This window comes from Pelophylax lessonae (genome assembly GCF_965119305.1).
Source record: "Pelophylax lessonae genome assembly, chromosome: 12".
Taxonomy (NCBI): Eukaryota; Metazoa; Chordata; class Amphibia; order Anura; family Ranidae; genus Pelophylax; species Pelophylax lessonae.
The window spans coordinates 25,937,714-26,081,892 of record NC_138779.1 but is presented as its reverse complement, the minus strand read 5'-3'; the positions used below and the strand labels follow the sequence as shown (position 1 = coordinate 26,081,892).

At 47.0% G+C, this 144,179-nt stretch overlaps 2 protein-coding genes across 2 annotated transcripts; both read left to right on the top strand.

Annotated features, from left to right (window-relative positions):
- The first annotated feature begins 24,312 nt into the window (after nt 1-24,312).
- On the top strand, nt 24,313-108,301 carry TMEM201 (transmembrane protein 201). Its single transcript, XM_082273055.1, has 11 exons — nt 24,313-24,502; nt 39,860-39,980; nt 41,974-42,168; nt 49,475-49,651; nt 51,871-52,217; nt 53,288-53,491; nt 81,335-81,552; nt 89,924-89,995; nt 94,476-94,742; nt 99,442-99,579; nt 107,867-108,301. The coding sequence occupies exons 1-11, from the start codon at nt 24,408-24,410 to the stop codon at nt 107,968-107,970; spliced, it is 1,938 nt and encodes a 645-aa protein (XP_082129181.1). The 5' UTR covers nt 24,313-24,407; the 3' UTR covers nt 107,971-108,301.
- Nucleotides 108,302-131,691: 23,390 nt separating this feature from the next.
- On the top strand, nt 131,692-132,321 carry LOC309568656 (forkhead box protein L2-like; the record flags this gene model as incomplete). Its single annotated transcript, XM_082274390.1, has 1 exon — nt 131,692-132,321. The coding sequence occupies one exon, from the start codon at nt 131,692-131,694 to the stop codon at nt 132,319-132,321; it is 630 nt and encodes a 209-aa protein (XP_082130516.1).
- Between the last annotated feature and the right edge of the window lie 11,858 nt (nt 132,322-144,179).

The following is a 144,179-nucleotide window of genomic DNA, read 5'->3' as shown; positions in this document are numbered from 1 at the left end:
ACTACTCTGGAAAAATAGGCTACACGTCTCATAGCCCCCCCTGTGTTTCTGGGCGACCACCAGTGCCATGGTTGTACAATTATCTCAAGCATACACATGAAAAGGTGAGGTATAATAAGGTAAGCCTAGCGCAGGAGAGGAAATAAAAGAGGACTTCCAAGGTTTTAAATGCATCTGTCAGCTCTTGGGTCCACTCCATTCGGTCGGGTGCCTCGACCTTGGTTGCTGCTCTGAGTATGTGATCAGTCAGGTATCCATTGCCTGCAATAGTTTATCATACCAAGAAAGGATAGCATGTCTTTCTTAGTAGCTGGGCGGGGCAGACCCAGAACGGCTTGGATCCTAGACTGACTCACTTTGCCTGTGCTTTTTGTTAACGTGAAACCCAGATACTGGACAGATTCCTGGCAATATTGCATTTTGTGTCTTGCCACCTTGTGTCCATCACCCAGGTATTCTAACAGAGATCTACTATCCTGCCTATATGCCTCTCTGCTTGGGCTGCACAAATATCATCCACATACTGGAGCAACACAGAACCGTGGGGTGGGGACCAACCCTGTAAGAATGCACGAAGGTCCATAGAGTACACCGCAGGTGAATCTATGTAGCCTTGAGGCAGGTAAGCTGGCGTTTGTCAAATGTGAAACTCAGTAATAGTTGTGTCTCTTCGTCAACTGGGACAGAAAAAAAAGAGTTTGACAAGTCCAACACAGCGTAGTACTGAGTGGTACATGGAATACTGTAGAGGTAATCAATGACGGTAGATCTGGGACAATCGGTGCAACTGGGACTATCAAGGTATTAATAGTCCTAAGGTCTTGGGTAAACCTGTAAGAGCCATCAGGCTTCTTCATTGGATTTATTGGTGTATTGTAGGGAGATATCACAGGCCTTAATATACCTTGTTCTAAAAAGGATTCAATTATTGGCCTAATTCCCTCTTATTTCACTTGTGACAAAGTGTATTGTTTCTGGTACACAGGATTAGTGTAGGGCTTCAGTGTAGCTTTATAAGGTGTGCATGGAATTAACCCTAAGTCTAACTTTATTCACATGTCATGTTACCGGATATTTGTGCACATAAGATTGTTGCTTTCATCCTACCTACCTTCATGTCTGTGAATGTGTCTTTACTCTCCAGGGGTCCTTCACTGCTCTGCTGTGGCGGCCGGCGCCAGCAAGAACGAGTGCCTTTAATTTAAAAATTGCGCCAGGCGGCGCCATTACGTAACTGCGCATGCGCCCGTCCCAGTCGAGCTTGTACGAGCTTTCCTGAGCCCGGCAGGCGTCGGCATGGTGTGTGCGCAGTTACGATGTCAGCCCACAACCATTTTTTTTTAAGGGCGTCTGCAAGGCGCTGCCGAGAACGAGTGCCTTTAATTAAAAAATTGCGCCAGGTGGCGCCATTACGTAACTGCGCATGCCCCCGCCCGGCCGAGCTTTCCTGAGCCCGGCAGGCGTCTGCACGGTGCATGCGCAGTTACGATGACGGCCCACAACCATTTTTTTTTTAAGGGCGCCGCCGAGAACGAGTGCCCTTAATTAAAAAATGGCGCCATTACGTAACTGCGCATGCGCCTGCCCAGCCGAGCTTGTACGAGCTTTCTTGAGCCCTGCAGGGGTCGGAACGGTGCATTCACTGTCAACCCCCAACCATTTTTCTTTACGGGGACCAGCTGCCCGTAACGGGCATTTACGGGCAGCCAGATTAACGGACGCTTGCGGGGACAATGTAAGTTACCCGGGACAGGCTCCTATTTGCCTGGACTGTCCCGGCAAAAACGGGACAGTTGGCAGGTATGAGGTGGGTAGGGGGTGGAGAAAAGGGGGTGACTTAGAAGAGGGGAGTTCCCGCACCTATTTTCTGAGAAAATAGCCCTGACAACAAAACCAATCGCATCTGTTCTAAGGTGCGTAGAAGGTGCAGACTGGAGACAGCTGGCTTCTGATTGGATGCTTTGGGTTTCTGCACACCGGCGTGCCTTGTGCTGCCACCCTGTAATTTGTAAGTCATCACGTTGTTAGCATTCCCTCAATGCTGTATGGATCATTCAGTTTTTTTTATACATAATGATGTGTCACAGGTGAGGTGTCCTCTACACGTCTGTCTGAGTAACAGAAGCGAGCGCCTGCTAATCGCGTCCAATCCATTCACGTAAGATTTGCTGCGTGGGCGTACGTCTGATGCTCAGAAACCTGCAGACAATCCTGACACTACAGCACGATTCGTCTATTAGTATTCTACATTCATACATTCTCCCACGTAGCCGAGGAGACGGTAGGGGGGATCTGCAAAGTCACACGCACGCCGCTATCATACTCGCAGACTGGAGTACAAAGAGCCGCGTCATTTCCATTTAAAATAGAACTCCGGTGGAATCAGAATCACCAGAAAACTTGCATCATTTCTGTGCTTTTAGAATGCATTATTTTTTTTTTTTTTGGATTACAAACTTTTTAATTGAAGATAAATTGGTGGTACAAGTGAAGATTGTGCATTAGTAAAGATGGTATAAAAAGGTACAAAAGACAAAATATAAACTGATCAGAATGCATTTTATTTAAGCTGCCTAAGTTCCTGTACTGAAGAATAATAGGCAGTTGCCATCAGGGGCACACAAGCCTCATTTGCAGATGGAGAGATGGGTGCCTAAAGATTAGAAAAATGCAGCTCCCCGTGGCAGTGCCATTTAATGTGGGTCGGCTCCTGTGGGTTTGGCTGCTGGGTGATGTGGTGCCGTTCAGAATTAATGGCATAGCAATGTGCTAAGGCACTTAAGGCAATCTGGGTAAAGATTTACCATGGCGCCTTGGCATTGCCATGACATGAAGAGCTGCCCCGTACATGAAAATCCCCTCTGACTGCTCAGATATCACATTTTACCTCCACTAAACATATAGTAATTAGGAGCTGCTGTTCCACCTCTCATGGCACAATGCAGGGCCAATACTGTGGAATATGTGGAACAATGCAGAGCCAATATTATTATTGGTACACGTGGAACAATGAACAGTGAATACTATAGTACACGTTAACGCAGAGCCGAAACTATGGAATATATGGAACAATTCACAGCCAAAACTATGATGTACATGGATCAATGGCCAGCCAGAACAATGGTGTAAGTCGAACAATGCACAACCATTACTATGGTATGCGTGAAACAATGCACAGTCAATACTATGGTACATGTGGAACAATGCACAGCTAATGCTATGGTATATGTGGAACAATGCACAGCTAATGCTATGGTATATGTGGAAAAAGGGACAGCCAATTCTATAGTACATGTGGAACAATGCACAGCTAATACTATTGTAGACGGGGAACAATGCACAGCCAATACTATGGTTTACATGAAACAATGCAGAGCCATTACTATGGCAGGCTTGAAACAATAAACAGCTAATACTATGGTATACATGGAACAATGCACAGCCAATACTATGGTAGACTTGGAACAATGCACAGCCATTCTTTTGGTAGACATGGAGCAATGCACAGTCAATACTATGGTAGACATGGAACAATGTACAGCCATTACTATGGTAGACTTGGAACAATGTACAGCCAATACTATGGTAGACTTGGAACAATGCACAGCCATTCTTTTGGTAGACATGAAGCAATGCACAGTCAATACTATGGTATATGTGGAGCAATGCACAGCCAATACTATGGTAGACATGGAACAATGTACAGCCATTACTATGGTATATGTGGAGCAATGCACAGCCAATACTATGGTATATGTGGAGCATTGCACAGCCATTACTATGGTAGACATGGAACACTGCACAGCCATTACTATGGTAGACATGGAACAATGCACAGCCATTACTATGGTAGACATGGAACAATGCACAGCCATTACTGCACAGCCATTACTATGGTAGACATGGAACAATGCACAGCCATTACTATGGTAGACATGGAACAATGCACAGCCAATACTATGGTAGACGTGGAACAATGCACAGCCAATACTATGGTTTACATGAAACAATGCAGAGCCATTACTATGGCAGACTTGAAACAATAAACAGATAATACTATGGTATACATGGAACAATGCACAGCCAATACTATGGTAGACTTGGAACAATGCACAGCCATTCTTTTGGTAGACATGGAGCAATGCACAGTCAATACTATGGTAGATGTGGAGCAATGCACAGCCAATACTATGGTAGACATGGAACAATGTACAGCCATTACTATGGTAGACATGGAACAATGCACAGCCATTACTATGGTAGACATGGAACAATGCACAGCCATTACTATGGTAGACATGGAACACTGCACAGCCATTACTATGGTAGACATGGAACAATGCACAGCCATTACTATGGTAGACATGGAACAATGCACAGCCATTACTATGGTAGACATGGAACAATGCACAGCCATTACTATGGTAGACATGGAACAATGCACAGCCATTACTATGGTATACATGGAACAATGCACAGCCATTACTATGGTAGACATGGAACACTGCACAGCCATTACTATGGTAGACATGGAACAATGCACAGCCAATACTATGGTAGACGTGGAACAATGCACAGCCATTACTATGGTATACATGGAACAATGCACAGCCATTACTATGGTAGACGTGGAACACTGCAGAGGTGAATATATGGTATATGTGGAATATTGCAGAGAGAGGTGATAGACAGGGCCTGCTACCAGTGTGAACCCAGCCCTATGAAGTGTGTCCTATGTGTCTAGGCTGCACAACTCTGATATTGACTCACCCCTGTACAGTGCAGTCAGTACTGAATGCCTAATGCTAGGAGTTACAGTTCCCACTGGAGTATTCAGGCCACAGTAATCTGCTTTTCAAAGAATGCAAGGTGTTCCGTGATTGGAGGAGGGGCAGATGAGCATCACAATCTTCCCTACTCCAATCACAGGGCAGTTTGTATTTATTAGGAAGAATGCAAGATATTTTCTGAATGGAGAAGCTGAAGTGCAAGCCACCCATGGTGATCTAAGTACTCCTACCTGGACGTTCGATGTGATGCTGATTGCATTGTATGGGGGTGAGGGAAGGTCAGAGTTGTACATAACCATGCACATTAAATTCATGGAACACATTTGTTCACAACATCCTTGCGGCTATTGCTGCCTAAGCAAGAATGATGCACCCCCGGTCCTCCTTGAATATGCACATTATGGCCGGGTTCACATTTTGCAAAGTGGGTACAAGCATTCCCACTGCGGGTTTCTTGTGCGATTTTTGCGGCTCGCGCATAGGGTTCAAGGGGCGGCCCTATGCATAAAAAATGTGCCAAAGAAGCTCCAAAACTAATTTCAGGCGTCAAATCCCGTCCATTTTGCAGCCTGTGTTTTGGCACTTTTGTCATGCAACAAAACGCACGTCTGCGAAGTGCATTTAGGACGCCATTACCATTCCCACTTCAGTCCCGGAAGGTTTTACCTCCTTAATGACCAGGCCATTTTTTACGATACTGCGTTATTTTAACTGACAATTACGCGGTCGCATGACACTGTACCCAAATAAAATTGATGTCCTTTTCTCCCCACAAGTAGAGCTTTATTTTGGGGGTATTTGATCAAAATTCATTTTTGCACTATAAACAAAAAAAAAAAAATATATATATATTTTTTACTTTCTGCTATAAAACATATCCAATAAAAAAATGTAAAAAAATCAAATTTCCTCATAAATTTAGGCCACTATGTATTTCACTATGTGCTTTTGGTAAAAAAAAAAAAAAAAAAAATCCTAATAAGCGTAGATTGATGGTTTGCGCAAAAGTTATAGCGTCTACAAATTATGTCAGTTTTTTATGGAATTTTTTTTTTTTTTACTAGTAATAGCGGAGATCAGCGACCTATAGTGGGAATACGTTGCAATGGACAAATCGGACACCTAAACTGACACTTTTGTGGAGATCAGTGATTATTTCAGTGATCAGTGCTAAAAAATATGTACTAATGACACTGGCAAGGAAGGGGTTAACGCCAGTGGCGATCAGAGGGGTAAATGTGTTCGCTGGGAGTGCTTGCTAACTGTGGGGGAGGAGCTCTGATTGGGGAAAGACAGAGATCGGTGTTCCTGCTTGGCAGAAACACAAGATCTCTGTCTTCTTCCCTGTCAGAATGGCGATCTGCCTTGTTTACATAGGCAGATTGCCGTTCTGTGTCTCTTGGGAACGATTGTGGGTGGTCGGCAGACCGCACACGCGCCCCCACCCCCCACATGGAATGATGTACAGGGGAGCCAACTTGCCGCAGTAAAAGTTCGTTAGGCAGTCAGCACGTGGTTAATGGCAGAGCAAGAGAGATTGCGTTTTTTTCGCACATTTCCAAAAACGTGGGTTTCTGTGCGTTTTGATGCGCGTTTAATAAACGCTAAGGTGTGAATGCAGCCTACATATCCTAGGACCAGGAGTACAGCTGTGAACAGATGTGAATGAGCCCTGAATGAATAAATGGCACTGCAACCAACCACACTTAGTTGTGTGAGTTAGGCCCCTTTCACAATTGTGCGACCTAAAAGTCGTGTGAATTTGACGCAAATTTTGACCCAACTTTGATCCAACTTTAACTGGACTTGAAGCAATGCCTGTGTAATGTTGGGGTCTATGGACCTCAAGTCGCATCAAAGTCGGACCAAAGTAGTGCAGGGACTACTTTGAAGTCGCACAGTTATAAACGGTACTCATTGGAAATCATGGGGTATGACCTGACATGCAACTTTGTAGTCCCAAGTTGCAGGATAAGTCGCACAAGTGTGAAAGGGGCCTTAACCACTTAAGCCCCGGAAGATTTTAACCCCGTTCCGACCAGGGGGTATTTTGCGATTCGGCACTGCGTGACTTTAACGGACAATTGCGCGGTCGTGCGACGCTGTACCTAAACGAATTTGGCGTCCTTTTTTTCCCACAAACAGAGCTTTCTTTTGGTGGTATTTGATCACCTGTGCGATTTTTTGATCACGCGCTATAAACAAAAAAAGAGCGTCAATTTTGCAAAAATAGCAATATTTTTCACATTTTTTTATATGAAATTCCCCCCAAAAAAAAAGTAAAAATCTAAATTTTTTAACATTTTCGGCCAATTTGTTTTATGCTACCTATGTTTGGTAATAAAAATCGCAAAAAGCGTATTTTGATTGGTTTGCGCAAAAGTTATCGCGTTTACTAACAAAGGGAAAGATTTTTGTCATTTTTGTTGTTTTTTTTTAACGCGTAATGGCGGCGATCTGCGATTTTTTTGCGGTACTGCGACATTGCGGCGGACAGATCGGACCCTTGACTGACATTTTTGACACTTTTGGGGTTACCAGTGACATTACTGCAGTAATCAGTGCTATATATATGCACTGTTACTGTAAAAATACACTGGTAGTGAAGGGGTTAACTTTATTTGGGAGGGAGGGGCTGTGTGTGTCCCTAGGGGCGTGCTTTCTACTGTGATTGGCTGTGGCTTGAGCTGTAAGGACACTGATCAACGGATCTACATAGTAGATCCATGTGATCAGTGTCTTTACAGCGAGGAGAATGACAGGTGGCTTGTTTACACAAGCTGCCTGACATTCTCCCTCTCCCCCGCCGATCGCTGAGTGGCTTGCGTACATCGGGTCCGCTGGTCACACGCGCGGGGGGGTCCGTGACCACGCGGGAGCGCGCCTCCGGCGGTGCGCGCTCGCTCCCTAGACCCTCATAAGCGAGCAACGTAGCCCTACGTTAGTTTGCCTGTGAGGGGCTGACCGCCGACGTAGATAGTCGTGCGGCGGTCGGCAAGTGGTTAAAGTGATTGTAAAGGCAGGAGATTTTTTTTTTTTTACCTTACCTTAATGCACTCTCTGCATTAACCACTTGCCGACCGCCCGCCGCAGACATACTGCGGCAGGCTGGCTCAGCTGCGCAAATGGCCGTACCCATACGTCGCTCCTCGCGATTCGCCAGTGGGGAAGCTGATCTGCGGGGCCAGGGGCCGCGATTGCTCCCCGTCAAGACAGAACTGCGGTCTGCTGTTGTAAACACAGCAGACCGTTGTTCTCTCAGGAATCATCACAGGGCTCCTGTGTTCCTCCTATCAACCTATGTTGATCCAATAAGCCCATTCCCCTCACAGTTAGAAAATACCCCCTAGGCTCACATTTAACCCTTTGATCACCCCTGGTGTTAACCCTTTCCCTGCCGGTGTCATTATTACAGTAGCAGTGCATATTTTTTTAGCACTGATTACTGTAGTAATGCCACTGGTTCCCCCAAAAGTGTCACAAAATGTCAGTTAGGTGTCCGATCTGTCTGCCGCAATGTCACAGTCCCGCTAAAAATCGCAGATCGCCGCAAATACTAGTAAAAAAATAAATAAATATATAAAAATGACATAAATCTTTCCCCTAGATTGTAGACGCGACCAATCAAAATACACTTATTGGGATTTTTTTAACCAAAAATATGTAGCAGAATACAAATTGGCCTAAAATGATGAAAAAAATAGATTTTTACATTTTTTGGGGGGAATGTCATATAGCAGAAGGTGAAAAATATTTTTTTTTTCAGAACTGTCGCTATTTGGCACAAAAAATAAAAATTGCAAAGGTGATCAAATACCACCAAAAGAAAGTTCTACTTGTCAGGAAAAAAGCACCTCAATTGTATTTGGGTACAGCTTTGCACGACTGCGCAATTGTCCGTTAAAGTAACGCAGTGCCGAGTCGCAAAAACTGGTCTGGTCATTAAGGAGGTAAAACCTCCCGGTCCAGAAGTGGTTATGGTAAAAAAAAAAAAAAAATTATAATTTCCATGTTCACTTTCCCCCCAAACACTCACCTTAGTCCGATCTCGATCCAGCACTGTGCCCGGGAGCAGCGCCTCTATCTTCACTGGACATGGAGGCAGCAGCGGGAGCCATTGGCTGACCATCAAATCCTGTGGGGATTTGACGGACAGGGGAGAGGGGTGCAGAGCTGAGTCACGCTTTGTGTGTCTACGGACACACATAGCCCTGCTGAGGAGGAAGCCCCCAAGGAAACGCTTGCTATGGGGGGCCGACACAGAAATAGAGAAACCAAGAGCGCCGGTGGGAGGACCCAGAACAAGAGGTTAGGGCCGCTCTGTGCAATACCATTGCACAGAGCAGGTAAGTAGAACATGTTTATTATTTAAAAAAAACAAAACAAACACAAGCCTTTACAATGACTTTAATATGCATTCACAATGTGAATAGGCCCCTAACCATACAAAGAAACGCCATGGCCTAGATCAGGGGTGTCCAAACTATGTCCCTCCAGCTGTTCAGGAACTACAATTCCCATGAGGCTTTGTAAATCTCTGACATTCACAGACATAACTAGGCATGATGGGAATTGTAGTTCCTGAACAGCTGGAGGTCCATAGTTTGGACACCCCTGGCCTAGATGAAGATAGAGTACCTAAGGCCAAGATCACATGGTCCCAATGGCTCGGGATCTGCAGTTTATTGCGTTGTCAGCAGCAGCTGGCCTGCAGTTAGCAGGGGATATACCATCTCCCACACCACGCTCCAACCGCGCCTATCAGACCTCGCTATTTACCTCTAGGGGGTGCAGTGGCAGTTGGTATTGCCTGCTGAAAATTACAGTACATGCCCTATTTTATTTGCTTGTGTGCACGGCTGGTAATTATCTGGTTTTGACAGTCAGCTGAGGCAAGCTAAAAATGTGACTCATCCGTCAGATTTTGCTGCCCAGACGGTGCCCATGTGAAAGGGGTCTAATGCTTTTACATGAGCCGTTCTTGTTACCATAGCAACCCGATTCCACCTTTTATTACAGCAGTAATTTTTGATGGATTAAAAAAAAAAATAATAAATCACGCCAGTGATGACCCGAACATTCTAAATTTTTGCAGCTCACCTTCAATTATACAGCTGGGCTGAGTTCTCAAAATTGACATTGGCGGAATGACATATTTATGGGTCAAGAGAGGATTGCACGCCACTCGTTACTGTTCCTGACAAGAGAAAGCTAGGACACCCCCCGATGGGTTGAAGACTTAACAGCTGGGCCATCTTGCTGGTCGATATATGCAGCCAAGGGCCGTTATCTATATTGTCCCACAGCAGGTAGAAGCTGGGATAGAGGATAGAGGGTCCATTAACACGACCTGCAGTCATGTGCGTTTTTTCTGTGTGTCATGTCCAGACGAGAACCCAGTGTTTCACTGCATTCCAGAGCTTTGCGATATTGTGTTACTTCAGTGATCTCCACTTGCTTCCAGGGCCATCTCAATTAGTACTTTCAATTAAATCAATTTTAAACAATGAGAAAACGTGCCACAAATCAAAGACTAATCAACACAAAGGGTACAATACAGGTGGGGAGGCAAAAAGGCACAGTATGGGGTGGATACAGCTTTGTAAAAAGTGTGACTGTTCCAGCAAATCAGGGACAGTTGGCAAATACAATGATGTAATGCAAGATTATCATGGGGCCCCCATGTGCCTGGGGCCCCTGGGCAGTGCACAAGAGTGCCCATGCATTTGGACAGCCCTGCTTGCTTCCAGGTCCCATGCTGAGCGGCTGCCCTTATGCATAGTCAACACAGAAGGTCAGCCACTCTGCACAGGATACCGTTCAGAGAAGGCCCCTAAGAGGACGTCACAGATGACGAAACGCATCAGGATTGGCCTGGTACTGACGACATCACGCATGTAGAGCAGACACTTGTGGTTTTGTTTTTTCATGAGCCGACAGTCTGCTGGGATCTGTTTTGATTTTGCATGAAATACAAGTAATTCTGAGGTACTTTAACCACTTCTAAACTGGATTTTCCCCATTAATGACCAGGACATTTTTTGCGATTCGGCACTGCGTTACTTTAAACAGACAATTATGCGGTCGTGCAACGCTATACCAAAATAAGATTGGTGTCCTTTTTTTCCCCACAAATAGAGGTTTCTTTTGGTGGTATTTGATCAACTGTGCGATTTTTATTTTTTGCACTATGAACAAAAAAATATAGCAGGGACACAGGAGCTCTCTGCTGATTCCTGAGAGAACAACGGGCTGCTGTGTACAACAGCAGACCGGCATTCTCTCTTCACGGGGAGTGATCGCGGGTGCCGTCGGCAATCGTGGCCGCTGACCAGTGGCGGCTGGTGCTCAAAGTTTTTTTTGGGGGGGGGGGGGCGCAAACAGAAAAATGTAATAGGCATTGCTTTGCGGCAAAAAACGTTGTAAAAAATTGCGTGACTTTGAGGTCACAAAAGTGTGAAAGGGGCCTTCAGTAATTAAGGTATAGCGTGCCCCCTTTCAATGCAGAGAGACCAGTGTGCCCCCTTTCAATGCAGAGAGACCAGCGTGCCCCCTTCAATGCAGAGATCATTGTGCCCCCTTTCAATGCAGAGATGCCAGCGTGCCCCCTTTCAATGCACAGAGACCAGCGTGCCCCCTTTCAATGCAGAGATACCAGCGTGCCCCCTTTCAATGCACAGAGATCAGCGTGCCCCCTTTCAATGCAGAGAGACCAGCGTGCCCCCATTCAGTGCAGACATCATTATCCACCATCATCAGTGCCCCCCCCACACAGACATCATCCCCCATCATCAGTGCCCCCCCCACACAGACATCGTTATCCCCCATCATCAGTGCCCCCCCCACACAGACATCATCATCCCCCATCATCAGTGTCCCCCCCCACACAGACATCATCATCCCCCATCATCAGTGTCCCCCCCCCACACAGACATCATCATCCCCCCCCCACACAGACATCATCAGTGTCTCCCCCCCCCCCACAATGACATAATCATCCCCCATCATCAGTGTCTCCCCCTCCCCACACACACACAGACATCATCATCCCTCATCAACACTGCCCATCCCCCTCCTCTTCCCCGATGTCACACTGTGCCCCCTGGAATGTGCACTCACCCCCATACACAGGAGAAGTCGGTGGACAGATCATGGCTTCGTGGGTCGCTATCCGGGCTGTACACTGCAGCCTCTGGGTGACTCCTTGCCAGGCAGATGTCCGGTTGGCAGCGGCGGCTCGTGGCTTCAGTTCCCCGGCGTGGCGGCATCTCCTGAGTCCTCACTCAGTCCTCCCGGCTCCCGCCTCCTCCCCAGCCAATGGCATGGGGTTTGCCTTTCGGCCAATAAGGAAACGCGTATGGGAAACGCTTCCTGATTGGCCAGGAGGAGGATCCGTGTGACAATAGCGAATTTTCATTTGCTATTGTCACACAACTGGGTGGGCTCGGGGCGCACTGCTCTGCACCCCGGGCCCACCCTTTTTTTTTAGCCTGTGAGAGCCTCTGGCTCTAATCACATGGCTAAAAAAAAAAAAAAGCCCCAATTGAACTCCATGCGTCCGGTGCCCCGCATGTAGATTAGGGGGCCGGACGCATGGCTAGGGGGGGGGGGGGGGGCGGCGCACACACCGGCCTCCACTGCCGCCGACCCTGTGGATTGGCTTCCCCGCTGGAAAGTAGGCGTGTGCACCCCCAGGATCACTCCCGCGGACCACCGTACAGGTATGGCGATTCACAGGTACCTGCCGACCTGACTCCGTATAACTGCAATGGCTGGTCTCGCAAGTGGGTAAATGAAGAGCGTAGATTTATATGGGCTTCGCTATATTTGTTTGTTCTTTTATTCCTCATTTATTTGGAGTGTTTATTGAGTAACCATCGCTTGCCTCTGATTTCCGTTTTCCAAGGGTTATTACATGCATTTATGAACATTATAATTTTTGGTCCCCATCATCTGGTAAGAGGCGTATTTGTTGGTGTTTGGAGGTTGAACTCATCAATCAGTTCTGATTGCACCCTTGCATTCTTTGGAATTTTTAAGTTGTTTTCACATATTGGAAGGACTTTTTTTTTTATAAGTGTATCAGAGGCCTTCTTATGTTTTTTTTTTCACTATGGATATATGGATCTGCATAATTTATGTATGACTGTATGAATTTGTTTAACTCTTAGAAAGGATATTTTTAACATGTGTTTTTGCACATTGCACTTTATACTCTATATCAGAGATCCTCAAACTACGGCCCTCCAGCTGTTGCGGGACTACACAGACTTCACAGACATGACTAGGCATGATGGAAATTGTAGTTCCTGAACAACTGGAGGGCCATAGTTTGAAGACTCCTGCTTTATATGTACAGTATGATACAAGTTAGGTGCATTTAGGGCAATGCACCCCGCCGCCAAGAAAATCCTGCCCTGTGGGTGGACGTAATATCCTAACTATCTAGCTCTATAATTCTAAGCAACATAAAAGAGAAACAAGGGTTAGGCACTGCTGCAGTTACATATTCAAAACAATCCATCCTAACACCCAGCACCAACATTTTTTTCTTCTCTTCACAGGAACTTTGTTGCCGGAGCCTGGGCAACCTACCAGTCCTGTGGAAAGCAAGGATTTCTCCAAGGGCCCCTGACACCAGGGCACCCAGGGCAGGGCACCCCCCACCAAAAGACTCCTGGAACTTTTCCCACTTCTTCCGGCCAGTCACTCCCAGAGCTGCAGTTCTGGCCTATTGGCCCAAAGTAGTTCATCTGGACCTCGGTGCAAATTTTGTTTGTAATCCGTGACCCCGGCCCGATGGCCCAAAGGGTCTCTGGAACAGCAGATGATGATTTCAAGTTTTTCTTTTTTCCTGAGAGGGTTCGCCCTCTGGTGTAAGTCCACTAGCTAGTGGTGTCCCTTAGCTTCTCAATCCCTTCTGCAAGGATAGAAGGGAAAGGGGCATAAGCCCCAACAATAACTGAGCTTGACTTTTCTTCTTTTTGTTCAGTTCACAACAGGCTAGCCAACCTTACTGGAATTCAGCATGTTCTCCTCAACAGTAGAAATCTGGATGGGGAATCCGTACAGTCTTCCCATCCTTATCCCAAATTCGTATCGACCAGGCCTGGCAAGATCCATCTGGGCGGCGGACCTCCACTCGATCCAAGTAGATGGACCGCCCATGATTACAATGTGTCCTGACCGACAGAAACATTTTCCACAAGTCCATCCTGGACTGGTTACGATGTGGCTTGGGAATAAAAAGAAAGTCCCATACAGCTTCATCCAACCAAGACTCTCTCTTTGCCTCTATCTCAAGCATGACCTCCCGTGGAGGCATAGGGACAGTCATACCCATACTCTAAGGCCACCTTCCTCTGTATCCACCGTTGCATCCTGGAAAATCTGGAGAGGGTCTTCAGATTTTCTCTCCCAGCTGGAGAATATGAGGTCTCCTCTCTTTTGATGAGGGAGTAATAGGCCTCATTCTGATCCCGGGTATAGTTTTTAGGTGGGGTTAGGTCTGGGACCCAATAGACATAGGTCTCACAACCCCAGATTCCTGGCGCACTCTCCTCGCACCACTGAATCCCTAGTCTCCTCATCTGGCACATCAAGACTGGCTGGACTGCTCCGTTCTTTGGACCCCCAGTCCCATTCAGTCTCTTCCTCAGACTTCCAAACATCTAGTCCTTCCTCCAAGGACCCGAACCGATTCTGAAAGCTGGGAGACCCCACATTAATGACCCCGGCCTTTTCCTTGCTGCTCACACTAACACTAGCAACCCCGGTCACCGCTTGTCATCTTCTCCCCTCGGCCTGTGTAGGAGCAGACTTTTTCCTCTGCCGCTGCAGTTTTCAATGCACCAGGTGGCCACTCCCCGCACTACCTATATGCATCCTGGCTCGGACATTCGGGTCACATCAATAAATACAACAGAACCAGTTCCATTGACAGCCATACATGCCCACGCCATGACACTACCACCACCATGCTTCATTGATGAGGTGGTATGCTTTGGATCATGAGCAGTTCCTTTCCTTCTCCATACTCTTCTCTTCCCATCACTCTGGTACAAGTTGATCTTGGTCTCATCTGTCCATAGGATGTTGTTCCAGAACTGTGAAGGCCTTTTTAGATGTTGTTTGGCAAACTCCAATCTGGCCTTCCTGTTTTTGAGGCTCACCAATGGTTTACAGCTTGTGGTGAACCCTCTGTATTCACTCTGGTGAAGTCTTCTCTTGATTGTTGACTTTGACACACATACACCTACCTCCTGGAGAGTGTTCTTCATCTGGCCAACTGTTGTGAAGAGTGTTTTCTTCACCAGGGAAAGAATTCTTCGGTCATCCACCACAGTTGTTTTCCGTGGTCTTCCGGGTCTTTTGGAGTTGCTGAGCTCACCAGTGCGTTCTTTCTTTTTAAGGATGTTCCAAACAGTTGATTTGGCCACACCTAATGTTTTTGCTATCTGTCTGATGGGTTTGTTTTTTCAGCCTAATGATGGCTTGCTTCACTGATAGTAACAGCTCTTTGGATCTCATATTGAGAGTTGACAGCAACAGATTCCAAATGCATATAGCACACTTGAAATGAACTCTGGACCTTTTATCTGCTCCTTGTAAATGGGATAATGAGGAAATAACACACACCTGGCCATGGAACAGCTGAGCAGCCAATTGTCCGATTACTTTTGGTCCCTTAAAAAGTGTGAGGCACATATACAAACTGTTGTAATTCCTACACCTTTCACCTGATTTGGATGTAAATACCCTCAAATTAAAGCTGAAAGTCTGCAGTTAAAGCACATCTTGTTTGTTTAATTTCAAATCCATTGTGGTGGTGTATAGATCCATAAAGATTAGAATTGTGTAAATGTCCCAATATTAATGGACCTGACTGTATGTCAGGACAAGCAAGGTATGATCTGCCACGTTGTATATCTAGTTTTATATATATATATATATATATATATATATATATATATATATAGTTGCCTCCATCCCTAAATATATAAATATAGAAACAGACCAGAATGTGGGACTTTAAATGAGGTCAACTAAACATGTGAATTTATTTATATAAATCACATATACAAGTAAAAAGGACACCTACAGGGAAATGCCATGTAATAACATATACAATTCATAATAAATGAGAATAAATACACTAGTAACGGATCAAACATAAATCTCTGAAGGATATAGCAGATTACATATGATATGGTCTTCTCTGTAGGCTCACAGCAATCTCTAAATATGTCAAACTTGAAATAAAATATCTGAGTAAATGTAAGCTCGACACGTTTCATGGACCTCCGTCCATTCATCAGGAGCTTAAAATGTATGTTGTATATATAAAAATCTAAATTATAACAAATTATTATTAAGGGGAAAAGCATATTAGGGAAGTAAATGGAATCAAGATGTTGATTAGACAGCATGATTATTGCACAGGTGTGCCTTAGGCTGGCCACAATAAAAGGTGGCTGGTCTCAGACGATCTTGGAGATGAATATGCTGGATATGGAGGTTCTGGGCTGGTGTGGTTACACGTGGTCTGTGGTTGTAAGGCCGGTCGGATGTATTGCCAAATTCTCTGAAATGCCTTTGGAGACGGCTTATGGTAGAGAAATAACCATTCAATTCACAGGCAACAGCTCTGGTGGACATTTCTGCATTCAGCATGCCAATTGCACGCTCCCGCAAAACTTGTGACATCTGTGGCATTGTGCTGTGTGATGAAACTGCACATTTAAGGCCCCTTTCACACAAGCTTTCCGATCTGGTCCGCCTGACAGTTTTTAAGGTGGAATTGATCGGATGCTCCATGCACCCCTATGGAGCAGCGGATGTCAGGAGAAGTGCTCACTTATGCTGGCTATACACTATACCAGTGTTTCTCAACTCCGATCCTCAGGGCACACTAACAGGCCAGATTTTAAGTATTACCTTGGGGAGATGTCCGGTTTCCAGTTCGTCTAAAAATGCTTTTGCGCAAAAGGATCGATTTTTGGACGCCATGGTCGTTCTCTATTTTCCAGGCACATAGCACAGGCAGGGGACTGGAAAAGTCACCAGGTGAAATCCTGTAGTGAAATGGCATGATACAGTGTAATCCGATAGGATCACAGCTTTGTATCATGTCATTTGGATTATTTACATTTTTGAATTTGCCGCCGGTTCCACCCCCCTGCGTCGCAACGCTCGCAGGGAAGGGAACTGGAAGACAGGTGCCGGCATCGGCCGTGCACAGAGAGGGGAGAGAGTGTGAGGACGCCGGGGAATCGCTGGGAAGGTGAGTGTGATTCTGGGGTAATCCTGAGCCACGGAGGAAGGCGGGGGATCGCAGGGAAGGGGAGTGTGATTCTGGGGTAATCCTGAGCCACGGAGGAAGGCGGGGGGGATCACAGGGAAGGGTAGTGTGATTCTGGGGTAATCCTGAGCCACGGAGGAAGGTGGGGGATCACAGGGAAGGTGAGTGTGATTCTGGGGTAATCCTGAGCCACGGAGGAAGGCGGGGGATCACAGGGAAGGTGAGTGTGATTCTGGGGTAATCCTGAGCCACGGAGGAAGGCGGGGGATCACAGGGAAGGTGAGTGTGATTCTGGGGTAATCCTGAGCCACGGAAGAAGGCGGGGGATCACAGGGAAGGTGAGTGTGATTCTGGGGTAATCCTGAGCCACGGAGGAAGGCGGGGGATCACAGGGAAGGTGAGTGTGATTCTGGAGTAATCCTGAGCCACGGAGGAAGGCGGGGGAATCATAGGGAAGGGGAGTGTGATTCTGGAGTAATCCTGAGCCACAGAGGAAGGCGGGGGATCACAGGGGAGGGGAGTGTGATTCTGGGGTAATCCTGAGCCACAGAAGAAGGCAGGGGATCACAGGGAAGGTGAGTGTGATTCTGGAGTAATCCTGAGCCACGGAGGAAGGCGGGGGAATTGCAGGGAAGGTGAGTGTGATTCTGGAGTAATCCTGAGCCACAGAGGAAGGCGGGGATCGCAGGGAAGGGGAGTGTGATTCTGGGGAAATCCTGAGCCACAGGGGAAGGCGGGGATCACAGAGAAGGTGAGTGTGATTCTGGGGTAATCCTGAGCCACAGAAGAAGGCAGGGGATCACAGGGAAGGTGAGTGTGATTCTGGAGTAATCCTGAGCCACGGAGGAAGGCGGGGGAATTGCAGGGAAGGTGAGTGTGATTCTGGAGTAATCCTGAGCCACAGAGGAAGGCGGGGATCGCAGGGAAGGGGAGTGTGATTCTGGGGAAATCCTGAGCCACAGGGGAAGGCGGGGATCACAGAGAAGGTGAGTGTGATTCTGGAGTAATCCTGAGCACAAGAGGACGGCGGGGGATCACAGGGAAGGGGAGTGTGATTCTGGGGTAATCCCGGGTGTTGCTCGGGGGTTACCACTCTTGGTACTGAAAATTAACCCTGAGCCACACTTGGGAATACCGCTAGGGAGGTTAAGAAGAACCCAGAACTTCTTTTTAAATTGAACATCAGCCAATACGTCTTTAGTTTTGAATAAAGTGGGGGGAAGGGTTCTGAGATGTATCCAAAAGGTATCTGCAGCATGATAACCAGATTATTATACCTCGCTAGGAACATCCATGCGATCCGATTCTGGTGCGGACCTAAAGAAGGGTCCTGTGCGAGTTGTATCCGATTGTGACGCAAATTAAGCCATACAATCTCTATGGTTGAATTGGCATTGCACAGACATCGCCTGCAGGCAGGGCCGGCCCTACCATGGGCCCCGGTGGGACCATGGGACCCAGGCGGCACTAGAGAGGGGCGGCCCTGGCCGCCTCTTCTCTTCTTCGGCTATCGGTAAAAAAAAAGGTCCGCGGCTGGCCTGACATGCACACTGCGCATGCGCCGCCGCCCGGCAAAGCCCGTAAACGTTCGGCTATTTCCGGGAATAGCCGAACATGTATTAGCTTTCCCGAGCGGTGGATGCGCAGTGTGCATGTCAGGCAGCCACGGACATGTGGCGCCATTTTTAAATCCTAAGGCGCCTTTAGAAAGAAGACATGTGGCTCCCGGTGACGCCATTTTTAAATCCTAAGGCGCCTTTAGAAAGAGGTAAGTGAGACTGCTCCACAGCCACACTACCTGCCATTATGCAGGGCTGCAGGCATACTACAGAAGATGCAGTGCTGCGGGCATGGTACATGCCCACAGCACTGCATCTCCTGTAGTATTCCCGCATTCTCTTGTACCATGCTCGCAGACCCACCTTCTCCTCTACCATACCCACAACACTGCATCTCCTGTAGTATGCCCGCAGCACCGCATTCTCTTGTACCATACCCGCAGATTCACATTCTCCTCTACCATGCCCGCAGCTCTGCATTCTCCTGTACCATGCCTGCAGCCCTGCATTCTCCTGTACCATGTCCACAGCCCTGCATTCTCCTGTACCATGTCCGCAGCCCCGCATTCTCCTGCACCATGCATTTTAATGCACCATGCCCGCAGCCTTATATTCTCCTGTACCATACCCGTAGCCCTGCATTCTCCTGTACCATGTCCACAGCCCTGCATTCTCCTGTACCATGCCCACAGCCCTGCATTCTCCTGTACCATGTCCACAGCCCTGCATTCTCCTGTACCATGCCCGCAGCACTGCATTCTCCTGTACCATGCCCGCAGCACTGCATTCTCCTGTACCATGCCCTGCATTCTCCTGTACCATGCCCGCAGCCTTGCATTCTCCTGTACCATGCCCGCAGCACTGCATTCTCCTGTACCATGCCCGCAGCACTGCATTCTCCTGTACCATACCCCCAGCACTGCATTCTCCTGTACCATGCCCGCAGCCCTGCATTCTCCTGTACCATGCCCCCAGCACTGTATTCTCCTGTATCATGCCCCCAGCCCTGCATTCTCCTGTACCATTCCCGCAGCCCTGCATTCTCCTGTACCATGCCCCCAGCACTGTATTCTCCTGTACCATGCCCCCAGCCCTGCATTCTCCTGTACCATGCCCGCAGCCCTGCATTCTCCTGTACCATGCCCGCAGCCCTGCATTCTCCAGTACCATGTCCACAGCCCTGCATTCTCCAGTACCATGTCCACAGCCCTGCATTCTCCTGTACCATGCTAGCAGCCCAGCATTCTCCTGTACCATGTTCGCAGCCCTGCATTCTCCTGCACCATGCCCGCAGCCCTGCATTCTCCCGTACCATGCCCCCAGCCTTGCATTCTCCCGTACCATGCCCGCAGCCCTGCATTCTCCTGCACCATGCCCGCAGCCCTGCATTCTCCTGTACTGTGCCCGCAGCCCCGCATTCTCCTGCACCATGCCCGCAGCACTGCATTCTCCTGTACCATGCCCACAGCCCTGCATTCTCCTGTACCATGCTTACAGCCCTGCATTCTCCTGTACCATGCCCGCAGCCCTGCATTCTCCCCTACCATGCCCGCAGCACTGCATTCTCTTGTACCATGCCCGCAGCCCTGCATTCTCTTGTACCATGCCCGCAGCCCTGCATTCTCCTGTACCATGCCCGCAGCCCTGCATTCTCCTGTACCATGCCCGCAGCCCTGCATTCTCCTGTACCATGCCCGCAGCCCTGCATTCTCCTGTACCATGTCCACAGCCCTGCATTCTCCTGTACCATGCTAGCAGCCCAGCATTCTCCTGTACCATGTTCGCAGCCCTGCATTCTCCTGCACCATGCCCGCAGCCCTGCATTCTCCCGTACCATGCCCCCAGCCTTGCATTCTCCCGTACCATGCCCGCAGCCCTGCATTCTCCTGCACCATGCCCGCAGCCCTGCATTCTCCTGTACTGTGCCCGCAGCCCCGCATTCTCCTGCACCATGCCCGCAGCCCTGCATTCTCCTGTACCATGCTTACAGCCCTGCATTCTCCTGTACCATGCCCGCAGCACTGCATTCTCTTGTACCATGCCCGCAGCACTGCATTCTCCTGTACCATGCCCGCAGCCCTGCATTCTCCTGTACCATGCCCGCAGCCCTGCATTCTCCTGTACCATGCCCACAGCCCTGCATTCTCCTGTACCATGTCCACAGCCCTGCATTCTCCTGTACCATGCTAGCAGCCCAGCATTCTCTTGTACCATGTTCGCAGCCCTGCATTCTCCTGCACCATGCCCGCAGCCCTGCATTCTCCTGTACCATGCCCCCAGCCTTGCATTCTCCCGTACCATGCCCGCAGCCCTGCATTCTCCTGCACCATGCCCGCAGCCCTGCATTCTCCTGTACTGTGCCCGCAGCCCCGCATTCTCCTGCACCATGCCCGCAGCCCTGCATTCTCCTGTACCATGCTTACAGCCCTGCATTCTCCTGTACCATGCCCGCAGCACTGCATTCTCTTGTACCATGCCCGCAGCCCTGCATTCTCTTGTACCATGCCCGCAGCCCTGCATTCTCCTGTACCATGCCCGCAGCCCTGCATTTTCCTGTACCATGCCCACAGCCCTGCATTCTCCTGTACCATGCCCGCAGCACTGCATTCTCTTGTACCATGCCTGCAGCCCTGCATTCTCCTGTACCATGCCCGCAGCACTGCATTCTCCTGTACCATGCCCTGCATTCTCCTGTACCATGCCCGCAGCACTGCATTCTCTTGTACCATGCCTGCATTCTCCTGTACCATGCCCGCATCACTGCATTCTCCTGTACCATGCCCTGCATTCTCCTGTACCATGCCCGCAGCCCTGCATTCTCCTGTACCATGCCCGCAGCCCCGCATTCTCCTGTACCATGCCCGCAGCCCTGCATTCTCCTGTACCATGCCCGCAGCCTTGCATTCTCCTGTACCTTGCCCTGCATTCTCCTGTACCATGCCCGCAGCCCTGCATTCTCCTGTACCATGCCCGCAGCCTTGCATTCTCCTGTACCTTGCCCTGCATTCTCCTGTACCGTGCCCGCAGCCCTGCATTCTCCTGTACCATGTTCGCAGCCCTGCATTCTCCTGCACCATGCCCGCAGCCCTGCATTCTCCCGTACCATGCCCCCAGCCTTGCATTCTCCCGTACCATGCCCGCAGCCCTGCATTCTCCTACACCATGCCCGCAGCCCTGCATTCTCCTGTACTGTGCCCGCAGCCCCGCATTCTCCTGCACCATGCCCGCAGCCCTGCATTCTCCTGTACCATGCCCGCAGCACTGCATTCTCTTGTACCATGCCCGCAGCCCTGCATTCTCCTGTACCATGCTTACAGCCCTGCATTCTCCTGTACCATGCCCGCAGCACTGCATTCTCTTGTACCATGCCCGCAGCCCTGCATTCTCTTGTACCATGCCCGCAGCCCTGCATTCTCCTGTACCATGCCCGCAGCCCTGCATTTTCCTGTACCATGCCTGCAGCCCTGCATTCTCCTGTACCATGCCCGCAGCACTGCATTCTCCTGTACCATGCCCTGCATTCTCCTGTACCATGCCCGCAGCACTGCATTCTCTTGTACCATGCCTGCAGCCCTGCATTCTCCTGTACCATGCCCGCAGCACTGCATTCTCCTGTACCATGCCCTGCATTCTCCTGTACCATGCCCGCAGCCCTGCATTCTCCTGTACCATGCCCGCAGCCCCGCATTCTCCTGTACCATGCCCGCAGCCCTGCATTCTCCTGTACCATGCCCGCAGCCTTGCATTCTCCTGTACCGTGCCCTACATTCTCCTGTACCATGCCCGCAGCCCCGCATTCTCCTGTACCATGCCCGCAGCACTGCATTCTCCTGTACCATGCCCTGCATTCTCCTGTACCATGCCCGCAGCACTGCATTCTCTTGTACCATGCCTGCAGCCCTGCATTCTCCTGTACCATGCCCGCAGCACTGCATTCTCCTGTACCATGCCCTGCATTCTCCTGTACCATGCCCGCAGCCCTGCATTCTCCTGTACCATGCCCGCAGCCCCGCATTCTCCTGTACCATGCCCGCAGCCCTGCATTCTCCTGTACCATGCCCGCAGCCTTGCATTCTCCTGTACCGTGCCCTACATTCTCCTGTACCATGCCCGCAGCCCCGCATTCTCCTGTACTATGCCCGCAGCCCTGCATTCTCCTGTACCATGCCCGCAGCACTGCATTCTCCTGTACCATGCCCTGCATTCTCCTGTACCATGCCCGCAGCCCTGCATTCTCCTGCACCATGCCCGCAGCCCTGCATTCTCCTGTACCATGCCCGCAGCCCTGCATTCTCCTGTACCATGCCCGCAGCACTGCATTCTCCTGTACCATGCCCTGCATTCTCCTGTACCATGCCCGCAGCCCTGCATTCTCCTGCACCATGCCCGCAGCCCTGCATTCTCCTGCACCATGCCCGCAGCCCTGCATTCTCCTGTACCATGCCCGCAGCCTTGCATTCTCCTGTACCGTGCCCTACATTCTCCTGTACCATGCCCGCAGCCTTGCATTCTCCTGTACCGTGCCCTACATTCTCCTGTACTATGCCCGCAGCTCTGCATTCTCCTGTACCGTGCCCGCAGCACTGCATTCTCCTGTACCATGCCCTGCATTCTCCTGTACCATGCCCGCAGCCCTGCATTCTCCTGTACCGTGCCCTACATTCTCCTGTACTATGCCCGCAGCTCTGCATTCTCCTGTACCGTGCCCGCAGCACTGCATTCTCCTGTACCATGCCCTGCATTCTCCTGTACCATGCCCGCAGCCTTGCATTCTCCTGTACCGTGCCCTACATTCTCCTGTACTATGCCCGCAGCTCTGCATTCTCCTGTACCGTGCCCGCAGCACTGCATTCTCCTGTACCATGCCCTGCATTCTCCTGTACCATGCCCGCAGCCTTGCATTCTCCTGTACCGTGCCCTACATTCTCCTGTACTATGCCCGCAGCTCTGCATTCTCCTGTACCGTGCCCGCAGCACTGCATTCTCCTGTACCATGCCCTGCATTCTCCTGTACCATGCCCGCAGCCCTGCATTCTCCTGCACCATGCCCGCAGCCCTGCATTCTCCTGTACCATGCCCGCAGCCTTGCATTCTCCTGTACCGTGCCCTACATTCTCCTGTACCATGCCCGCAGCCTTGCATTCTCCTGTACCGTGCCCTACATTCTCCTGTACTATGCCCGCAGCTCTGCATTCTCCTGTACCAGAGAGAAATCGGCCTTTTGTGTCCATAGAAAGTCTTTGCTCACGAAAAATGAGGACAAAAACAAACAAGTGTTGCATTTCTAATTGTATCCAATGTATCTCTCTGTATCCTGGCTGGGGGTGTAGTCCTTCTATCCTCCATCCATGCCTTCGCCCACTCTATGGTACATTCTCATAAATCTCTTCTAATACAGATCAGATCAGATGAATGGTGGAGATCGGGGTTCCCGGATGACAGACTCCGCACATGGCTGGAAGAATTTCCGACCCCCCTCCTGTGAGTCATCCCCACGACCCCCGCACGATCTCGGCCTTTCACGACTACCTGACGCCCCCGGAGTCTACAGAACCGCCCACGTGTGCGCCAAAAAGGAGAGCGGGCGGCCCCGCCTCCCCCAAGGCATTCCCCTGGAAGCGCTGATTGGCAGCGGGGCGGGGCCTTTAGCCCGGGCGCGGGGATGCCGCGCTCGGATTGGCTGGCGCGCTCCGTACAGTAAGCCGTGTGCTCGCGCCGGGCCGTACATCCAGCGTCGCCTGCTGCCCCGATCCCCGCATGGAGGAACTCAGCCGAGTGCCGCTGGCCGGGTGGGCCGCCGCTACCGGAGCCACCGGGATCACCGGACTGCTCCTCTACCGTCTATTCCGGCGGTGAGTGTGGGGGGAAGGGGAGAGCTCTTTGTTATTCATGGAGGAGGGGAGTGACCGCCGGAGTGCCGCTGTCACCATTCAGGCCGGGGGAGGGGAGAGAGGGAAGGGGGATATATGGGGGTCCTGAGGTAATGGAAGGGAGATATGGGGGTTTCTGGGCTAATAGGGGGAGATATGGGGGTCCTGAGGTAATGGAAGGGATATATGGGGTAATGGAGGGGAGATGTGGGGGTCCTGGGGTAATGGAGGGGAGATATGGGGGTCCTGAGGTAATGGAGGGGAGATATGGGGGTCCGGGGTAATGGAGGGGAGATATAGGGGGGTTCCTGAGGTAATGGAGGGGAGATATGGGGGTCCTGAGGTAATGGAGGGGAGATATGGGGGATGGGGGGTCCTGAGGTAATGGAAGGGATATATGGGGTAATGGAGGGGAGATATAGGGGTCCTGAGGTAATGGAGGGGAGATATAGGGGTCCTGGGGTAATGGAGGGGAGATATAGGGGGGTTCTGAGGTAATGGAGGGGAGATGTGGGGGTTCTGAGGTAATGGAGGGGAGATATGGGGGTCCGGGGTAATGGAGGGGATATATGGGGGTCCTGAGGTAATGGAGGGAGATGTGGGGTGTCCCGGGGTAATGGAGGGGAGATATGGGGGTCCTGAGGTAATGGAGGGAGATATGGGGGGTCCTGAGGTAATGGAGGGGAGATATGGGGGTCCGGGGTAATGGAGGGGAGATATAGGGGGGTTCCTGAGGTAATGGAGGGGAGATATAGGGGGGTTCCTGAGGTAATGGAGGGGAGATATGGGGGTCCTGAGGTAATGGAGGGCAGATATGGGGTAATGGAGGGGAGATATGGGGGGTCCTGGGGTAATAGAGGGGAGATATGGGGGTTCTGAGCTAGTGGAATGGAGGTATGGGGTCCTGAGGTAATGGAGGGGAGATATGGGTGTCCTGAGGTAATGGAGGGGAGATATGGGGGTCCTGAGGTAATGGAGGGGAGATGTGGGGGTCCTGAGCTAATGGAAGGGAGATATGGGGGTCCTGAGGTAATGGAGGGGAGATGTGGGGGTCCTGAGCTAATGGAAGGGATATGTGGGGGTCCTGGGGTAATGGAGGGGAGGTATGGGGGTCCTGAGGTAATGGTGGGGAGAATAGGGGGGTCCTGAGGTAATGGTGGGGAGAATAGGGGGGTCCTGAGGTAATGGCGGGGAGTTGTGGGGGCCCTGAGCTAATGAAAGGGAGATATGGGGGTCCTGAGGTAATGGAGGGGAGATATGGGGGATCCTGGGGTAGTGGAAGGGATATATGGGGTCCTGAGGTAATGGAGGGGAGATATGGGGGGGGGGTCCTGAGCTAATGGAAGGGATATGTGGGGGTCCTGGGGTAATGGAGGGGAGATATGGGGGTCCTGAGGTAATGGTGGGGAGAATAGGGGGGTCCTGAGGTAATGGTGGGGAGAATAGGGGGGTCCTGAGGTAATGGTGGGGAGAATAGGGGGGTCCTGAGGTAATGGTGGGGAGAATAGGGGGGTCCTGAGGTAATGGTGGGGAGAATAGGGGGGTCCTGAGGTAATTCGATTATTTTTATAGCAGAAAGTAAAAGTGTTTATAGCACAAAAAAAAATCAAATCCCACTAAGAGAGAGTTCTAATTGTGGGGAAAAAAGGACATTTATTTTATTTGGGTACAGCGTCACACGACCGCGCAATTGTCAGTTATAGTAACGCAGTGCAGCATCGGAAAACATGGCCTGGTCATTAAGGGGGGAAATCTTCCGGTCCAGAAGTGGTTAGTGTAGTTCCCCCCCCCCCCCCCCCTCCCCCTATATACTAGGTTTGTAAGACTTCTGTGCAAATACGGTGTGACATGAGATTGCAATGATCGCCATTTTATTTTGTAGGGTCTCTGCTAAAAAAACATATATAATGTTTGAGGGTTCTAAGTAATTTTCTAGCAAAAAATATAAGTGTCAGAAAAATGCTTGGTCTATAAGATGGTTCTCACAGATGGAAGTTCATGTAAAAGAAGGAAATGATACATTGTGTTAATAGTTATCTAGCAGCCATAACAATGTTGATAAACATTTGCTGGAGACATTTTTTTTTTTTTTATTTGACAGCTGTGAGTGAGCAGAGGACGTGCTCGTGAAGGGGGGGGGGGGGTGAATCGAGATCGCAATTTTTTACCGATTAATCGTGCAGTTCTAGTGTATCATGGCGGTGGCGGGGGATGTTGGATGTGTTGTGGTCAGTGGCGGATGGTGGGGGCGGGATTTTGGGTGTAAAGGTGGGGGGGGGTAGTTGGGTGAATTATGGTCAGTGGCGGATGGTGGGGGGGTAGTTGGGTGTATTGTGGTCTGTGTCGGGGGGGGTAGTTGGATGTATTGTGGTCTGTGTCGGGGGGGGGGGGGTAGTTGGGTGTATTGTGGTCTGTGTCGGGGGGGGTAGTTGGGTGTATTGTGGTCTGTGTCGGGAAGGGGGGGTAGTTGGGTGTATTGTGGTATGTGTCGGGAAGGTGGGGGTAGTTGGGTGTATTATTGTGGTCAGTGGTGGATGGTGGGAGGTAGTTGGGTGTATTGTGGTCTGTGTCGGGGGGGTAGTTGGGTGTATTGTGGTCTGTGTTGGGGGGGGGGGGGTAGTTGGGTGTATTGTGGTATGTTTTGGGAGGGGGGGGTAGTTGGGTGCATTGTGGTCAGTGGCGGATGGTGGGGGGGGGGGGTAGTTGGGTGTATTGTAGTCAGTGGCAGGTAGTTGGGTGTATTGTGGTCGTGGCGGATGGTGGGGGGGTAGTTGGGTGTATTGTGGTCAGTGGCGGTATTGTGGTCAGTGGCAGGTAGTTGGGTGTATTGTGGTCGTGGCGGATGGTGGGGGGGTAGTTGGGTGTATTGTGGTCAGTGGCGGTATTGTGGTCAGTGGCAGGTAGTTGGGTGTATTGTGGGGGGTGGGCATTGTTGGGTGTATTGTGGTCTGTGTTGGATGGTGGTGGGGGGGGGGGGGGTTGGGTGTATTGTGGTCTGTGTTGGATGGAGGGGGTTGTTGGGTGTATTGTGGTCAGTGGCAGATGGTGGTGGGGGGGGGGGGTGGTGTTGGTTGTATTATGATCAATGGCGGAAGCTGGGCGGGGGGTGTTGGGTGTATTGTGGTCTGTGTCGGATGAAGGGGGTGTTGGGTGTATTGTGGTCTGTCGTATGGTGTGTGGGGGGGTGTTGGGTGTATGGTGGTCAGTGGCAGAAGGTGGGGGGGTAGTTAGGTGAATTGTGGTCAGTGGCGGGCAGTTGGGTGTATTGTGGTCGGTGGCGGATGTAGGGGGGTAATTGGGTGTATTGTGGTCTGTGTCGGATGGTGGGGGGGGGGGGGTAATTGGGTGTATGGTGGTGGTGGGGGGGGGGTAGTTGGGTGTATTGTGGTCAGTGGCGGATGGTGGTGGTGGGGGGGTAGTTGGGTGTATTGTGGTCAGTGGCGGATGGTGGTGGGGGGGTAATTGGGTGTATTGTGGTCAGTGGCGGATGGTGGTGGTGGGGGGGTAGTTGGGTGTATTGTGGTCAGTGGCGGATGGTGGTGGTGGGGGGGTAGTTGGGTGTATTGTGGTCAGTGGCGGATGGTGGTGGGGGGGTAGTTGGGTGTATTGTGGTCAGTGGCGGATGGTGGTGGGGGGGTGTTGGGTGTATTGTGGTCAGTGGCGGATGGTGGGGGGTAATTGGGTGTATTGTGGTGGTATGGTGGGCGGTATAAACATATTTAAACACTTATTTTGTCCTCCTGGTTCTGGAGATCATGTTGCCTTCTGCACAATCTGCCCATTCCTGACAGTTGCTGCATTTCCCTCATAGTGGTGTTTGTGCTTTCAGGGCACTCAGAGCTGTGTGCAGCACAATGTTTCCATAAGTCCTTGAATAAATAATGCAGAAGTCTGTTTTGTAGCTCTATATTGACTCTGAACACGTGAACCTATTTTTGCAGCTACAGCAGTTTGCTTGGTAGAGGTTTGTATTGTATATGTCAGGCTTTCATACTGTCGTTTGACATCGTTCAAGGGGTTTACTAAAAGTACTGCTAGACAGCTGGTTATTTGTTATGAAATAATTATAATCCCCTTGCTGAGGGTTTAGACTTTACAAATTTTGCTCAGCTACGAAGTGGACATTCCATACATGTCCCTGTGTGACTTAGTGTTGTCAGTGATATACTGAGATTTATGCTGGATTTTGCAAACTGGCATGCCACTGTGTAGGGCTTGCACCCAGTAAAGTCAGGTGCTCTAATGTTCCTGTTTCTTGTCTGGGGAGTCAGTTTGTCTAGGGTCAGTTCACGTCTATACACAGGTAGAGCTGAGGTCATGCCCCCTGCTAAGTCAGAGTGGATTGAAGGATTTAAGCAGAGGGGTGTGTTAGACCCACTGCAGAGAGATGCCTGGCGGGGACATATAAAGTCTAATTTTAATTTTTTTGTTATTTTTTCTAACCTGTTCTTACCTCCTCTGTGCAGTTGGTTTTGCACAGAGCAGCCCGGATCCTCCTCTTCTCGAACGCGGCTAAACGCACATTAATGGCAATGGAAAAAGCTACTAAAAGCACATTTTTACAGCTGCTTTTTCCTGGTGTTGGTAGTGGCTCTGCAGCTCATTTTTTTTTTTTTTTTTTCTTCTAACACCCTGTGTGTATGAGGCCGTAGGCTCATTTTAAGAAGCTGGGGTCTCCCAATAGCATTTCCATACTATATATATATATATATATATATATATATATATAGTGCAGATTTCCATGGAAGGGAGGATTGGGATATGTGAATTGTGAAAAAGGAGTTGGGTAACTCCTTTCATTATTGGTGGTGGTCTCGTATAAGGAGGGAAATGCAGCTTTTACAGGAGTTTGGCTTTTCTCAGCTTGTAAAATCACGTTAACATTTGTCCATGGACACCTTTTCAGGTGTATTGAAAGAGCCGCATTTATAGGCTGAAAAAAAAAAATCATCAGCGTGTTTAGGAGAGGAGCTTAAAGCGGAGTTCCAATCAAAAATGGAACTTCCGCTTTAAGTGGTGTTGACCCCCTGACATGCCACATTTTGCCGCCTAGGCGGCTTGGGGCGGAAGTTCTCCTCTCCCCCTCTCTCCCTGCACTCTTCTGGGACATGCCACGGGTCCCAGAAAACTGCCCGTCCATTCAGGACGCGCAGTGCGCACCTGGCTGTGAAGCCGCAAGCTGTCATGGCCGGGTGCCCACACTAGAGATGCCGGCGACACGGGGAGAAGACGGAGAGAACCGAGGCTCCCCCTGGCTGCATCTCTGGACTGTGGGACAGCTGATTTCCGGCCTCAATCGATTTTGGGCCATCCGCTTGCTAAGGGGAACCTGAAAAAGAAATGGATACTGGCGATTTTTTTTTTTTTTTTTTTATTTTTTTTTTTTGGTCACTTACCTATTATAGAAGAAAATATACTCCCCTTCCTTCCACTTCCTCCCTCTGCGGCCACGGCCCGTGCCGTCACTTCCGGTTTGCGATGACTCCTGGGAGCTGAACGTCATCGCTCCCAGGAATCAATGCGCCTGCACCGGCCCCGCTCGTCACTTCCGGTGCAGGCGCGTCATTCACTGATAAACAGATTCTGGGCATGCCCAGAAGCTGTGCAGGGATGCCGCCTGCACCGGAAGTGACGAGCGGGCCGGTGCAGTGCATTGTGGGACTCCGACGTCACGAAGAGATGGCAGCGCTGGAGAAGAAATTTTCTAGGTAAGTATTTCTTCTTACAGGTAAGTGTGACCCGGGACAGATCGGAGGCTGGCTATCCATTATGGAACGTAGTAGCCCTGACTGTCCCGGGGGTATTTTTAGCTGAAATTGACCCCCGAGCCTGGAACTCCGCTTTAAGTCAGCAGACACACTTTTTGTAGCTGCTGACTTTTAATCAACACAAAAGCCAGTGGAAATCCACTTTAGAAACAGAAAACCAATTATATGTAATTAATCTAGACTAGAACGGCCAGAAACTTGACGTGTGCATTACATGACTTTAGGTGCAGGTTTCTTTTTTTTTTTTTAAGCAGCTTTTCTTCTGCCAGGTGCTATGGTGTTCTGAGGAGAAAAGCAATTGCCCAGAGTGCATGATGCCCTATTTGTCACTGGTTGGGGCATAGACCTAAAGCATGAGTGCTCCTTCTTCAATTGGAAACATTGCACTTTGCATTCCGCTTATTTTATTTATTTATTTTTTTTTTTACTGCCTATGGAAGCTATTTGTGTGGATGAGGACGGGGCAGAGAGCAGTCATTAGAGGTGATTTCCATCACAGGGTTGCAATTTAGAAACTACATACAGATCTCCACAGGTGAAAATCTTCACCATTCTGCAACATTGTGTCTATCAGTCAGCCAGTGGCACAAGTTGAAACTGTTTGCAATACACTTGGATACAATTTTATGTAATCATTTAAGTTCATCCCATTGAAAGAAGGGCTGGTTGTGTCAGTGTGGCGAACAATCCTCACCTTTGCATATTTAGTATATAGGAGAACTTTGCTCGAGTTTTCTCAGGCTGGCTTGCCAGCAGTACTGTAAAAAGTGTAGACCAATTTCACCCAGGTTTCAGCGTATATAAGAGCAGCAAGCTTTGACAAAGCATTTGCCAAGCTTTTAGCAAGCTTTGACGTTTTTAGGCTCCATTCACACCTAAGCGTGCTGCAGCGAGTTTTTTTAAGTCGCACCATTCCCTCCGCTCCAAAAAAATGACAAAGAAGCTCATGTACCAAATTTTTGGCACAGAGCCAGGCATGTTGCGATTTTTTATTATTTATTTTTCGTTGCCCTAATTCTAGTGCGTCTTGTCACTCGACAATCTGCAAAATCGCACTGCGTTTGGGGTGCCCTTAAGAAATAATGGCGTCCCAAACACGTGCCGTGTTTTGCTGCGATTCTTGAATTGCAGCCAGAATTGCATGATTCTGCCCACTATGCTCAGGTGTGAATGAAGTCTAAAGCCCCGTACACACGTACCGATCGTCGGCCGAACGATCGGCCGTCTTTTGTCCAGGGCTGTCGTGTCTGTTGAAAACTGCAAAAGACTGCGCGCAAATTTTGTCGGCCAACTGCAGAAGTGATGTCATGTGATGGTTAACTTTCCTTGTCTTTTTTCTTTTCTGAGCATGCCCAGTCTTGCTAATCTGCTGTCTGTCGGCCGAAATCTGTACTGACTGGCGAACAATCGGCTGTTCTGTTGTCGGCCTACAAAAATTTTAATGCCTGCACGACAGATTCTGTTCGGCCGAAAATGCGCTGTCGGAAGCATCATACTAACAAGCCTACAATTGGCCGATCGGTCGTCGGCCGAATATTTCCGGCCGACAATCGGTACGTGTGTACGAGGCTTTAGTCTCCATTCACCCTACCGCGACTTGTCAAGCGACTTGTCAGCCTGACAAGTCACGGTCCGTCGCGGTCCATGCAGTGCTACAGGACCCGTTCTAATAGAAGCGACACAAGTCGCTCCGACTTAGAAAAAGGGTCCTGTACTACTTCGGGGCGACCTCGGAGCGACTTGCATAGACATTCATTATATGAAGTCCGTGCAAGTCGCGGTGCACGGGACTTCACAGGTCGCCCCCGAAGTCGTGCCGCTTCAGTGTGAATGCGGTCTTAAAGTGCTATTCAGCCACAATTTATAAATGTTGAACACGAGTGATTGCCGCTTTCAACCAGCTGATAAGCAAGCTTCAGAACTTTTTGAAGCTTGCTTAAAATGGTTCTAAAAGATATAGAATATATATAAAATTAGTGATCAACCGATAACGGTTTTTCGTTGCTGATACCGATATTTTGGCCATTGCATATCTGTATCGGCTGATATGGGCCGATATTTTCGTACATTTATAAAAAAAAAAAAAAAAAAGCTATTTTTTCATTTTTGTCACTTGACAGGTACTCTTGTGGAGAGGTCTGGGGCCCTTAAAGACCCCAAACCCCTCCTCTGCACTTAAAAGCATTCAAAACGCCAAGTTTGGCTGTTTTGAATGCTGTCATTTTTAAAATCTGGCACGAGTACCTGGAAGCAAATCTGTTTTTTTACATGGAGACCCGATCAGAGCCGCATGCGGCTTTGATCGGGTCTTCAGCGGCCATGCAGGCTGGTTGCCCGGGTCTCCCGGGTCTTTACCATGTGACCAGCCGTGTCCAATCACGGCTGATCACATAGTAAACAGGAAGAGCCGTTGATCGGCTTTCCTCAGTACGTGCCTGACAGGCACGAGTAAAGGAGCGCCGATAGGCGGCTCCTCTGACGGGGGGGGTCGGCACTGGTTATTGGGATCATTGATTACCAGTGCAGACCCGGGGGGGGGGGGGGGGGTTGCCACTAGAACCACCAGGGATGGCAATCATGGCTCAGGGAGCCCCCCATTGCCCTCCCCATCAGTGCTGCCCACAAGTGCCCATCATTGCCATCTATCTGTGGTGCCCATCAGTGCTGCCCCATGAGTGCCAACCTCGTCAGTGCAGTCTCATCGGTGCTCATCAGTGCAGGAAAAAACGTATTTATTTACAAAATTGTATAACATAAAAAAAAAAAAAAACTTTTTTTTTTTTTTCAAACTTTTCGTTGTTTTTTTTTTTTTTATTTGTTTAGCAAAAAAGAAAAAACCTTGCGGTGATCAAATGCCACCAAAAGAAAGCTCTATTTGTGGGGGGGGGGGGGGGGGGAATGACCTAAATTTGGTTTAGGTACAGTGTTGCATGACCGCGCAATTGTCATTCAAAATGCAACAGCGCTAAAAGCTGAAAATTGGCCTGGACAGGATGGGGGTGAAAGTGCCCGGTATTGAAGTGGTTAAAGTAACGTAGTGCCATATCGCAAAAAATGGCCTGGCCATTAATTAAGGGGGTCCAGAAGAGGTTAAAGATCATGTGGGTGTAAAGGCAGGCGTCTCAATACTTTTGGTAATAAAGTGTAAATTAAGGTGCTGTTGGAGGCTGGCACTCAGAATACAGTAGACTGGCACTGTTGGCTTGGATGGAAAGTTTGAGATCTCCATATGTATTTGGCCTTGTTGAGATTAGTTTATGTGTGTGGAAGAGGGCAAAATAAATAGAACTATATAGTGCAGATAAGTCGTTTAGCTTCCTCATATTTTTGGTAACTGTGCTCTGTCACAAAGAAAATATCGCCTCTAGATCTTCCTGACACTGATGCCAAGTGACCTGGATAGCATTCAGGGGCAGCGTAACAAAGCCTCTTGTGTCTTACATCTGTCAGGGTCTTTCCAGTAATAACAGTTGCTACTGTGCATCTATCCAGAAAGATATAATGCTATATTTTGCTTGGAGGACCTCAGACCCTCAGACTGGAGGAAGTACAACTCTCAGCAAGCTTGGATAGAGTCATTATTTCTGTAAAGTCCTGCAATTCTTACCCTTGCATAAATTAAAAAGCTTCAAGCTTGCCGGTGCATGTTTATTGGTAAACTGCCCTGGGAGAAATATTGCCGGCTACTGTTGGGGCCCGTACACACTTGACGAAAATCAGACGAAATATCCTCTGATTTTTCTCTCTCATGCTCAGCGGTCATAACCGTTTTTAGTTGACAAAACATAATGTTCACGAAATTTCTCGTTTTTTTTTTTTTTTTTTTTTGGATCTTTGTTCCTAGACTTCCGGGTCGTCGGCAACTTCAGATCATGCGCAGTCTTTCGTATCCGATTTTTCACGGCCGTACTGCATACACATTAAATGAAAATTGGTCATCTGGGGACGGATGATAAAAATTTTGGTGTTTGTCCCTCCCGTTTTTTTTTTAGTTGAAAATGTCGGCATCGGCTGCTGAAAGTTGTGTACACACTAGCCGAAAATCGTACGATTTTTACCATGGATGGGAATTTTCAGGAGATATTCTACTAGTGTGTACCCCACTTTAGTGTCCCCTCCTAAAAATGCTAGTTGTCTGGCTCTCTGCTTTCACTTTTGAGATATTGACTATGCAGATTTTGTAGTCGGATCTCTTGATCTGCCTGAGGATAACCGCTACAGAGCTTTACCCAAAACGGAGAGTGCTATGAAAGGTCCATGGGTTCCTTCCTGGTGGTTTCACTGCTCACACTTTCTGCATGTTTGTGCTTGAGTACAAGGCGAGTTTTCCTGCCTTGCCTTTCCATTGGGATTACAGGATTTTATCATACATTTGTGAAAATATTGAAGCCGGACATCCCTTGCTTTAGAAAGTGAAGTCAACCATGGCATCCTGTGAATTACATGAGTTGCCTTTAACCACTTGCCGACCGCCGCACGACTATTTACGTCGGCGGTCAGCCCCTCAGAGGCAAAGTGACGTAGGACTACGTCGCTAGCCTGTGAGGCTCTAGGAAGCGAGCGTGCGCTCCCGCTCGGTCACGGACCCCCCCCCCCCCCCCGCGTGTCCATTACACCGATGTCCGGCGGTCACTCGTGATTGTCCGTTACACCGGGAGAAAGGCAGGCGGCTAATGTAAACCAAGCCGCCTGTCATTCTCCCCTGTGTAAGAATGGTGCTCATAGGGTTCTGCTATGTAGGACCGTTGATCTCTGTTCTTACACCAGTAGCCACATCCAATCACAGTAAGAAGCACGCCCCTAGGGACACACTTAACCCCTCCCTCTCAAAAAAGTTAACTCCTTCACTGCCAGTGTCATTTTTACAGTAACAGTGCATATGTATAGCACTGATTACTGTAGTAATGTCACTGGTAACCCCAAAAGTGTCAAATGTCCAAGTGTCCGATCTGTCCGCCGCAGTGTTGCAGTCCCGCAAAAAAATCGCAGATCGCCACCATTACTCATTAAAAAAAAAAAAAAAACAACAAAAATGACAATCTTTCCCTTAGTAAACGCAATAACTTTTGCGGAAACCAATCAAAATACGCTTATTGCAATTTTTTTATTTATTTTTTTACCAAACATATGTAGCGTAAAACAATTTGGCCTAAAATGTTAAAAAAATTTGATTTTTACATTCTTTTTGGGGAATTTCATATAAAAAAATGTGAAAAATATTGTTATTTTTGCAAAATTGACGCTCTTTTTGTTTATAGCGCATGATCAAAAAATCGCACAGGTGATCAAAAGCTGTTTGTGGGGAAAAAAGGACGTCAAATTTGTTTAGGTACAGCGTCGCACGGCCGCGCAATTGTCCGTTAAAGCCACACAGTCCCGAATCGCGAAATAGGGCCTGGTCAGGAAGGGGGTAAAATCTTCCGGGGCTTAAGTGGTTAAAGCAGCACCCAGCACTTTAAGGCTCCATTCACTACTGAGCGTATGGTTTTCGGGCGTTTTTTGCAGGCGATTGGAGGCAGGCATTGACATCTAACAAAAACGCCTGTAATCTGCCAAAAAAGAAGCTCATGTACTTTTTTTTTTTTTGAGCTTCAGGCGTTTTGCTTCAGGCTACAAAGCGTTCATATGTGAACAGGGGCCATTGAAATGAATGGGATTTTGCTTGTTGGGTGTTATGAGACTTCAGAGAGGAGCGTTTTACGAGCTGAAAAATGCTCAGGTGTGAACAGGGCCTAAGGGCCCTTTCACAATATCCGTCCGTCGGATGGCCTCCGTTTATCTCAGCCGATCCCCCGCTGAGCAGGAGAATGACAGCTGTTCTCCGCACTGTGTTCCCCATGCATCTCTATGGCGGAATCGGATGGGAATGGACCGTCGGTCCGCTCTCATCCGATCCACTGGACGGATGGCAAATAGGGTTTCCATCCGTTCAGATTTGACAGATCGGATGTCAGCAGACATGTCTCAGCTGACATCCGATGTCACATAGGGATGCATGGGGGGGACCACGGATCTGAACGGTCCGCCTGTATGAAAAGGGCCTAAAGGATAAGTTCACTTTTTGTTACAGGTTATGCCCGTATTTGGGGTTTAACATCTTATGAATGCACCGGCCCCTACACATCCGTCTCCCCCGCTGTGACAATTAGCAGGGGCTCCCCCCCCCCCCCCCCCCCGCTGTCAAAATAAATAAAAGAAAAAGCAACTCGGCCGTGTGGGGCTCCGCCTGCCATCACTCATTCAGTGCCTTTGCGCTGTGGTAGTTCATCCATTCATCTTGTCAGAATGTATCAGCTTCCTCGTATGAGGTACAACCGCAAGCCAATACGCTGACGGGTCTGCAGGAGACCTGCATGGCACCAATGATCTGCTGATTACTGGTGCAATCCTTTACAGGCTTCCAAAACTAAAAATATTAAATGCTCTTTTTTTTTCACCTGCAAAAAATTAGCATTTATTAATTTTTGTCAAGTTGAACTTTTTCTTTAAGGACAAAGTTAAACTGATATCCTGTTTTTGAAAACTGCAAGCAGACAGGCTCTTTATTTCAGAACAGACATGCAATGCCCCTTTAATAAAATGAACCTGCCTGCTTGCAGTCGTCTTGTCTTGGAATGTACACTGAGCTGTGCGAGGGGCGGCTTAATTTACATTCCAGCACAGCGTCTTGACATTATCCACACTGGCCAATGAGAACGGCTGCAGCCTGGCACCCAGAAAAAGCACAGTATAAGATCTTCGGACCATTTTTGTATTGCAGAGTTTATCTTTTTTTAAGGCCTTGTTCACACTGGTGGCTACATTGTAATGATGCATCACACAGTTTACTCTTTTCAGAGTGTTTGTAAACTAGTCGGTTCACACTGAGGCGACACGACTCCTTACTACTTCGGGGGCGACTTGTGCATTCCCATGCACCATGACTTCGGAGTGACTTGCAGGGACTTCACATAATGGAAGTCTATGCAAGTCGCTCCGAGGTCGCCCTGAAGTAGTACAGGACCCTTTTTCTACGTCGGAGCGACTTGTGTCGCTCCTATTAGAACGGCTCCTGTAGCTGTCAATGGACCGCAAGGGAGCGCGACTTGTCAGGCTGACAAGTCGCGCTAGTGTGGACCGGCTCTTAAAAAAAGAAATGTGTGTGTAATATATATATAAAATATTAGAAATGAAAGCAAAACATTCATGTATGAGTATTTACATAAATATTAGAATTACTCCACCCCCCCCCTTTTTTTTTTTTTTATTTAGGCTACGTTCACATGCCCACGATCCGGAAATCATTGCAAATTGCGTGACGCCTGTGCGTTGCCGTTGATTTGCAATGGCACCCCAAACGCTGTGCGATGTTGCCACGATTTCCGCCTGTCGAATTGCGGTAATATCACGCAAACAAAATCGCGTGTTGCATGAAGCCCCAAAGAAGCACTTGTACTTTTTTTTTTTTTTTTTTTTTTTTTTTTGGGCGTTCATTTCGTCAGGAGTCCTTTAAAGTAAACCTGTTAATTTAGGGCAAAGCTGCAGGTTCGCTCTTACCCCTTCAACAACCGTGTATTCTGTTCTTGGGGGTACTTGGGGGTGTAGACGAGCATGATCTTCCCTCCATGTGACAGTGCTGACCTATTCCGTGCTGTCACATGGCTAGTCCTTGGCCTTGTTTTAAGCTACAACTCATAGGTTTTGGCTTTCTCCCCCCCCCCCCCCCCTAATAGCTCTTATTCAGCTGAGAACAGAGGGAATGTGATCACTAATAAATAAAAAGGGGTGGAAGTGTTTTAAGATTTTTTTTATTTTTATCTATACTCAAATGTTTTACCTTTCAATTCTAGGAGACTGAATGGGTTGTTTTTACATGGAGATTGTGTACATGGGCTTTATTTAAACCTGTTCCTTTTACCTTTCAAAGTGTTACCTGTAAGCCTAGGTTCACACTGAATGCGGGTTTGAAATCGTGAGAGTTCAGCTCAACTCGCACAATTTCAAACCGGCATTTCAGTCCGTGCAGGTTGATGCACGGGGCCAGATGCATCTGTGGCAGGTTGATGCACGGGGCCGGATGCATCTGTGGCAGGTTGATGCACGGGGCCGGATGCATCTGTGGCAGGTTGATGCACGGTGTCGGATGCATCTGTGGCAGGTTGATGCACGGTGTCGGATGCATCTGTGGCAGGTTGATGCACGGTGTCGGATGCATCTGTGGCAGGTTGATGCACGGTGTCGGATGCATCTGTGCCAGGTTGATGCCCGGATGTCTTTTGAAATTGTCTCTGAAGTCACCAAAAGCAGTGCAGAAACTACTTTTGGGAATCGGTGCAGCAAAGTCTGCGTCGCTCTGATTTGGCATGCGATTTAACCTGTCATATCGGCCTGATGTGGACGGGGGGCTTATAGTAACCCTGTCATGAAAAATAGTAAGCCATGTTACCTGTAAAAGAAGTTAAATACTTACTACCGCTGCCTGTGCCTCCGCACATTATGATCTCCTGAGCCCCCCCCCCCCCAGCTCCACAAAGTAATGTGGAAGTCAGGTGGCAAAAACCAAGAACTGCTGCTGGGGACCCGGGAGATACACTTTATGGAGAGTCACTTTCCAGCAGTTTTCGGACAGTTTCTCAGGATCAGAGCAGTGTTCCCACCATGTGGACACCAGAAAAGGGGAATATCACCTCTTACAGGTACTGGTGGATTTAATTCTGTTGGTTGCACAATAACCTGCATGCAATCTTCGTGTCGAAGCAGTGACATTTCTCGCTATGCGTTTTGGCAGGCTTGAGCATGTAACTTGCACTGCAATGTTGATCCAATTTTAATATTTTTATTTTTGCAAGTTTATACAAATGTCAGGTCTGCTCTTGGCTGCGGAAGACATGAGTTTTGGAAGGTCTGCTTTATTTTATTTCTGCTTTTAAGGAATTATGGTTTAATAAATGGTTTGGTTGCGAAGAAGTACTAAATCTAAATTCCCTTTTTAAATTAGGCTTTTAAAACAAAACCAAGAATTACATTTGATAGTATATTAAAGAGCGGGTTGGCAGATCGGGTTCGCACATTTTCACTCCGGTTTGGCAGCAGCATGCTTGTTTCTGGGGTTGACCTGCGTTTTTAGGTGCACTACCTTTGCCTTCTATTATGCTGTGTGTATTTTTATGAAAGCACATCAAAGGTGCAGCATGCAGGATTTTGATGAGTTTAATGACAATTCACAGCCTAAAAGAATTCAATAGGGTAAACCACACATACAATCGCACTGTAGCCAATGGCTGCCAACGCTGATCATTGTGTTGGGACAGGGGGGCAGTTTTTTTTTTTTTGTGTTGGTAGTTAATGATGTAGAACTGCCAAGTGGCAAAAATATTACATTGAGATTGGCCAGTCATTGTGGACACTTCTGCATATGTGGCCAGGAGTCTTCTGTCATGTGTAGTTGTAACTTATTTTTAGTTGTTACCTTTTTAAAAATTTGGGTTTGGAGTGTGTTGCTTTTTCAAGAGTTAAAGAAAAAGTTTTGGGAGTGTTCCTCCTTAATTTCCTACAAACTCCCGTGTGACTTGTGCTACATTCTGTTTTATAGGAAACGCCCAACGCATGTGAGAGTCAACTGCTGGTTTTGCAACCAGAATACAGTGGTGCCCTATGGCAATCGTAACTGCTGGGACTGCCCAATCTGTGAACAGTACAATGGATTTCAGGAGGTAAGAGAACTGACTGGTCATCTTCAAAAATGTGTTTTTTTTTTTTTTTTTTTTCGGACTAAATCTCAATCCCTGACTTTTACCTATAGGTAAGCCTATAATAAGGCTTATGCTGGCCATACACGCACAGAATTTCGTCCGAAAATGGTGGTTTTAGGAAAGATCGTTTGAAAATCAGGCTGTTAGTGAACACAAGTTTACCAACGATTTTGATCGTGTGCCCAGCTAATGTCAATGGATCCATAGCGAAAACCTTTATCATTTCAACAAAAGCTTATATGTGTATGGTAAAATTGAAAGGAAAATAATATTCTGACTCGTATTGCGCATGTCTTTGAAATATCAGCTATGATCATTATGGTCATGAAAACGATTATGTAAAAGTTTATTCTGTCAGTTATGCCTCGTTTCCACTGAGCGGATCGGTTCAGGTCGGTTCGGTACGGTACGCTAATTTGAGTGTTTCCATTATGAAAGTAGCCCATACAACCAAACCGCACCGTTCCTGGTCCTCCAGATGTAGGGCCATAGGAAATGGTACGGTATGGTTAGGGCGGAGCTACTGGCATCACACGATAGATTCCACTGATTGGCGGACAGGAAAACTTCAATGCTCACGTCAAATGAAAGAGCAAAACAAACACCTCATTTGGTGTAAACCCCGCATGGCCCCTGGTGGCCCAACTTGCAGTGGAAACGCTCACCTGAATAGACCGGACCATTCTAACCCTTCCAAACTGTACCGATCCGAACCATTCCGCTCAGTGCAAACTAGGCATTAGTGGCCAATTCACTTTCGACCGACGAATAATCGTTCAGTCTGCAAACGGCCGAAATTCTGTGCGTGTATGGCCAGCATTACCTATAGCTACTGTAAATATTTTCTAAACATGCACTGTTAGGCCCCGTTCACATAGCAGCGATGCTACTTCCCGGGGCGACCTCCGAGGTCACGGCGCGCTGCTCGCCCCGCGACCTCGGAGCGGCCGGCACAGACTTCATAACATTGAAGTCTGACGGTCGCTCCGGGTCGCCCCAAAGAAGCTCCAGACCCTTTTTCTAAGTCAGAGCGACTTGTGTCGCTCCTATTAGAACGGGTCCGCAGCTTCCCTATGGAAGGCGACCTACGGCGCCCTAGTGTGAACGGGGACTAAAAGAGATTTATTGTACATGTAGCCAGTGGCATCACTGGCGCATGTGATCTGAAGGAACGGCGGCCCGTAAGCACTCGCACAGCAGGAGTCGGCGAACCCGGGAAGGAAGATCGGGTGAAGATGGAAGCCCTCTCAGCGGTGACAGCATGGCGCTGGAGGGCTTCATTTTCAGGTAAGTTCCACATAAAGCCATGCACTACTATAGAAGGGACAGAGAATAGTAATTATATGGAAGCTGCAGACAGTTGCTATTGGCTTTCTGACAAGAAATTCAGACTGGCAGGGTCATTGTTGAGGTTTGAGGTGGAAGGGCTCCCAATTAACAGCAGGAGAAAGAAGAAAAAGTGATTGGTTGTATTTTCAAACTTGCTTGATTTTCCTCGAATAGATCTTATAATCTGCAATGTACATGTTCTTTGAAATGACCCCAAGTCCCGGTTCACACTACCGCGACTTGTCAGCCTGACAAGTCGCGGTCCATTCTGTGCTATGGGAACCGTTCTAATAGGAGCGACTCAAGTCGCTCCGACTTATAGTTCCTGTACTACTTCGGGGCGACATCGGAGCGACTTGCATTGACCTCCATTATGTGAAGTCAATCAGGGAGAGTCCAGGACAGCCAAGTCTCTTGGGCAACATTGCTGGATTAAGATGGGGCTCAGGTAAGCATTAAGGAGGACTTCTCCACAGTTTTTATTTTTTTTATGCATGGAATACATTAAGATAAAAAAACCTTCTGCCTTTTTAGAACCCTTTTTAAATTCAGTTGTCAAGTTGTTCTTTGTTGCTGACCTATCTCTCCTGGGTTGGCTTAACTATTTTTTTCTTGTTCCTTATAGAATGGTGACTACAACAAACCTATCCCCGCTCAACACAGCGAACACCTTAACCACGCGGTGTCCAGTGGTATGACGATTGGCGAGATCACAAAACCGCAGCAGTGGGTGAACTGTCAGCTTCTGCTGTGTAAGAAATGCTTCAATAATCAGAACACCAAGATAAAACAGCTGGCATCCTTCATACCCAGGGAAGAGGTGGGTAAAGGCAAACAAAGGAACACTACACCTAAAACAAAGTTAAAAAAGTATTTTCTTAGAGATGCAAAAGACAGAATTTCTGAATATCTGATAAAGCGCATAACCCCCCCCCCCCCCCCCCTATGTTCACAACACGTACTGAGTTTATGTTCTCTGGAAAGGAAGGTGTTTTCTCTTGCGTCCTCCGACAGTCGCCGCCCCCTCTAAGTCATCACTATTGGGTATTGATTTCCGCTCCGCAGGAGTAGCTAGGCATAAGACTTAGTCAAAAGAACAAAAGCATTTGCATATACACACCCATGGGGGCTGTCCCACTGGTCAATACCCCCCCTGCAGTGACACTCCCAACTCAGTTTGTTTCTGCCTAGCGTCAGGAGTAGTTAGGCTCTCCCTGTGCTGGGGCTACAGTCTCAGCCTTCGAGTCAATATATTTCTCTTTCGATTATTGATGGACACAGCTCCTGATCTTAACCATTGGGTTATACTACCCTCTACAGGAGTAGGACTCTAGGCAGAAATAAGTCTGGCTACGCCTATGGGCAGTCCCAGGGGGTATACTCCCTCTCTGCTATAGTTAGGAGTAAGTTCCTTGCTGGGTCTCTGGTCCTGGTCATTTTTTATTTTTAGATGGATTCTTTTTTTTTTTTTTCCTGTGTGATCTACAATCAACTGCCGAACTGGACGACAGGCTGCATAATCTAGATTTCACCCTCTCACTGGATAATCTAGATTCAGTGGTTACCTGTCTGGCCAGCGGGCGCATGCAGACCTCAGCTCCACGAGCTAGGTCGGCCGCGGCATAGCCCCACCGAACCGTGGCTGACCTGCGAGGTCGCACACGACCGGGCCTCGGCCTGTGTCACAGCATTCCTCTTGGCCGACCGCCCTTCAATTTAGATGGCGAGGAGGTTCTGTCTGAACTGGTTCCTGGTATGGTGAGTAGCTGTAACCCCCTCTCCCCCCTGGAGAATTTTTGGGGTGGACATGGTCCCCTCCTTGGGACACTCAGAGCCCCGGGTTCCCCTCCTTCTCGTCAGGCACCCCCCTTTCCACTTATGCCGGGGCTGTGTGGGTGGTCTTGTCCACCTCCTAGGGTGGGAGCAGGGCACTATACTGGGATTGGGGGGGGGGGGGTAAGGATCCCTCCTGGGAGCCTCAAGGCGCCGTGCGTTTCCGCCTTTTTGCAGTAGCCTATGTGTGTGCTCTGTGCACAGCGGCCATGTTTGTGTAGTCCGGTGGCCATTGAAAATAGCGGCGGCCATGACAGTGGAGCCCTGTGGGCGGCTATTTCTGCGGTGGGAGCCCCTCATCCGCTGGTGCGGACTCCTGGATCTTTTTACTTCCTGATCGCCACGTGTGGAGTGCATATTATCCTGGTGGCTGCAAGTGCCTGTTTGTTGGGGATCCCTTGGTGTTTTGTGCCTGGGGACCAGGTGGGGCTGCCAGTGTGGTTGGGTTGTCCCTTTGCAGTGTTTAAACTTTTTTTGTGGGGTCCCCCTGGTGACTCATGCAGACTTTGGATCACATCTCCCTACCTGATCCCCTCTCTGAGGCTGTGGGGCCCTCCGGGTCCCAACCATCCATGGATGCACTGACGGCGGTCCTGGAGTCCTTTGTGTGCTGGGTGGAGGTGGCTTTCGTGCGACGGGCTAGCAAAAAGCGTCCTCCCGCCTTCCTCTGCCTTATCAGTCTCATCCGATCACGATTCTCCCTGCTGGGTGTGCGACCACGCGCCCAGAATCCTCAGGGCGCTGGTGGAAGAACTGGTTGCATCTATGCCTGAGACCTTGAAGATGGAGGCTGCAGCTGCGATGGAGGCGTAGGTTCCCTTTGGCACTCACAAGCCATCCAGAGCGGCGAAGGTGTCTCCTTTCCCTGCTTAATTTGACAGAATTGTCGCTAAAGAGTGGGGACAACTAAAGCGTCCCCTTGGGGTCCCTAAGCGCTTTACTGGACGATACCCCTATGAGGAGTCCTTGTTAAGATGTGGACTGTTCCACTGGTAGTGGACTCTGTTTTCCAGATTAAACAAGGAAACCATGATTCCAGTTGAAGAGTCCCCGGCCTTTAAGGATCCGGCTGACAGGAATGCGGAGGCTGTGGCCGGCAATATGTACACTCTGGCTGGTTTGGCACTAAAGCTGGTATTTACCATTGCCCTGGTGTCACAAACTGACTGAGTGGGCTAAGCTTTTACGCCGTGACCTGGAGGGAGAACAGCTCCTCCCTGCCTTTGCTTATCTGGCGGATTAGCTAGTCCAGGGGCTGCAGTTTACCTGTGATGACTCTTTGGATGCGGCTCCCCTAGTGGCTCGGCTCTGTTTCGGCAGTGGTCCTTCGACATGTCTTTTGGCTTAAATGCTGGTCTGCAGGCAAGACTTCTAAAAAGGCCTTGACTGATCTCGCCTTTTCAAGGAGGTTGTCTCTTTGGAGCTACCCGGGATGACAACATTAAAGGTCTCTCAGGGGGAAAGAGTACCCTTCTCCTACAGGCTACTAAGGGCAAGGACCCTCGTCGGCTCATGGGGTTTTTTTTTTTTTGTCCCTCAAGGTTTCAGGGCCTCCTGGAGGATCCAAACAAACCTGGTCTGGCAAGCCGAGAGTGGGCTTCTTCACACCAGTGGACGAGGCTCCTTCAGCATGAAGGTGCGCCCTCACCCCTATCGGGGGTGGGGGGATGTCTTCGCTGGTTTCCGGACCCATGGACTTCCCATTAAGTGTGTCCACAAAGTCGTTAGGTCCGGCTACAAGATTGAGTTTCGCTCTCGTCCCCGGCAAGATTCTTTGCTTCTAAAGTGCGCCTGTCCCCGGACCGCTTACAGGGTCTGTTTGGGGCGATGCAAGACCTGTTCCTTTAAGGGGTGATTGACCTGGTTCCAACTTTGGAACGTTTTCATGGTTTTTACTCAAACCGGTTTACAGTTCCCAGAAAGGGAGGCAAGGTGCGTCCAATTCTGGACCTTTTACATAGTTGCATAGTTATAGTTGGGGAGGTTGAAAAAAAGACTTCAGTCCATCCAGTTCAAGTGTGTGTGTGTGTGTGTGTTAGTGCTAACTGTACATTGTATACCCCTAAATGTTGTGGTGTTTAAGGTGCCCATCTAATAGTTTTTTGACAGTATCGATGCTCCCTGCAGATACCACTGCTTGTGGAAGAGTATTCACATCCTTACCTCTCTGATAGTAAAGAACTCCTTACGTATTTTAGTTAACCGCTTTTCTTCTAGTTTTAGTTAGTGGCCCAGTGTCTCATTGTATTCCCTTTCAAGAATAAGTCTTTGTTTATAGCTGATGTCCTCCTTAAGGTGCTGAACTGCTTTGTGCTGGTGCAGAAGTTCAGGATGAAGTCCATTTGCACGGTGGTGAAATCCCTGCATCATGGGGATTTTCTTGCCTCTATGGACATCAAAGATGCTTACCTTCACATTCTAATATGTGCCAGTCACCAGTGCTTCCTCCGCTTTACCTTGGGAGAGGAGCATTATTAGTTTGTGGCTTTACCCCTTGGTTTCGCCTCTGCTCCTTGGGTTGTCGCAAAAGTTTTAGCCCTGGCATTGTTGGGCCAATGGGGGATCGTGGAGCTGGGCTACTTGGATGACCTCCTGCGAGCGGAATCTCCTGCTACTCTGGTGGAAAACCTGAAAATCACCATACGAACTCTGCAGGAGTTTGGCTGGATTATGAATTTTCAGGAGTCTGCTCTGGTTCCATCCACAAAGCTGGGCAATCTGCGTCTCTTTGGACTCGGCCTTAGCTAGAGTGCTCCTGCCTTAGCCAGAGTGCTTCTTCCTCTGGACAAACTCCAGAAACTGCAGGCTGTAATTCGTCTCCTGCTGTCCAGCAGATGGTCATCCCTCCGGACTTGCATGCGGGTGCTGGGTCTGATGGGGGTCTACCTTCAAGGCAGTTCTGTTTTCACAGTTCCATACGAGGTCCGTGGCAAAGGGAGATTCTGGCCAAATGCGACAAGACTCCGCAGTCTCTGGACAATAAGATCTGGTTGAGCCGGGGAACGAAGGTGTCTTAATATGGTGGCTTTGTTCTCCGGAGCTTCAGCTGGGAAACTCCTTCCTCCCCTTGTGTTGCACAGTGGTCACCAAGGATGCTAGCCTGTCTGGCTGGGTAGGCGTCCTGGGCAAAAATTCTGCCCAGGGGCTCTGGACACTGGAAGAGCCCAGACTATCTATCAATGTCTTGGAACTCCAAGTGATCAGACTGTGCCTGGACCATTAGACAGATCGTCTTCAGGGTTGTCCAGTGCACATTTAATCGGACAATGCCACGGCCGTGGCTTGTGTTAATCACCGGGGGGGGGGGGGACACAAGTGTCCTGGCAGCTCTGGAAGTAGCCAGCATTCTAAGCTGGGCAGAACGGTTCGTATCTGCCCTCTCCGCTGTACACATTCCCGGGGTGGAAAACTGGCTGGTGGTTTACCTAAGTCGGTAGGCGTTGGACCAAGGCGAGTGGTCCTTTCATCCGGAGTTGTCTCTGGTGGAGCATCCCCAATCTCGATCTATTAGTGTCTCGGCTCAACAGGAAGGTGCAGAGGTTTGTGGCGGATGCCACGGACGTGCTGGTGGTCCCCTGGAGTCGTTATCGCCTGGTTTACGCCTTCCCTCCTACTCCAGCTTCTGTCAAGACTTCTACGCAGGTTTGAGGCAGAAGGGATTCTGGTCATCCTATTGGCTCTGGACTGGCCTTGCTGGGCTTGGTACACCTATCTGGTGCGGCTGGTCGCCAACTTTCCTTGGAAGCTTCCTCTCTGGGAGGATCTGCTGTCCCAAGGACCAATCTTCCATCCTGCTTTACTGTCGTGAGTCTGGGATTCCAACGCTGTTAAAAGCTAGGAAATCCACTTCTAGGAAGATCTACCATGGTACGTGGAATTCGTATATTGCGTGGTGTGAGTCTCTTGAGATTCATCCTCGCTCTTTCTTGGTGGCTTAGATCTTGATCTTTCTTCAACAGGGGGGTTGAGTAGAAACTGGTCTTGAGTACTATCAAGGGTCAGGTGTCGGCCTTAGCTGTCTTTTTTTTTTTTTTTTTTCCAACGACCCTTGGCCACATACTCCCTAGTGCGTACTTTTTCTTCAGGGAGTTAGGCACTTGGTCCCTCCAGTGCCATCTCTGTTGCCGCATTGGGAGCTCAATTTGATGCGCTCAATCCTCCAAAAGCTTCCTTTTGAGAATCTTCTGGTGATTCCCCTGCTTATTGTCCCAGAAGGTGGCCTTCTTGGTGGCTATCACCTCTGCGTGCAGGATGTCCTAATTGGCGGTGTTATCCTGTTGTTCACCTTACTTGGTGATTCACAGAGATGAGGAGTTTCTTCATCTGTCTGTCGTTCCTTCCAAAGGTTGTCTCTGATTTTCATTTGAATGAAGACGTGTTGCCTTCCCTGTGTCCCTAGGCCAAAACATCCCAAGGAAATTCCTGTGCATGCCTTGGATGTGGTCTGGGAAATTAGGGTGTACCTGGCAGCTACGGAGTCTTTTAGGACGTCAGACTCCCTATTTGTGCTCACGGCTGGGCCTTGGAAAGGTTTGTCGGCTTCCTCTGTGACCATTTCCAGATGGATCAGACAGACAGTAATTCAGGCCTATTCCATCAGGGGTCAGGTTCCTCATTTCCCTGTCAAGGCGCACTCTACTCGAGCGCTTAGTGCCTCCAGGGCCTTCCAGCGTCAGGGACGCAGGTTTCCAAGGCAGTTGGTGCACACTTTCACAAAGTTCTATAAAGTGGAATTTTTGCCATCTTTGGATGCTTCCCTTGGCCACAAGGTTTTGCAGGCTGCTGTTTAGAGGACCTTGTCCTCTTTGGGGTTGTATTTGTTTTTTTTTCAGGTGGGCACCAGTTGTTTTGGTTGAGCTTCGGTTTACCGGGTTGGCTATAGTTAGCCTTGGGAATTTCTTTTTTTGCTGTTCCTACCCCTCATATTTAATACTGCTTTGGGATGTTCCACTGAGTAAGATGATCAGGAGCTGTGTACATCAATGAACGAAAGAGAAAATGGGATTTTTGACTTACAGTAAAGTCAATTTTTCTGATGTTCATTAACGGACACAGCACCCACCCCTCCATGGCGTTGTAATTATTTTGACACTGCTTGTAACAAAATGGAGTACCTATAGCAGAGAGATGGAGTATACCCCCTGGGACTGCCTATAGGCCTAGCCAGACTTTTTCTGCCTACTCCTGTGGGGGCAGTATAACCCAATGGTTAAGGAGATCAGGAGCTTTGTCCGTCTAAACATTCGAGAAACGGATTTTACGGGAAGTAAAAAAAATCACAATTTTTGGGAAGGGGGGTTTAAGAAAGAGATGGGGGTGCCGGGGCTTGGAGGGGAATCTAGGAAGGATTAAGTAAGTTAAACACTGAAGGTTTTGTTAGTAGGTTGTCTGAATAGTTTTCTTCATTCAGGCCATGAAATCGCGAATGGTCTTATTTAAGTGGATGTGGAGGAAAGATGGCTTCCTGCTAATGAGTGTCCGATTCTCTGTCAGATGTGTAAGGAGCTCAGAGAGCTAGGAGATAACAGCAGCACACAGAACTTCCCAGTAAATAGCTGTGCAGCATAAGTCTAATCATCGGAGAGCAGGCTGAGTTCTCTCGTTTAGTGTGGTCAGTTTGTAATATGAAAGCAGTGGGACTGGTAGGAACGCATACAAGAGTACTTTTTTCATACAAGTACATGGTACAGCAGGCACATGTCAGTAAATGAAATATGAAAATGTGACTATATGAATATAAAATGCTGGAATGACAGAAGAAAAAAAGACTGCAACGTCCAGATAGATCCCCATGGAGGTGGACTGAGGGTGTTTCTGCTCAGTGTCTTCTCAACACTAATGGAACATTGAGGTATAAGGCTATGATTAAGACTTGTTGCTGATATGTGTAATCCACTGTACTTTGTACACCCCACTCGTAATAAAGTGATTTTTTTTTTTTTTTTTTTTTTTTTTCCTGGAAGGGCGAGTCCTGGCTCTTCACCTTATACCTGACAATCTATATGTTCAGAGGTTTATTGTCTAATAATTTAATATACCCATGGTAATTTCATAGATAACAATAGGTTGCGCTTGTCAAGGATAAAGGCCATTTGTTATTGAAGATGCGATCAGTCCTGTGTTTTGACTTTCTGAAAACCTAAGGAAAAGGATTCTACTGACCTTACCAATAATTTGATTTTCTTGCATTGCATAATCCAAGTATGCTTCCACTTGGGTAAAGAGTTTTTTTTTTTTTCCCCTGGAATGTCATGCTTAGATTTGGGAGGCTAAGCTGATTTCTCTGTTCACAGGATCGATATGATGAGGAGATTGAGGTATACAAACATCACTTGGAACAGATGTACAAACTCTGCCGGCCATGCCAGACTGCTGTAGAATTTTATATCAAACACCAAAACCGGCAGCTGAGGGCGATCATGCTGAACCACCAACTGAAACGGAGGGAGGTGGACAAGGGTTACGTACAGGTAGGCAGACGAGAGAGGTTGCCTATAAATGATGTATTGTAAACGTTTTGGAAAACCTGCCATAAATAGGTTTGTAAGGAATATACTAGTGTATATGCCCCGCACCACGTGTTTAATTTATAAATATGTGAAATAAATATATAATAAAAATATTTTTGTGAATAAATTTGGTGAATAAGTATATTGTATGTATTCGTAGCAGCGGCTATAGAAAATTAAAAATTGTATGCAGGTAAGTAGTCTAAAAGGCTACCTATAGCGCTTGCTTTAAAATAATTGTGATAAAAAGTGAATATACTAAACTTCATAAAATTAACAAATATAATGTGTAAAATTATAAATTAATAGATCATATTCCGTATATCATAAATATAAAATTCAAAAAAGTCCAATAAATATATATTATAAAGTGAGTCCTTTGTGCAAATTTCCAAATAAAAAAAAATCCAATATATGTGCAGTATGAAGTGAGTCCTTTGTGCAAACTTCCAGACAAAAAGTGCAAGTGCTCAGCACGATGATTACTCTGCCCACTCAGTAATAATCCTAATCTTTGTGGGTATCACTGTGACAAAGGTAAGATTCAATCACTTACCAGACGTTGTGGGTCATATGTGCCTTATAGCACTATGACCAATCAGGCTTGTATAGCCGTCCAGGCTAAAAGGTCTTTTTGGCTTGCTTCGGGTGGATAGGGTGGTAGGATCTCCCTCTGTATCCTCTTCCCCTCGTGCCAAAAACAGATATACAAAAAGGAGCTCCAAATAGTGTGATATCCTTTTAAATATTTTTATTCCCAATTGGGCAAAAATATATACACAGTATCGTGCAAAACAGCAAAGGCAAATGATAAAAAGATCGGGGTTTGTTTTTCCTGAATGCAGCCCTGGTATGGCCGCTTATGGTCGTGTGTTTCAGCGCAAGCCGATCAGCGTGGAAGCAAGCGGGAGAACTTTTGGCTTGCGTTCCACCTACGACACACGTTACCACGCTGTGCATTCCAAACTGACGTGTTTCGTCACTTCCGGTGACGTCTTTGGAGATCTCCGAAGACGTCACCGGAAGTGACGAAACGCGGCAGATTAGAACGCACCGCGTGGTAACGTGTGTCGTAGGTGGAACGCAAGCCGGAAGTTCTCCCGCTTGCTTCCACGCTGATCGGCTTGCGCTGAAACACACGACCATAAGCGGCCATACCAGGGCTGCATTGGGGAGAAACAAACCCCGATCTTTTTTATCATTTGCCTTTGCTGTTTTGCTTTTATTTGCACGATACTGTGTATATATTTTTGCCCAATTGGGAATAAAAATATTTAAAAGGATATCGCACTATTTGGAGCTCCTTTTTTTTTCTATATCTTTTTTTTTGGCACAAGGGGAGAGGAGACAGAGGGAGATCCTACCACCCTATCCACCCGAAGCAAGCCAAAAAGACCTTTTAGCCTGGACGGCTATACAAGCCTGATTGGTCATAGTGCTATGAGGCACATATGACCCACAACGTCTGGTAAGTGATTGAATCTTACCTTTGTCACAGTGATACCACAAAGATTAGAATTATTACTGAGTGGACAGAGTAATCATCGCGCTGAACACTTGCACCTTTTCTCTGGAAGTTTGCACAAAGGACTCACTTCATACTGCACATATATTGGATTTTTTATTAGGAAATTTGCACAAAGGACTCCCTTTATAATATATATTGGACTTTTTTGAATTTTATATTTGATATACGGAATATGATCTATTTACAATTTTACACATTATATTTGTTAATTTTATGAAGTTTAGTATATTCACTTTTATCACAATTATTTTAAAGCAAGCGCTATAGGTAGCCTTTTAGACTACTTACCTGCATAAATAGGTTTGACCAGCAAGAAAACAACCTGTACTTGAGCTCTGGAAACAGTGGTATGTTCTCAAGTTTGTCTGGTCACCAAGGTTCCGGCCTGCCCCTGAATGGCAGACTGGAGCTAAAGCAAATGCTGTGTGTCAGTGGCATAGTGTGATGGCTTGACCGTCATCCCAATGTCACAGTACCCTATTGCTTTCAGCCAGCATAGTGCCCCACAAACCTTTTAACAGTTGTTCTTCTAAGACTTGCACTGTTGAGGAGAAGGTACTCTTTCCTCATATCAATATCTATTTAGGTGAGGAACCTCTTTGATCCTTGTCACAATGCCTGTTAATTTAATGTCTTCTCTTGTGTCTTTCAGAGTTTTTCCACTTCCTCGTGGTTGCGGGTTCCTGTGCCAGTCATTGTCCTGCGCTTTCTGGCCTTCCTCAGCTGCATGTTCCTGGTGTCTGTGGCCTGGTTGGGTTCCAGGGATCTGTTTCCTCCTTCCTTGACAAAAACTTCCCGCTTTGAAGCACACATCGGGAACACCTCCGAGCCAGATGTGAAGCAGCCCACTTTCTGGGAGGGGGTCCTCGATCTCCTCCCTGAGCATACACTGGAGAGCATTAACGAAGCATGGCACTTTGGGCGAAACCATCAAGTTGGCTTAGTGGTCTTGGGTCTCTTGGCTTGCATCTTCGCCATGGTCTTAGCCGGTCGAATCAGGTCAGTCTTTCTAAGCTTTCTTTTCTTATTTTCTTAAAATATTAGGTATGTGCAATAGGTACAGAGTAACCAGACCTTTTTGTCAACATGACTACTTTCTGATTTCGGCAACTTTTGGTGCCTGTAAGTAACTTTGTCTCCAAACAATTTCCATTGACATGAGGGATCCCCTTGATCCCAGCTATATATAGGATTTAACCTCTGGCTCCTAACTCAGCCCTGCCCTCTTACAGTTAACAATCCAATGCTAGCTTTCCAGTGGCTGGTAAAGGCTGTCGCATTGGCCTGGTGGGAGGTGGGGCTTAATATTCTGGTGGTGCACAACGCAAGGCCTGTGTTTTATTGTGCTTCTAGAATGGAGGAACGTCCCATATGCTTTGAAACTTTTGAATTTTAAAAGGGACATGCAAGGGTAAAAGCTTTCCTTTTGCTTGTTTTGGATGAGAGAATTCCTGTTCTGGTGAGGACCTTTTACTGCCTGGCTGTGTCAAAACAGGAAGTGAGGGAAGAATATAGCAGTGAGGACAGACAGCTGTGAACAGTTTCTAACACTTCTCACCTGTATTTGAAACCTTAAGTGAAATTCCAATCTAATGCTTAAACGATACTTAACCATGCTTAAAAATTCCCCCACCTGCTACCTGTCCTGCCTAAAACCTTTAAGTCTGCCCTGGTCACATGATCCCACATCTCCTGCTTCCCTGTCAGGCAGCACTCGACAATTGCTGGGAATTCTGGGAGCCATAACGTCACGCAGTCTCCCATGTCCCAGCAATTATAGGTGCTCCCTCCTCTCCCCTACAGCAGCCGTTCACAGACATTGGGGAGCTGGAGCTGTGGCTTATGTGACCGGACCAGAGCAGACTTAAAATTGGGGAGTATACAGATATCTACAGAATAGGTAGCAGGAGAGGAACTTTTTTTTTTTTTAAAGCAAACTTTATACATAGTACATGTCAGAATTGAATTAATTCTCAAGCCCATAATTGGCCATTTCCCAGTTTTCTCTTGCAGATCTATTAAATTTGTAAAAATATTTTTAATTGATTTTTATTTTATTTTTTTTAAAGGATGCGGCGAGTTGACGCTTGTGCGTCCTTCCTGTGGACCCTGGTGACAGGCATCTATTTAGCAGAAACCTACCTTCTGCAAGAATCCCCAAGCTGGCTCGACACTGCCAAGCTTGGCACAACATCCTTGTGTTGCCTGGTCGGTTTTGCCTCTGCGGTGGCCACGCGGAAAGCAACAAGTCAACGGAGACAGCGGCCACGAAGGTCAGATCAAGAACAGTGAACCCTGGGACCAGAAAAATCACACTTCCCACTGTCAGCTGTTCATTGTACATCTGTCCACTCCTCTCCTCTCCTCTCTCCCGTCCATCACTGTCCTCCAGTCATCTCTGTGCGGTTCAGTATTAGAATCAGCCAAACTCTTCAGTGCCATTTTTTATTGTTTTTTTTTTTGTTAGGCTGGTTCCCTGCACTTTCTGGTCTCTTCTTATTGGTTGTCTGAATCGGCTATCGCTAGTAATAGGACTGCCATTTAACAGGAGACCCCTCTCAGGAAATGTCGTTAACCTTTTAAGGGTTTGTCCACCTTTTAGGTGGCTTTTTTTTTTTTAGGTTTATGACTTTATTTTGCTGAACATTTTGACTCCTCCTTTGTCCTTCTTTTTTTTTTTTTTTTTTTTTTTTTTTTTTCTTTTTTCCCCTGTTCAATATAAATTTCCCTGCCTAGTTACCATGATTTAGAACCAATGCCCTGATAAATAACTTGGCTTTGGTATGTTCATTGCCTAGGATTCAAGGACCACAGAACGTATCGGAAACCTCTTCCAGGAAATAGGAGGACATAGTCAAGGAGCATAAGTAGACGTTAAAAAAAAGAGCGTGACTACAATCTCGAATAAAGTGTACTTGTAGTTGGTCTGCTGTCTGTGACCCTTATTGGGGAGATTTTCTCACACTTTTTGAACTAGGTGGCAAAAATCATTGGAACAGGAAGTAAGAGGAAAATCTCCAGAATATGGGCAAACAGTGAATCTCTACAGTTTTTAACTCTCTACTTGCAATCCAAAACTAATGTAACGCACTTCCCCAGACCCCTACTTTAAAGTTCGTAAACCACCCTCAGTATTCTATATCTACAGTTGCCTTTCCATTAGTTCTGATTTCTCTTCAAAGGGCAATGGGGGCTCCAACACCCAGGTGGCAGTAAAGCAACCCAACAGTGTTGCAAAAGTTCTTGCTCTTCCCATTCTGCTTTTTGGCCCTGGTTGGCCAATGGGTGTGAGTGAGAAGAGTTCAACCATCCTAGCACTAGTTGCCATTTGCTTGGGGGTTCATGGCCACTGGGATGCGTGGAAACCGAAGTTTGTATTTGCACCTGCTGTTTAATCTAAAAAGCAGTTTATGGTAGCTACACGTACACTTTTAAAGTCATTCAGGGATGAGACAACCCCCTTTAGGCATAGTTGCATTGGTTTTATCCCAGCAAATTAATTACCATAAGGCAGCTTTATTTTAATCGATTATGATTAACCATTGAGAATCATGATTTTTACTTGGGATCTCATCTTTTTTCCCCATGTGATTTGTGTGTAATGCTTTTTTAAGAAATGATTTTTTTTTTTTGTATTTAGCTCTGAGGACTGAAACCTCATTTTGTAGCCTATAATAGGGGTGAACTAGTTTAATTTCCATGTGTGTTATTTTAATACTAAGTGATTGCATCACCAATAAGTGTTATTACTTCGATTGCCTACACATCACCTTTTACACTAACTATTTAACACGTTTTTGACCTGACTGACATTTCATTTGCTGCATAGAATCCAACCAAAAACAATTTGGGCTTAAAGTTCAGCTAACCAGTGTTAGGCAAGCCATAGATTGTGATTTTTCTTTCTTGCAACCTCGGGTTGCAGGAAAGAAAATCGCTTAATTCCTCCATGAACAGTCAGTGTTGATGGGGAATCCCTCCTGTGGGAGCTGTTGTATTCTCCAGGGGGCGTGGGGAGCTGTCTCTGCCCGGAGAACAGCGATTTGTAAGCGGCTATAGCCACTGGCAATAATTGCATGCTAAAAATCCAACATGCTGGTTGTACCCAAGTCGAATGATGGAACGACTTGGGTACTATTGGACTTGTCCGTACATGGATCAAATCTCAGCCGGTCCCTACTGAACTGGCCAAGATTTGAACCAGCTATAGCTGGCTTTAAAAGCAGTGTCCGTCCATCCAAATCTGACATTTTGGTTGTGTGTGAGTACTGATGGGCATTTATCCATTGGTGCAGATTTAAGACTTTCTGCTGGTTTTGCCCTCTTATCTCCTGCTGTGTCTTCCACTATGTAAATCGAATGTGTGGTAGGGGTGTGGGCTGGATTTTTGTGCTAAGATCCCACCTTCAGAGCCCCTGAAAGGTACACAAAGCTTGTGGACAATTTAACACTCTAAAATTTTTTTCTTGATCTCTTGGAGATTACAGAAACCATTGTGCAGTGCGCACGTGAAGCCCACTTCAGACTGGATTTTCTGGTTTGGTCACATTTTCACGGTAATGGCAGCTCAGGGCTGATGCAGCCAAATCTGCCCGCTAGTTGGATCCTGTATAGTTGCTTTGACTAGAAACACTTTCTCTTCATATTCTTGTATAAGCACTGATAGATCAAAGTCATTTCATTCTGCCCTTCATACAGTTTAATATAAGCTAGGTACAATTTCAAGTAACCACGATGCGGTGATCTTGTAGGTGCTAGAATTATTCCCAGTGAAATGTGAGCTTGTTGCCTTATTATGAAATCAATTTTAGTGAAATGGCTGTTAAAAAAATATTTGGCATATCTTAGAGCTTGTAATCTCTTTTTACTACGCTAATAAAGTAGCGCCTTTATAGCTGTGCACCACTGCCTATATATATATATATATATATATATATATATATATATATATATATATATATATATATATATATATATATATATTATATTCACTTTAGTAAAGAAAACTAAACAAAATGTACATCTTTTTGTTGCAGGTAAGTTAACAATTTTTTTTTTTTTCTAGGAGCCTGCAAATGGCACCCGCCATTAGGACTCCTGCAGACTCTCAGTGTAAGCTGTCTGCTTGTACCCCTTACGGGCAGGCAGTTACAAAATGAAAGGAAGAAACCATGAACTAGCTGGAGCGCTCAACAGCACCCTGGTAGTTCACTTAGAACTATAAGCCAACAGCCGCTAAAGGCTGTCAGTACTTGTAGTTCTCCCAGTCACTTAACTCAGTGAATGATGCAGCTGGGTGGGCAGAGCCCCAAACTGGCTTTTTTTTTTTTTTAATTGTGACGGGGAGTTGGGGTAGAAGATCCCCCAGCTCGCTGTCAGGGTGGTAGGTCGGGGAGCGGCTGCAGTAGTAGGAACATGTTACATGTTCCACCCTAAAACTGGGTTCAACATGTATCCTCTTCCCAAAGGTGAACTTATCCTTTTAATTTTTCCAGAACAGGTAATGCATTGACAGCAGCATCCACAGATAGGAAATGTCTGCCGTTCATGTTGATATTTGGGCTTCACCTGAATCATGCTGAGATCTGTATTTTACAATAATACAATTGGCCCTTAATAACTGAATGGGGTTCTGCAAGCTTTGGTGCATCGGCAAGCTACAACACATGGCTGTAGTCAAATTTGTATTCTTAAGTATTAATTTTTTTGTTTTTCAATGAGCACAATTTTATCATGACTACAAATGGCACAAAATCTTATATCTAGTATTGAGGTAGATGTAGATTATAATATATGTGATTCTTATAAATGTTGGTGTTATTTATACTTAATTATTTAATCATTGTATTTATCCTTGGTGCACTTGGTGCCAGATTAAAGAATGAGCATGACCATGATATATGTTTATTTTGCATTTGTTTGCTTACATTATTTTGTTTTCTGGGTAGCTGGATGGGCAGCCTACTTTCTAAACCGCGGTTATATTTCAAGAATTGTCCTGGTATTGGTTGTAGAGCGAGTACTGCATGATAGAAATTTAGAATTATCATACATATACTATATTGTCAAAAGTATTGGGATGCCTGCCTATACACGCACAGGAACTTTAATGCCATCCCAGTCTTAGTCTGTAGAAGTCGATATTGAGTTGGCAAACCCTTTGCAGCTATAACAGCTTCAACTCTTCTGGGAAGGCTGTCCTCAAGGTTTAGGAGTGTGTCTATGGGAATGTTTCACCATTCTTCCAAAAGCACATTTGTGAGGTCAGGCACTGGTGATGGACAGAAGGCCTGGCTCACAGTCTCCACTCTAATTCATCCTAAAGGTGTTCGATCAGGTTGAGGTCAGGACTCTGTGCAGGCCAGTCAAGTTCCTCCACCCCAAACTCGCTCATCCATGTATTTATGGATCTTGCTTTGTGCACTGGTGCGCAGTCATGTTGGAACAGGAAGGGGCCATCCCCAAACTGTTCCCACAAAGTTGGGAATGTGAAATTGTCCAAAATGTCTTGGTACGCTGACGCCTTAAGAGTTCTCTTCACTGGAACTAAGGAGCCAAGCCCAACCCCTGAAAAACATCCCCACACTGTAATCCCCCCTCCACCAAATGATTTGGACCAGTGCACAAAGCAAGGTCCATAAAGACATGGATGAGCGAGTTTGGGGTGGAGGAACTTGACTGGCCTGCATAGTCCTTACCTTAGACTGAAAAAAAAAAAAAACCTCTTCGGAATGAATTTGAGCAGAGAATGTGTGCCAGTCCTTCTTTGGTGCCTGACCTAACAAATGCGCTCGTGGAAGAATGGTCGAACATTCCCATAGACACACTCCTAAGCCTTGTGAAAAGCCTTCCCAGAAGAGTTGGCGTGGGCCAACTCAATATTGAATCCTACGAACTGAGACTGGAATGCCATTAAAGTTCATGTAAAGGCCGGCATCCCAATACTTTTGACAATAGTGTAAATGGGATTGCACCCAGCAGGCATAAGTATACATTTTTTTTCTGTGCGTATGCAGCAGGGAAAACACCTGTACATGGACCATAATACCACAAGGTAGAAAAGTGAAAGCTTGCTTTCTCTAACTTGCCCTTCAAGGCTTTTATATTTTTCTGGTTTGTGTCCTGCTTTAGTCTTCATACAGGGAAACTTTTGTTGAGGAATGGGACACCCTATCAAGAGGGTCATTCCAACCAATATTCTCCTAATAGTCATTTTGGCTAATGTACTCGCTGGTCCCAGTAATTGGGGATACCCAAGACCTATAAAGACATGTTAGTAAAAATCTCCCCATCTTCCAAGAACTAGATTCGGTTGGCCAGACCCATTATCTAATTTTGTCCGTTAGTTTGGGATAATCGTTTAAATTTGTATGGTTAGTTTTGGGGTTCTCTTCTTGGAACATTGTATATCTGCAACAGGTGATTTCCAACTTCCAGGTGGCAGCAGACGGTTGACAGTTTCTAGCATTGTAGAATCGGTAATTTAAATTTGCCAGGAATACGTGAATTGTTCAGTACCAAAAGGACGGTTTTTGAAACCACCGGTCTATACTGGAGTGATAAATTTTGTTCAACACTTGTATTGGTGTAGGTCACTGATTCAAGCAATGCTTGGGTTTTCCTTCAAATTAATTTTTATTGAAAACATTTGTTACATACTCACTGTAACACCCCCAAAATCCACAAATATACCTTTTATATCAAAACCATCATTCCTTCAATTGCTTTTCTAATACAATCTTCTGCTTGGAATGGAATGCCAGCCCTTAATGCCTCCATTTTTTTTTTTTTTAAAGCATTCAATTTAATCAGTGCTTCACTGCTTCAGGATTTCCTTCCATTTCATCTGGGAATGTATTTTCCTTGTGCAGAGACTATGCTGTCACTCATGCATGCACAGAAGTGTTACCTCTGGATTTTTTTTTTATTTGCCTATTCATAAATTTACATATATACGAATACATTTACATAATTGTGGCACAATAGACACACAAATCAGACAACATAATATCAAAAATCTCTAGGTTGTATAAAAACAGATCTATAATCCTATAATAAAACGGAGTCCCGGGTAAGGAAAAACCTGAGAAAAGCTTTTTAAAACTATACACTTTATAAACATTACCATTTGAACTCCCGTAATCACAAAATAAAATTTGGGGGGGAGATACGTAAACCATCAACCATAAAAGGATTTCCTTCCATTTCATCTGTGGCATGTATTTTCTATGTTTAGAGACTATGCTGCCACTTATGCATGCTCAGAAGTGTTACTTGTGGAATGGTTTTTCTACATTGATCTCTAACTGCATGCATGTTCAAACTTAAAGGTAAGCTGTGCTGATGGGAATATGTGGGTTGCCGTTAATGAACATCTTTTAAAATGCTGGCTGTCATGCTAATTCAAGGGTTTCAATACTTGAAAAGCCATTGACTTTTTGAACAGGTTTGCAAAAGCAGAAGCTCTGACTTTCACGCTGAATGCTTGTTCTAGGTGAATGACTCAAAGTATTAGAGACAGTCGTGGTATGAGCATGCGCAGCACCACTGTTCTGTCAGCACAGGTTACCCGAAACTGCTTTTTATGTATGTAAGGGCTCTTTCACACGGAGCGGACCGCATTGCTATCCGCTCCGGCACTTTTTTTTTTTTTTTTTCCACGGAGCGGATGACATTTGTCATCTGCTCCGTATGTCCGCATATCATCCCATCCGTTTACGGATGATATACGGACATAATGTATGTCTATGGGCATTGCGGATGTCAGCGGATGACACCGCTGACATCCGATTTTGCATCCGTTCCGTTTCTTACATGGAACAAAAATAGGGTTCCGTTCCAAAAAACGGAACAGAACTGAAAGGACGAAAATCGGATGTCAGCGGATGGTCATCCGCAATGCCATTGACATACATTATGTCTGTATATCACCCGCAAAAAAATAGGATGATGTACGGACATGCGGAACGCCCGTGTGAAAGGGCCCTAAATCTTTTGCCAGGATGATATTGCATGTAGCAAACAAAATGGCCCCTGCCCCCCCCCCCCCCCCACAACCTATAACTGGCCTTCACAGCAAGGAGCACATGGAAGGGCAACACATGCAAAACATAACCATAATAATTCCCAGCTCAATTCACCAACCAGTTTGCTTACCAACGGAATTAACCTGTCTAACAATAATGAAAGGGTAATCTTGGATCAACCACCAGTACACAAATCGTAGCTTTTCAACCAATCACCATTATTGTATAGCTAAATAATACGGTGCAGTCTGTGACTAAAACCAGGCATATAAAATATGTATATGTAAAGCGCTGCGTACATTGACAGCGCTATAGAAGAACCTGAAATAAATATAAAGGAGGAAAAAGTTATTAACCCAAGAAAGTCACAAGGGATACAGAGGTTGAAAAGAAATGGCTAACTTTATTAGCACCTCAAATTAGAAAAATCATGGTTTGCAGTGCAATTGCCTTAACCACACTAATAAAACATATTAAAAAGACAGCGTTGTCTAAACCCGGTTGCAGCCACTGCACAAACACACGTCTGCACAGCCAGTCACACACTTAAACATAAGCAATTAGAAATATGTCCTGTGCGGACAGATCACAATTAATTGTGGAACGCAGTATTTGCTAAGCTTTCGGTCAACAGTAGAGTGCTATAGCTCTGGGTGTCGGACAGCAGCTGATGTATGATTGGGATATTACTCAAGGAGGGCTAAGTCCAATGACCTCTGATAACATAGGTTGCATTTAAAACCAATAAGCTCCTGCCGAGGTAGAAATCCCAAATGTAAATGGAATGGAGAGTTCAGAATCAGTCCGGGAAGATGGAGTGAATAGAGCTTGTAGCTTTATCGAGTGTGGGCGTCTTTGGAGAAATATGCAGAGTATGCGAAGTATGCAAGGTATGTGGAAGGGAAATCAAGCCCCGCTTACCGCCCTCCGTTAATATCTCCTGAAGCAGACCAAATGCACATGCTATTATATCTTAGTATCCACCTCTCAAGTTCTGGCAGTGAAAAATTCACAATTGGATCGTTCCTTGCATTCCCATTCAGCTGCTTGTGTGCAGGAGGGCTGCTTCCGGGCTGTCATTGCAAGCGTGATGACATTCTGACACGTTTCGTTAGCCAGTAGGCGCTAACTTCCTCAGAGCCTGTCTAACAGTATGCGTTAAAAACAGGGGCCTAGTTAGCACACGTTTGCAAACGCATCTTCTCACAATGTGCATTAGAAGCTATAGCAGATCAGATAGAGCCCACATAATTTTCTGGCTGGAGGATGTCCAGCATCTAGCCATTTCCTCCATTGTCTGACTGTCCCTGGTCCACCCCTTGTATTCATTGGAATTCAGTTCTTTCAATCATGAAACCTAAGCATTACCATAGCTCCAAACTGTCCCTGATTTGGAACAAAGTTCCTCTTTCCTCCTCATTTGTCTCTTGTTCTGGTCTGATCTATATAGTTAACAAAACCCAGAAAAATTCCCAGCTCAACTCACCAACCAGTCTGCTTAACAACTGAATTAACCTAACATTATGCATTAAAAACAGGTTTAGTTTGCAAACAGGTGCGTTTTGTCATTTTTATTTTATTGTATACTGGTGAGGGGACACACTGGATGTGTTTGCTGCCATTGTGCTATGTGCTTGGCGTTCATTGTGACCCTGTGCCTTTAAAAAGTATTGGGCCCTCTCCAGGCCACCTGCCCCCCTATCCCCCTATCTATCCATTAGAATGCATGTACTTCCACTGTGGAGACTCTCCTACATTTACAGAAGTTAGGACTGCAGGTAATACAGGGTGCCGTGACGTGGCCCTGCAGCTTACGCATGCGTTTGCAAATGTGTGCTAATTAGACTCCTGTTTTTAACGCGCATACTGTTAGACAGGAAAATTCAGTTGGTAAGCAAACTGGTTGGTGAGTTGAGCTGGGAATTTTTCTGGTTTTGTCCTGATGGTGCATGAACACAGGTTCCTATAGCTGGCCCCAGAACACTCTATTAAGCAAACCTTACCTTTTACCTAGATTTTTGAGGCTGAGTTTGCAGAAACATCGGATGGATTCAGCAACAACCTGCTTACAGTTTAAATACATAAGGTGCATACAGAGTCATGCTGTGATCTTATTTACACTTTCCCTCTGAGCATTCTGCATTCAGCTTGCTTTCCTGAATGAACTATGAGACATTATATCACTTTACCACCTGTTTTAACTCCTTAAGCCCCACACCAGCTCACCACATCTGAGTGCGGAGCACCCTCATTCAGCTGAATGGGTTTTTTGGCACCCCATTCTATGCATACTTAGCGGCATTACCTCAGTTGGCAGGCGTTTGACCAAGGGGAGTGGTCCCTTCATCCTGAGGTGTTTCATCAGGTGTTTCGGTGGGGCATCCCAGAGGTGGATCGCTTGGCTTTCCGGCTCAACAGGCCGCAGAGGTTTGTGGCTTGGTCAGGGGATCCTTTGACAGACTCCAGAGATGTGCTGGTGGTCCCATGTGGTCAGTATCATCTAATTTCCGCGCCCCCCCCCCCACCCTCCCTTAAGCTTCTTCCAAGACTTCTTCGCAGGAATGAGGCAGAAGGGATTCTGGCCTCCCTGGGCTTGGTAATACTGATCTGGTGGCTGGCGTTCCTTGGAAGCTTCCTTTCAGAGAGGATCTGCTGTCCCAAGGACCAATCTTCCCTCCTGCTTTAGTCATGAGTCGGTGTTTCCAACGCTGTTGAAAGCTAGAAAGCCTACTTCTTGGAAGATCTACTGTCGTACGTGGAAGACTTGATTTGCGTGGTGTGAGTCTCTTGGGGTTTATCCTTGCTCTTGTTCGGTGGCTCAGATCTTGACCTACCTTCAATGGGGGGTTGAGCAGAAACTGGTCTTGAGTACTATCAAGGTTCAGGTGTTGGCCTTAATGGTCTTATTTCAACGGCCCTTGACCACATACTTCCTGGTGCGTACTTTTCTTCAGATAGTTAGGCACTTCTCCAGTTGCCGCCTTGGGACCTCAATTTGGTGCTCTGTCCTCCAGAATCCTCTTTTTGAGAATCTTTGGGAAATTCCCCTGCTTACGCTGTCCTAGAAGGTGGCCTTTTTTTGGTGGCTTTCACCTCTGCGCACAGGGTTTCGTAATTGGGTACGTTATCCTGTCCACCTTTACTGGTGATTCACAGTGATTAGGTGGTTCTTCGCCCCGGTCTGTCGTTCCTTCCTTCTTCAGGTTGTCTGATTTTCATTTGAATGAAGACCTTGTGTTGCCTTCCCTGTGTCCCAGGCCAGCATATCCGAAGGAATTGGCTTTGCATCCCTTTGATGTGGACCGGGCAATGAGGGTGTACCTGGCAGCTACGGAGTCTTTTAGGAAGTCATACTCACTATTTGTGCACGGATGGGCCTCGAAAGGGTTGTCTGTTTCTTCTGAGACCATTTCCAGATGGATCAGACGGATGGTGGTTCAGGTCTATTCCATCCAGGGTCAGGTTCCTCCTTTCCCTGTCAAGGCACATTCTACTCGGGTGCTCAGGGCCTCCTGGGTTTCCGTCAGGAGTCAGTGATGCAGGTTTGCAAGGAAGCCTCCTGGTCATCGGTGCACACTTTCATAAAGTTCTATAAAGTGGATGTGTTGGCATCTGCGGACGCTTCCTTTGACCGCAAGGTTTTTGCAGGCTGCTGTTTACAGGATCTGGTCCGCTTTGAGCGTGTATTTTCAGGTGAGCACCAGTTTTGGTTGTCTCCAGTTTGGTTGAGCTCCTGTTTGGCTATAGCTAGCCTCGGGAATTTTTCTTTTTTGCTGTTCCTACCCCTCATGTTTAACACTACTTTGGGATGTCCCAATGGTTAAGATCAGGAGCTGTCCAGTGAACGAAAGAGTTTTTCTGTAAAATCCATTTCTCTGATGTTCATTGACCTTGTTCCTGTGGTCAGGAGTAGTGATTTGCCGTTGGTGCCAGCGGGAGGAGTAGTGACCTGCCGTTGGTGCCAGCGGGAAGAGTAGTGACCTGCCGTTGGTGCCAGCGGTGAGGAGTAGTGACCTGCCGTTGGTGCCATCGGTCAGGAGTAGTGACCTGCCGTTGGTGCCATCGGTCAGGAGTAGTGACCTGCCGTTGGTGCCATCGGTCAGGAGTAGTGACCTGCCGTTGGTGCCATCGGTCAGGAGTAGTGACCTGCCGTTGGTGCCATCGGTCAGGAGTAGTGACCTGCCGTTGGTGCCTGCGGTCAGGAGTAGTGACCCGCCGTTGGTGCCTGTGGTCAGTAGTGACTCGCATCAGTGAGAGAAACGATGCCCTGCAGGTCGGATAAAGGCAAGAAAAGGGCACCATCTGGCCCCTGGGCCGCATTTTGAGACCACTGACAGGAAAATGGGACCTGGAAAGTCGCACCAAAAGTGGTACAGAAACCTTTTTCTAAGTCGGAGCGACTCAAGTCGTTCCTATTAGAACGGTTCCATTTCAATAAATGGGGCACAACTTCAGATGTAACATGTGTTCCCAAAGTCGGAGCACATGTCGCACCAGTGTGAACCGGGCCTTGGTTAAAAAGCTTGTCGGTTCTTTGGCCCCCATTTTGCTTATTTGCAATGGCCAAATTTATTGAGGCAGGATTGATCTTTGCCATTTTGGGCCCTTCTAGGTCTATAATGGTCAGTTCTGAAACCAAAAATCCCAATTATTGCACATGCCACAAAGCTGCAGCCATCTTGGAGACCTTTATGTACAATCTGAGATTAATTTGCTAAAACTGGAGGGTGAAGAATGTGGTGCAGCTGTACATGGTTACCGATTAGCTTTGAACTTCAGCTTGTTCAATTAAGCTTTGACCAAAGAGCAGCAAAAAACTGGAAGCCGATTGATTCCTGTGCGAAACTGCACCAGACTTTGCACTGTCCAGTTTTAGTAAATCAACCTCGTAGTCCTCAAAGCTTGTAGCATCCAACATGAATTTCCTACAAGTGTTTTATAATGCTGCTTAAATGGAGGACATCTGGTTTGTTTAAGTCCTCCATTTGTTTTTTGATTGCTTCTCTTTAATATAGGTTTTGAGGTTATAATACGCTCCATAATTGTGGTTTTCACATGCAATCTGCATCATTATGTCCACAGCAACCCTGTTTCTGCATCGGAAAATGTTTTGGACTGTTTAATGTGCATGATGTCTACAGATATACATAAAACAGGCCTTTTTTGGCACAGGTAATAGTCACAAGGTTGCAGACTATTTGTTTCCCTCTAAAGCAGGGGTCTTCAAACTACTGCCCTCCAACTGTTCAGGAACTACAATCCCCATCATGCCTAGTCATGTCTGTGAATGTCAGAGTTTTACAATGCCTCATGGGATGTGTAGTTCTGCAACAGCTGGAGGGCCGTAGTTTGAGGATCCCTGCTCTAAAGTGACATTACTAAGGCTCACAACACGCTGGGATTGATTTACTAAAACAACCAGAGTACAAAATCTGGAGCTGTGCATAATAACAAATCAGTTTCTAACTTCAGCTTGTTCAGATAAGCTTTGATAAAAAAAAAAAAAAAACCCCTGGAGGCTGATTTTGTTTCAATGCAGAGCTGCACCAGATTTTGCACACTCCAGTTTTAGTAAATGAATCTCCTAATGTCACAATGTCTGTGCAGAACATAGACCTCGCTAGGACTTGTTTGAGAATCTGAATATGCAGTCTTCAGTCTTAAATGAAGCATAACTCTGTCATGGGTAAACCTACAGATTATTTAAGTAGATCTACCTCTGTGTTAGCTACTGCTCTGTTAATTTCTAACCTTTGTTCATGGTTTTTCAGACTTTAACAACTGTCACTTTGCCCGTTCAGGAAAGTGACTGTGTCTGCAGATAAGTCTGCTTGCCTCCCAGCCATCTATAGATATAGATATATATATATATATATATATATATATATATATATATATATATATATATATATATATATATATATATATATATATATATATATCGAGCCAAGCTCCCATGTTGCCTCTGTGTACTGCCTGAGCCCTTGTTGGGTGAGCATGTCTTTCCAAGTGTGATAATGCTCAGGCCTAAGCGGCCAATTACAAGGCTGAACACTCACGTGTGCTGGGGGGCGGGGGGGGGGGGGGGGAGTATCTACAGACAATATGCCTTTGTTCTAGTTGGGTGTCATTTTAAGCATGCAGGAGAGTCCCTGAAATTCTCAAGATACAAAATTGAGAGACTTGATCACCTCCTGGACACAAACCTACTCCAATAAAGGTTACCAAGGGGACATTATTATTATACAGGATTTATAAAGCGCCAGAAATTTGCGCAATGCTTTACAGCATGAGGGCAGACAGTACAGTTGCAATACAATTTAATACAGGAAGAATCAGACTTGTATAAACCTTCCTACGTAAGACTGACTGTTCCGATTCTTGCACAAGTCCAGTTGTGACTGCTCTTGCTTTTTGTCTCCTGCAGTGTACCTGCCTGGCTTCCATTTTGTTCATGTCATGCTCCTTGCTTCTATCATACTGTACCCATTTATTTTCTTATGTATGAACACTTTGTACGTACTGCTTGTATTGGCAAATGCTTTTTTCATTTATTTTTAAATAAAAGCCCTCCAAGCTTGTTCAACAAAACTGACTTGACTCCAGTAGCTGTGCTTTCATACTGCATGCCTCAGTCTGTCTTTATGCACTGGGTGGACATAATAAAACTGTCAGCATTCTGGGTAATGTCCAATAAAGACTAAACAGAAGGATCACCGCAAAACAATGATGAACATCAGAATTGGAAGTTGTTGGGTTTCTTTCCCCTTTTTATTGGCTAAAAAAAAGCATTTTGACGCCATACAGCAGTTAAACTTTTAGAGACTGCTTTTAACTGTCCTTGTGTGATAAGGGTTTGCTGCAAAAGGCCCTAGCTGAACCTGAATTTAAAAAAGTTGTTTAAATCAGTTTTGCCTGTGATCCTTCTTTTAGATGTCAGTTATCTTGCCACAATGCACCCCTACTTCCATAATTTTATTACATTCCAAAGGCAGATGCTGTTACACTAGCCATTGTTCATAGGCAAATGCAGTATGCACTTCTCAGATCATTCAGTTGTAGCTGACCTGCATTTGTCTTGCTTGAATCAGTATTTCCTTCCTTCTAACCATAATCTTTTATATAGATGTGTAGTTCTCAGGGAACAAAATGTAGACACAGGCTCTGTTTTATTTTTCTCGTCCATTGAGGGACACAACCTTTTAACCTTTGGGTTTTTCTGTTGCCTACAAGAGGATTGGCAAACACAAACTGTTGGCCAGCCCAGGATAACCCTCCCTACTAACATTATGCCTCAGATTTTGTTAGTGTCCTAGGATAAATCCCTTTCTTCAGCTAGTACATTTTTTTTTCTTAGCTAGCATCCTTTATCCCCCAATTTTTCCTTTCCACTCAGAACTCTTTACATCGCTAGATCCTAATGTATTTGCAGCTCCCTGGCACAGTTGTCCTCAGCCTGGCTTTTGGAATACGGTTTCCGGACCCCACTGGACTGGATGTTGTAGGGAGAGTCTGAAAAGGACTTTCAGGCATTGGGTTCCACATAAGGTGCTTCCAGACTCTGTCCTGATAACTACCGTAGGCTGCAAGGCGCTTTCCAGGTCCAGGGGGTGGGGGGCCTGTACTACTAGTTCCTGGTCCTACACATCAGCCTCTCATCTGCACCTTGGGTGGTGTATTCACCAAGGTACTGGCCCCCCAGTACCAGCGCTGCTGACTTTTGTGGCATCCACATTGTGGGATACTTAGACCACTTACTGTTGAGGGAGCAGTTAACCAGCCCTCTGTTGGACAATGATCTGTTGACCGTTGGATGTTACAGCAATTCAGATGTATCCTAAATCTTTAGTGCTGCAACGGACTAATGAGATTTGGAGTATCTGGATCTAATCCTGGTCACCGATCAGGCCTGGGTGTTATTACTATAGGAGAAACCTCCGACACACACACACACATATATATATATATATATATATATATATATATATATATATATATATATATATATATATATATATATATATATATATATATATATATAGGATTTATATAGCGCCAACAGTTTATACAGCACTTTATACAACTTGAGGGTAGACAGTACAAATACAATACACTTTTTAAAACAGGAATCTGAGGGCCCTGCTCGTTGGAGCATATATATATATATATATATATATATATATATATATATATATATATATATATATATATATAAATTTTTTTTTTTTTTTTTTTACCTACTTGTGACTTTTCAGATTCTTGCACAAGTCCAGTTGTGACTCTGGTCTTGGATTCAAGCTCAATTCTAAAAGCTGTCCGATTTGTCTATCAACGATGACTAGGTTTTCCTTGTTTCGTGGATCAGGATCTGGGGTTGGGGGAGAAGTACTTTGCATCTATCTTCTTGAGTATCTTTATGTTGGATACCAACCTGCTGGGTTGGGTAGGAATCCTGGGCACCCTGTCAGTGCAGGAGACTTGGACAGAGGCGTCCTGTATCTCGGACACCTCCCTGAAACTTAGCGATATTACGCTGTCTCTGCAGTCTTCAACAAATTTTACCTAGATTCAGTTTGACAACTCTGTTTAGTGGCGTACTTCAGTCGTTGGGACTGAACCAGAAGACTTGTCGCAGCGATAGAGGTAGATCTGAACATGTCCTGGGCAGACCTTTGCCTTTTAGCCTTGCCAGCCATGTACATGGCAGTCAGACAATTGACAGGCAGACTCCTCTGCAGGCAGCTCCTGTATCCATGGGAGAGTGGTTCCCTACACCGGTGGTTTTCAAGGACCTCTGTTGAAGGTAGGGGTCCCCAGATGTGTGCTTCATGCTTCCAGGGTCAATAAAAAAAACTGGGGGGGGGGGGGGTGTATGTCTGCAGGTACCAGGATCCTCTAGCTGAAGCAGTGGCTGCTCTGGTAGCTCTCTGGGATCATTGCATTTTAATTTTATCCTCTCCTGAAACGTTTTCCTCATCTGCTTCGAAGGATCAAGATGGATGGCATGCCAGTGGCTCTATGCAGATGTGCTACGCTGACCTGTTAAGACCTCTGTGGACTATACCAGATTAATATGTTCTGTCCCAAGGACTCATTTGCCATTCTTCTTATTGGTTGCTGGTGACCTTAATCTGTGATGCTAAAAGTTAGGCTTTTTGCAAGGTCTGTCGTTGGACTTGGAAGCCATGCTTCACTTGCTGTGTACCTTCAACATTGAGGGTCTGGTTTCTGCCCTTTGTATTCTTTCATTAGCTGTTGGGCTCCCACTCTAGGTAAGACCTTATACAGGGGGTCCCCATGTATCTCCCCACCCTCTGTTGGCTGTGACTTCATAGCATCTGAATCTGGTTACCGTTGAGAAACTGCCAATGAACCCATTGGACACATTTCTCTCTCGACACACATCCACGTGGTCATTTTTCTTGTAGCCATCACCTCTGTGAAGCGTTCCTATTTTGCAAGGAATCATTTGTGGTTTTACATGGGGCCAAGGTGGTGTGGAGGCCCAGGACTGACTTTGTGCCCAAGTAGATTATGCCTTTCACCTCAACTAGGACTTAATTCTTCTGTCTTGTCACCAAAAGAAAATTTGTCCATTGTCTGCATAAGGTTTGGATGTGCGAGTCTCTCTCATACAGTGCTTCTCTCAGGAAGACTAATTCCTTTTTCTCTTTTGTACATTGATGGACACGGTTCCTGATCATCGTAGCTATTGGGTTATACTGCCACCTACAGGAGTAGGACACTAGGCAGAGAAAGTCTGGCTACGCCTATGGGTAGTCCCAGGGGGTATACTCCCTCTCTCTGCTATAGGTACTCAGTTTTTTTTTTTTTTTCCCAGGGGTAAGGACCTAGTTCCCTGCTGGGAAGAGCCACATGCTCTTAAGGGGGACTGGTTCAAGTTGCTGCTGACCAGGTTTTCCTGGTGTGCAACGGGGAGGTTGAGCAGGGTTCTTGGCCACCCTGGGAGTTGGTGACTAGGGCAGGGATGTCCTCTAGGCTCCCTGTGGCAGTTGGGGTGGGGGAGTGGATAGTTTAGCATCCGGGGGTAGCGCCTCACACGACCGGATTCAGACGAAAATTTATTCAGCAGCTTTGCAGCCTACTAGTCAAACTATGTGAGGTGGCCCCTGTGAGGATGGCTGAAGCCACTGCCTTCCGTATGGGCACCCGCCCTCCCCTCCGCTGCCCCTAGGTGGTCAGCTCTGCTGGGGCTCACCTCCAAGCATCTGGGCGCCCACAAAAATGTAGGCTGCAGCCTACTAGGCCATGCGGCCGAGTTCAGGCACTTCCCTTGGCAGCCCCAGTGTGTTTAGCTGCAGCCCCCGCTCTTCCTTTTTGGCATCTGCCGGGCTGGGATCCATGCACTTGAAGCTGGGCCTCCACAAAAATTTAGGCCGCGGCTTGTTGCCTGCTAGGCCATGTGGTCAGCTTGGCACCTCCCTTGGAAGGGGTGGAGCTGTGGGGCGCTTCATTTTTTTACAACCTGGCTGCAATTGTGTGGGGCACCTGCCCCTTTTAGCGCTGTGGGACCATCAGGGTACCCTGCCTGCGTGTCTGCCTCACGGCAGGCGGCCCCCTTTGGAGCTTCCTTGGATGTCATCGTTAAGGGTCTCACAGGGGGGGTTGGGTACTCTTCTTCCGCAGGCTACTAAGGGCAAGGAGCCCCGTTGTAGACATGGGCTATTCTCCTCGGCTCATGAGTTGTTGTTTTTTTTTCATCCCTCAGGGTCTCAAGACAAGGTACCAAAAGTCAGGGCCTCAACAGGAGGTTCCAAGAGGACTTGGTCTGGCAAGCCACGAGTGGACTCTAACAGACCTGTTGCCAAGGCTGCCTCTGCATGAAGAGGCACCCTCAATTGTATATCTGGGGTGGGGGGTGATGTCTCCGCTTGTTTCCTGATCAATGGACCTCTCTTGTATAGGACACGTGGGTCCACAAAGTTATTCGGTCAGGCTACGAGCTCGAGTTTGGTCTTATCCTCCGGAAAGGTTCTTCCCTTCCAACCTGTTCTTGTCCCCAGATCACTTACGGTCTCTTTGGGTTAGTGTAAGACTTGTTCCTTCAAGGGGTGATTGTTCCGATTTCAGAAAGTTTTCAGGGGTTTTTACTCAAACCTCTTTACGGTTCCCAGGAAGGAAGGCAAGGTGCGTCCAATTCTGGACGTCAAGACGCTAAACTGCTGGTGCAAGTACAGAAGTTCTGCATGGAGTCCATTCACACCGTTGTGGCGTCCCTACGTCGGGGATTTCTTCTCGCTTCTATCAACATCAAGGATGCCTACCTTCACATTCTAATGTGCCGGTCACCAACGCTTCCTCCATTTTGTCGTGGGCGAGGAGCATTAGCTGTTTGTGGCGTGGACCTTTGGTCTCTCCTCCACTTCTCGGGTCTTCACAAAAGTGTTGGCTCTTGTGCTGACATTGTTTGTTTGAGTCAGCAGGGGATCGCAGTACTGGGGTACCTGGAAGATCTTCTGTGAGCGGAGTCTCCGACTGCTCTGATGGACAACTGGAGATTGCTCTGCAAACTCTGAGGGAGTTTAGTTGGATTCTGAAGCTTCAGGAGTCTGCTTTTGGTTCTGTCCATAAAAACTGGACTATTTAGGCCTGACTCTGGACTCGGCCTCAGCCATAGTTTCTTCCTCTGGAAAAACTCCAGACATTGCAGGAGGCAATTTGGCTTCTGTTCAGCAGATGGTCATCCCTCCAGGCTTGCATGCGGGCGCTGGGCCTGGTGGTGTCCACCCTCGAGGCGGTCTGTTTGCACAGTTTCACACAAGATCTCTACTACAGAGATTCTGGGGGAAATGAGACAAGGATCCACAGTCTCTAGAGGCGGCTTCATTCTCTGGCACTTCAAAAGGGAAAATCCTTTCTCCCCCTGTACTGGACGGTTGTCACCATGGATGCCAGCCTGTCGGGGTGGGGAGGCGTCCTGAGCACATGTGCTCAGGGGGCCCGGACAGTCCAGACTGGTGTCTTTGTCTGGCTCATTGGACAATTAGTCTTCAGGGGTGTCTAATACAAATTCATTTGGACAATGCCACGGCCGTGGTCTATCACCATGGGGGCACAAGTAGTGTCCTGGCGGCTCAGTAAGTAGCCCGGCATTCTAAGGTGGGCTGACCGATCCAGCCCTCTCAAATTTCTACCACGAATCCTGTGCAGGAACAAAGCAGAAGGGATTCCATCCAGACTGACCTCGCCGGTCTTGATATGCCGATTGCTACAGCTGGTCCTCTGCTCCTTGGGGGCTTCATCTCAGGGAGGATCTGCTGTCCCAAGGACTGATCTTTTTATCAGTCGCTGGCTTTGACGGCTTGACTGTTGAATGCCAGGTGCTGCCCTGGGATCTTAATGTGGTGCTTTCGGCTCTACAGAAGCCTTTCTTTTAAAATATTCCGGAGGTTCCTTGCTTGCGCTGCCCTGGAAGGTGACCTTTTTGGTGGCTTTCACCTCTGCACGCAGGGTGTCGGAACTAGCAGCGATATCCTGTCCACCTTAGTGATTCACAAGGATAAGGTGGTGCTTCGCCCCTGTCTGTCATTCCTTCCTAAGGTTATCTCTGACTGTCGCTTGAATGAAGACATTGTGTTGCCTTCCCTGTGTCCCCCAGGCTTAACATCCAAAGGAAATTACCTTGCGTGCCTTGGATGTGGTCCGGGCAATTAGGGTGTACCTGGCAGCTACAAAGTATTTTAGGAAGTCAGACTTTGTGCTCACGGACGGACCTCACAAAGGGTTGTCCGCTTCCTCTGCGACCATTTCCAGATGGATCAGACAGACGGTGGTTCAGGCCTATTGCATCAGGTTCCTACTTTCCCTGTCAAGGAGCACTCTACTAGGGCGTTTAGTGTCTCCTGGGCTTTCCATCATCAAGCGTCAGTGATGCAGGTTTGCAAGGCGGCCACCTGGTCGTTGGTGCACACCTTTACAAAATTGTTGTAAAGTGGATGATGTGTTGGCAAATGCGGATGCTTCTTTTGGCTGCAAGGTTTTACTGACTGCTGTTTAGAGGACCAGGTGCTTTTTTTTTTTTTTTTTTAACCTCTTTAGAGTTTATTTTGAATTTTAAAAGGTGTGCATTTTTAACCTTACTATATATACACAGTAGATTCTGTGATCTTGGTAGGGAAGCTACAGGATCTTGTTGCCTCTGGCTTTATCTCAGTTGAATGACTCCTATAAATTGTGAACTTTGCATTGAGGAAGTTATGCCACACCTATGGACTTTCACTTTGCTGAGATTTACAGGCATTGACTGGGTTTACAGGTACCCAGGAAATGCAGAAAAGAACTTACAAAGTAGTTATTTGATATGCAGAACGTTTAAGATGCTTTTAAGGTCTTAACAAAAATACTTTGGGGATTAGGAGATTAAAAAGCCTTGTCTATATTGAACAAAAAAAAAAATGCATTAGCTGTTATTTGCAGACTAGTTTTAGTGATGTGCAGTCCTTCAGCCAGGCTTGTTCCGGCTCTGCCCCATCTCTCTCAGCTGCTGTCAGGACAGATTCTTGATTGTATGGCCACGCTTGCTAAGGGTGCATTGAGCTGCAGGACAGCTGCGGCAAGCGTCTGCTTTTTATCAAGTCTTTTAGTGTTGAGCAAGTTGGGCAGACATGCCGTCCTAAGTGCCTTCAGATGTTTGTGCAGAGCTCTGCCCAGCTGCTAAGGACAGGTGCTAGACAAACATATGGTGGGATCAGTGGTAATCTTTGAACACAAGCACTGTGTTGGATTATACATCTCAAGACACTGTATATTCCGATTTTTTTTTTTTTTTTTTTTTTTTTTTTTTTTTTATGCCCCCTCTGTGGTCAGATTTATATGTTAGTCCAAAACCTTTAATTTATCGCTAGCTTTTTTTCTTATGGAGACACCCATGGTGAATATTGCCTGTAAAGCTGGATACACACAATATTTACCTTCAACTGTGTAGTACAAGGGCCTGCCTGATTGCATACTAATTGTTTGGATTTGACCTAATAATTATATGGTTTTGGTAAATCTAAAGGAAAAAATCTAAAGAAAATTGTATAGTGTATATCCAGCTTAAAGTCTCGTACACACGCAACGAATTTCCACCGACCGGTCGTCCGTCTTTTGTCCAGAGTGGTGTTTTGTTGGTTGGAATGTGCCTAGACTGCACACAAATTTTCCCGCACGACAGAATTCTACTTCAGAAGTGAGGTCATGTGTTGGATTGCTTTCTTTGTGTTCTTTCATCTCTGAGCATGCCTAGTCTTGCTCATTCGATTTTTCCCCATCGAAATCTGTACTGACTGCACGAAATTCGGACGTGTTTTGACAGAGGACAAACATTTTATAGCCTGCACACCAGAAGTTTTTTGGCCGAAAAGTCGGAGTCTGTTGTCGAGAGCACCATACTAACAAGCCGAAAATCGGCAGATCGGTGAATTTCCTCTCGTGTGTATGGGCCTTAAGAGGTTGCACCTCTGTCCCTTTTCACAAGACCAGTTATAATGCCACATTTTTGTAGTTGTATTTGGGGTTGTGTGCACAAGCGGTTTTTACTTATGCTTTTCATGCCTTTGCATCACACATCAGAAAATTCCCATTTACCTCAATGGTATAGAATGGAGCCTTGAATTGCATTAGCGAAGTATTGTTGGGGTAGATTGAGATATTACCCAGTGTTATGCTGGCCATGCACTTTACAAAAGTATAGAAAGTCTGTTTCAATAGTTCTACAGATTTTCTAATAGTGAAAGACAAAACGATATTTGTGTTCAAATTTTCCAAGCCGAAAATTAGATTGAAAAGTTTGAAATTTTTTGACTGACAAAATTTGTAAGGTTAGTGGCTTTCTTTCATGGTAATAATCGTTTGATTTTTTTTTTTTTTTTTTTTTTTTTTTTTTTAGTGCGCATGTGCAAGAAAACTTTAACCTGGAGGTAAAAAATTTTGTGATAACACAAAATACAGATGAAATTATCTTTCGTCTACACAAGCTCTATTCAACTAGCAGGACACATAGGGGGAGATTTACTAAAACTGGTGCACTCAAAATCTGGTGCAGCTGTGGATGGTAGCCAATGGGCTTCTAACTTCAGCTCGTTCAATTAAAGCGGTTGTAAAGGCATAAGGTTATTTTTATCTTAATGCATTCTATGCATTAAGATAAAAAGCCTTTTGTGTGCAGCAGCCCCAATGCTTACTTAAGGTCCCTCTAGATCCAGTGATGTTGCAGAAGTGTCTCGGCTACCCAGAACTCCGCTCCTCATTGGCTGGGAGCAGTGTTGCGCCATTGGCTCCTGCTGCTCTCAATCATAGTCAGTTAGCCAATAAGGAGAGAAAAGGGGCCGGACCGTGGATCCATGTCTGAATAGCAAGCTGCTTGCTATGGGGGCACTTAAGAGGGAGGGAGCCAGGAGCACCAAGCTTGGCTTAAAAAAAAAAAAAAAGGCTTTACAATCACTTTAAGCTTTGGCATTAAAACCCGGGAGCTGATTGGTTTATATGCAGAGTTTTGCCAGATTTTTCACTCTCCAGCTTTAGCTAATAACCCCCATAGTAAAAATCTCAAACAAGGTGCAGCGCCAATAGATATAAAGAGCAATATACCAGTCCAATTTGCATAATCGTAGCTAGTTCACATATCAACGCTGAGTAGTGGTGTTTAATATAAAAGGAGTATCCAAAGAGGAGCCAGTCACCATCACCTGTTCACGCTGCCCCTTTTCCCTGATTGTGGACCCCACCAAGGAAGGTTAATCAAGCATAATCAGAGTACTCCTGGGATGGTGTCACTGGATTATGTCCCCAACTTCTTAATAGAACATTGCGTAATTGCCCTCAGTGTCTTTGCCAGTCTCATCAGTTGTAAAAGGGCATTTCATAGTGTAGTATATTCCAATTAATCTTTTATTTAGACTTCAAATGTATCACTCACCTGGTAAAAAAGGTAATCGGGCATTAAGCAAGGAAACTGATTGCTTCCAACCAAAAAGATGGCTGCCGCATCCCGGTATGCAATGTCGCACATCGCACCTCCTCCCTATGCGTTTCATCATCAATGATGGCGTCCGGGGTGTGGTCAGCACACAAAATTGCTCAGTATATATAGAACTACCCGGGGAGGTGGCTATAACATTAATTGCGTCTCACTGACAAGAAAAGGGGACCCTCCACCCTTACTAAGGAGGCATATGTGACCTGTGCGGTCCACATACAGGAAGCTACAGCAACGAGCCTTACAACCCCCATAGTACATTTGTAAGAATTGTTTTCTTAGTATGAATTTCTTCTCATGTACATGCTGTTTTGCCATGATGCCAGGCATTGCTATGGCAGTGGTCCTCTCGTCCACGTGATCCATAATAGATGGAAAGCTATGAGAATGCTGACGAAGAGAAACCAAGATCAGTCCACAACGAATGCACGTTACACCATACAAAAGCCGGCATACATGGAAGGGACGTCGAAAGGTCAATTTTATTTAGTAATTTCCCTAATGCGGCCAAATCAAAAAATAAATTAATTTATGTCCTTGAACACTTATCTTTTCGGAATTTGATGGTGGGATCTTTAGCACTTCCGAAAATAGATTTTTTTTAAAACTCTACTGTCCAATTTTTGTATAGTGTGTAGTGTATGGCCAGCATTACTCTTAATTCCAGCATCTGATGTCACCAGCAGCAAAGGACAAAGTACTGCTGCTGACAAAAGTGAAGGTATTTCTTCTAGGTATCCGATTTTGGCAAAACACAAACCAAAATGGACTGTGCAATAGCCCCCCGGCAGTCTTTCCTAAATACTGGCTAAAGCTGTAGTTGGCAGTTTATACCCGCAGAGCCTCCATAGCCATGGATGACAGAGCTGTGCGGGTACTGGACTTTAGGGTTTCTTAACCAGGGTTCTGCAGCAGTATTGCTCTGTTGGTGTTTCTGCTGCAATATATGTATCCAGTGAGCCCAACGCTCAGTGTTGGTGTAAATATTATTTATGCTTTTAGCCAGGGCTTTTTTTCTCAGAATAGGTGCAGGAACTCCTCCTCCTAAGTTACTTTGTGTCTCCGCCCCCTACCCACCTCTGAGCACTAACCCTTGGTTCCACCCCTACCCACCTCTGAGCACTGACCCTTGGTTCCACCCCCTACCCAGCTTCCAGTACAGCCCATTTTAGAGAATATAGAGTCAAGTATAATTTTGTATTGGAATGTATGGAATTTGGTTATGATAACCAGCAGCAAAAGACCCCCCCCCCCCCCCCCAGCAGCAGAAAAATATCTCCCAGCAGCCAGCATCAATACATCAATAGACGTTCCCCCCCGCGTTCCCGCTGAACAAAAGCCCTGTTTTTATCTGTATCTACAACCCGCTGTTTACACTAATATCACTCAAGCTATTTCAGGGATTTCCCATGTCCCAAAAATTGTCTCAAGGGTTCCTCAAGCATAAAAAGGTTGAGAGAGATTTGCGTTGACTGGTAACTGGGGAGTAATTGAACAACGTCTTTGCTCCTTGCAATGATCCCAAAGTGTGAAAATTCCTGACTTTGTGGATTTCTGATAGGGCAGAAGCAGTTTGTGATATTCTAGAAAAGCTAAATGGATTTCCACAAAGTACTGATTTTAGAAGATGTTTGATTATAGTTTACAAATGTAGTAGTTTTCCATTTGTTTTTCCCCTGTTAGGTTGTCATTCTTATTGCAGTGTTATGTAAGGCTCCATTAACACCTGGGCGTTCCGGAATCATGGGCAGAATAGGGTCATTATGCCCATGAGTCCAGAATCGCGGCAGGATGCGTTTGCGATGCCATTACATTTTAATGGCACCCCAGTGGCGGTGCGATTGCAGCACGCTTTTATCACGGCTAAATCGCACCACATTTCGGATGCCATTAAGAAGTAATCTCACCACGATTGGGGTGCCAATAAGAATTAATGGCATTGCAAACATGTCCTGCGTTTTATTCCAGAACACCCAGGTGTGAATGGAGCTTAGGTTTTTGACCGGTTTGTTCCCTTGCAGAGATTGATAACCAATACAAAAAGTCACTGGGATATGAAGAGGGAGATGATTTTGATAAAACCACTTTCCATATCATTTACCTGATGAAGTAGAAACTCCACATTGGTTTTCTCATGGGCAGGTGTTGAGATTCCGTAGGCCGGGTGATGCAACCAAATTTGCTAGGCAGAAAGGCCAGGTGATGCAGTAAAGGGTGGGTCCTCCTAAATTTAAATTTTTTGGTAGATGCAGACCAAATTGGGCATGGATTCCTGGTACTCCAATTGTAAGATCTGTACAAAGGAGTACCACTGTCTGCTGTGGCTATTATAGGAGGGTCAAATCCTGTTTTTGATCTGCCATTCTCCTTGTACCGAGGACTATTTTTCTGGGAGATTTCAAGGCATGAGATGAGGAAATGGGCAATTCAGTGTGCAAGTGACTGCCAAAAACTGAAGCGGAGTCTTAAAAAAAGAAAAACGTTTAAGGCCGTATGCCTGCATCATTTTTTATTTGTTTTGCTCCTGGCAGGAAAAATGCAGCTTACAGGCCAATTTACACATGCCCTCAAATTGCAGAACAGGCGGTACGATTCAGTGTAGGGGGGGGGGGGCCGCCTGGTGCATGATTCACTGCACCTCACCCCCCCTTTTTTTTTTTGTAAGCTTTATTGTACACTGCAGTGCAATTTGGGCCGGTGCGCAGCGATAAAATGCAGCATGTCTGCATTTTATCGCAACATTCTAGACTGCATTGCAGTGTGAATGGGATACTTGGGTAACAATTTCTCTGCTAATCCCAGCTGAGTAGGAGGATGATAGATCCTGTCTGCTCCACTATGCTGAGCGAGCACCAACACTGTCCAGCTCTCCTCTATGGGGCAATCTGATGAAAATGGACTGCCTGTCCATTTCCATCCGATGCCATCTAATTCGCCAGATGGATGGAAAATAGGATCACCATCTGTCTGTTTTTGGTGGACAGGATCGGATGGCGGCGGTCGTTAGCAGACATCCGCCGCTCCATAGAGTAGACTGAAAGGTCCGATCAGGTCCGCCTGAAAAGCTGATAGGCGAACCTGATCCTAAAGCCCGTGTAATAGGGGCCTTCGGCTCTGTGGCATGACAGGGAGAGAATGAAAAATAATAAATTAATGTTCATGAAAAAAAAAAAATTACTGTTTCCATCTTTGTGAGGTTGTAAATGGAACTGAGGCTTTTCCAACCAGCTGCCCACACTCTGTCTACTCACCGGTAAGGACTGGGCGCCAGATTAAACCCGCAACACTTTCATTCTCTTCTCTTTGGAAAGAGATGTGTGGGCAGTGGGAGCAGGCAGGGAAAACCCTCAGCGCTGCCAGTGACTTCATTTTGCAGCCCCTGGTCACTTCAAGAGGGTGCCAGTTCCCCAATGTAAGCTTCTCGCTTCAGCAGGCCCCAGAGCAGTGGCCTCAATTACCGGCTGGCGCGGCATCTTAGTCCGCAGTCCAAACTGCAAAAAATCATTTCAGAGAGGTGTCACTCCACTCCCACCCCCTTCCCCCCCACCAATTTAACACAACTAGAGGATGATCAAATGAAATGAAATGCAATCAGTATACAGAGATTTACGTCTTCTGAGAGATATTTACACTCTAACCGCTTGAAGTGGTCATGGTGGTTGGAGTCAGAAACACTGACTGGTTTAGGCGCTCAGAGGTCAAAGAGTTCACATAACAGATATTGACTGAAACAATGGCAGATAAACATGCTGGTGTACACAGATGGGGCAAAAAGTTCACACGGGGGGTTTAAGAGTCCATGTGCAAATATCTGACAGTTCTTAGAGGCAATCCAAGGGTGGTCTGCAGCTCAGGGTCAGCTCATTTAAACATAGTAAATTCAACTCATAACGGATAAGGAGGAGGGAAGAGTGCCACTTGCGTGCAAGATTGTGATTTATTATGACATAACATACGTAGTAACTTACATTAAAGTAAGGGTAAAAGCGTCTTGTCAGGTTCAAACGGTTCCACGATGGTGGTAGGGGTCCGCACAATCCAGGGTGCCTCAGGTGCAGAGCGCCAGACCAGCTGGCCGTGTGTGTCCTGGCGATCGGAGAGATGCGGCCGTGGAGGTAACCGGAGGGCATCTGACTTCATCTTGCCAGTTCCCTGCCGCTGACGTCAGACGCCCTCCAGTTCCTTCCACGGCCGCATCTCTCCGATTGCCCGGACACACATGGCCAGCTGGTCTGGCGCTCTGCACCTGAGGCACCCTGGATTATACGGACCCCTACCACCATCATGGAACCGTTTGAACCTGACAGACGCTTTTACCCTTACTTTAATGTAAGTTACTACGTATTTGGAGTCAGAAACACTGCACATGCTGTGATATTTACAATTATGTGCTGGGGGCTAGTTGCACCTCTAGTACGTATGACTTACTGCTGGCGGGTACTGCAGGTGGTTACTGTGGGTGGGAAATGCTGGCTCCTCTGAGAGACATCCACGGAGTGTGAGGAGCGGCGCTGGAGGAAGCATGCAGAGCCGATTCTTCCTGTATCTCTCCTCACAGGTGGAGTGCATTTGATATCACTCTGCCTGTGAAAGGACAGAGCTGGAACAGAAGGCATCGGCTCTGTGCTGACAGCCCTGACCCGGGAGCCGCAGCCTGTATGCACGAAACTCCTGCACCTCGCGGGAAACTTGGGATGTCTGAATCGGCAGAGAACACCTGCCGAAGTGTAGCCGAAGCGCCAGGCCACTAATTCTAGTCGCCAATGTGACCTGGCGCCTGGGGTTTGTCGACCCCTGCTGTAAACCGCTATGTGTGCATGTCCACATAGACTAATATAGTGGTGTGTTTAGAGGCCAGAAAAAAAGGCAAAGGCCTGTAAAAGCTTTTTTTTTTTTTTTTTTTTTTTTTTTTTTTTTTTTTTTACGTCCTGTGTGCAATAAAGGGCCCAAAGGTTTGAAAGTGTGTTTTAACATTAAACCTCTGTACACCATCAACAGCCCCCCCCCCCCCCAACACTGTCAACCCTTATTCTCTCGCAAAAGTGAAATTGTTGTTCTCCACTCTAGCTCTGTGTGTGCTTGTCATGTGACTGTTCAGATTTCTTCTACAGGTATCTTTCTGGTGACCCTGCCTCTCAGTTTGGAAGCTTGAATAATGGGGTTGTTCTTCCGGACTTGTCGTCTGCATTGTTATCGACTCCGCCGGGGCTTCTGCAGTTGCTGAACCAGCAACCCAATCGCTCGCAGCGCAAAGCATCATCATCTTCCTTGCCTGGACGACTGAACAGAGCCCTCTCCCTTGGAACTATCCCATCCCTCACGCGAACAGGTAAAATGTTATTACTGTGCACAGTTTGACTTTTAAGCAGTCCTCAAAACTTTTTTTCTCTTTCGTTCATTGACGGACACAGTTTCTGATCTTCTTAACCATTGGGTTATACTGCCCCCTACAGGAGTAGGACACTGGGCAGAAAAAAGTCTGGCTATGCCTATGGGCAGTCCCAGGGGGTATACTTCCTCTCTGCTATAGTTAGGAGTTAAGTTCCTTTTTAGATTATTTTTTTTTTCTCCTGTGAGATCTACAATCAACTGCCGAACTTGGCGACGGGCTGCATAATCTAGATCCAGTGGTCACCCCAGTCTGGCCAGCAAGCGCACGCAGACCTCTGCTCCGCGCTAGGTTGACCACAACACAGCCCCACTGGACGGGGGTCTGGCCTGCGAGTAAAACTCCTCGCGAGGTCGCATACGACCAGGTCTCGGCCCGAGTCGCAGCGTTTCCTCCTGGCTGACAGACCCCCCCATTTAGATGGCGAGGAGTTGTCTGGAGCGGTGCCCACCTGATTCCTTGTATGGTGAGTAGCTTTCCCCTCTTTTGCCCTCAAGGGTTTTGGGGTGAACATGGGCCCCTCCATAGGACGGTCAGACCCCGGGTTCCTCTCCTTCCCGTCAGGCCCCCCCACCCACCTCCCTCCACTGGGGCTGTGTGGATGGTCCACCTCCTGGGGTGGGGGAAGGGGGTGCTGGCGATTAGGGAAAGGGGGTGTGCGCCCCCGGCGACCAGAGGATCATTTGTGCGGGCGGGGCAGTACCTGGTGGGGGCTCCTGCCTGGGCCTGTCCTTGAGGCCTAGGGATCCCTCTTGGGTCCCCGGGAGCTTTGTGGTGCCGCCATTTTGCTGTAGCCTTGTTCTACAATGCACGGTGGCCATGTTTGTGTAGTCAGGCAGCCATTTTGCGGTGGTTTGCTGTAGAAAACGGCGGCGGCCGTGTTTGTGGAGCCTTCTGGGCGGCGTTTTCGGCAGTGGGAGCCCCTCCCCATCCCCTGGTGCTGACTCCTGGATCCTTTAATTTCCTGATCGCCATCCATGCAGTGCAGATTCTCCTGGTGGCTGCGGTGGCTGGTTTCTGCGGGGTGGTGAGTCTGGTTGGGTTCTCTCCCTCTCTGCTGAGGATTGATTGGTGCTCTGTGACTGGCAACTGGGTAGTGCTGCCAGAGCAGTGGGGGTTGTCCCTTAGCAGTGTTTTACACTTTTTTGTGGGGTCCCCCTGGTTAATCATGGAGTCTTTGGAGCACATCTCCCCACCTGATCCCCTCTCTGAGGCTGTGGGGCTCTCCCGAGTCCCCACCATCCATCGATGAACTGACGGCAGTCCTGAAGTCTTTTGTGTCCCGGGTGAAGGTGGCTTTTGGGCGACAGGCTGGCATAAAGCATCCCCCGCCTTCCCCTGCCTCATCTGTCTCATCAGATCCTGAATCTGATTCGGCCGCCGCATACGTGGGTCACCCTGCTGGGTCTGCGATCACGCGCCCTGAATCCTCAGATAGTGAGGAAGATTCCTCCGATCACGCACCCTGAATCCTCATATAGTGAGGAAGATTCCTCCACTTCTGCAACTGCTCACGAAAAGGCGCTGATGAACGCACTGATTGTATCTGTGCGTGAAACCTTAAAGATGGAGGACGCAGCTGCCACGCAGGGCCAGGTTCAGTTTGGCATTCACAAGCCATCCAGAGCATGAAAGGTGTTCCCTTTCCCCTCCTATTTTGACCGAATTGGCACTAAATAGTGGGGACGATCAAAGCATCCCCTTGGGGGTCCCTAAGAGATTTGCTAGGCGATACGCCTGAGAAGTCCCTTCTTAAGAAGTAGACTTCCACCAGTGGTGACCAGTGTTCCCCTTAAGGTGCGCGCGTACGCGCAGTGTAAATTACGTCCCGCGCAAGCACCTAGTTAGACGGCGCAGCCGCAGACGGGGCGGCCAGGGAGCTGAGCGTGCACCTCGAGAGCACGCCCATTGTGTGACAATAGCGAATTTTCATTCGCTATTGCCATGCGGATCCTCCTCCTGGCCAATCAGGGAGCGGGTCCTCCCGCTTCCTGATTGGCCGAAAGGCCAACTTCATGCCATTGGCCGAGGAGGAGGCGCCGGGACTAGGGAGGACGGAGACGCGGGAAGCCGGGGACTGAAGAGTGACTGTGACTGTCCGTGAGGTAAGTGCACGGGGTCGCGGGGGGGCCATGTCACGGCTGGTCAAACACCAGAAGATCCACTCAGGAGGTCGGAAGCTGTTCACTTGCTCGTAATGCAGCACATCCCTTACCCGGGCCGCAATGCCGACTTCCTGCTCCACCAGCATGTTAACGCAGGAGAGAAGCTGGCATCTCTGCTTTGATTGGGGGCATTGCTGTGGGCACTCTGCAATTTATTGGGGGCATTGCTGTGGGCACTCTGCATTTTTTGGGTGCAATGCTGTGGGCACTCTGCATTTTTTGGGGGCATTGCTGTGCCACTCTGCAATTTATTGGGGGCATTGCTGTGCCACTCTGCAATTGATTGGGGGCATTGCTGTGTGCCACTCTGCAATTGATTGGGGGCATTGCTGTGTGCCACTCTGCAATTTATTGGGGGCATTGCTGGGCACTCTGCAATTGATTGGGGGCATTGCTGTGCCACTCTGCAATTGATTGGGGGCATTGCTGTGGGCACTCTGCAATTGATTGGGGGCATTGCTGTGCCACTCTGCAATTGATTGGGGGCATTGCGGTGGGCACTCTGCAATTGATTGGGGGCATTGCGGTGGGCACTCTGCAATTTATTGGGGGCATTGCTGTGGGCACTCTGCAATTTATTGGGGGCATTGCTGGGGCACTCTGCAATTGATTGGGGGCATTGCTGTGCGCCACTCTGCAATTTATTGGGGGCATTGCTGTGCGCCACTCTGCAATTTATTGGGGGCATTGCGGTGGGCACTCTGCAATTTATTGGGGGCATTGCGGTGGGCACTCTGCAATTTATTGGGGGCATTGCTGTGGGCACTCTGCAATTTATTGGGGGCATTGCTGGGGCACTCTGCAATTGATTGGGGGCATTGCTGTGCGCCACTCTGCAATTGATTGGGGGCATTGCTGTGCGCCACTCTGCAATTGATTGGGGGCATTGCTGTGCCACTCTGCAATTGATTGGGGGCATTGCTGTGTGCCACTCTGCAATTTATTGGGGGCATTGCTGTGTGCCACTCTGCAATTTATTGGGGGCATTGCTGGGCACTCTGCAATTGATTGGGGGCATTGCTGTGCCACTCTGCAATTGATTGGGGGCATTGCTGTGCCACTCTGCAATTGATTGAGGGCATTGCTGTGGGCACTCTGCAATTTATTGGGGGCATTGCGGTGGGCACTCTGCAATTTATTGGGGGCATTGCGGTGGGCACTCTGCAATTTATTGGGGGCACCCCACCCCCCCCCCCCCCCCCCCGCTCAGTCTAAAGGTTTGCGCTCAATTTTTTTTATTTGCTCAGCACAGTAAAAAATTAGAGGGAACATTGGTGGTGACCCTCTGGTTTCCAGATTAAGCAAGGCAACCATGATTCCAGTTGAATCCCTGGCCTTAAGGGACCCAGCTGACAGGAAGGCAGAAGCTGTGGCCTGCAAGATGTACACCCTGGCTGGTTCGGCATTGAGGCCGATATTCACCATTGCCCTTGTGTCGCAGACTGACCGAATGGGCTAAGCTTTTACGCCTTGACCTGGAGGGGGAGCAGCTCCCCCCTGCCTTTGCTGAGCTGGCAGACCAGCTGGTCCAGGGGCTGCAGTTTATCTGTGATGTCTCTTTGGATGCGGCTCCCCTAGTGGCTCGGCTCTCTTTTTCAGCAGTGGTCCTTTGGCGTGTCTTTTGGCTCAAATGCTGATCTGTGGACCAGACTTCTGAAAAAAGGCCTTGACTGACCTTCCCTTTCAAAGAGGCCGCCTATTAAGTGTTACCCTGGCTGACATTAAAGGTCTCACAGGGGGGAAAGAGTACCTTTCTTCCGCAGGCTACTAAGGGCAAGGACCCTAGTCGAAGACGTGGGCCCTCCTGCTCAGCTCATGAGAAGTTTTTTCATCCCTCAGGGGAAACTGACAAGGGATCGAAGCCCTTCGGGGCCTCCTCTGGAGGATCCAAGTGAACTTAGTCTGGCAAGTCAATAGCGGGCTTCTCCAGACCCGCAGACATGGTCCCTTCAGCATGAAAGTGCACCCTCACCTGTATCTGGAGTGGGGGGATGTCTTCGATGTTTCCCCAGACCCGTTGACTTCCCTTGTACAAGATAAGTGGGTCCACAAGGTCATTTGGTCCCGGCTACAAGATTGAGTTTCGTTCTTACCCCCCGGAAAGGGTCTTTCCTTCCAAGAAGATCAGGAGCTGTGTCCGTCCATGAACATCAGAGAAATTAATTTTTACGGTAGGTCAAAAGTCCCATTTTTTTTTTCTCCCATTGTATCAGTCGATGAGCATACATTGCAAGCACAGAGCTTGCATTTACAATGTGCCTTACACCCATTTTGTTTGTAAGTAACAGCCACTGATCAAACTGATGTCAAATACATCAACCTTTACTCAAATGCTAGAGCTGGACTCCAGCCTGGTGGAAAATATCATAAGGCTCCATTCACTCTTCATCAAAGTTGCATGACAAGTCGTTTCTGATGTTTTCCAATATGCATTTTCCATTAATTTATGCACAAATTAAAGTGTAACCCTAAAAAGAAAAGGAAAAAGGGATCCTTTTTTTTTCTTTAAAGCATGAACAACAGCACAGTTTGTGCTGTGTCACTTGGCCCCTTGTATCTAAAATATTTAGTTGATCCTGCCTGGTGCTGCCCTCCCATCTCTAAATTGACAACAGTTTATAATGGCTGCTAAGCCCCGACACCGTGGTCAGTTTATGTGCCTCTGTCATCCGCAGCTCTCCTCTGTTGTCCTCTCCCCCCCCTCTCTGCCTGTCAGCTCTGATCCGCTCCCCGGCCCTCCCCTCCTGCTGTTAACAAAAGAAAACGGAGTCGTCTTTCTTCAATCTCCATTGTACGCGGTTTTTAAAAAGTCACTGTATACCATAATATATAGCAGCGCTCGAGTGACCAGCCTCCTCCTCCTCGCTGAAGTCAGTGGGGGTTTCTCATCCCCTCCCGCTGTAGCTGTCCGATCGAGAGAGGAGAGAGGCGGCCAGTCACATGAGCAGCACTATAAAATAAGATATATAGCCGCTTATTTAAAAAAAAAAAACACACACATACTGGGTCACATAAGTTAATGTAACAGAGGAGATTTTAGACTCATTAAAGTTGCAACAACTTCAAAGTATTGCATGCACTTCTTTGGTCCGACTTTAATGCAACTTGAGGGCCATAGACTTCAATGTTAACCCTCAGAATTTGCATGAAAGTCGTACCTGAATGTTATACAATGCAACTTGTGTGCAACAGTTGTCTATTATCACTGGTCAAAGCCAAAGTCGTATTCCAAGTTGCACCCATCCAAAGTTGCGTCAAAGTTGCACCCCAAAGTCGGCGCATCTTTTGAGTTGTACAAGTGTGAATGGAGCCTAAGACCCCTTTCACACTGGCGGAACGTTCAGATCTGCCTGTCTGTTTTTTTGGCGGATCTGAATGGTCCCCCCCCATGCATCCCTATGGGGCATCGGATGTCAGCGGAGACATGTCCACTGACATCCGATCCGTCAAATCTGGACGGATGGTAACCCTTTTTTCCATCCGTCCAGCAGATTGGATGGGATCGGATGAGAACGGACAGACGGTCCGTTCCCATCCGATTCCCCCCATAGAGATGTATGGGGAACTGACAGCTGTGTCTCCGCACACAGCACGGAGAACAGCTGTCATCCTCCTGCTCAGCGGGGGATCGGCGGATCGATCCCCCGCTGAGATAAGCGGAGTTCGTCCAACGGACGGGCTGTGTGAAAGAGTCCTTAAGGTGCTTTCTTGCCCTGTGACAGAATACTGTCCATTTTTTCATGAAATTTATTCTATAGTCTGTGTAGGCAGCCTAACACCTCGAACACTGTAAATCAATAATCTTCTTATACCAAGTAGCTCAGACTTTAAGATATAAAGAGAATGTTCATACCATTTCCTAGTTCTTGGGTGCAATGAGGAGCCTCCAAAGTCTTGCATGTATTCGTCCGCATTTGGCTAGTTACATGTGCTCAGGTTTGCATTTTATCTTCCATGTTCTGTCCTCCATAGCTTGTCATAGGTGAGGAGGTCTGAACAAGTGAAGAAAACAATGAGCGCTCATGCAATGCTCCATTCCGCTCATTCTGGGCCCCTTCAGGAGTTCTAGCATTTACTTCATTTTTTTAGCATGCCCCAGATAGGCGTACCACTCTGCTTGCTCCACTTTCCTGGATAGATTTTATTTTGGTTTCACTAGTGATTTCCACTATTGTTAGGCCCTTTCCCAGGGCTGGTATGCAGCTGACTCCTGTGGAATGCAGTGTATGCGCTATGATCCCCCCTTGTGCAGGAAATTGAGAGACTGCATTCATTCCCGATTGTGTTTCCTGTCTGAAGCCTTATGACAGGCACTGACTCAACTCTTTATACTATACAGTGCTGATATGATGAATGGTCATTTGCAGAAGTTAGTACTTGCCACCAAATGTGACTTGGCAGTGGCTCGTGCAGAAGAGTTTTTTTTAGAAATATATTTACCAAATTCTTTTACTTTTCCTTCTTTTTTCCCCACTCCCTCCACTGTTGTATCCTGGGAATTACTATACCCATCTCCTCCCCTTGGAATTCATTCCTCATTCCCATGTTTGCCCCCTAGGTGACAAAAATGCAGTGTTTACTTCAGGGAAATTAAAAAATCTATCTATGCAGTGGGGATGCCCCTGTATTGCAAGGTTTAAAGGAGAAGTACAGCCAACGCTAGTTTGCCTTTACTTCTCCTGTGGATCACAGGAGTGCAGCTCATTCAGCCATTTGCAAGGGAGCCTTTTTACTTTCCCTGGAGTTCAACTTTAAAGCTCCATTTATACTTGTGCGATTTGTCATGAGGCTTTGGACATCAGTCGCATGACAAGTCGCACCCAATTCCTTTATTGGCACCCGTTCAAATTGGTGCGACTTTGAATAGGTATTTGCAGTACTTTGTGACTTTTGATGCAACTTTGATCTATAGAACATAAAGTTGGATCAAAGTAGCATTGGAAATGGTGCGATTTTGGATACACACTAATGTGAATCGAGCCCTAATGCTTTTTGGCTTGTGAGAAATGTGAATGTACAGTATGTAAAGCGCTGTGTAAATTGCCAGTGCTTACATGTATCTATAGCCTATACTTCATGATAATACTGTAGGTCTTTTGAGTCTTTATGGCATGCAGTATGTGAACATTGGTGGAACTTCAATTATTTTACTCGCTCTGTCACACCTAGATGTATATAACAACAATATCTCTCCTGCGCTCAAGTGGTATGCGGGAAGGTGAATCTTCTAGGCGGTTTTATGACACAAATGAAGTGGTCTTGCTGCCCCCCTCAGGACCAAGGGTATCCAAAAGGCACTACAAGAAAACAACAAGAGAAGGGCGCACCGACCTTGTGCATTACCACTTTTATTAAAGATTTATTAAAATCTGGGTGGCGAAACGAAACGCGTAAGTCACATCAGGTTTTGAGGACGCCATCATGCTATCCAGCAGTAGAGAAGTGTCCTGGAAGCGAGCAGTGCCCATTTCCTATATGCTTGTTCATATGCTACGTTTGTGAGTATATTGTACGCTACCCTTCTTTGATTTTAATAAACTTTTAAGTGGTGATGCACAAGGTCGGTGCGCCCTTCTCTTGTTGTTTTCTTGTAACACCTAGATGTATCACATTCTATTTTATCCCAAAACCTGTAGAAATGTTGTGAAAGAATATAAAATAGTGTTTCCCCCCCCCCCCCCCCCCCAGCTGCTACCCGAAGCATTGGCCTAGCCCTAGACCAAGTTCAAGATCAGTGACACACACAGGCTGATTTACTAAAACTTTAGAGTGCAAAATCTGGTGCAGCTCTGCATAGAAACCAACCAGCTTCCAGTTTTTGTTGTCAAAGCTTAATTATAGAAGCGGATTGGCTACCATGCACAATTGCACCAGATTTTGCACTCTTCAGTTTTAGCAAATCAACCCCCAGTATATTTAGGCAAAATGATCAGCAAGAAAGCCAAACTTACAGCCTTTTCAAAAGTAACTATCAATATTTCCTCCTGATAGTCTCTCTTTTACGGCAATTTTCAGGAAAGTCAGTATAATACATATACAGCATACTTTGAAACTTTATTATTCCTGTGCACTCTTTGTTCAAAGTATAATCTATCGTCCAGGAATGTGATTGTGAATGTGATTGATAACTTGCCTATGTGTTTTAGATTCGGGGTACCTGTTCAGTGGCAGCCGCCCAGCTTCTCGTGCGTCTACATACAAGGATTCTCCAGGGTCAGGTAAGATGTGTTTTGTCAATTAGCAGTGTTTTAACTTATTATTCACTTTTATAAAAGGACATGATCCATAAGTTAATTGATCCTTTAGCCTAGGTTCACACTGACGTGTGCACAACACAGCATGCAATTTATTTTCTTTGGCTCAATTGGCATCCTTACCAAAATAGTGCATAACCCCCCCCCCCCCCCGACCTGAATTGCATTGCATGGGTGTTTTGCGAATTAATTTGGGGCGTCATTAAAAACACCTTACCGCATAGCATCAGTGTGAACCAGGGCTTAAAGGCTAAGTTCACCTTTGGAACATGTTTCCGCCTGTGTTTCGGGTGCAACATGTTACTAATAAAGCAGTCTCCCCCCAATGTTAGAGCAAGCAGGGTGATCCTCTCCTCACGCCTGCTGTGACCATTTTTAAAAGATGCGTAATCTGTGAATGGATGACCTGAAAGTATCACCACTGTGGTAGACGGCTTGTAGCTCTGCTGGGGTTGCAAAGGGAGCAAATGAGCGCCCTTGTAGTTCAATCACAAGCCCTGCAGCTTTGAAACTCTGACAGCCTGTATGGAGGTCCGGGCTGAAAGCTGTAAGGCTTGTCTGCAATAGCCTGACATTGCACCCATGATCCACTGATCACGGGTGCAATGCTTTCCAGGCATCCAGGAACAAAAAAAATGCAAATTTCTTTCAATTGCCGGACACAGCGCTCCAAAAAACATAACTACTGGTTAAGCCCAGGGGCCATCCAAAGCTGGTATATAACCCCCTCTCTGCTCTAGGTAATCAGCAGTTTTAATCAGTCTAGTCAGGAGTATGGACCTAGGCTCCCTGCTGGTATCTCTGGTCCTAGCACTTTTTTTTCTCCTTCCTTGCATCTTTTTTGTTTCCCCTTGGAAGATCTACAATCAACTGCTGGGCTATTGACTGGCTGGATAATCTAGATCCAGTGGTCCCCCCCAGGCCAGCCAGCGAGCACATGCAGACCGCAGCTAGGCACTAGGTTGGCCGCGACATAGCCTTGCGGGCAGAGGCTGGCCCACGAGTTAAAGGTCTCGCAGCGTTACATACGACCGGGTTCTGATCAGAGTCGATGCGGTCCCTTGGCTGACAGCTCCCCTACTTCTGTGGTAAGTACAGTCCCCCCCTCTCACACTTTGGTGTTTTTTTTGGGGTGGACACGGGTAACCTCCAGGGATGGTCGGACCTGCTTGCAGGTTCCCTCCTCCCATCCTAAAGTCACTCAGTGAGCTGGGCTGCTCCACTCCCTTTCCCCCCTGCCGGACCTGGAGTCTGGTGGGGGTCCCTGGGCAGATGATACCGTGGAGTCGTTTGGGGTCTCCACCGCCATTCCCTCTGTAAGGGTCCTTGGATTGTGTCCTGTCCTGGTAGCATGGAGGGGTCCTACTGAGGGAGACCTCTACGTGCATGCCCTACTGGTTGCAGTGTGGCTTTAGTGCAGGGGGGTCCCAGTGCCGAGTGCACAGCGGAGTCTCCCCTAATGCTGCCATGCCTGAGGAGTACAGTACCTTCAGGGGGAGGGGCCCCTTGCAGAGGGTGTGAGGAAGATTCTGGCAGCATGCTTCGGCGTCTCGGTTCGCCGGCGGCCATGTTGAGAAAATTCGATGACATGGTGGCCATTTTCCCTTGGTTTGGCTGGCCGACGGCCATGTTTGTGTAGCTCAGTGATGTTACGGCGGCAAAGGAGCGCGCATGCTCCGTTTGAGCCTTGCGCATGCTCTAAAATAAGTTGTTTCCCCTCTCATCGATGAGGTCACACGTCAGCCGGCGCTGTGGTCCACACTGCGGTCCGCACAGCAAATACCCGGAACCTTCACATCCTCGCTGGAGACTACACGCCACACTGCGGCTCCATATCCCTCAGGTTTTATGCGGGGATTCCCCCAAACCGCTGGAGCATTACCACAGATGAGCCTACTCTTTTTATATTTCATGTGCGTTGTCACTTGGCTAATTTTCTTATTCATGTCCAATAAAATAGTGCACTTAGAGGCGCTCTTCTGTTTTCCTTTCCACTATATGTGCTTACGGACGGGCCTCGTTAAGCCATTTCCAGATGGATCAGGCAGACTGTGATTCAGGCCTATTCCATCAAGGGTCAGGTTCCTTCTTTCCCTATCAAGGCGCACTCTACTCGGGCGTTTAATCACTCCTGGGCCTTCCGTCATCAGGCATCAGTGACGCAGGTTTGCAAGGCAGCCACCTGGTCGTCGGTGCACACTTTTACAAGGTTCTACAAAGTGGATGTGTTTGCATCTGCAGATGCTTTCTTTGGCCGCAAGGTTTTGCAGGCTGCTGTTTAGAGGACATGGTCCACTTTTGAGGGTGTTAAATCCATTTCTCTGATCATTGACGAATACAGCACCCACCCCTCTGTGGAATTGTAATTCTTCTGACACTGCTTGTAACAAAACTGAGTACCTATAGCAGAGAGAGGGAGTATACCCCCTGGGACTGCCCATAGGTGTAGCCAGACTTCTTTTTCTGCTTAATGTCCTACTTCTGTAGGGGGCAGTATAACCCAATAGTTAAGATGATCAGGAGCTGTGTCTGTCGATGAACATTAGAGAAATGGATTTTACGGTAAGTCAAAAATTCTATTTTTGTTTGCTAGAAAACTACTTGGAACCCCCAAACATATGTCTCTGATTTTCCATTTGAATGAAGACTGGTACGTCATTGGGTGGGAAGTGATTAAAGGTCAGGTTCCTTCTTTCCCTGTCATGGCGCGCTCTGCTCGGGTGCTGAGTGCTTCTTGGGCCTTCCGTCCTCAAGCATCAATATCGCAAGTTTACAAGGCGGCCACCTGGTTGTCGGTGCATACCTTTACAAAATTCTACAAAGTAGATACTTTGGCATCCGCAGATGCTTCTTTTGTCCGCAAAGTTTTGCAGGCTGTTGTTTAGGAGGGGCGGTTCCCTCTAGAGGGGTGTTTTTTCTTCACATTTTTATTTTAAGATGGGACTCCTGTGACCCGGTTAGGGCTCTTATATTTAGCCTTGAGTTAGTTTCCCCTCATTTTCTGTTTGGCACTGCTTTTGGACGTCCTCGTATTTATGATTGATTGAAGCGATGTGTCCGTCGATGAACGAAAGCAAAAATTGGATTTTTGTACTTACTGCAAAATCTTTCTAGGAGTTCATGGACAGACACAGCACCCACCCCTCTAAGGAGTTTTGATACTTCTAATACTGCTTGCTACTAAACTGATTACTTAGAGCAGAAGGGGGGTTATATACCAGCTAAGGACGGCCCATGCGCGTAGCCAAGCATTTTTTGTTCTACCTGATCCTACTCCTGGAGGAGGCAATATAACCCAGTAGTTATGATTTATGGATTGCTATGTCAGCTGATGAACTCAGAGAAATTGATTTTACGGTAAGTACAAAAATATAATTTTTTTTCCTTACAAAAATATGTGCATTTAATATTTTTTCTATAAGGCCCTTTAAATGCAGATCACTGTTTAAAGGGACATGACTGCCAGATGTGAAAGACATGCAAGCTCTCATTTACACAACACCTTAAAGCAGGGCTTCACTCAGAATGAGATGGTTCACTTTAAGGCCTCCTTCCCTGCTCCTCTTTCACAAATGGCACACTTTTTTTGGGGGGGGAAGTGGGTATCTAGTTTTTCCCACCTCCCACTCCGCCTAGGCTATCCGGGCGGAAGTTCTCCTCCCTCTTCCCAGTCTTCTGGGACACATCACAGGTCCCAGAAGACTTCGGGACCATTCACAATGAACAGCGCGGCTCGCACATGCGCAGTGGGCACCCGGCTGCGAAGCCGCAAACTGTCACAGCTGGGTGTCCGCAGTTAATATACCACGGACCGAAGACCAGTGAAGCAAAGAGCTTGAGTGAGCACAGCGCTGCATCCTGGGACAGGTAAGTCAGCAGCTACAGTTTTTGTAGCTGCTGACTTAATTTTTAAAAATGAGACTGGGTTGTATGGAGCTTTGCCATTTTGTGACTTGGCCAACCTGTTATATTCTAGAAGGTTTCTTTTTTTTTTGTTGCCCCAATAATTTTTGCCTTTTTCCTCACCACCTGCATGTTTCTCCCTGCTCTGTAACACCGAGAGGCATCGATTTTGTGACAAAGGTCTTAGGTGACACTACTTTGCTATGTGATCATCTTCAAATGATCGCGAACTGTAGCAGAGTGTTTGATGTGTTTGTTTCCCTGTGCCTTCTTGACATAGACCTTAACATAAGAACTCCTACACATGTAAAAGAGTCGGCTACCAAAGTAGAATTACATCTTGGTTCTGAAAGGTGCACGTACATCTACTGGTAATGGTCCTTGAAGCAATTAACAAGGACCATCATGGCTTGCCCTAAAACAAAAGGATAGATGTCAGTTCAGGCCAGTCCAGTGTGTGGTCTGAGGGACAGAAGATGCACTGATATTTTTATTTTTTGTTATATTATATTGTTCCAAAACCTTTTTATGTATTTTTCAGATTATTACTCTCTGCTGTCAGGAAGTTATGCCTCGTCGCCCCTACCATCGCCTACTCCATCAGTGGCCGGCTCAGCCACATCTAGCTGTGGATCAATGCTTTACAGACGTCCCCTGATTAGTCCGGCCCGCCTCAACTTGAAGGGACAAAAGCTGAGCTTCACTCCTAGCCAGTTTGACAAAACACGTCACAACTTTGAAGAAGTCCACTACCCCGACAGCAGCCTTAGTCCATTGGAGTTCACCAACTTCATGACGAAGAGTATAAGTAAGTTACTAGAAGCTTTCAGTGCATGTTAATGTTTAAGTGACATACACCAAGTATTGTTTACTGCAGGCATCCATGGCTTTGATCTGACTTTGCAGCACTTTTTCTTTCCTTTTTAAAGGGACATTTCAATTTAATCTCTGTAAGGACACCACTTCTTTAATAATGTTGATTTAGATTTGAAGCGACTTTTATGATTTCTCTTTCGTTCATTGATGGACACCACTCCTGATCTTCATACTTATTTGGTTATACTGCCCCATACAGGATTAGGACACTAGGCAGAAAAATAATCTGGCTATGCCTATGGGCAGTCCCTGGGGGTATACTCCCTCTCCCTGCTATAGGTAAAATTTAAAGTGCCCCTGTGCTAGCGAGCAAAGGCGAACGTGCGCGTCAGTACCGAACGCAAGCAACCTGCGATCATCCCCTATGTGAGGTATCACCGCAAACGTCCGATCTTGGGCAGTAATTCTGGCAATTTTTTTTTTTTTTTAAATGGAACTTTTTCCTATCTTTTGTTAGTAGATTCTCACAGGAACAAAATAGCAACTGCTGGACTGGGTGATGGACTGGATAGTCCAGATCCAAAGGGTCCTCCTAGTCTGGTCAGCGAGCAGGCATAGGCCTCAGCTCCATGCTTGGTCGGCCAGGACATAGCCCCACTGGGCATGTGCTGGCCTGCGAGTTTACCTTTTCGCGAGGGCGCAGAAGACCTGGCCTCGGACTCGCAGCGTTTCCATTCTGATGGAGCAGTGGTCTGTCAGGAGCGGCAACTTTTCTGGCTCTGAGGAAGGGGGTACGCCCCTGAAACGCGTCAGCCCAGCCACAGCAGCCCCATGCAGCACTCTGCATGCCATTTTGTTATGTATGGGACCTTGGAGATTGTATATGCAATGTTGATGTGTGTATAATCATACCCGCTTTGTGAGTATATTGTATACTTTTTAATATTTTAATAAATGGTTTTAGTGGTGATGCACTAGGTCGGTGCGCCCCTTTTCTTTTGTCTTTTTCTCACAACGGGGGGTTGACCAGAGTTCCCCGCCACCCTCAGGGTTGGTGACTAGGGCAGAGGGATATCTTCCGGGCTCCCTGCTACAATTATTGAGCTGGGGGAGCAGATGGTTTAGTATCCACGGGTCCACGCTTCACGTGGCCAGATCCGGCCAAAAATTTAGACCACAGCTTTGCATCCTACTGCGTCCATGAAAATTTAGGCCAGAACTTGCGGCCTACATGGCCATGTGGCCTAGTCGGGTGGCTCTGGGGAGACCCCCGCTTTTCCTTTGGGCATTTACCTTTTCCTCCAAGCGGCTGGACCTCCACAAAAATTTAGGCCGTGGCTTGCGGCGATGGCCAGCTTTGCGCCTCCCTTGGAAGGGGTGGCGCTGTGGGGGCAGGTTTTTTTGATGGTCGCCATTGTGTAGTGCACCTGCCCTTCCTGCACTACATCGTACCGGCGAGCGACTCCCTTTTAAGATGCTCTTTCCTATTACGCGGGCCTTTATGGAGGGGCTTGGAGGGCGACCCCCCCTCTGTTTTATTTTTGCGGGCCCTTGGTCAGCCTCCCCTTGCGGGCCCTTGGTCGGCCTCCCCTTGTGGGCCCTTGGTCGGCCTCCCCTTGTGGGCCCTTGGTCGGCCTCCCCTTGTGGGATCGCAGTCGGTAGCCCTCCCCTGCTTATGTTTTTCTGGGTGAGCTTAGTATATAGCGTCCCCTGCCCGGCCCTGCTTCATCTGTCATCCGATCTGGGTCTTGCCCGGTTGCTGTAGACGTGGCCCACCCTGCAGGTGCGGGGTTGAGCCATGCTCCCGGTTCTATACAATGGTGAGGATGCTTTCTCCACTCCGGTGGTTGGCAAGCGCAGGTTATCGCACTGATTACATCTGTGCGGGCAGTGTGGCGTTGGAGGATGCAACTGGAGCTGCTCCAGAGGGGACCTTTCCTTTTGACGCTCTCAGGCCGTCTCGTGTGGCATGGTGTTCCTTTTTTCCATCCTATTCTGATGGTCTTTGTCTGAAGCTGGGAGTGTCCAAAATCACCCATTGTTCTTTCCTACTTGCTTTGCGGTAGGTTCAGTTTGAGTCCCCTCAGGAGTGGCCCTTTGGCGTGTTGTTTGGCTAACGTGCTGGTCTGCGGCCCAGATTCCTCAGATGGCCTTATCTTGTCCCCCCCTTTTTAGGACATCACCTGTTTGGAGCTTCCCTGGATGACACCATTAAGGGTCTCTCGGGGGAAGAGTACTTCTTCCGCATGCATCCAAGGGCAAGGAGACCCGTCCTAGACGTGGTCCACCCTTTTGGGCTCATAAGAAGCCTTTTGTCGTCCATTAGGATCTTGAGACCAGGGATTAAACCATTTCAGGGTTTCCACCAGAGGTTCCAAGAGAACCTGGTCTGGCAAGCCTAGAGTATGCTCTTCCAGACCTGTAGACAGACTTCCTCAGCATGAAGGGGAGCTCTCACCCGTATCTGGGTTGGGGGGGAGGTCTTTGTTGGTTTCCGGAACCGTGGACCTCCCTAGTACAGTCAAGTAGGTCCACGAAATTATTTGGTCCGGCTACTAGATCGAGTTCCGGTCTTATCCTCCGAGAAGGTTTTTTCCTTCCAACCTGCAGCGGTCACCAGACCGCTTACAGGGTCTCTTTGGGGCAGTGCAAGACCTCAAGGGTGATTGTTCCGCCCTTGACTTCGGAACATCTTTTCTGGGGGGGGGGGTTGCTTCTGTTGTCCAGCAGGTGGTCATCCCTCAAGACTTGCTTGCGAGTGATGAGCCTGTTGGTGTCTGCCTTTGAGGCGGTCCCGTATGCAGTTCCACATGAGATCTCTGTAAAAAGAGATTCTGGTCAAATGGGACATCCACAGTCTCTAGACAATCTGATCCTGTTGAGCCAGAGTATCGGAGGGTCCCTGATTTGGTGACTTGGTTCCCTGGCACTTTGACAGGGAACATTCTTTCTCCCCCTGTATTGGACGGTGGTCATCACTACTGACAGCCTGACCGGGTGGGGTGGGGAGTCCAGACTGCCAATCATTGTACTGGAACTCTTGGATCAGTGGACAAGTCGTCTTCAGGGGTGTCCGGTACGGATCCAGACGTACAGTGTCACAGCCGTCGCCTATGTTGATCACCAAGGGGGCACAAGAAGTGTCCTGGTGGCACGGGAAGTAGCCAGCATTCTAAGGTGGGCAGAATGCTTTGTTTCAGCCCTCGCTGCCATACACATTCCAGGGGTGAAAAATTGGCAGGTGGATTGCTGCAGTTAACAGCAATTGGACCAGGAGGAGGTCACTTCATTCTGAGGGGTTTCATCAGGTGTGTCTCTGGTGGGGTGCTTCTGAGGCGGACCTGTTGGCCTCTTGTCTCAACAGGAAGGTACACCAGTTTGTGCATGGTATCGGGTTCCTCTGACCGAAGCCTAAGACTCACTAGTGGCTCCTTGGGTCGGCATCGTCCATTTTACGTCTTCCCCCTTTTAAACTTCTGCCAAGACTCCTGCGCAGGATCGAGGTCCAAGGGATTCCGGTTATTCTAGTGACTCCAGACTGGCCTCACCGGTCTTGGTACACCGATCTGGTACAGCTCGTTGCCGATGCTCCTTGGAGACTTCCTCTCAGGGAAGATCTGCTGTCCTAAAGGCCAATCTTCCATCCTGTTTGACAGTTGCTGGCTATAACGGCTTGGCTGTCGAAAGCCGGGTGCTGCAGGATAGATAGTGGCTTGTCTGAATCGTTGTTGTTTAACCTTCTGCTATTTGGAGTAATGAAACCCAAATGTAGCTTTTTGCCCACAACCATAAACTCTAGATTTGGAGAGGAGTAAACAAGGCCTATGATGAAAAGTACACCATTCCTACTGTGAAACACGGAGGTGGATCGCTGATGTTTTGGGGATGTGTGAGCTACAAAGGCACAGGAAATTTGGTCAGAATTGATAGCAAGATAAATTCAGTATGTTATAAAAAAAAATACTGGAGGAAGATTTGCATTCATCAGCCCGGAAGCTGCACATGGGACGTACTTGGACATTCCATCATGACAATGATCCTAAACACAAGGCCAAGTCGATCTGTCATTGGCTACAGCAGAATAAAGTGAAGGTTCTGGAGGGGCCATCTCAGTCTCCTGACCTCAATATCATTGAGCTACTCTGGGGAGATCTCAAACGTGCCATTCATGCAAGACAGCCCAATAATTTACAGGAACTGGAGGAATTTTGAAGAATGGGCAGCTTTACCATCTGAGAAGATAAAGAACCTCATCCACAAATACCACAAAATACTTCAAGCTGTCATTGATGTTAAAGGGGGCAATACACGGTATTAAGAACTGGGGTATGTAAATTTTGATTAGGGTCATTTGGGTTGTTTCTGTTGCCATTATGATTTAAAAAGGGTAAACACAGTTGATTGATAATAAATGGCTTCAGCCAAACACTAACCATGAGTGAAAGAAAAGTTTGCGTTTTATCCACATTCTTGGAAAAATGGCCAAGAAATCATAGTCTGCCAGGGTATGTAAACTTATGAGCACAACTGTGTGTTTTCAGAATTGTTACAGGTAGTTGAAAGTAATTCTTGACTTAAATTACAATACACACTGACAGGATTCTTACTGTGACGGTAATACATCATCTTTATGATTTCTAGTGAAAGCCCCTGCAAACCCATAGTAATGATTTTTTGATGTTTTTGTGCAGATCATACAAAGGTGATGTCTGAAACCAGGAGTGATTGCAGTAACACAACACCCAGAAAAGAGAACAGCTCTTCCCATTCTTCAGCCTGCCAGGTGGACACGACTACTGCTTTCCTAGACTCCCCGTCTAGCTGGAAAGGTGAGTTGAACCTCTGCATCAGGGGTCCCCGATTTTTCTCCCATTTTTGTTGGCAGTGGAATTATGCCCCATAATTGGTGTCAGTGGAAGGAATCGTGCCCCATTGTTGGTGTCAGGAAAAATGCCTTGAAGAACGGAAAAAGACAAGCAAAGGGCCGCAGTTTGGAGACCACTGCTCTTCAGACATCCCTAAGATTTTAGATGCTAGGTACACAAGCTTAGATTTTTTTTATTTTTACACAAGCTTTGATTTTTTTATTTTTGCTCCCGTGTTTGCTCGCTCTTTACCAGCTTAGTTTAGGATTCATGTAATGTTACTGAGTGCAGCAATTACTTTTGAAATTGTTATTTAGGTATACTGTATATCTTTACCTAATGCATGCAGCTTTTTTAGTGTTTGATTTATTTATAGCGCTGACTTTTATCACATTTTTAATTTAAAGTCTCTGGTGCCAAGCAAGCAGCTAAGCTGGTTTAAACCCAATGAATAACACTCCACTACCATAATGCACTGGTAGTTATTTTAAATGGCTTTAACTCAGTCTCGTTCAGCATGATATAGTGGAGAGGGTAACATGCATGTTAAGTTCTTAAAGTGCCAGTTCTCTGATACCTGGCTTGCAACAAAGTTCAGCTTTGGTGACCTATTGTACCTGTAATGCAGAACGGCTTAGGTTGTGCAGGCAGCTGGATTCTGAAAAAAATCTTATGTGCAGGGTGCCCTGTCCTCTTCCAGTGATGAGGGATTTAATAGCTCTAAGTTTTCTGTAAGGCTGAGTTCACACTGGGGCGGCTTCAAAGTCGTGCAACGCGACTACAGCGGGGCTTGCAAACGGCTTCTCTAATAGAAGTCAATGCAAGTCGCCCCATGTAGTGCAGGAACCTTTTTCTAAGTCGGAGCGACTTGAGTTGCTCCAATTAGAATGGTTCCATTGAAATGAATGGAGCGGGACTTGTTGGGCGGCTAAGTCGCCTGACAAGTTGCCCCAGTGTGAACTGGGACTAAAGCCTTGGTAAACAAGTTCCCTATGGGGAACCACCCTTCTTCCATTAAGAAAACATGTTTCATAGTGTACACAGCATGTAATATAGTCTGTGAATGGGGGCGAGACATAATGTACACAGCATGTAATCTAGTCTGTGAATGGGGGCGAGTCATAGTGTACACAGCATGTAATCTAGTCTGTGAATGGGGGAGAGAATCTTACGATTCATCAGACTCTCCTACAGTCACAGGTCGTGTTATGAGTGTACACTATGAAACCATTTTTCCTGAGGGAGGAGGGGGTTTGGTCACCATCAGGAGCTTGTTCACTGCTGCTTCACTGGCTCCCAGTGCTGGACGTTCAACTGCAGGAAGAGGACCAGACACCCTGCACAGATTTATACAGGGTCTAGTTGCCTGTAAAACATGGGACAATACAGGCAGTCCTCGAGTTACAAACATCTGACTTGCATACGACTCATGCTTATAGAGGGAGACAACAGGAAGTGAGGGAAAATCGCCCCCTAGGAAGGGAAAGTTATCATAGGAAAAAGGTGTCTTCACTGAAGCTTTATCACCAATCTTTGTTTCTCTATCGCTCATTGACAGACGTAGTCTTCTTGATTCTCAAGAGCTGGGTTATGTTGTCTCCGCAGGAGTAGGACTAGGCAGAATGACAAAACGTTCTGGCTCCACCCTAGGGGGCAGTCCCTGAGGGTATATCCTCCCTCTCTCTGCTACAGGGAATCAGTTTTTTTCTGTCTAGTCAGGAGTAAGGACCTAAGTTCCTTGCTGGGATCTTTTGGTCCTGGCAAGACTTTTTTTCTTTAAAGAAAAAGACATTTTTTAGGTAGTTTTCTCCAGTGTTTTTTTCCTGTGAGATCTTCAAGCAAAAATGCCGGACTGGGCGACACTTGTGGTCACCCCAGCCGGCCTACGAGCGCGTGCAGACCAGGCATTGCGCTTGGTCGGCCGCGACATATTCAAGTAAGTATGCGGGGCCGGGCGACGGGCTGGATGTGAGATCCAGTGGTCACCCCGGTTTCTGCCTAAAAGCGCGTGCAGACCAGTGCGCTGAGTCGGCCGCGACGGAGTCCCAGTAAAGGGACTGACTTTGCGAGTTAAAAGCTCGCTTGGACGCCAGGACCAGAGAGTCGAGGCGTCCACAAACCCCCACCTCGGTGGAGAGGGTATTATGAAGAGAGGGTGCCTGTCGGTTCGGTATGGTGAGTAAAACGTTCCCTTTTTTCCTCATTTATGAGGCAGTATATATTATGGGCCCCTCCATATATGGTCAGTATATATCTGACACTTACAAGTCCCCCTTGTAATACAGCATGTGTTTGTGGGAAGTGGACTTGGTTCAAGAGCTAACACTCTACCCAGCAGACTGTAACATTACAGCAAACATAGGAGGTATAATCCTACCTTATGTGCAGTGTATCTCTGTAGATCCATATGTTACCTCTCAGCAGAGTGCAGGTGGATGTGCTGGGAAGACGATATCGGCGGTCCGCCGCCATTTTGCCGTAGACCGAATGCATGTATGTCCTCAGGTCACGCCGGCCGCCATGTTTTTGGAGTCTTATGTCTCTTCTATGGGGGCGGCCATGTTTTGTGAGCCCAGCTTCCTCGTGGAGGGCTGGGAACGCCGGAAGGCGTACACAGGGGGCGGAGCCACGCCTTCTGCCCGGGAAAAAGCAAACAGCTCCTTCCAGTCTGTGTAAGACAGACGCTGGCTGCAGTTTGTTGGAAACTGCACTGCATCGGTTGGTGAGCCTTGGGGGTCCCTCTCTCTCTCTCTGGGATCGAGAAGCAGGTACTCTGAGGGGCGCTATTGCGCTAGGGGGAGACACACAAAAAAAAAAAAAAGGTTTTTTTGTTTATTGCTGGCAAAAGTGTCCTGTATTAACATGGACCCTGCCACTCATGTATCTCCTCCGGATCCCCTCGAGGGGTCTGCGGGATCCTCCAGCACCCCATTGACAATTGAATCTTTGTCAGCCATTATGGAAACTTTTGTGTCCCGGGTGGAAGTGGCTTGTCAGGGACAGGGCGCAAGAAAGCGACCCCCGCCTAACCCCTTATTATCTGAAACCTCGGATTCAGACTCTGAGCCTATTTCTGCAGTTGCAGGTACTTCATCTGGTATTGGTGTCTCGGGTCCTGTCTCTTCAGACAGTGAGGAGGATGTTTCGGCATCTGCCATAGCCCGAGAGGAAGCGTTGGTAAACGCACTCATTGTATCTGTTCAAGAGACTTTAAGGTTACAGGGTATTCCATCAGAAATAGCTGAAACTGAGATCCCTTTTGGGACTAAAAAGCGCATCAAAGTGGCAAAGGTTTTTCCATTGCCCAAATGTTTTGGCAATCCAATCGATGAAGAATGGCGTCTGCCAAAACGCACTTTTAATATTTCCAAACGCATTGACAGGCGTTATCCGTTTGAGGAAACCCTGATTAAGAAATGGACAGAACCACCTGTGGTGGATTCACCAATTGCTAGATTGAATAAAGCCATGGTTATTCCTTTAGAAGACGCTCCGTCTTTTAAAGATCCAGTGGATCGCAAGATAGAAGCTATGTCTCGCACCATGTTTTCCTTGATTGGATCAGCTTTCAGGCCAATAATTGCTATTGGTCTGGTTTCGCAGGCTGTAACTGAATGGACCAAGTGGTTACGCCGGGACTTAGAAGAAGTCCCTCAGGCGGTATCAGATTTGTTGGAACAAATGATACAGGGGTTACAGTTTGTATGTGATGCGGCGTTAGACGCCACTCCATTAATGGCGCGAGCATCAGTCTCAGCAGTGGTTCTCAGGCGTACACTGTGGCTAAAAGGTTGGATAGCCGACCAAGGTTCCAAAAAAGCATTGGCTAATATCCCCTTTTCAGGAGAACGTCTATTTGGAGCCAACTTAGATGAGATCATTAAGGATCTCACCGGTGGAAAAAGCACCTTTTTACCGCAAAATTTTAAAGGTAGAGGAACTCGTCAAAGACGAGGGCCTTCTTTTTCTGCTCACAAGAGGTTTTTTCGTCCAGCGGGTGAAAAAACTAAGTCCTCCAAGGTTCCTACAGGAGGCGTCAGGGGTCGTTGGTCGGGCAAGCAAAAGCCCGCCCCCTCCAGACCTGAAGATAAACCATCCAAAGCCTGAAGGTGCGCCCCCACCCATAACTGGGGTGGGGGGACGTCTTCGCCGGTTCCCGGATCCATGGCTTTCCAGAATCCCGGACAAATGGGTTTGCGAAGTCATAAAGTCAGGGTACAAGATCGAGTTTCGATCTCTCCCACCGGCGCGATTCTTCCCTTCCAATATCCGACTATCTCCGGATCGTCTAGAAGATCTGCGGAGAGCAGTCACAGATCTACTACAACAAGGAGTGGTAGTCCACGTTCCTTGGACAGAACGGTTTCTAGGGTTTTATTCAAACCTGTTTACAATACCCAGGAAAGAGGGCAAAGTGCGTCCAATTCTGGACTTAAGAGCACTCAATTCTTTCGTCAACATAAGAAGATTCAGAATGGAGTCCATTCGCACGGTAGCAGCCTTCCTGCATCCAGGGGATGTCCTAGCGTCCATAGACATCAAGGACGCCTATCTTCACATTCCCATTTTCGCAGGACATCAGCATTTTCTACGCTTTTCCGTAGAGGAGAACCACTATCAGTTTGTGGCGTTACCTTTCGGTCTCGCCACGGCTCCGCGGGTCTTCACAAAAGTGTTGGCCCCAATGTTGGCACTTCTGCGCCAAAGAGGTATATCGATTCTAGGTTACCTAGACGATCTTCTGCTTCATGCAGAGTCTCCTCAGACCTTGCTACAAAACATAGAAATTACTATGATTTCTTTACAGGAATTCGGGTGGCTGGTGAACCAGCAAAAGTCTTTTCTGGTTCCCATCCAGAGGCTCGAATATCTGGGTCTAATTCTAGACACAGTCAGGACAAGAGTGTTTCTTCCGGTAGGGAAACTTCGAAAGATTCAATCAGCAGTCCAGTTGTTACTGTCCAACAGCTGGTCTTCCCTTCGGACTTGCATGAGGGTTCTGGGGTTGATGGTGGCTTCATTCGAAGCAGTCCCATTTGCCCAGTCCCATACCCGAATTCTTCAGCAAGAGATTCTCCTCAGATGGAATCGGAATCCGGAATCCCTGGACAATCAGATACGATTGAGCAAACAGACCAGAGAGTCTCTGGTTTGGTGGCTTCGGTCTCCAATGCTCAGCCAGGGAAAGTCATTTCTGCCAATATATTGGACGATAATGACCACGGATGCCAGTCTATCCGGATGGGGAGGAATTCTCGGTCAATTATCTGCCCAGGGACTTTGGTCCCCGGAAGAATCCAGATTACCGATAAATGTATTGGAACTGAGAGCGATCAGACTTTGTCTGATTCACTGGACCGAGCAGCTCCAGGGCAGCCCGGTTCGGATCCAGTCGGACAATACCACGGCCGTGGCTTATGTCAATCACCAGGGGGGCACCAAGAGTGTCCGAGCGGCCAAAGAAGTGGCTTGCATTCTTCGCTGGGCGGAACGATTTGTTCCAGCAAAATCTGCGGTGTTCATTCCGGGGGTGGAGAATTGGCAGGCAGATTATCTTAGCCGTCAGACCCTGGATCAGGGGGAATGGTCCCTCCATCCAGACGTTTTCCACCAGTTGTGCCTACGGTGGGGCACCCCGGATGTGGATCTGTTGGCATCACGATTCAACAGGAAAGTTCAGAGATTCGTGGCTCGCTCCCGCGATCCTCTAGCAGAAACCGCAGACGCATGATCGCCCCGTGGGGGCAATACCAGCTAATATATGCCTTCCCTCCTCTCGCGTTACTGCCAAGACTTCTTCGCAGGGTAGAGGAGGAAGGAATCCCAGTAATCCTGGTAGCTCCGGACTGGCCTCGTCGAGCTTGGTACGCCGACATGGTCAGACTGGTGGCGGACGTCCCGTGGAGACTTCCTCTCAGAGAGGATCTACTGTCTCAGGGACCGATCCTCCATCCTGCTTTACGATCGCTGGCTTTAATGGCCTGGCTATTGAGACCCAGGTGCTGAAGGACAAAGGTTTGTCAGCTTCAGTTATTCCTACTCTAGTTGAAGCAAGGAAAGCGACTTCCAGAAAGATTTATCATCGCACATGGAAGTCCTACATTGCATGGTGTGAACCTTTGGGGTTCCGTCCTCGGTCTTATTCGATTAGTCGAATATTGGCTTTTCTGCAACAATTGGTTGAGCAGAAACTGGCCTTGAGTACTATCAAGGGTCAGGTCTCAGCATTAGCCATCTTCTTTCAGAAGCCTTTGGCTACTCATTCCTTGGTGCGGAATTTCATCCAGGGGGTGCGACATCTGGCTCCGCCAGTGCACGCGCCGTTACCCCCCTGGGATCTTAATTTAGTGTTGTCGGTTCTTCAGAAACCTCCCTTTGAAGATATTAGGGAGATTCCTCTACCCACGTTGTCCCAGAAGGTGGCCTTCTTGGTGGCTATTACTTCTGCACGCAGGGTGTCAGAACTGGCCGCATTATCTTGTCCACCATATCTGGTGGTTCATAGAGATAAGGTGGTTCTTCGTCCGAATCCATCCTTCCTACCAAAAGTAGTTTCAGAATTTCATCTGAATGAAGAAATTGTATTACCTTCCCTGTGTCCTAAGCCCAGTCATCCTCGGGAATTTGCTTTGCACTCCTTGGATGTGGTCCGGGCGATCAGGGTATACTTGAAAACGACAGACTCGTTTCGCAAGACGGATTCACTTTTTGTGATCCCAGATGGACCCAAAAAGGGGTTGCCTGCATCTGCCGCGACCATTTCCAGATGGATCAGACAGACGGTAGTGCAGGCTTATTCTATTAAGGGTCGGGAGCCCCCGTTCCCTGTTAAGGCGCACTCCACTCGGGCACTTAGTGCGTCATGGGCCTTTCGCCATCAGGCGTCAGTGGTCCAGGTGTGCAAGGCGGCTACCTGGTCGTCGGTGCATACCTTCTCTAAACATTATAAAGTTGATGTTATGGCATCGTCTGATGCCTCATTTGGCCGCAAGGTTCTGCAGGCCGCAATTTGAGGAGACCAGTGGTCTACCTCGAGGGTTTTTTCCGTTGGAAAATTTTTCTTTAGTCTCATTCTTTGTTTATAATGAGCCTTTAAAACTTCTAGTTTGGCACCGGTTGGGCCTACTAGATTGGATTTGATTTTGTCAATCCCACCCCTCATTTGTGGCACTGCTTCTGGATGTCCCAGCTCTTGAGAATCAAGAAGACTACGTCTGTCAATGAGCGATAGAGAAAAATGGATTTTTGTAAGAACTTACCGTAAAATCCTTTTCTCTTAAGCTCATTGACAGACGTAGTACCCGCCCCTCTATCATTGAGTTGGGTTGGGTTAATTTCTCTGTACTGCTTTAAACAGAACTGATTCCCTGTAGCAGAGAGAGGGAGGATATACCCTCAGGGACTGCCCCCTAGGGTGGAGCCAGAACGTTTTGTCATTCTGCCTAGTCCTACTCCTGCGGAGACAACATAACCCAGCTCTTGAGAATCAAGAAGACTACGTCTGTCAATGAGCTTAAGAGAAAAGGATTTTACGGTAAGTTCTTACAAAAATCCATTTTTCCACGACAACCCAAAATTTTTAAAATCCAGTTGGGGTTGGGCTTGTGAGATGACCATAGAGACCTGTGATCCTATATAGAAGGATCGCATGGTCTCTGTGATCATGTCAGGGAGAAGGACGGGCCACTGTCTTTACATCAGGTGTCCGTCCTCTGTCAGTGAGGAGAGATCACCGGTGTCAGGCGGCCATCGGGGCCGCCTGACATTCGCGCCAGCTTCCCCTCTGACAAGGGGGTGGGAGCACGCCACCGGCGGCGCGCAATCGCCCCCTAGTTCCTCCCAGGCGAGCGCCGTACATGTATGGGGCTTTGCCTGGGAGAAGCCAGCCTGCCGCAGTACGGTCCAGCGGTGGCTGGACGTAAAGTGGTTAAAGAATATTTAATGTATATTCCTTTGAAGAATCCACTAAACACGCATTATGGTACCACTATTATTTTGTTGCTCACTGCCCCAGTATTGGGATTTCCATTAGATTAAATAGGGAATGGGCTCTGGCTAAATGTAAAAAGAGTTCAGCAGATCCTTATCTGTCATGGTGGGATTGGAGATGTTGGGAGGTCTCAACAGAGGGGGTCCTAGGGTGGTAAGGGCCAGATTAAACCCTCTGTACCTTGTCAACAATGTTAAATAAAAATAAAAAAATGTTCTAGAGTTCAAATTTGCTCTAACCCGCTTCATTTTTACCCTGCAGGTTGGGGAGGGACGATGCTCCGCTGGATTTTGGTGTTTAGTCTGGCTGGGAACTTACTTTTCACTTCCATGTACTTGTACAGAACTGTCTACTACCCTGTGTAAATAATACCCCATCCACCCACCCTTCCTCTGAGCAATGTGTCACTTGGTGCTCCTGAATATCCTGACACTGCCTGACCATCACCGGTGCTGCCCCCTGGCTGCTGCGCGGGCTCCTGCGCCTGCTCCCAACCATTTCTGTATTATAGGACTTTGTTCTGTATTGTGAACTGTGGAGATTTACACATCCAGCTGAAGACTGTATTAAATAGAGAAAATCAAGAAACAAGCTCTACATTTTGGTGTTTTGTGGCGTCATTCCTTTTTCGTTACCATCATGTCTTGATTTAGAATGTCAAAGTGCCTACAGACACGTTCACCCAGTCTGGAGTATTAGGCCTCATACAGTTTTGTAACCTTCATAAATCTAAATGAAGTTAATCTGCTACCAATGCTTTTGATGAACATCAAAGTAATCGCAGCTGTTAATAATATTGCCTTTATTCATTTGATCATATTTGCAATGGAAATCTTAGCATGTATTTGAAGTGACGACAGGTGCGATTTAATGGTTATTAGAGAAGCTTCACACTTAGGGGGGGGAATAAATCGGCAGCCGCTGACTTTTAATAAACATTCACTTACCAGTCCAGGGATCCTGCAATGCCCTCACCTGGGCTGGTTCTTTATCGGTCTTCAGGACCCCATCGCCACGGTCTTGGAAGTGGGATACCGGCGGGTACTTCCTGGTGCTTCACAGCCGGCTTCCCACTGCACATGTACTTTCTCAGAGGCTCCGATGTGCCCCAGGAGGTTGCAGGCAGGTAGGGGAGTGGCCGAGCTTCTGCCTTGATTGACTAGGCGATCCAGAAGTGGAGCATCTAGATACCTGTCAGAAATAGAAGAGCACTGGACAAATAGAGAGGCACATAGAGTACAAGGATCTGCTTTTCAAAAATGTTGTTCTCTACAATAAATTGAGCTGTGAATATCCCTAAATGCTTGGGCAATGCCTAAAATTGAGCATGTATTCTGTTTTTCTCCTGTACCCAACAATTCATGCAGAAAAATGTGCAACAGGAAATCATCTGCTGCAGATCCAGCCTGCAGGAGTGCTCAAATGCCCAAAGAACATGGACAAATCTACATATACAATCATTCAAGAGATCCTCTCATCAAGATGTAATATAAGTCAATGGCTCAGTGCAGCTAAACTGCAGGTAATCCACAGGTGCACTGCGCTGCACACGTAGTAGTATGGGTAAAACGCAGCGCATCCTTGTGAAAGCAGCTTTATAGGGGGCTCAGGGCAGTAAGAGCTTGTTTACATTTGCGGTTTGGGGTGGTAAAACCCCATAGATCATTGTAGCCCGCGAACGGTTACCAAATCACTTAACCACTTTAGCCCCGGAGGATTTGGCTGCTGAAAGACCAGGGGGTATTTTGCGATTCGGCACTGCGTGACTTTAACGTACAATTGCGCTGTCGTGCGACGCTGTACCTAAACAAATTTGACGTCCTTTTTTTCCCACAAACAGAGCTTTCTTTTGGTGGTATTTGATCACCTGTGCGATTTTTTACTTTTTGCGCTATAAACAAAAAAAGAGAGTCAATTTTGCAAAAATTCATATTTTTTTTATATGAAATCCCCCCCCCCCAAAATGTAAATGTTTTTAAACGAGTAATGGCGGCGATCTGCGATTTTTTTTTTTTTTTTTGCGGTACTGCGACATTGCGGTGGACAGATCGGACCCTTGACTGACATTTTTGACACTTTTGGGGTTACCAGTAACATTCCTACAGTAATCAGTGCTATATATATGCACTGTTACTGTAAAAATACACTGGTAGTGAAGGGGTTAACTTTATTTGAGAGGGAGGGGCTGTGTGTGTCCCTAGGGGCGTGATTCTAACTGTGATTGGCTGTGGCTAGAGCTGTAGGACCAATGATCAACGGTCCTACATAGTAGAACCGTATGATCAGTGTTCCTACACAGGGGAGAATGACAGGCAGCTTGTTTACAGAAGCCGCCTGCCTTTCTCCCTCACCCACGACGATCGCTGAGTGAGCGGCGGACATCGGGTCCGCCGGTCACACGCGCGGGGGGGTCCGTGACCCCGCGGGAGCGCGCCTCTGGCGGCGCGAGCTCGCTCCCCAGAGCCTCACAGGCTAGTGACGTACCGGTACGTCACTCTGCCTGTGAGGGGCTGACCGCCGCAGTATATGTACGGCAAGTGGTTAAGTGGCCCTCGCTCTTCAAAAAGTTAAGCGCTACTACTCTAGACTCTCTGAAAGATCCCTGCCTGTGACATTCCCATCTGACGCTCGCCAAGTCTAGGAGAGATTTTTTCTTTATTTTTTTTATATCTTATGAACATGAAGCATACAGGACTGTCCAACTTTATAAAAAATACCTAGGCTTTGTTATTTACAGCTGTGGCAAAAAGTTTTGAGAATTACACAAATTAATTTTCACAAAGTCTGCTGCTTCAGCGTTTTAAGATCTTTGTCAGATGTTACTATGGAATACTGAAGTAGAATTTCAAGCATTTCAGAAGTGTCAAAGGCTTTTATTGACAATGACATGAAGTTTATGCAAAAAGCCAATATTTGCAATGTTGAAACTTTTTTCAAGACCTCTGCAATTCGCCTTGGCATGCTGTCAGTCAACTTCTGGGTAACATCCTAAATGATGGCAGTCCATTGTTGCATTATCAATGCTTGGATTTTGTCAGAATTTGTGGAGTTTTTTTTTACCCGCCTTTTAACCACTTGCCGACCAGTCACGTTGACTGTACTGCGGCAAAGTGGTTAGTTATCGTCCAGCGACGTAGACCTACGTTGCTGGACTCCTCCCCTTGTGGGCGGCGCGCGATCACCGCCGCTCTTCCCCGATTGTCGGGGAATCTAGCGTGGAGATCCGCCCGCCTGTGTAAACAAAGCAGGCGGATCTCCTAAGTGACAGGGTCAGATTGCAGCGTTCAGCATAGCTGAACCTGCGATCTGTCCCTGTTTCACTCATTCACCTCCCCCCCACACACCAGGCATACATTAACCCCTTGATCACCAATAAAAATTAACCCCTTCCCTGCCAGTTTCATTTTTACAGTAAGTGCATATGTATAGCGCTGATTACTGTAGTAATGTCACTGGTACCCCCAAAAATGTCAGTCAAGGGTCCGATCTGTCCGCCGCAATGTCGCAGTCCCGCAAAAAAAATCGCTGATCACCGCCATTACTCGTTAAAAAAAAAAAAAAACACCAAAAATGACAAATCTTTCCCTTAGTAAACGCAATAACTGCGCAAACCAATCAAAATACGCTTATTGCGATTTTTTTTTTTTTTACCAAAAATATGTAGCAGAAAACCAATTGGCCTAAAATGATAAATTTAGATTTTTACATTATTTTTTTTTGGGGGGGGGGGGGGGGGAATTTCATATAAAAAAAATGTGAAAAATATTATTTTTTCAAAATTGTCGCTCTCTTTTTGTTTATAGCGCAAAAAGTAAAAATTGCACAGGTGAGAAAATACCACCAGAAGAAAGCTCTATTTGTGGGAAAAAAAGGACGTAAATTTTGTTTGGGTACTGCGTTGCACGACCACGCAATTGTCAGTTAAATTCGCACAGTGCCGAATCGCAAAAAGTGGCCTGGACGTAAGACAGCAAAATCCTCCGGTGGTAAAGTGGTTAAGGATTGACGACAAATTCTCAATGGGATTAAGGTCTGGGGAGTTTCCTGGCCATGGACCCAAAATGTTGATGTTTTTTTTTCCCCAAGCCACTTAGTTATTATTATTCCCTTATGGCAAAGTGCTCCATCATGCTGGAAAAGGCAATTCTCCTCACCAAACTGTTCTTGGATGGTTGGGAGAAGTTTCTCTCGGAGGATGTTTTTGTACCGTTCTTCATGTCTGTGTTCTTAGGCAAAATTGTGAGTGAGCCCACTCCCTTGGCTCAGAAGCAACCCCACACATGAATGGTCTCAGGATGCTTTACTGTTGGTATTTCACAGGACTGATGGTAGCGTTCACCTTTTCTTCTCTGGACAAGGTTTTTTGCACATGCCCCAAACAAACGGAAAGGTGATTCATCAAAGAAAATTACTTTACCCCAGTCCTCAGCAGTCCAATCCCTGTACATTTTGCAGAATATGTCTGTCCCTGATGTTTTTGCTGGAAAGAAGTGGCTTCTTGCTGCCCTTCTTGACACCAGGCTATCCTCCAAAAGCCTTCACTGTGCTTACAGATGTACTCACACCTGCCTGCTGCCATTCCTGAGCAAGCTCTGCATTGGTGGTGCCCCGATCCCGCAGCTGAATCAGTTCTAGGAGACGGTCCTGGTGCTTGCTGAACTTTCTTGGGCATCCTGAAGCCTTCCTCACAAATGCAGTGGAAATGTTTTTTATGGGGTTAAGTGAATTTTCATGGCAAAGAGGGACTTTGAAATTAATTGCAATTCATCTGATCACTTTTCATAACATTCTTGGGTATATGCAAATTGCGACCATAAAAACTGAGGCAGCAGACTTTGAAAATTATTGTGTGTCATTCTCGAAACTTTTAGCCACGGCTGTATCTCAGTGTTTCTCAACCTTTATACAGTCAAGGTACCATTTAAAATTATACACAATCTGGAGGCACCCCATGCAAAAATGTAACTGAAGAGCTTTACGTAACGCAGCAACATCTACACACGTAGGACACCCAACATTAGAGGTGGTTTATTATTACAGGGCAAATACATCTGTGCACACTGATACTGATTACTATGCCAGTATTTTTCTTCTCTTAGTTGCTTTCCCTCATTTAGCTAATGTGACCCCAGTGCTGATTGAGGGGGCAGGGAAGGGCCAAACGTGAATGCTGTGCAGGTGTCGGACATCCTCATCAACCAAAGATGACATTGGTGGTTAAAATGCCAGTGGAACACACTGTACCCCAGGTTGCTGCGCAATAAAAAAAAGTTGCTTTGTGTAACAAAAAAAGCAGGACTAATCCACCTGCCAGCTTGCTGACAATTTTTGGCCAATTTGGGGACATTTAGTCCCGGTTCACACTTGTGCGATGCGGGAAGGCTGCAAATTCGCAGCCTGTTCCCGCATCGCAAACGCACATCTGGCAGTTCACACTGCCAAATGCAATACGCAGGGGGTGTCAATGAAATGTTAACGACACCCCCAGTTTGATCGCACATAGCAGTGCGATCTGACAGTTCGCACAGGATCGGATCGCACAAGTGTGAACCACTGTGCGATCCGATCCTGATGTGGCTGGAAAAAAGGGTCCTGTGCGTCTTTTGTGCTGGTGCAGTGCGAATTCAGCCATATAAAGTGTATGGCTGAATTCGCATCCGCACATCCGATCGCATGTAATGAAGGAGCAGTGCGCTCCGAATTACATGCGATCGCACAAATGTGAACCGGCCCTTAGGCATTTTGCCAAGGCACCCCAGACTGCCACAGTGTTCTGTTTAAAAAAAAAAAAGGCAGATCTATACATTTATTTAAAGAGTAACTCCACTTTTATTGAGAAAAATATATTGCCCTCTGAGTGATCAATGTACGTGGCATGGATTTTATCAATCTTTTTTTGCAGATTGTTACTTTTTGTTATTCTTAAGAAATCTCTGTTTCTCATGTGTCCATGTGAGTAAATCTGTATGGGAATGGTTTCATATTTGCCAATCAGCTGCTGCACCTACGGGGCTCTAATGAGGAAAATTGCAGGGTCTGCATCCCTTTAGACGTGTTTCTGTGTCTGAGTATCTCACCAAAAATTACATTTTTGTTGCAGGGGATGCCAGAAATCTGATTTGTATCTTAGTGCAGACTTCTGGGAAAAACCAGTGAGCCAATCACACAAGCAGGAAATTGTATATCTGGAGGGGCATTCTTTATACCATCTGTGTACAGAACACCTCCAGTTACTCATTTTTATGTATTTATATTCATATTTATGTATTTTACTTAGAAATACAGCGCTGAAGATTGAAAAGGAAGTGTTGTTTTTAATAACATTCAATCACAACATGAGTTGTGTTGCAATTGTATATGCTATATTTTTTTTGCATTTTTTCCCCACTAAAGTGGAATTACCCTTTGAGTAGAAATTCACCTAAAAAGGTAAGTTTCTCTTCTTCTCCTTCCTCTACTACTTTAGAAGTTTTTTTTTCTTGCAGCGGGTACCTTTTTTCTTTCCCCTTTATCATTTGTGTTGTTCAAAAAGCAGAAGGATTCTTTTATAATTTGCAAAGTTCCATACAGGTCACTGGGATGTTAATGGAGCCCAAACTGGTAACTACTGCTTTCCCTTAGAAAGAAAAGAGATTCGGTGGACATTAATGGACATTTAGGGGGTCAACCAACCTTTTGGGTAAGTAGACACAAAAGAATATACAATAGTATAAAAAAGGGAAAATTCCTGCACCCGGTTTTGGACAGTGTTATGACTCTTTTCCTTTTTTATATAGTTTACCTCCCAAGGAGGTAATGGCAGAATTCCAGCAGCTGCTGTGTAACAGTACAACCCGTTCCTGTAAAACAGTATTTGTAAAAAAAAAAAAAATCACATTGCGCTAAATAGACACAGCCCCGAAGCAAACAAGCATGCATGCCCCCATAGCAAGCAGCTATGTTTCACGGTGGGGATGGTGTGTTCAGGGTGATGTGCAGTGTTAGTTTTCTGCCACACAGCGTTTTGCTTTTAGGTCAAAAAGTTCAATTTTGGTCTCATTTGACCCGAGCACCTTCTTCCACATGTTTGCTGTGTCCTCCACATGACTTCTCACAAACGGGACTTATGGCTTTCTTTCAACAATGACATTCTTCTTGCCACTTTTCCAAAAAGGGCAGATTTGTGGAGCGCACGACTAATAGTTGTCTATGGACAGATTCTCCCGCCTGAGCTGTGGATCTCTGCAGCTCCTCCAGAGTTACCATGGGCCTCTTGGCTGCTTCTCTGACGAATGCTCTCCTTGCCCGGCCGGTCAGTTTAGGTGGACGGCCATGTCTTGGTAGGTTTGCAGTTGTGGAAACCAAAATGAAACAAATCACCGCTCTGAAAACATTCAGCTGAGCCAGATAGACCCCGAGCAGCTGTGGCAGTCCTGTAGGAATGGGTGCTCACCAAGGTCCGTGACCTGAGGAATCCATGTAAATGAAGAAGAAAGTGGCACTTCCAGACCCAGGAACTTGGAAACTTGAGTTTATTTCTTCAAATCATAGGTACAACATCAGACAAGACTGCAAGACAGACTGGACAGCAGACGTGTTTCACACCTTGTGCTTTTTCATTGCTTATTGATTGCAATAAATAAGCACAAGGTGTGAAACGCGTCTGCTGTCCAGTCTGTCTTGCAGTCTTGTCTGATGTTGTACCTATGATTTGAAGAAATAAACTCAAGTTTCCAAGTTCCTGGGTCTGGAAGTGCCACTTTCTTCTTCATTTACAAACATTCTTTCCATTTTCAGATGATGAATTGAACTTTGCTCTGTGAGATGTTCAAAGCTTGGGATTTTTTTTATAGCCTAACCCTGCTTTACACTTCTCCACAACTAATGCCCCGTACACACGTGCAGATTATCTGAAGACTTTTGTCTGTAGACTTAACAAAACCATATAATATGAGGTCAAACCTAAACACTTTCAATTTGTATGCAATCCGGCAGGCCCATGCACTACATAGAAAAGGTAAGTCTGAAGACAAAAGTCTTCAGATAATCTGCACGTGTGTACGGGGAATTAATCCCTGACCTGTCTGGTGTGTTCCTTGGCTTTCATAATGCGGTTTGTTCACTAAAATTCTCTATTAGGGTCCATTCACACTAGCGCGACTTGGTCGCCTGACAAGTCGCGGTCGCTCGCCATTGAATATTACAGGACCTGTTCTAATAGGAGCGACACAAGTCGCTCCGACTTAGAAAAAGGGTCCTGTACTACTTTGGGGCGACCTGGAGGCGACTTGCATTGACTTCAATCATATGAAGTCCCTGCAAGTCGCGCCGAGGTCGCCCCAGCAAGTCGTGTCGCGCCAGTGTGAATACCTGCGTCCATAGCTGACGGTCAGCTGTTTTGTAATGACAACCAATGCGGCTGCAAGCCGCTTGGCTGTTATTACAAGGAGCAGGAGGGGACGTCAGAACCCCCCCCCCGCCGCGGCTCGCCCGGGTTTCCTGTCCCACCGGGAGACTCGGGCATCCTACCTCCACGGCCACCCAAGAGAAGACCCGATCAAAGCCGCATTCGGCTCTCTCCATGTAAAAAACCCAGAAGTGATGTCATTACATCACTTCCAGGTACTCTGCACCAAATTAAAAAAAATAACAGCATTCAAAACAGCCAAACTTGGCGTTTTGAATGCTTTTCAGTGCAGAGGAGTGGTTTAGGCTCTTTTAGACCCCCAGATTCCCTCCACAAGAGTACATCTGAAAAAAAAAAAAAAAAAAAGTTTTAATGTCTGAAAATATTGGCCAATATCCGATGACCAAAATATCGGTATCTGCATTAAAAAAAAAAAAAAAAAACGGTCGATCACTAATTTTAAAGCTTTGGAACGGCTCAGCCAGAGCCCAGACCTGAATCTGATTGAAAATGTGTGAGGTGATGTGAAGAGGGCTGTGCACAGGAGGTGCCCCCGCAATCTGACAGATTTTCAGTGTTTTTGCAAAGAAGAATGGGCAAATATTGCCAAGTCAAGATGTGCCGTGCTGATAGACTCATACCCAAAAAGACTGCTATAATAAAATCAGAAGGTGCTTCAACAAAGTATTGAAGGGTGTGCACACTTATGCAAACATAATTTTAGTTTTTTTATTTTTACTTCCCTCGACCTAAAAGATTTCAGTTTGTTCAATTGAGTTGTACCGTTTATAGGTCACATTAAAGGTGGAAAAAGATCTGAAATTATCTCTTTTTTTTTTTAGATCACAGAAACTTGACATTTTAGCAGGGGTGTGTAGACTTTTTATATCTTTTACTTTTTGTATAGACTTTCTATAAGTGTGTGTGTATAGATGTATAGATTATATATATATATATATATATATATAATCTTTGTGTGTGTGTAGATAGATATATATATATAATTTTTTTTTGAGCCTGAAAAGCATTGCATCAGCCATCAGCAGATCATTGGCGCCTTGCAGACTCCTGCAGACCTGTCAGTGTATGTGTGCCCATACAGGTGAGCAGATATACTGGCAGAAGAAGCCAATGAGTGAGTGCCGGCAAATGGATGTCCACCGGCACTTGCCGATCGTCGGTAAGAGAGGCTGGACAGAGCTCTTCATATATAAGCAATGCATGTTCTGTTGGGGGAAGTGATGGATTTTCTTTTCCTGCAAAGCAGGGAAAGAAAATCCACGACTTCCCTTGGTAAAAACAGCACACAGTGTACACCCAAACACTGGTTGAGCACATATTTAACCCTTTCCCAGCCAGTGTCATTAGTACAGACACTGCATTTTTTTTAGCACTGATCACTGTATTCGTGTCATTGGATCCCACAGAGTGTCTGTTTGCGGCAATATTGCAGTCCCACTAGAAGTCGCTGATCGCCGCCATTACTAGTATGAAAAAGAACTAAATAAATAATTCTTGAATACATACCAGAGTTTGTAGATGCTATAACGTTTGCGCAAGCCACTTAATATACGCTTATTGGGGAGTTTTGTACTAAATTTGTAGCTGAATACACGACCTACATTTTTTGAAGAAATTTTGATGAAATCTTTTTTTTATAATTGGATGTTTTACAGCAAAAAGGTAAAGAATATTTTTTTTCTAAATTGTCGGACGTTTTTGTTTATAATGCAAAAAAATTGAAAATCCAGAGGTGATCAAATACCACCAAAGGAAAGCTCTATTTGCCGTGGGGGATGACCTCATTTGGGTACAGCCTCGCATGACCGCGCAATTGTCAAAGTACCGCAGTGCCGTATCACAAAAAATGGCCTAGTTATGAAGGGGGTAAATCTCCCAGAGCTGAAGTGATTAAAGACATCTGTCGGTGTTTGGGCTGCTATCACACTGAGCAGTTTTTCCAAGCACTTTTGCGGTAATAAAAAAAGGCGCCTGAAATGCTCAAGAAAAATGCTTCCCTTTTTAATGAATGTTTTCACACTGGGGCAGTGCGTGTCCATTGCGGTGAAACAAAAGCCTGCTTACAGCATGTTTGCGGAGTTAAAAAAAATCTATATAAATGCACCTTCCCATTGAAAGCAATGGAAAACGTGGCAAAAATGCACGCGCCATGCGTTTGAGTCACATGTCCTTTAAAAACCGCGCCGTGATGGTTGTAAAATCGTATACGTAGTTTCACTATGGTTCAGTGTAAAATGGTTTGCCTTATCCCCCTATAACTGCAACCTCTGCAAGACAGCTTGTTCTGTTGAAAAACAACAAACTTACTGGATGGATCACCAGGTGACAAAAGCGGAAAAAAAAACAAATGCAGCAATCTCATCTAAGATTTGGTAAGCTGCAATATAGTACTGTTAATGTTTGCATTTGGGTTTAATACTGCTTTAATGTAAAGTTGAACAAGCCCTTGTTCTATGGAATCCCCCCCCCCTCCCCCTCCCTTTCTAGTCTTCCTATACAGGCAGAGAGAGCCTTTAAAGCGGAATCTTACTCGATTAACTCGAAACTTACTTTGACTAACTTGATAAAAAAAAAAAAAAAAGTTCTTTAGGAGTGGAACATAAAGGTGCATCTCATAAAATTAGAATATTATCAAAAAGTTTATCATTTATTTCTGTAATTCTATTCAAAAAGTGGAACTCTTATATTTTATATAGATGCGTTACACAGAGTTATATATTTTAGGCATTTTTCTTCATTAATTTTGATTGTGGTTTACAGCTAGTGACAACCCAAAATTCAGTATCTCAGAAAATTAGAATATTACATAACGATCATGGTATCACTGTGCTTGATTGGCCAGCAAACTCGCCTGACCTAAACCCCATAGAGAATCTGTGGGATATTGTCAAGAGGAACATGAGAAACACCAGACCCAACAATGCAGATGAGCTGAAGGCCACTATCAAAGCAACCTGGGCTTCCATAACACCTCAGCAGTGCCACAAGCTGATCGCCTCTATGCCACGCCACATTGAAAAATAATTCATGCAAAAGGAGCTCCGACCAAGTACTGAGTGCATTCTATACTGTACATGGACAGACTTTTCAGTAAAGCCCCGTACACACGTACCGATCATCGGCCGAAAAGCTTCGGCCAACGACCGATCTGCCGATTGTCGGCTTGTTAGTATGATGCCTCCGACAGCCGTCAGCGCACATTCGGCCGAAAAGAATCTGTCTTGCAAGCATTAAAATTTTTGTATGCCGACACCAGAGCGGCCGATTGTTCGCCAGTCAGTACAGAATTCGGCCGACAGACCGCAGATTTGCAAGACTGGGCATGCTCAGAGAAGAAAAAACATACGGAAAGTTAACCATTACATGACATCACTTCTGCAGTCGGCTGTAGTCGGCGGACAAAATTCATGTGCTGTCTTTGCACTTTTCAACAGACACCGACAGCCCGGGGACAAAAGACGGCCGATCGTCGGCCGACGATCGGTACGTGTGTACGGGGCTTTAGCCAAATTTTCTGTATCAAAAAATCCTTTCTCTTTTGTTCATTGACACACAGCTCCAGATCTTCATAACCATTGGGTTGTAATGCCCCCTACAGGAGTAAGACACCCTGCAGAAAAATAATCTGGCTACACCTATGGGCAGTCCCAGGGGGTATACTCCCTCTCCCTGCTATACGTAGTTTTTTATTTTGTTCTGCCTAGTTAGGCGTAAGGACCTAGTTCCTTGCTGGGATCTCTAGTCCTGGCAAATTTTTTTTAGATAGAAATTTTTTCTCCTGGGTTTTCCTGTGAGATCTACAATCAACTGCTGGACTGAGCAACAGGCTGGATAATCTAGATCCAGTGGTCACCCGTGCAGACCTCAGCTCCGTGCTAGGTCGGCCGTGACATAGCCCCACTGGACGGGGCTGGCCTGCGAGTTGAACGCCTCGCGAGGTCGCATAAAGCCGCGTCTGTACCCGAGGCACAGCGTTCCTCCTGGCCAACAGCCCCCCCTTTTGATGTCTGGAATGGTGCCCGCCTGGTTCTTGGTATGGTGAGTAGCTGTCCCCCCCTCTCCCCCTTCAGGGTCTTGGGGTGGACGTGGGCCCTTCCTTGAGACGGTCGGACCCCCGGGTTCCCCTCCTTCCTGTCAGGCACCCCCCTTTTTTTAACCGTCCCTCATCCTACCCCTTCTACTTATTCTGGGGCTGTGTGGGTGGTCTGGTCCACCTCCTGGGCTAGAGGCAGGGCGCTGTGCTGGTGACGGGGGCCGGGGGGTGCGCCACTGGCGGATGGATGACCAGCTGTGCGGGGGGGGTTGTACCTGGTGGGGGCTCCTGCCAGGGCCCCCATCCTGCCTGGGTCTGTCCTTGAAGACTAGTGATCCCTCTTTGGTCCCTGGGAGCCTCATGGTGCCACTATTTTTCTGTACCCTTAGTATTCCTATGCACGGCGGCTATGTTTGTGTAGTCCGGGCGCCATTTTGCGGTGGTTTGCCATTGAAAATAGCGGCAACCATGACAGTGGAACCCTATGGGCGGCGTTTTTGGCGGTGGGAGCCCCCGCCCCATCCCCTGGTGCGGACTCCTGGATCTTTTCACTTTCTGATCGCCGCACATGGAGTGCAGATTATCCTGGTAGCTGCAGGTGCCTGTTTCTGCTGGGTGGTGATTCTGGTGGGGTTCTCTCCCTCTGCTGAGGTTTACTTAGTGCTTGTGCCTGGCGAATGGGTGGTGCTGCCAGCATGGTGGGGGTTGTCCCTTTGCAGTGTTTTACACTTTTTATGGGGTGACTCATGAAGTCTTTGGAGCACATCTCCCCACCTGACCCCCTCTCTAAGGCTGTGGGGCCCTCTGGGTCTCAACCATCCATCGATGCACTGACGGCGGTCCTGGAGTCATTTGTGTTCCGGGTGGAGGTGGTTTTCTGCCAACGGGCTAGCAAAAAGCGCCCCCCGCCTTCCCCTGCCTCATCTGTCTCATGAGATCCGGAATCTGATTTGGCTGCCACCAGCATGGGTCACCCTGCTGGGTCTGCGACCACATGCCTGGAACCCTCAGATAGTGAGGATGATTCCTCCACATCTGCAACCGTGCACAAAAAGGTGCTGGTAGAAGCACTGATTGTATCTGTGCGTGAGACCTTGAAGATGGAGGGCGCAGCTGCGCTGGAGGCACAGGTTCACTTTGGCACTCGCAAGCCATCCAGAGCAGTGAAGGTGTTTTCTTTCCCCGCCTAATTTAACAGAATTGTCGCTCAAGAGTGGGGGCGACCAAAGCATCCCTTTGGGTCCCTAAGCAATTTACTAGGCTTTACCCCTATGAGGAGTTCCTTATTAGGAAGTGGATTGTTCCAAGGGGGGTGGACCCTACAGTTTCCAGGTTGAACAAGGCAACCCTGAATTCCAGCCATTAAGGATCCAGCTGACAGGAAGGCAGAGGCTGTGGCCCACAATATGTATACTCTGGTTGGTTCGGCGCTGAGGCTGGTATTCACCATTGGCCTGGTGTCACGAACTCTGACCAAGTGGGCTAAGCTTTTATGCCGTGACCTGGAGTGAGAACCGCTCCCTCATGCCTTGCGCCCCTCCGGTGGGGTATCCCCGATGTGGTTCTGTTGGTGTCTCGACTCAACAGAAAGGTGCAGTGGTATGTGACGTGCTGGTGGCCCTGTGGGGTCAGTTTCGTCCAATTTACTCCTTCCCTCCTCTAACGCTTCTGCCAAGACTCCTACGCAAGATTGAGGCAGAAGGGATTCCGGTCATCTTGGTAGCTCTGGACTGGCCTCGCCGGGCTTGGAACGCTGATCTGGTGCAGCTGGTCACCGACGTTACTTGGAAGCTTCCATTCGGGGAGGATCTGCTGTCCCAAGGACCAATCTTCCATCCTGCTTTACAGTCGCTGGCTTTGACGGCTTGGCTGTTGAACGCCAGGTGCTGATGGATATAGGTTTATCTGAGTTGCTGATTCCAACGCTGTTAAAAGTTAGGAAATCTACTTCTAGGAAGGTCTACCATCATCCGTGGAAGACGTACATTGCGTGGTGAGTCTCTTGGGGGTTCATCCTTGCTCCTTCTCGTGGCTCGGATTTTGACCTTGCTTCAATGGAGGGTTGAACAGAAATTGGCCTCAAGTACCATCAAGGGCCAGGTGTCTGCTTTGGCGGTCTTCTTCCAATGACCCTTGGCCACACACTCCCTGGCGTGTACCTTTTTTCTGGGTGTCCTACATTTGGTTCCTCTAGTGGTCCCCATTGCCTCCTTAGAACCTCAAATTTGGTGCTTTCCGTCCTCCAGAAGCCGTCTTTTGAGAATTTTCAGGAGATTGCCTACCTTATGCGGTTTCAGAAGGTAGCAAATTTGGTGGCTTTCACCTCTGCACGCAGGGTGTCCGAACTGGCGGCGTTATCCTGACGTTCACCTTACTTGGTAAATCACAGAGATAAGGTGGTTCTGTCTGTCGTTCTTCCCAAAGGTTGTCTCTGATTTTCATTTGAATGTAGACATAGTGTTGCCTTCCCTTTGTCCCAAGCCGAAACATCCGAAGGAAATTGCCTTCCATGCCTTGAATGTGGTCCGGGCAATTAGGATGTACCTGCTACAGAGTCTTTTAGGAAATCAGACACACTATTTGTGCTCACGGATGGGCCTCGGAAAGGTCCTCTGCGACCATTTCCAGATGGATCAGACAGAAGGTGATTCAGGCCTATTCCATCATAGGTCAAGTTCCTCCTTTCCCTGTCAAGGCACACTCTACTCGGACACTCAGTGCCTCCTGGGCCTCCGGTCATTAGGCGTCAGTGACGCAGGTTTGCAAGGCGGCCACCTGGTCGTTGGTGCACACTTTTGCAAAGTTCTATAAAGTGGATGTGTTGGCATCTGCGGATGCTTCTTTTGGCTGAAAGGTTTTTCAGGCTGCTGTTAAGAGGAATTGATCCTCTTTGAGGGTGTATTGTGTTTTTCAGATGAGCTCCAGTTTTTTTTGGTTGAGCTCCTGTTGCCTGGTTGGCTACTGTTTAGCCTTGGGAACTTTTTTGCTGTTCCCACCCCTCATGTTTAACACTGCTTTGGAACTTCCCAATAGTTATGAAGATCAGGAGCTGTGTCCGTCAATGAACGAAAGAGAAAATGGGATTTTTGACTTACCGTAAAATCCATTTCTCTGATGTTCATTGACTGACACCGCACCCACCCCTCTGTGGAGTTGTAATTCTTCTGAGACTGCTTGTACCAAAACTTGAGTACCTATAGCAGGGAGAGGGAGTATACCCTCTGGGACTGCCCATAGGTGTAGCCAGATTCTTTCTGCCTAGTGTCCTACTCCTGTAGGGGGCAGTATAACCAAATGGTTATGAAGATCAGGAGCTGTCCATCAATGAACAATCAGAGAAATGGATTTTACGGTAAATTTAAAACCATTTTTTTTATCAGTCTTATGTAATATTCTAATTTTCTGAGATACTGAATTTTGGGTTTTTACTAGCTGTAAGCCATCTTCATCAAAATGAAGATAGAAATGCTTGGAATATATCACTGTGTGTAACGCATTTATACAAAATATGAGTTTCACTTTTAATCTTCTAAAATAAATGAACTTTTTGATTATATAATTTTATGAGATGCACCTGTACATTCCACATTAATAAATATGCTACCAAAATTAGTAAACTGCCTCCTGCATTGTTCCTGTTTGTTCTTGTTGGAGGCTGCCATTTTGCTGAAGCCCAGAGCCCCTGAACAGCAGGAAATCATAAAGTGGAACTAAACCCATCGATTTAACGGTTTCAAAAAACCCTTACATTCCTGGAATTGCTAACTGCCACATTTGCTTCGCGTCCTCAACCAAGCTGTCAAACCATCAAATGGCTGGGGTCATTAATGATCACATGTGCACCACCATGGCAGTTGCAGCTTAACCACTTCCTTACCGCTGGACGTCATGTGACATCCTTGGCTTCAAGCAGGGATATCTGATGCCTGCAGCTGCAGCTATCATTCAGATATTTTTTTTTTTAGCCGGCGATTCCCTGCACCATAAGAACAATCATAGCGGCTGTTCAGCCACTTGATCGTTCATACCTTGCGATCGGCGAGCCGGAGAAGGAATCCGCCGGCGACAGAAGTACACCATAGAACATACCAAGGAAAAGATGGTCCCTGGCACTCTGACTCTCGGGCCCGGGCGTGAGATTATGATGTCACGCCCTGCTTGGTAGTTGTTAATACTGCCGTGATCTCGGTTGCATAGCAGCGATTGTGTTTTTTTTTTTTTTTATTTCAGGCTTTTCAGCCTGTAGGAGAGATCTGAGGTCTTATTGACCCCAGATCTCTCTATAAAGAGGACCTGTCATGCACTATTCCTATTACAAGGGATGTTTACATTCCTTGTAATAGGAATAAAAGTGAGCAAAAAAAAATAAAATTAAAAAGTAAAAAATTGTATGTGTAAAAATAAATCATTAAAAAAAAACAAATTAATTTAACCACTTGCTGACCCCCGCACGACTATATACGGTGGCGGTCAGCCCCTCACAGGCAAAGTGACGTACCGGTACGTCACTAGCCTGTGAGCCAATAGGGGGAGAGCGCGCGCCACCGGGGCCCGCCCCCAACTCGATCCCTAAGCAGCCCGTGCTTGTGACCAGCGGACCCGATGTCCGCCGGTCACTCGCGATCGGCGGATACAGCGGGAGAAAGGCAGGCGGCTAATGTAAACAAAGCCGCCTGCCATTCTCCCTTGTGTAACAGCAGAGATCATCATACGGTCCTGCTATGTAGGACCGTTGATCTCTGCTGTTACACACACAGCCACATCCAATCACAGTTAGAATCACGCCCCTAGGGACACACTTAAACCCTCCCTCTCCAATAAGTTAACCCCTTCCCTCCCAGTGTCATTTTTACAGTAACAGTGCATATGTATAGCACTGATTACTGTAGTAATGTCACTGGTACCCCCAAAAGTGTCAAAAATGTCAGTCAAGGGTCCGACCTGTCCGCCGCAATGTCGTAGTCCCGCAAAAAAAATTGCAGATCGCCGCCATTACTCGTTAAAATAAAAACAATAAAAATGACAGAAATCTTTCCCTTAGTTAGTAAACGCAATAACTTTTGCGCAAGCCAATCAAAATACGCTTTTGATGTCATCTGTGACATGAGGGGGTGGGGTCTCCCGATGACATCACCGGGCGGCCATGCCCACAATGGCTATATAACAAGCTAAGGAGACCAGCATAATCACCGGAGACATCGTCTGAGGAGGACCGGAGGAAGAAGAAGAGCCGAGGGCAAAAGAGCAGAAGATTGGACAGCAAAAGAGCAGAAGACAAGAAGAGCGGAGAGGGAGAAGACCGAAGCGGAGAAGTCCGGATGAAGATTTTTAATAAAGTTTCCAAAACGTCTCCTGTCATTATTTCCATACACTGTCCTTTATGGGGTGAATGGGTAGAGGTACAGTGTACCCCATACCCATTCACATAGGGAGGGGGTCCGGGATCTGGGGGGCCTCCTTGTTAAAGGGGGCTTCCAGATTCCGATGAGCCCTCTGCCCACAGACCCCCACAACCACCGGCCAGGGTTGTGGGGATGAGGTCCTTGTCCTCATCAACATGGGGGCAAGGTGCTTTGGGGTGGGGGGGTGCAGAGCTCCCCTTGCCCCAAAGCACCAACCCCCCCCCATGTTGAGGGCATGTGGCCTGGTATGGTCCAGGGGGGGGGACCCCCACGCAGTTTTTTTCCCATTTTTGGCGTGGAGTTCCCCCTCAAGATTCTCACAGTGCAAGTCGTAGCATCCTGATCCGACTTGCGGTGCGACTTCCATTCAAATCAATAGGCTCCCATAGGGAACCATTGATTTTGAATGGAAGAAAAAAAACGTATAACGTGGCTGAACGTACGTTCATCACGTTTGGTCATGTTCGGCCGCGTTTCTGCGTTTGAAACGCCGGGAAACACACGTTCGAACGCAATTAATTGCGTTCCAAAAAACGTCCCTGAACTCAACTGCCTGCAAATGACTGTAAACGACCCAGTGTACATGGACAGATAAGATAACATGTAGATGGGTTCAGGGGCTTCTGAAAAAAACGCCCAACTGCTCCTAAACGGCCATTTACAGCGTCCCGTGTACATGGAGCCTTACACTGCAAGTTACAAAACTGAAGACCTATAGCAGAAAGTGGATGTATACCCCTATGGGACTGCCCTATGGGTGTAGTCAAACTTTTTTCTGCCTAGTGGCCTACCCCTGTAGGGGGCAGCATAAACCCAAGGGTCAAGAAGATATGGAGCTGTGTCCGTCAATGAACATCAGAGAAAAGGATTTTATGGTAAATCCAGTTTTTTTTTTTTTTTTCTTCAGATGGGGTTCCCGTGTCCTGGTTAAGGGCTCTTATGTTTAGCCCTGGGTTATTTTCCCCACCCCTTGTTTTTCTTTTGCCACTGCTTTGGGCATCCCAGTAGTTATGATTTAGTCCAGGTTCACATTAGTGCGATGCGGGCACACTGCGAATCTACTGCGTGTTCCCGCATGGCATCCGCAGCACAGGCAGTTCACACTGCCATATGCGATATGCTGGGGGTGTCAATTCAAAGTTAACGACACCCCCAGATCAGATTGCATATCGCAGTGCGATCTGACAATTCGCACAGGAATCGGATCAGACTGGTGTGAACCACCATGCGATCCGATTCTGCTGCGGACCAAAAAAAGGGTCCCGTGCGTGTTCACTGCGATTGCGGTGCGAATTCAGCCATACAAACTGTATGGCTGAATTCGCACCGCACAGACATCGCATGTGATTTTAGGAGCAGTGCGCTCTGAATCAAATGCAATGTCTGTGATTGCATTACTGTGAACTGGCACTTATGGAGCTCTGTGTCCGTCAATGAACGAAAAAGAAAATGGGATTTTTATACTTACTGTAAAATCCATTTCTCTGCGTTCCGACGGACACAGCACCCACCCCACTATGGAGTTCTGATACTTCTAACACTGCTTGCTACCAAACTGATTACCTAGAGCAGAGAGGGGGGTTATATACCAGCTGGGGATGAGCCAAGTGTTTTTTTTTTTTTTGTTCTGCCTAGTCCTACTCCCGGAGGAGGCAATATAACCCAGCAGTTATGATTTATGAAGCGTTGTGTCCGTCAAATTTTACGGTAAGTACATAAATCCAATTTTTTTTGCCTTTTTATTTTTTTTAACCACTTCCCCCCAATGGAGGTACCCGTACGTCCTTGAGATTCAGTGGTTATACTGGGTTGATCAGAAGCGTAACTAGAACCTTACGGTGCAAGAAACCATGAAGAGCCCCCCCGGACCCTTTCCCTTCAAGCCTGGGGCTCTTCCCACTGATCCTGGGGCATTGCGGGGCCCTTTATCATGGTCCCGCAGCGGGACCCTTTCACAAGTTCTGCAGTGGGCTCCCTTCCTGCCATCTTGGGGCCTCCCCCACAGTGGTGGAATGCCAGGGCCCGGTCGCAAGTGTGACCTTTGCGATCCTAGAAGTTCACCCACTGGTGTCAGTAGTTTTTATTTTTTGGTATTTTAATTGTATTATTTTTTATCATTTTATTTTATTTTTTTACAATGTCACTGAGTACGATTCTGTCCATTCAGAAAAGGGAGGAGCTGGTAAATTACATATTTACCGACTCCTTCCTGGTTCTCTATTGTGACACATCCCCTGCAGCAGCCGGTGGGGGGGGGGGGGGGCAGCACAGTAGGGAGGGGGACCAAGGGAGCACACAGGGGCCAAGAGACAGCAGAAGACAAGTGAACTGGATAGGAGGAGTGGCGGGGGCAGCATACAGAGGTACCAATCTCCTCCCTTTTCCTCCTGCAGCTATAGGAAGAAAAAGGAGGACAGTGATTTCTCTACATGCTGCCCCCGCCGCCCCTCCTATCCAGTTGTACAGGGGAGCCATACAGGCCCCCTGGAGCAAGGGGCCCGGTTGCAATTGCAACCCCTGTAGTTACGCCCCTGGGGTTGATGCTTTCACCTACAGGCATCATCCCAGTATCATTTGTTGCAGCTAGTGATTGTCTACGATGCAGAAGTGATCTGAGTGGGTAATTAGCCACTCGATCACTTCTGCGGGTGGCAGAAGGGGTCCCAGCCCTCCCCTGGGTTCTCCGGTCCAATCGCAGAGGCCTGAACTGATGCAGCCTGCGGCGATGGCTGCCTGGGACAGAGAGAGAGAGAGGAACTGACGTTGTTCCCCTTTCCCTGTAACCCAGGAGCGACGAATTTTCATCACTTCTGGTTCCGCCCTTTTGTTTACCTAGCCACCAGCGGCCAGAGAAGCAGCCAATTAGACCGATCTCAGGCTGATCGGCTGCATGGGGGACCACAAATCTCTCCATTAGGAGGACCTGTCACAGGCCATGCTGTCACAAGGGATGTTGTTCATTTCTTGTGATAGCAATAAAGTTATTACAAAAAAAGTGTAAAAAAAATAATACATTTAAAGCGTCCCCATCCCACCATGCTTACATGCAAATGCATACGTTACTCAGAGATTGCACAACACGTGAGGTATTGTCAGGACCCTCAGAGCAAGCGCAATAATTCTCGCACCTGACCACCTGTGTAACTCTAAACATGTAACTTGTAAAGGTGTTTAAAGCATCGTCTATGGAGATTTTTAACCAGTTCTGGACCGGAAGGATTTGTCCCCTTAATGACCAGGCCATTTTTTGCGATTCAGCACTGCGTTACTTTAACGGACAATTGCGCAGACGTGCGACGCTGTACCCAAATAAAATGTCCTTTTTTTCCCCACAAATAGAGCTTTCTTTTGGTGGTATTTGATCACCTGTGTGAGTTTTTATTTTTTTGCGCTATAAGCGGAAAAAAAAAAACAATATTTTTCACATTCTGCTAAATAACATTCTTACAAAAAAAAAAAAAGTAAAAATCAATATTCATCTTTTTAGTCCCCGTTCACACTAAGGCGACCTGTGAGGCGACCTGGTCGCCTCACAGGACGCCTCCCATACAGAAGCTATGGACCCGTTCTAATAGGAGCGACACAAGTCGCTCCGACTTAGAAAAAGGGTCCGGAGCTTCTTTGGGGCGACCCGGAGGCGACCGCCATAGACTTCAATGTTATTAAGTCTGTGGCGGCCGGTCCGAGGTCGCGGCGCGCTGCTCGCACCGCGACCTCGGAGGTCGCCTCCCGAAGTCGGATCGCCCCTATGTGAACGGGGCTTTAGGCCAATTTGTATTCCGCTACATATTTTTGGTAAAAAAAATTCCAATAAGCGTATTTTGATTGGTTTGCGCAAAATTTATCACGGTTACCAACCTAGGGGAAAGATTTGTCATCTTTTTTTTTTTTTTTTTTTTTACTAGTAATGGCGGCGATCAGCGACATTTAGCGGGACTGCGACATTGCAGCGGACAGATCAGGCCTCTAACTGACATTTGTGACACTTTTGGGGGGACCAGTGACATTACTACAGTAATCAGTGCTAAAAATATGCACTGTTACTGTAATAATGACACTGGCAAGGAAGGGGTTAACCTGGGGGTGATCAAAGGGTTGGGAGCCAAGGGTATATTTTCTAACTGCATGGGGGATGGGACTTGTGAAATGACCATAGAGACCTGCGATCCTATATAGAAGGTTCACAGGCGCTCTGTGATCATTCCAGGAAAAAAGAACGGTCAGCTGTGTTTACAACAGTTTATCGTTGTTCTCTCAGCGGGGAGCGATCGCCGGTGTCTGGTGGCAATTGCATCCGGCGCTCCTGTAGATCGACATCCACGCTGCCTAGTGGGGGTGGGAGCGCGGAGTGCTGTTCAGGTACGGCGATTTGAGCAGCCAAGCCTGCCAGCCTGCCTGCCGCAGTATATATATGGGGCGGGCGGTTGGCAAGTGGTTAAGCACTGTAGTTTGCCACCATTCCACAGGCAGATGCAATTTTAAAGAATGACATGTTGGGTATCTATTTACATCATAGGTGTCCAAACTTTTGGCTTCTCTGGGCCACATTGAGTGTAGAGAAATTTTCTCGGGCCGCATATAAAATATATACTATAGTTAAGGTATATAAGTAATAAAATGCCGCCCCGCCCTTCCTGCACTGCTGCGCCCCCTGCACTAATTTAACACAACTAGAGGATGATCAAATTAAATGGAATCAGTATACAGAGGTTGACTTCTTCTGGGAGATATTAAAGGAACTCTCTAACCACCATGACCACTTCAGTGATTTGAAGTTGTCATGATGGTAGGAGTCAGAAACATTGCACATGCTCGCCCCCCCCCCCCCCCCTCCCTCCAAGGCAGCCTCTGTCTACCAATAGTTGGAAGCTGCTGTGGCCGTGCCCCCGACCCGACTTCCTTGCTCCCCTGCAAAAAATAAATTGTCAGGGGGCAGTGGGCCGCATTGCCTGCGGTTCTGGGCCGCATGCGGCCCTCGGGCCGCAGGTTGGACATGCCTGATTTACATGGTTTAACATCTTTTGCATTGTACAAAAAAAATTGGGCTTAGGTTACTATTTTTTTTTTTTAATTCATGTTTTATTTATTTTTTTAATTCGCAGTTTTGTTTTTTTAATTTGTGGGGTTTTTTTTTTATATTCCGTTTTTTTTTGGTTTTTTTAATTTGTGTTTTTTAAATTTGTGTTTTTTATTTGTTTTTTATTCGTGGTTTTTTTTTTATTTGTGCTTTTTTTTTTATTTGTGCTTTTTTTATTTGTGCTTTTTTTTTATTTGTTCATGTTTTATTCTTTTTTTGTTCGTTGCTTTTTTTATTTGTTAGTTTTTTTATTTGTTTGTTTTTTTTATTCGTTTTTTTATTTGTTCGTTTTTTTATTTGTTTCGTTTTTTTTATTTGTTTGCGGTTTTTCATTCATTTTTTATTTAATTTGTGTTTTTTATATTGGTGGTGGTTTTTTTTTTTTTCGTGTTTTTTTTTTTTTTAATTCGTGTTTTTTTTTTTTAATTCGTGTTTTTTTTTATTTGTGTTTTTTTTTTTTGATTCATGTTTTTTTTTATATTCGTGTTTTTTTTAATTTGTGTTTTTTTTTTTATTATTATTATTATTATTCATGGTTTTTTTCTTCTTCCAAAAAAGCATTTGAAAAAAACGCTGTGCAAATACTTTGTGACATAAAAATTGCAGTGCTCACCATTTTATTCTCTAGGGTCTCTGCTATAAAAAAAAAAAAATACATAAAATGTTTGGGGGTTCTAAATCATTTTCTAGCACAAATAAAAGTATATTTTTCCTGTAGACTGGCCACGAGGTGGTAAATCTGTATACTGGTGCAGATCTATAACAATGGCTGAAGAGTGGAGCGATGGTTGAATTCTGTTCTCAGCATTTGGTTTCCTCTTTCCCCGGTCCCTCTGCTTAGATACATTGTTGCAGGGTCAGAGCCAGGCCACCAGATAGCACAGTACTGCTGACCTCTGTCTGACACCAAGTGGGCGGAGCTTCAGGATCCAGCATGCTTTTTGTTTACATTTACAGTATAACTGACAGCCCGGGGGCGGAGTTTAGGGAGTAATTGGGCGTTTATCCGAACAGAGCAGAAAGGCAGTGGGCGGTTACTGGGCGTGTCCTGTGGTAGTGGAGCCATACAGCAATAGGCGTGTCTGGTGGTAGTGGGGGCGGAGACAGGTAGCAGTGGGCGTTCCTGTGGTCCATGTGCATTGAGTACCGTTATCACCGGAGAGAACGATGGCTGAGCGGGCGGAGGAGATCCGGAGGGAGAGCGCTGTATCCATGGAGAAGCCGCCCTACTCCTATGTGGCTCTGATCAGTATGGTGCTGGAGGAAAGCCCGGAGAAGCGGCTGACGCTGAGCGGGATCTATGAAGCCATCGAGCGCCGGTTCCCGTATTACTCCCGGTTGGAGAAGAAGGGCTGGCAGAACAGCATCCGCCACAACCTCAGCCTCAACCAGTGCTTCGTCCGCCTGCCCCGACAGCCCGGGCACAAGGGCAGCCTGTGGGCGCTGGACCCCGCCTTCCACAATATGTTCGAGCGGGGCAACTACCGGAGGAGGCGGCGGCTGAGGCAGCCCCGGAGCGGAGACCCCCTGACCGCCTTCCGATACCCGGAGCCGCCACAGTGCTGCATGCAACCCGGGCACTGCCCGTTCATCGGGAACCACTGGGGGCCCGGGGCCCCGATCCTCCTACCGGGGCCCTCCAATAGCCCCTATCCGTCCCCCGGGGGGTTCCAAGGGGAGATGCCGCCATTACCGTACTGGGAGCAGGAGATGCACTACAGAGGAATGGTGCCAGCCATGATGGAGGTCTGTCCTCAGATGCCAGTCTACGGCTTCCGAGCCCTGCTGGCTGAATGAACACTGTGACAACTTTATCCGCTGATTTACTATCTGTGCCAACTTCATCCATCAATCTTCCACCTGTGCCAACTTCATCCATCAATCTTCCACCTGTGCCAACTTCATCCCCAGACCTTCCACCTGTGCCAACTTCATCCACCAATCTTCCACCTGTGCCAACTTCATCCATCAATCTTCCACCTGTGCCAACTTCATCCATCAATCTTCCACCTGTGCCAACTTCATCCATCAATCTTCCACCTGTGCCAACTTCATCCCCTGACATTCCACCTGTGCCAACTTCATCCACCAATCTTCCACCTGTGCCAACTTCATCCATCAATCTTCCACCTGTGCCAACTTCATCCCCTGACATTCCACCTGTGCCAACTTCATCCACCAATCTTCCACCTGTGCCAACTTCATCCATCAATCTTCCACCTGTGCCAACTTCATCCATCAATCTTCCACCTGTGCCAACTTCATCCACCAATCTTCCACCTGTGCCAACTTCATCCCCAGACCTTCCACCTGTGCCAACTTCATCCCCTGACATTCCACCTGTGCCAACTTCATCCATCAATCTTCCACCTGTGCCAACTTCATCCCCAGACCTTCCACCTGTGCCAACTTCATCCACCAATCTTCCACCTGTGCCAACTTCATCCACCAATCTTCCACCTGTGCCAACTTCATCCCCTGACATTCCACCTGTGCCAACTTCATCCATCAATCTTCCACCTGTGCCAACTTCATCCACCAATCTTCCACCTGTGCCAACTTCATCCCCAGACCTTCCACCTGTGCCAACTTCATCCCCTGACATTCCACCTGTGCCAACTTCATCCATCAATCTTCCACCTGTGCCAACTTCATCCCCAGACCTTCCACCTGTGCCAACTTCATCCCCAGACCTTCCACCTGTGCCAACTTCATCCACCAATCTTCCACCTGTGCCAACTTCTTCCACCTGTGCCAACTTCATCCCCAGACCTTCCACCTGTGCCAACTTCATCGACCCATCTTCCGTCTGTACCAATTTCATCCCCCGATTTTTTACCTGTGCTAACTTCATCCACCGATCTTCCACCTGTGCCAGCTTCATCCACTGATCTCCATTTTGTGCCAACTTCATCCACCGATCTCCACTGGGTGCCAACTTCATCCACTAATCTCTGTGCCAACTTCACCAAACTCCAATGTGTGCCAACTTCATCCATGATCTCCCATCTGTGCCAACTTCACTGATCTCTGTGCCAACTTCATCCACCGATCTCCCATCTGTGCTAACTTGTTCCACCGATGTCCAATCTGTACCAACTGCATCCACCGATCTCTAATAACTAATATGTGCCAGCTTCATCCACTGATCTCCCATCTGTGCCAATTTAATCCACTTATCTCCCATCTGTGCCAATTTAATCCACTGATCTCAGCACTGTGCCAGCTTCATCCACCGATTTCCCCTCTGTGCCATCTTCATCCACCAATCTCCACTTTGAGCCAACTTCATTCACCAATCTCTCCAATGTGCCATCTTCATCCACCGAACTCCACTTTGTGCCAACTTCATCCACTGATCTCCACTGTCTGCCAACTTTATCCACTGATTTCCACACTGTGGCAGCTTATTGCCATCAACAACTTCATCCAAAGATCTCTCTGTGCCAACTTCAACTGAGCTCTTCATGCCAACTTGTTGCCATTGACTTGCCACCCCAAGCGTTATAAGCTAAGGCATGGCCACTGGTAGATGGACATCCTCACCTGTCTTGCTGCAATGATTGTGCCAGTCCCCTGACCCCTCGGTTATTTAAGGTCTGAGCAGATGAACTCCTGCTACAACTCTAATAAACCGGTCTGAAAACCTGGCATCACCATAATCCAACCTCCACTGCCTTACCAAGCCTCAGATGTCTCCTGGCAGCTTCCAGCAAGTGCTACCAATACCCAGTAACTTTATTGGGTTATGAAAGGTTCTGCCTGGGTATCTTTGTCATCCGCCCTTCACTGTCCTGATTGACATAAAACAGCACTGTGCCACCTCCAACTTCATCAACCAATGTCTGTGACAACTCATTTCCATTGCTAGCTCTATAAGCTGTGGCGTTTCCTCTGATGGCTGGACATGCTATCTTCACTTTCCTTTGTGCAGCCATCAACAAACATGGTGCAATGACTGTGCCAGTCTGCTGCTTCACCAGTTATTACAGATCTGAGCAGACTAATTCATACCACAGTTCTGACAACCTGGCTTCACCACAATCAAATCTCCACTGCCCTATAAAGCTTTAGATGTTTCCTTACAACTTCCAGCAAGTGCCACCATGGTACCAACGGTGTTCTAAAAAGTTCAGCCTTTGCCAGCTAGCTACAACTGCCTTCCAGTATCAATGGATATCACACCTTAAATTCCCAAATAGACCAAGGGTAATTCATACGATAATTACCCCAACCTTTTAACCCAATCTGCCTTCCACCCTTCGCCACCGGAGGACTGGCACAATGCAATGTTGAAGGTGGACTTTCTAAAGCTGAACTTCTGCCCAGGTGGACTTTCTAAAGCTGAACTTTAAAAGGCTTTCCCAGAGTTGGTCTTTATATGGTCTTCATTGCTATACCACCCTTCGCCACTGGAGGACTGGCACAATGCAATGTTGATAATCAAGCACTGGCATTGAAGATCCACATAGGCCAAGCCACCAGATATTCCCTGTTGTCACTAAGAAATGGTCTGGCAACTGGGCCTCAGTAAGCACTCAGATCTGTCAATGACCTTGTGTGATGCCATGTCAGGCATCTACATTGGACTCTTTATCACTTTTAGAGGTATCCTAAACCCCCCCTCAAGGAATCAATTTATTATCCTCTGCCCAGGTGGACTTTCTAAAGCTGAACTTCTGCCCAGGTGGACTTTCTAAAGCTGAACTTCTGCCCAGGTGGACTTTCTAAAGCTGAACTTTAAAAGGCTTTCCCAGAGTTGGTCTTTATATGTTCTTCATTGCTATACCACCCTTCGCCACCGGAGGACTGGCACAATGCAAAGTTGACAATCAAGCACTGGCCTTGAAGATCCACATAAGCCCAGCCACCAGACATTCCACGTTGCCACTGGACATTCCATGTTGCCACTCAGATCTGTCAATTACCTTGCGTGATGCCATGTCAGGCATCTACATTGGACTCTTTATCACTTTTAGAGGTATCCTAAACCCCCCTCAAGGAATCAATTTATTCTCCTCTGCCCGGGTGGACTTTCTAAAGCTGAACTTCTGCCCAGGTGGACTTTCTAAAGCTGAACTTCTGCCCAGGTGGACTTTCTAAAGCTGAACTTCTGCCCAGGTGGACTTTCTAAAGCTGAACTTCTGCCTAGGTGGACTTTCTAAAGCTGAACTTCTGCCCAGGTGGACTTTCTAAAGCTGAACTTCTGCCTAGGTGGACTTTCTAAAGCTGAACTTCTGCCCAGGTGGACTTTCTAAAGCTGAACTTCTGCCTAGGTAGACTTTCTAAAGCTGAACTTTAAAAGGCTTTCCCGGGTTGGGCTTCATACGTTCTTCATTGCTATACAGGTGCCAGGCTATGGTTAAAGTTCATTGTACAACATTGAGATTTACCTGCTATTTGGGGCATCATTGCTTTGTTTTCTAGTCACTTCTTATGACTGCCGAAAAGTTCTGACTGTTCTCGACATTGTGTGTAAAGGTTGGGCTAATGATTTATTTACAGGTCACATATGGCGCTTTTCCACTGCATGGAACCGAACGATTCGGTTCGCTTTTGTGCTTTTCCACTGCTGGTACCGCATGGTACGGTGTTGGAACGGTTCGGTGCGGCGGCGCTTTTCCACTGCATGGAACCGAACGGTACGGCTCGCTTAAACAGTACCACCTCGGTTGTGGTTCCAACAGGGCCGTACCGGTACCATATCCCACAATCCTTTGCATGCAGCCTTGACTGTTTGTCACTACTAGCCACTGATTGGTCAGAGAATCGTTGTTATCCCACCCACTTTACTTTAGTGGAAAAGCAAACCGTACCGAACCGTTCCAACACCGTACCATGCGGTACCATGCAGTGGAAAACCAACAGAGCCAAGCAGGGCCGAGTGGAGCCGAGCCGGTACTTGCAGTGGAAAAGTGCCTAAAAAAAGTATATTTTTGTACCGTAATCTTTCTAAAGGTTTTGTTTACAGGCTGAGCATTGTCGTACATAGTGCTGAGCAGTAGAATGAGAGCGATCCATAGCTTGGAGACCCTGTCCCCTTGCCCATTCAGGTTAAAGAGGAAGAGTCTGTTTAAAGCCCATTCCCTGACCATCTTATACTTTCCCATTGCTCCTTTATATGAAGTTGCCACTGCAAAATGCTCGTTGTCGCAGCGTAAAGGGGAATAGTGATGTCACGCCCTTGGTCATGTGACCGGTATCCGCTACTGCATCCTTGCAGGAGGTCACTGGCCTCCACTATACCCAGAAACACTAACATGCTATCAGCAGACCATATCAATTTGCCCTGAGTAACAAAGGAGACAGGGTCTCTTAAAGGATCTTATTTTATATATAAACACCCATACACACGTTCAAAATACATTTTTCTCGTTCTCCCAGGTATGGCTGTAAAGTGAAAAAAAAAAAAAAGTTGTGTTTTTTTGCATTCCTTCTATACATGAATGGTGTGCTAGGTTTAACTTATTGGGAAGCTACAAGTTACAATATTATGCCATGCTGGGAATTGTAGTTCACCAATTGCTGAGGTTCTGGTTTTACCTTCCCTTGATTAGTCCTTTGATTTTGCGTGTATCCCATAATATTTCTTAGAATTTTGTTATAGTCTGCCAATTTTATAATGTACAGTCCAAAGTTTTAACTAAATTAAGGTTAAATTAATTGTATTGTCCAGTGGGACTGTTTGTGAGGAATCCCTTACTACCAATGGGAAGGTGTGATCCCTTACTACCTATGGGAAGATGTGATCTCTTACTACCAATGCGAAGGTGGGATCCCTTACTACCAATGGGAAGGTGTGAGGAATCCCTTACTACCAATGGGAAGGGGTGATCCCTTACTACCAATGGGAAGGTGTGAGTAATCCCTTACTACCAATGGGAAGGTGTGATCCCTTACTACCAATGGGAAGGTGTTAGGAATCCCTTACTACCTATGGGAAGATGTGATCTCTTACTACCAATGCGAAGGTGTGATCCCTTACTACCAATGGGAAGGTGTGCGGATCCCTTACTACCTATGGGAAGGTGTGCGGATCCCTTACTACCTATGGGAAGGTGTGCGGATCCCTTACTACCAATGGGAAGGTTTGAGGAACCCCTTACTACCAATGGGAAGGTGTGATCCCTTACTACCAATGGGAAGGTGTGATCCCTTACTACCAATGGGAAGGTGTGATCCCTTACTACCAATGGGAAGGTGTGATCCCTTACTACCAATGGGAAGGTTTGAGGAATCCCTTACTATCTATGGGAAGGTGTGATCCCTTACTACCTATGGGAAGGTGTGAGGAATCCCTTACTACCTATGGGAAGGTGTGATCCCTTACTACCTATGGGAAGGTGTGATCCCTTACTACCAATGGGAAGGTGTGATCCCTTACTACCAATGGGAAGGTGTGATCCCTTACTACCAATGGGAAGGTTTGAGGAATCCCTTACTATCTATGGGAAGGTGTGATCCCTTACTACCTATGGGAAGGTGTGAGGAATCCCTTACTACCTATGGGAAGGTGTGATCCCTTACTACCTATGGGAGGGTGTGATCCCTTACTACCTATGGGAGGGTGCGATCCCTTACTACCTATGGGAGGGTGCGATCCCTTACTACCTATGGGAGGGTGCGATCCCTTACTACCTATGGGAGGGTGCGATCCCTTACTACCTATGGGAAGGGTTACAAGTTGCCACTGATTGTTTTAGGTCACATTCACAGGGTGTGTAAATACAGACTGTACAGCAGGGGTGTCGAACTCAATTTCATCGTTGGCCACATCCGCATTATGGTTGCCCTCAAAGGGCCAGTAGATGTCCAGAGCACCCCACGTCCCCTTACATGAGAGGTCAAGAGTCCCCCACCATCAGAAGTCAAGAGTCACCCGCCCTTCCTTACATCACAATGCATCCCCTTACCTTGTGGACCAGTGGAGGGCTGGAGTCAGCTTCCAGTGTCTGCTGAATGTTGAAACCAGGGGAGGTGGAGACAAGGTGGGGTTGTGGCTGCACAGAGGTGGAGGATCTGTAGGAGGAGTTCTGTCCTCCTCTCTGCTTCAGACTGCTGAGGAGGGGGAGGGGGCAGAGACCAGCCTTACTGCAGCTGCACAGAGAAGCGCTGGATCTAGCAAAGGAGTTCTGTCCCCTCTGCGGCAGACTATTGAGACAGGAGGGTGTGCTTCAGCTGCAGGAAAGGTGCGAGGGCCACATGAAATGGCCTGGGGGGCCACATTCGGCCTTGTGTTTGACATCTGTGCCATACAGCATAAAATACGCCTCCGTTTACAGCCCCTGGGAGCCCCAACTGCAATGCATTTCTGTCCATAGTCCTGCAAAATCCAATGTGCGTCTGTAATCCAAATGTCGGGGCTCATGATTACAGGTGCAGCACATGGACATGTTTTCCTGAGCACAACGCATGCGCGTTCAGAAAAACATGTCCATGCGCCTGTGCCTGTAAATGTGAGCACCAGCGTTCACTTGAGACTAGAAACGCACAGCATAGTTTGTAATATGGACAGAAATACACTGGGACTCCCGGGTGCTGTATATAGAGGTGAAGTATTGTATGCTGTGTTGCCATATGCCTGCATTTGCATCCGTGTGTATTTAACTTTATTGTGTAAATGGAAAAATAAACTGACGCCATTTTTTTGTACTCCTTGTTGAAAATTAAATATTTTTGTACAGTTCAAAAGAGTTTTATGAGAGATTGTAAAAGTTTACAAAAGTTTTATTAAAAGTTTATTTCTGTTAAAAATAAAGTTATGTTTGACTTTTTACTGTGATTGAACCCCCTCCAGGTAAACTATTTTACGAATTTAAGGATTGAAGAAAACTTTGGTTTCAGGTCCTTTAAGTGATTGTAAAGTCTTGTTTTTTTTTTTTTTTTTTTCTATTAAAATAACAAATGTTATACTTACCTCCTCTGTGCAGTGGTTTTGCACTGGGAAACCCAAATCCTCCTCTTCTCAGGTCCCTGGCTGCAGATCCTAGCCCCTCCCTCCTGTTGAGTGCCCCCACAGCAAGCAGCTTGCAATGGGGGCACCCGAGCCGAGCTGAAGCTTCATTCAGACACAGAGCTGCCGTTCGGCCCCGCCCCTCCCTCTCCTGATTGGCTAACTGAGTTTGACAGCAGCGGGAGCCGCTGCTGTGTCTCAGCCAATCAGGAGAGAGAGTCCCGGATGCTGAAGCACTCGTGGACATCGTTGGATAGAGAGGGGGCTCATGTAAGTATGAGGGGAGCTGCTGCACACAGAAGACATAGAATGCATTAAGAAAAAAAAACACTGACATTACAACCCCTTTAACTGCTAAAGCCTACATTTCCCTCCCCTTTAGTGATGTGACTTCTGCAAGCTATATGGTCCCATTCACATGGGCTTGCTATTCAGGGCCTTCTTTAAGGCAGGGCAAAAGGGGCAGCTGCCCCCGAGCCCAGTCATTGTTGTGGGGCCTAAAAGCAGCTGCCCCCTGAGTCTGCACTGTCTGAGAATAGTTGATAAGTGGATTTGGGGTCCATATGTTTGCCCAGGGTCCAATCAATATTAAAGACGGCCCTGATGCTATTATATGCATTCATTTAACATTTATAAATAAATGTAGTGATATGAAATGGTATATTCACTTGCCCTCCGGAAGGTTTACCCCCTTCATGACCAGGCTATACAGCACTGTGTTACCCTGTTTCCCCGAAAATAAGACAGTGTCTTATATTCATTTTTGCTCCCAAAGATGCGCTAGGTCTTATTTTTGGGGGATGTCTTATTTTTCCATGAAGAAGAATATGGTACACATTTATTGAACAAAAAAAAAATGAAATGTATTACCTGTATATGGTACGGTAGCAGTTGTCATCACAAACCAAAAAATTACATCATTCTGTGTCATTTCTGTCCTTCTGATCCTCCCGTGTCATTTTGATTGCCCCCTTCTGATCCTCCTGTGTCATTTTAAGTGATCCCACTGCCCCCACCCCTGTGCCAGTGGACACCTTCACCAGACACCCCCCCCCACCCCTTTATCAGACATTTCCCCCCTACCTCAGTCACCCCTGTGTGTCCACACAATGTGCCCGACTCCTGCCCCGCACGACTGACTATCGAATTGTGAGTCAGCCAGACTCTGTCAGGGCAGAGCGAGCAGCAGGCGGCAGCTTGTCCTGGCGGCGGCGCTGGCTCTCTGATAAAAAGAGACCTCAAACTTTCTGTCTGCTCCGGCTGCGCTGCGGCTGTCAGTGAGCCCGCCGCTACGGTCCAGAGTTACGGTAGCTTCTGGGGGCCTTATTATCGGGGAGACCCTATGTTCGGGGGAGGCTTTATTATCGGGGAGGCCTTGTTTTCGGGGGTGGGGGGGTGCCTTATATTTCAGCGAGAGGCAAAACTGTAAGTAGGTCTTATTTTCGGAGGATGTCTTACTTTCGGGTAAACAGGGTACTATAACTGACAATTGCACGGTCATGCAATGCTGTACAAAATGTATGTTTATTCGACCCCCCCACACACACACAATTAGAGCTTAATTTTGGTGGTATATGGTCTTCACTGTTTTTTTTTTTTTTTTTTTTCACTATAAGCAAAAAAACAAATGATCATTTGGGGAAAAAAAATATTTTTTACTTTCTGCTATAAAACATATCCAATAAAAACTTAACCACTTCTCCCTGGGTGGACGTCATACGACGTCGGTAAATTTTGCAGTAGTGTACCGGGATGATGCCTCTAGCTAGAGGCATCATCCTGGTACCGTGGTTTGAAGCCAACAGTTGGCTTTCCATCGGTACCGACCGATGCGGCTCGGGAGCCGCTCAATCGTTACCCGGGGGGTGGGAGGGGACGTCCCCCTCCCGCCGCCTTCCGTGGCTTTTACCGGGGCCCCCGTCCCACCGGGAGCCCCGAGCACCCAGCTGGCACGTCCGCCGGCTGGATGGAGTCCCGATCAAAGCCGGAAACGGCTTCGATCGGGTCTCCGATGACGTAACCCGGAGGCGGCGTCCATGACGTCACTTCCGGGGCAGTGTGCTGCAAAAGGCGGCAAATTAGAAAAACGGCTGTATGCAAAAACGCCGTTTTCGTCGTTTTGCATACAGGGAAGTGTAGTGGAGGGGTTTGGGGTCTTTTAGACCCTCGATCCCTCCATAAAGTGTACCTGTCACTGCATATTGCTGTCACAAGGGATGTTTACATTGCTTGTGACAGCAATAAAAGGGATCAGATTTTTTTTTTTTTTTAAAAACTGTAATAAAGTTAAAAAAATAAATAAAATAAATGGGAAAAAAAAAATTTAGTCGCCCCCGTCACCGTTAGCTCGCGCACAAAAAAAACGTATACGAAAGTCGAGCCGCAAATGAAATCGCTGTTCAATCCACACATGTGAGGTATTGCCGCGATCACCAGAGCGTGGGCAATAATTAAAAAAAAAGAGCTATGCTCTAACTCTAAACTGGTAACCGTTAAATAAATTTAAAGCGTCGCCTATTGAGATCTCTATTGACCGTAGTTTGTCGCCATCCCACGGGGGGGGGGCGCAATTTTAAACCCTTAACATGTTGGGTATCTATTTACTCGGCGTGACATCATCTTTCACAATATACAAAAAAATGGGATAACTTTACTGATTAGTATTTTTTAAATGCAGTGAAATGTGATTTTTCAAAATGTTTCCAAAAAAATGGCTTTTTAAAGACCGCTGCGCAAATACCGCGTGACAAGAAATATTGCAATGACCGACATTTTATTCTCCAGAGTCTTTGCTAAAAAAATATATATAATGTTTGGGGGTTCTAAGTAGTTTTCTAGGAAAAAATACTGATTTTAACTTGTGAACAAAAAGTGTCCGAAATAGGGCTGGGGCTTAAGTGGTTAAAGAATACCATTTTATAAATTTAGGCCAATATGTTTTCTGCTACATAATTTTGTAAAAAAAACAATGCGCGTATGTTGATTAGTTTGCGCAAAAGTTATAACGTCTTCAAACTATACTGGAAATTTTTCACTATACTGAAATTTTTTTTTAGATTTTTTTTATAGTATTGGCAGTGATCAGTGACTTATAGCGAGGCTGCAATTATTGAGGCGGACAATCTGACACTTTGTGGGAACCAGTGACACTAATACAGTGATCAGTGATAAAACTATGCACTGTCACTGTACTAATGACACTGGCTGGGAAGGGGTTAATCATCTAGGGAGATCAAAGGGTTAACTGTGTGTCTAACCAGTGTTTTTGTGTACTATGCGGTGCTTATGCTAAAGTATGTGCTGGACTTTATTTCCTGCTTTGCCGGGAAACAGAATCCAGTACATCCCTGCTGACAGGACAGAGCTCTGCCTTGTTTACATATGCAGAGCTCTGGTCCGTCATTCTCCTCGCCGATCAGCAGGCTCCAGAGGACATCCGTTGGCCGGCACCCGCTGATCGGCTTCCTACCCAGAAGTGCCGGATCACGTACCACAGGAGAGGCACTTTGCCGCCATATAACGTTGTTATACAGTCGGCAAGTAGATAATGCACAACATGTGTTTACTTGCATCCAGATTTATGTACAGTATCTCACAAAAGTAAGTACACCCCTCACATTTTTTAAAATATTTTATTCTATCTTTTCATGTGACAACACTGAAGAAATGACACTTTGCTACAATGTAAAGTAGTGAGTGTACAGCTTGTATAACAGTGCAAATTTGCTGTCCCCTCAAAATACCTCAACACACAGCCATTAATGTCTAAACCGCTGGCAACAAAAGTGAGTACACCCCTAAGTGAAAATGTCCAAATTGGGCCCAAAGTGTCAATATTTTGTGTGCCCACCATTATTTTCCAGAACTGCCCTAATCCCTCTTGGGCATGGAGTTCACCAGAGCTTCACAGGTTGACACTGGAGTCCTCTTCCACTCCTCCATTACGACATCACGGAGCTGGTGGATGTTAGAGACCTTGCGCTCCTCCACTTTTCATTTGAGGATGCCCCACAGATGCTCAATAGGGTTTAGGTCTGGAGACATGCTTGGCCAGTCCATCATCTTTACCCTCAGCTTCTTCAGCAAGGCAGCGGTAGTCTTGGAGGTGTGTTTGGGGTCGTTATAATGTTGGAATACTGCCCTGCGGCCCAGTCTCTGAAGGGAGGGGATCATTCTCTGCTTCAATATGTCACAGTACACTATCTATATCCAGGTCATCAAAAAATACCATCACATGTTCATTACAAATATAGTTGAATCCATATTCAAGAGTAAATTCATTTTCAAAGAATTCACTGCTGGCATTTTTAAGCAACCCACTTATCCTGGGATCCCTCGGTCTGGTTCCTTTGCTACATTCGCTGTCTTCTACTTGTTGTAAGTGATTATTGTTTTTATTAAAGTTACATTTTACATACTACACTATGGAGATCCCTATTTTATTTTATTTTATACGAGCTGAGATTTACCTGCAATGGAGTGAACCTCTTCAGCCAACGAGTGATTTCCATAAAAACAAATGATCATTTTCCCTAAGGTGAGCGACCACTGCACTTAGTGTTGGATATCGGTTGTGAGGAAATTTTGCATGGAGACCTGATCAGAGCCGAATGCGGCTTTGAACGGGTCTTCGGCAGCCGTGCAGGCTGGTTGCCCGGGTCTCCCGGTGGGACGGGAGACCCGGAGCGAGCTGCGGAAGGCG

Coding starts and splice junctions, on each gene's coding strand:
- TMEM201 (XM_082273055.1), top strand. CDS start 24,408: ATGGAGGAACTCAGCCGAGTGCCGCTGGCCGGGTGGGCCGCCGCTACC. Junction 24,503..39,859: donor CTCTACCGTCTATTCCGGCG/GTGAGTGTGGGG, acceptor TCTGTTTTATAG/GAAACGCCCAACGCATGTGA. Junction 81,553..89,923: donor CCCATCCCTCACGCGAACAG/GTAAAATGTTAT, acceptor TATGTGTTTTAG/ATTCGGGGTACCTGTTCAGT.